At 36.7% G+C, this 121,896-nt stretch overlaps 2 protein-coding genes, 1 long non-coding RNA gene and 1 pseudogene across 5 annotated transcripts; 2 read left to right on the top strand and 2 right to left on the bottom strand.

Annotated features, from left to right (window-relative positions):
- Positions 1-8,819: 8,819 nt before the first annotated feature.
- Positions 8,820-19,853, bottom strand: LOC122468998. Its single transcript, XR_006293367.1, has 3 exons — positions 19,069-19,853; positions 18,431-18,499; positions 8,820-9,121 (listed from the first exon to the last, which is right to left on the bottom strand). It is a non-coding gene; the product is annotated as an uncharacterized LOC122468998 (long non-coding RNA).
- Positions 19,854-34,028: 14,175 nt separating this feature from the next.
- LOC122469002 lies at positions 34,029-76,892 on the bottom strand. The gene is made up of 8 exons (XM_043555989.1): positions 76,610-76,892; positions 56,266-56,387; positions 54,554-54,692; positions 50,841-50,962; positions 49,028-49,138; positions 40,407-40,513; positions 36,630-36,720; positions 34,029-34,389 (listed from the first exon to the last, which is right to left on the bottom strand). Exons 1-8 carry the CDS (start codon positions 76,890-76,892, stop codon positions 34,273-34,275), a joined length of 1,092 nt encoding a protein of 363 aa, XP_043411924.1. The 3' UTR covers positions 34,029-34,272.
- LOC122469005 lies at positions 64,227-64,943 on the top strand (annotated as a pseudogene).
- A 218-nt stretch (positions 76,893-77,110) lies between the features above and the next one.
- SRP54 (signal recognition particle 54) lies at positions 77,111-117,182 on the top strand. Of its 3 annotated transcripts, XM_043555982.1 has the most exons (17): positions 77,111-77,404; positions 83,261-83,396; positions 87,688-87,800; positions 90,603-90,694; positions 91,657-91,741; positions 93,295-93,399; positions 95,494-95,560; positions 95,641-95,698; positions 99,886-100,036; positions 101,134-101,282; positions 102,070-102,170; positions 102,666-102,752; positions 105,893-105,966; positions 106,184-106,292; positions 111,674-111,844; positions 114,478-114,573; positions 115,673-117,182. In XM_043555982.1, exons 2-17 carry the CDS (start codon positions 83,366-83,368, stop codon positions 115,762-115,764), a joined length of 1,581 nt encoding a protein of 526 aa, XP_043411917.1. In that variant the 5' UTR covers positions 77,111-77,404; positions 83,261-83,365; the 3' UTR covers positions 115,765-117,182. The 3 variants fall into 3 exon arrangements, with proteins under 3 accessions (XP_043411917.1, XP_043411919.1, XP_043411918.1); XM_043555984.1 differs by lacking the exon at positions 83,261-83,396 and having other exon boundaries at positions 77,273-77,404; XM_043555983.1 differs by lacking the exons at positions 77,111-77,404; positions 83,261-83,396 and adding an exon at positions 85,431-85,562.
- The last annotated feature ends 4,714 nt before the right edge of the window (positions 117,183-121,896 follow it).

Genomic DNA, 121,896 nt, shown 5'->3' on the forward strand with positions numbered 1-121,896 from the left:
CAAAAATATAATCTTACAATCCTGGAGGTCAAATGTTCAAAATGAGTTTCACTAGGCCCAAATCAAGGCGTTGACAGGACTGAATTCCTTCCAGAGACTAGTAGCATCTGTTTCCTTGTCTTTCTGGGTTCTGGAATTTCCCTGCATTCCTTGGCTTATGGCCCCTTCCTTCATCTTCAATGCCAGCAACATAACATTTTCATATCTCCTTTTCACCCTGGCCCTCTGCTTCCATCATCACTACTCCTTCTCTGATTCTCTTCCCTCTTCCATTTTAAATTTTTTTATTTTTATAGAATTTCTCTTTTTTTAATGTTTATTTATTTTGAGAGAGAGTGCATGCATGAGAGAGAGAGCAAACGGGGGAGGGGCAGAGAGAGAGGGAGAGAGAATCCCAAGCAGGCTCTGCACTGTCCGTGCAGAGCCCAACCCAGGGCTTGATCCTGTGAACCATGAGATCATGACCTGAGCCGAAATCAAGAGTTGGACGCTTAACCAACTGAGCCACCCAGGAGCCCCTCTCTCTTCTATCTTTTATTTATTTATTTATTCCTTTCTCTCTCTCTCTCTCTCTCTCTTTTTCTCTTCTATCTTTTAAAAACCACTGTTATTACAATAGGCTTATCAGGTAATCTCCTTAAATTAAGATTCTTAAATTAATCACATCTACAAAGTAGATGGCCTTTTGGCATGTACAGCAACATATTCAGGGGTTTCAGGGTTGAAGATGTGGATACCATTAGTCTCTCTACCACACCCTCCCAAAGTAGCCTACAACTCTAATGGCTAGAAAGTTCTCATTGAGCTAAGCTTTGTTTACATGTAGTGTCTATATATTGATCCTGGCTTTGTTCTCTAGAGTCACAAATACCAAGTTTAATATCTGCCACATAACTCTCCTTCAGATATCTGAAAATATATTGATCCCTCTCCCCTTGACAAAACCATATCTTCAGCGGTGTCATAAGACATAGGTTCAAATTCCTATTATCCTGGTTGGCCTCCTTTGATACTTTTGGCTTAGCAATGCTTTTTTACAATTTTTATTTATTTATTTTGAGAAAGACAAAGTATAAGTGGGGGTGGGACAGAGAGAGAGGGAGAGAGAGAATCCCAAACTCCACACTGTCAGTACAGAGCCCAACACGAAGCTTGACTGCACAAACTGCGAGATCATGACCTGAGCTCAAATCAAGAGTCAGATGCATAACCGACTGAGCCACCCAGGCACACCCCTCAATGCTGTTTTGAAAATATGATGTTGTCTGACCAAACAAGAATAGACGGGGCCAATGTCTCTCTGGTTCTACACACTGAATTTTCATTAATAAAGCCCAAGATTGTAGTTTACTAAAATTCTTGTCCTTCTAGATACTGCTTCATATACTGCTGAAGGACCTGTTTACCTGAACTATACTTGTAGAGTCGATTTTTAACTGAAATGCTGGCATTTACAATGGTTTATCAAATAACTTTTTAGTGTCAATGAACAAATTAGTAACTCTTAACTACATATGATCTATTCAAACCAAATACATGTGAGTTTCTATCAAACCATTAATTAAATGTGAAGTGCAATAAAGACCATGACCGATCCCTACAGCATAAATGAAGGACTTGTCCAAGAAAACATTTATCTGCTTTTTAGAGCCAAAGTCTTCAGGCAAGATCTAACTGCATTATAATCTGATCCATAGTTTTTCATCATGTACACAAAGAGTTCAATATTCTATACTCTTCATATAGCATTCTCCTCTACCACTAATCTACCAATATTATCTGAAAAAGAAATAAAGTTAGTGTGGTTTACCCTGCTTTCAGAAACGCATGCTGGTTCCAAATGATCCCTGTCCTATCCTGTAAGTGCACTCAAATCATTTATGGAAACCCATTCTCAACTTTTTCCTGGTACTAATGTTAAATTTGTCAGAATACAGTATGCAGAATCTACCTTTCTTCCCTTGCTGAAAATCATGTTGCTCTGTCTTTATGGTCTTTTGACCCCTCTCTTCTTCCTTACGATTCTTCAACTATCAATCACTTCAATGAGGTACAGCAGGGGACAGCCTCATCTGGAGATGGTCTTGGTCTGGGCTGGTTTGGGCGGCAGGTTCAACTCCTCAGATACTGATAGTAAGGGACACAAAGAGTGGGTTCAGCACATGAGAGGAATGGAGCAGGTGGGATATGTGGAAGCTGTATCAGGTAATACAAAACACAATTTCATTGCTTTCAATTTAAATGCTTGTTTACTTAAGAGCTTCCTGATGAGTCTACAAAGTTGAAAGTGACTAGAGGAGCAATAGGAAGCTTTTTGTTCTGAAGCACAGACTTTGATCAAATACATATTGGCAACAGACATCAATATACAAGGTAAAATATGTCCAACCAACACAACCAACAGTGAATAGGTTTTTATCACAGTTTATCACTTTACCAAACTAAAACGATTTATTTTTATATGTGAATAGATTTTACTTATGCTATTAAGAAGATATGTCAACAGAAGTAAAATCTACAAATTTGATGATCTTTAATAAATAACACAGTAAAAGACTTTTAGCGTGATAATTACAATTAGGTACACACCTGGTTTTGTATTGGTGCCCTCGAGCCTTTGTGGAGGGTATAGTCTGTTTCCATAATATAGGAAAATATAAATATTGAACACAGATTAATTTAAAAGTGCCTTTTAATGTCAATAATGAGAATGATTTTTGGAAATGGTTCTCCTCTTCGGAAAACTTGCCCACAGTAGACTTCCAGTTGATATTAAATTATTAAAACTTGATAGGATAATAATTGTAATAATCCCTTCCAAATTATTGGTTTCATTTTAATTTGTCTATATTAGCAAACTTTCTCTCTAGCACCTTCAATCCTAATAACAAGTGTTAATGACAAGCATACAGAGGAAGACACTCAATGTGTTGAGATGCCATAGACATTTCTAATAATTATCCTCTATGAAAAATATAAAAATATATTAAAAAAAAATCCTTTCTTTAGGCATCTGGATGTCTCTGCATTTGGTCAGATTTTTCAAGTTTTTTTTTTTTCTTAGTTTATAACATCTCATATTTCAACAAGAAAAAATTTAAATAACTCTAGCACTCACAGCATTATGTTTTAAATTAAAATACAGGGGGAAAAAAAGAAAAAGAAAAAAAAAATATAGGGGCTCCTGGGTGGCTCAGTTGGTTGAGCATTTGACTTTTGATTTTGGCTCAGGTCATGATCCCAGGGTTGTGGGACTGAGGCCCATGTCAGGATCTGTGCTGAGCTTGGAGTCTGCTTGAGATTCTCTCTCCCTCTGCCCCTCTCTCCTGCTCATGCTCTTGCGTGCTCTCTCTCAAAAATAAAAAACAAAAACAAATTAAAAATAAATTAAAATGCAAAGCTATCATATTCAAAACAGTATGGTACTGGCACGAAAATAGAAATATAGATCAATGGAACAGAATAGAGCAAGAAATCCATGCTTATACAATCAATTAATCTATGACAAAGGAGGCAAGAATATAAAATGGGGAAAAAGATTGTCTCTTCAATAAATGGTGCTGGGGAAATTGAACAACTACATGCAAAAGAATAAAACTAGACCACTTTCTTATACCATACACAAAAATAAACTCAAAATGAATTAAAAACCTAAATGTAAGACCTGAAACCATAAAACCCCTAAAAGAAAACATAGGTGGTAATCTCTTGGACATCAGCCCTAGCAATATTTTTCTGGATGTTTCCTCAAGCAAAGGAAACAAAAACAAAAAAGCAAAAATAAACAGGTGGGACCACATCAAGGTAAGAGATTTTTGCAGAATGAAGGAAACCATCAACAAAATGATACAATCTACAGAAAGGGAGAAGATATTTGCAAAGTATATATCATCTAAGGGGTTAATATCCAAAATATATAAAGAACTCATATAACCCAACACCAAAAAACCCCCAAATAATCTGATTAAAAATGGGCAGAGGACCTGAATGGACATTTCTCCGAAGAAGACATACAGATGGCAAACAGACACATGAAAATTTGCTCAATATCACTCATTACAGGGAAATCCAAATCAAAACCACAATGAGATATCACCTCACACCAGTCAGAATGGCTAGTATCAAAAAGACAAGAAATAACAAGTGTTGGTGAAGATGTAGAGAAAAGGGAGCTCTCATGCACTATTGGTGGGTATGTTAATTGGTGCAGTCACTACGGAAAATAGTATGGAGTTTCCTCACAAAATGTAAAATAGAAATACCATAAAACCTAGTAATTCCACTTCTAGGTATTTACCTAAAGAAAATAGTACCATTATTTAGAAAAGATATATGCACTCCTATGTTTATTGCATAAATTATGTTATTTATTTATTTATTTATTTATTTACTTTTGTTTGTTTTTTTAAAAAATGTTTTATTTATTCTTGACAGAGAGAGAGAGCATAAGCAAGGGAGGGGCAGAGAGAGAGGGAGACACAGAATCTGAAGCAGGCTCCAGGATCTGAGCTGTTAGCACAGAGCCTGACGCAGGGCTCAAACTCATGGACCGTGAGATCATGACCTGAGCCGAAGTCGGACGCTCAACTGACTGAGCCACCCAGGCGCCCCAAATTGTTATTTATAATAGCCTCAATATGGAAGTAACCTAAGTATCCATCATAGATGAATGGATAAAGAAGATGTGATAAATATATACAATGGAATATTGCTCATTCATAGAAAAACAATGATATCTTGCCATTCACAACAACATGGATAGATCTTGGAGGTGAAATAAGTCAGACAGAAAAAGACAAATATCATATGATTTCACTTGTATGTGGAATCTAAAAAACAAAAACAGCAACAAACTCATAAGTACAGAGAACAAACTGGTGGTTACCAGAGCGGAGGGGTAGTGAGCGGATGGAGAAATAGGTGAAGGGGATCAGAGGTACAAAATTCCAGTTATAAAATAAATAAGTCATGGGGATGAAAAGTACGGCATAGGGAATATAGTCAACTATATTGTTGTAACACTGTATGGTGACAGGGATGGTGAATAATTGTGGTGAGCACTGAGTAATGTATAGACTTGTTGAATCATTATGTTGTACACCTGAAACTAATATAATATTGCATGTCAACTATATTTCAATTAAAAAATGCAAAGACTATTTATTCCCTTATAAGGTAGGTAGATGTGTTCATTAGAACATAAACTCCCTAACTCTGGAAAATAGTATGGAGGTTCTTCCAAAAGTTAAAAATAGAACTACCCTAGGGCCCAGCAATTGCACTACTAGGTATTTACCTAAAGGATACAAAAATACTGATTCAAAGTAATACATGCACCCAGATGTTTATAGCAGCACTATCAACAATAGCTAAATTATAGAAAGAGCCATCGACTGATGAGTGGACAAAGAAGATGTGGTACATATATGCAATGGCATATTATGAAGCCATCAAAAAGAATGAAATCTTGCCATTTGCAATGATGTGGATGGAGCCAGAGACTATTATGCTAAGCAAAATAAGTCAGTCAGAGAAAGACAAATACCATATGATTTCACTCATATGTGGAATTTAAAAGCAAAACAGATGAACATGGGGGGAAAAAGAGAGGGACAGACCATAAAACAGACTCTTAACTATAGAGAACAACTAAGGGTTGTTGGAGGGGATGTGGGTGGGGGGAAGGGCTAAATGAGTGATGGGGATTAAGGAGGACACATGTTATGATGAGCACTGGGTGTTATAGGTAAGAGATGAATCACTAAATTCTACTCCTGAAACTAATGTTACACTGTATGCTAACTAACTGGAATTTAAATAAAAACTTGAAACAAACAAAAAACCCCACACGAACTCCCTAAGCACAGAAACCTTGTGCTATTTGTCTTTGTATCCCTCCCCCTGCACCCTGCTCCCCGTACTTGGGACAGGGGGAGTTCTGTAAATGTTTATATATGAAAATATTTCCTTTTAGATTGCCTATAGGAAAGGAACAGAGCAAAATAATATATATAAAGATTTTTACTCACTTTATTTAGTACATCCACTTTTCTACAGATGTGTGGTGTTTATTGTCTCTGGAGAGCAACAGTAGTTTGAAGCTCAAGGGACAGTTTTCCATGACCTAAGCAATGGAATGAAGAGAATAACTAAATTCCAGTTTCATGCATTTGAACTGCTCTTAAACTTTAGTCAGAGTTCTTTACATCCTTTCACAAAATGGGCCAAGTCAGTTAAGGAAAGTTACTGAGAAGCTTTGAGGATATGTGAATCAATGAAAGCGAAGAACTGTTCATTTTAACAACTATGTTTGTACACATTTAAGAATAGTGCTATGTAAGTTTTATATGTATATAAAATGAGTAAATGTCCTTTGGCCTATAGCCCTCTCAACACTATTATTCTAGTTACAGTTTGGGGTTTGGACCTTAGTGCATCCAGGATTTTGGTCCAGTTAGTCCTTTTGCATGAATGCATGTATGTGTACACGTTTGTGTGTGTGTGGATTGTGTTTGCTTTTATATCAGGATTTCCTATTTGTCTCCAGCAGTCACAAGTAACATTGCTTCATAAAACCACTTCAGGTGGCAGTTTAGAATAATTATTTAGATTTATGATCTTGTAAAGCAGGATATTTTTTTGATAGAACATATGTAAGAACTTTTCTCATTGAAGTCCTAACAATAGAGAAAAGTAATTATCCCAACCTTCCACAAAAGATCTGAAAGTGAATGTAGCCCTAAGAAGTTCACTTTTTTCCAACCATTCTTAGTTTAAAAAATTCATGGAATAGGGGTGCCTGGTGGACGTTCAGTTGGTTAGCGTCCGATTTCGGCTCAGGTCATGATCTCATGGTTGGTGGGTTTGAGCTCCGCTTTGGGCTCTGTGCTGATAGCTCAAAGCCTGGAGCCTGCTTCAGATTCTGTGTCTTTCTCTCTGCCCCTCCCCTGCTCACTCGCTGTCTCTCTCTGTCTCTCAATAATGAATAAATATTAAAAAAAATTGAAAAATTCATGGAATATTTTGAGGAAGTAGATATGTTCATTATCTTGATTGTGGTATTGCTACAGATATAGGTACATATATCAAAGCTCATCAAATTGTACACTTTGAAAATGTACAGATTATTGTATGTCATATAACCTCAAAAAATGTTAAAATTAAGCTCCTTAAAGAATGAGTGAACCATAATTATATAAAGCAATTATAGATGAATGCCACAAACATAATATTGAGCAAAAGAAGTCAGATACAAAAGAGTACATAATATGTGATTCACTCTTAAGGGAGAGTAATGACTGAAAAGGGGTATAAGGAGGTCTTCTGAAATGGTGGTGATTTTGTTTCTTGCACTGAATTGCATGGGTGAATTTACTTCATGAAAATTAAATGAACTGTGCATTTGTGCACGGGGTCTTTGTGCTGACCAAATTGTTCTGTATCTTGATGATGGTGGTGGTTACACAAATCTATAAAGATGTGATAAATCTGCATAGATTTTTATACACGTGTACAAATGAGTGCCTGTAAAGGTGGTGAAATCTGAATAAATTCTATGGATTATACCAATGTCAATTTCCTGCTTTTGATATACTACAGTTATGTAAAATGCTACTACTGAGGGAAACTAGGTGGAACCTCTCTGTTCTAATTTTTCAACTTCCTGTGAATCTATAATTATTTCAAAATGAGAAAATACTATTGTGTTAAGTGGAATTTTAGTGCAAGAATGTCTGTTGGATTTTCTATTTATTTCCCATCTCTAAAAATTTCTCTACTTTCCCTCAGGATTCTGGTGAAAGCTGTTATGTTCCATCTAAATGGCCTCAAACCTACATGGCAGTCAATTAGTCCAGGGGTGGGCATCTGTCCTAATACAGACAAATCAGAGCCTTTTCTGGATATGGAATTTGGACTAAATTATGGTATTTGGACTAAATGAGCCATTTCTCTTTTTATGCCTGGACTATAACTTTTGAACTCAAGAGTTTCCAGGCTGTCCTCTTTTTCATGATGTGGTCAAGGGAAGCAGAAGAACCTAGTCTACAGAGAGGAGGTGGAATGAAGCACATGTACAAAGAGAGGGGGAGACTGGAGAAGGAGAGTGCTTTGGACATTTGTCTTCCTGGTTCCTTATGTGCAGTTGACTATCTATCCTTGAGTTCTGTGAGATGCTTCTATACCTTTAAAATAGATTTGCCTTCTTATCTTCCTATCTAAATAAGGTCCATTTGGATTTCCGTTACTTTCAACCCTAAAGAATCCTAACCAATACACTTAGGAAGATCCAAACTGAGGCTTACACTTAGAGTACTTTTTTTTTTTAATTTAATAAGTATGACTTTACAGTATCTGAGATAAAGATTTCCACTTCTCCATCATACAATTGCACAGGATGTACTGACAATCATGTAACCACACACCTCATTTTCAGGTGAGAAAGCTGAAGCCAGAGAGGTTATGAGACTCAGCCAAATCATACAGCTGGTTTCTAGAGGATCCAGAGCCACCAGCACCTCACCTCTCTCACTTCAGTATTACATAGTATGTCCTGGAGGGAAGCACCAGAATGTTCTACTCAGGGTTTCATCTGCTTGTTTTTAGTGTATTGGCGGCATAACTAATGAATCAGAATATAATTAACAAGGGCCTACTTGAAAGATCAAATGAATAAGGGGTAGGGAATACTGATATAAATAAGAGTTATAATTACAGGTACTTACTACTAAAAAAAAACCTTTAACTTTTATCATTATTAGTCATAGAGATATTCCATTTGTCACTTAGACATAGTCTTCTGAGAGTCAAAGGAAACATAATTTCAGGACAGATTACTCAAACATTTTAATTCAAATGGTGAGTGTCTGGAAGTGAGGAAAAAATTTAAGACTCTATTAAACAGGATGTCAATACTCATTTTGACGTAAACTTCCTGAGAGGTGGAGGTTTGATCTGAAACTTCCTGCTTGGTCATAAAGAGGAACGAGGCAATTGGAACACATTAGTCTTTCTCTCCCAATCTGGTCCAATGTGGTTGATTAAAAATGCTGATTTTGGTTTATTCTTAAAAAACACAAGTAGCCAAAGCACAGCATTGTGTTGACTGTATTTCAGGAGGCACCTGCAAGGTGAGAAAGAAGTATTACCCAGTTTTAAATGAAGAGAAGTCTGATAAACACGTGACTTGCTGGTAAGCAAAGCACAGAATAGAAAAAGTGTCATTTGCAGCTTTCAGTTTTATGTTCCCTTAATGGAAGTAGCGACTCTTACCCTGGCTAGCACATTGGAGACTTAAAGTTACAGCTGTCTACTTTTTGATGAAAGTTGTCTGCCACTGGTGGCTGTACCCCAACTCTCTGTGGTGGGGTTGTGGATGATAACACAGTCCTGTGTTATGTACACATGTAACTCCCCCTACTCTTGTCCTCCCCTAAACCTGTATTGTGTCTTTTTTTGTTTTTTTTTTGGGGGGGGGGTTTGGGTTTTTTTTGGTAATTTCTTCTGCAGAGGGGCATTTTATTTTATTTTAAAGATTTTATTTTTAAGTAATCACTACACCCAATGTGGGGCTTGAACTCATAACCCTGAGATCAAGAGTCACATGTTCCACTGACTGAGCCAGCCAGGTGCCCAGTAAAGGGGCATTTTATTTATTTATTTTTATTATTTTTAAAAAATGTTTATTTTTGAGACAGAGAGAGAGAGCGCGAGCATGAGTGGGGAGAGGAGCAGAGAGAGAGGGAGATACAGAATCCACAGCAGGATCCAGTGTCTGAGCTGTTAGCACAAAGCCCAATGAAGGGCTGGAACCCATGAACCACAAGATCATGACCTGAGCTGAAGTCGGATGCTTAACTGAGGGCCATTTTAATAACTAATTTCCCGAGAATAGAGATCCCAGCTCTGTCACCACCTCAGGTGCATATGCTGTTGTCCCCAATGTGTTCTGTTTTGTTTTTGCTGCTAATCCCTAAATCCAATAATTGGCCAGTCAATGATGCTGCATGCTGTTTCTCTGTGATCTCACTCCTAGCACCACAGGTGACCAAGGACCATTCTTAGTCTTTGGGTCTCTTTTGGACCCACACACTGGTTTGGCTTCCGGTCTCTCTCAATAGGCACAGAGTCTCTAACTCTCTAGGACCACCCCCAAGAATGATAGCTAGAGATCCTTGGTCTTCATTCCCTGGAGCTGCACTCTCCCTGAGAGAAGGCACTGGCTCATTCACATGTTTGATACTTAAACTTTGAGCTAGGGGGAAAGAAAAAACTTTTCTCACTATAGAGTTGCCCAAAAGGAAATAAGTAACTAAAAATAATAACTGCTTAAAAAAAAAAAAAGGAAGGAAGAAGCAAAAAAAGAAAGAGTTCCCAGACCCTTAAGATTTTTTCTGGGGGAGGGGCCCCAACACTTTTCTGTTTAGTTGGCTTCCCAATGTTCCCACTCCTTTCTGGAACATTTTCTATTTCACCTTGGCATACAGCATTGCATTTTTGTAATATTGCTTTGCAAAGAAATTATTAAGTATTTGGCATTAATATTTGGCATAATATTAATTTATCCCTCCTACTCCTGAAGCCCCCCTTACACACAGTTCTATCTTGCAGCTCTGTCACAGAGGCTAGGCTAACAGAAAGATAAATGTATTTAGTTTAATTTAGCAAATACTTGTTAAATGGAGAGGTACCTTGAGAAAAATTGGAAGCTCGTAATCCTATAACGGCGAATCTCTGATAAATATCAGACATTGACAATTGATACTACAAAGATATAGACAATATATAGACATTCAGAAAGTGAGGATGGGAAGAGTGATGCCAAATGAGAATAATGGAACTTCAGAAAAGTAGAACTTTGTTAAAAATTGCTGTAATTTTCTTTGACAACAAAAGGAATACCAGCTTTTCATTCTTTAAGCAAATTTTTTTTATTACGTTTCTTTATATTTATTTTCTTTATTTTTGAGAGGCTGAGAGAGACAGAGCATGAGTAGGGGAGGGGCAGAGAGAGAGGGAGACACAGAATCCTAAGTAGGCTCTGGGCTCTGAGCTGTCAGCCCAGAGCCCAACATGGGGCTCAAACCCATGAACTGTGAGATCATGACCTGAGCCCAAGTCAGACACTCAACCTACTGAACCACCCAGGCGCCCCTACCAGCTCTTCATTCTTAAAAGTTTGAAATATGCAGGGGCACCTAGTGGCTCAGTCAGTTAGGCATCTGACTTTGGCTCAGGTCATGATCTCGTGGTCCGTGGGTTCAAGCCCTGCATCCGGCTCTGTGCTGACAGCTCAGAGCCTGGAGCCTGTTTCAGATTCTGTGTCTCTCTCTCTCTCTGCCCCTCACCTGCTCACGCTTTGTCTTTCTCTCTCTCAAAAATAAAATAAACATTAAAAAAAAAGTTTGAAATATACAGAAAAGGAGAAAGAAAGAAAGAAAGAAAGAAAGAAAGAAAGAAAGAAAGAAAAAAGCCACCTTTGAGATAATCACTGTTTACATCTGGGCATATAACTTTAAACATTTTTATTTATATGTACATTTATACACATATACACAAATATACAGAAAAGCAGAAAGAAAGAAAGAAAGAAAGAAAGAAAAAAGCCACCTTCGAGATAATCACTGTTTACATCTGGGCATATAACTTTAAACATTTTTATTTATATGTACATTTATACACATATACACACATATTGAGATAATCACTGTTTACATCTGGGCATATAACTTTAAACATTTTTATTTATATGTACATTTATACACATGTGTAATTGGGATCATATTCTATATAATAGTCTGTGACCTCTTTTTTTTAAATTTCAAATCCACTGTATAATCCTTGTTCAAAATATAGATTATAAGCATTCAAAAAGCATTCTTGTTCTAATATAATGACCTAGGAGTAAGGATTTCAATAATTTTCAGGCCTGAGGTAATTATTAAGAAATGTTGATGTACAATTGTATGCCTTTTTAGGAAAGAGTTAGCTAGCTATCTTCTACTGATATCTGTGAAGGTTTCTTCATTTCAACCACATCAACTAATATTCTCTACTTCTATCTATTACTATTTTAAAGATGCATCAGTATTTTAATAGATTGGCACCATTTTTTCTTTAAAAACCAATTGGTATAACATCTTATTTATAAAATTCAAAATATTCCTTAGTCATACAAAATGCAGAAGAATGAGGCCCTAAACACCAATTTCAAGGTAATGATATCAATGTTACAAGTCAACCGTGAACAGCATCTCCATTTAGGTTTTACTCATATATTGTATATTATGCTGTCATTAATCTTCCATGGAAAATTAGATATGCATGAATCCCACCTAATGAAGAAAGGCATTTCATATTGTTCAAGCAGAAACAAGCAACCACGTGATTTCACATATCCACAAGGAATAAACGAATTTCGTGATTTAAGAGCAGAAATACATTAATATTTGCTAGTCACAAATCTCAAATAGGGTCAATGTAAAAAAGGCACATATTGAAATTACTGATAACTGTCCAAAAATATATCCCCTGAATCTTCTGAAGCATAATAGCATACACATTATCTAAGAGCTTAACTTTGGATTGTTCCTTACATAAGTATTCTGATTTAGAGTGATGTCTGAAACGAGTGACTGGCTTACTGCTGTCTACTGTGAAATCTGTGACATTTACTGACATTTGATTTTCAATTAAACACTTTTCTATATATTGTAACCTCATTTTTTAACCTAACAATACATTGTGAATATTTATTCACATTCGGACATATTCTTCTACTTCTGATTATCATTTCAGAATATGGTTGCTCTGTCCTTAATCTCTATTAGACATTTAGTTTGTTTCCAATGTTTAACCATTATAAACAATACTGTGATGAACTATCATATGTAAGTAATTCTATAAATATCTGGTTATTTTCTTAAGTTCCCAGAGATGGAAGTGCTTAGTCAAGGTCTTTAAACATTTTAAGGCTTTTATGACACTACTATCAGCAACATATGAGGATCTCATATTCTGATGGGTAGAACTTTTCTAGGGGTGACAATATTTCCTGTTTGAAGCTTGATTTGTTTTGAAGATACAGAAAATTACATAATAGAGATTTTTCTCCCTGGTATGCCATAGCAGAAAAGAGATATAGTGCTCCATCTATTCTACCCTGTCAATTTGGTGTCTGAGGGGGGAAAGGTAAGATTGTGTTTAAGATGGTGTCACACCCTTGGCACATGAAGCACAATATGTAGATCAAAGAGGAGAAAGCCCTGGGCACTTCTTATCTCCAGTGTGCTCTTGCTAAATGCCTTCCTTGCAGTATTAAGCAGTCTACTGTAGGTGGACAGAATAGGTCTTTTCTTACCTGAATTTTCTCCCCTTCAAAGATGATAACTAATTTTGTTATTTTCATTAAATATTCATGACCTGAGGGGCACCTGGGCGGCTCAGTAGGTTAAGCATCCGGCTTCAGCTCAGGTCATGATCTCACGGTTCATGAGTTTGAGTCCTGCATCGGGTTCTGTGCAGACAGCTCAGAGCCTGGAGCCTGCTTCAGATTCTGTGTCTCCCTCTCTCTGCCCTCCCCTGCTTGCACTGTCTCTGTCTCTCAAAAAATGAATAAATGTTAAAAATTTTTTTTAAAAAATATTCATGACCTGAAAGATCAGGTCTACTCAAAGATATTTAATGGCAAACTATATAATTTTTATTAAAAGAAATAAAATGAAAACCGTGGCATTAACTTTGATTTGAGTATATACATGATGAGAGTTAATCCCTCGCTGTTTTAATGAGTATGGCATTAAGTGCCTATATCTTGATTTTTCATGCAGTGCAACCTATCATTGAGAGATTTCAAAGCTGTTATTTAAGATGTTGATTATATAATGTATAGATGTCATAAGTGTGTGGTTTAATCTGTTAAGACACACTTAGAGAAGGGAGCATGAGTGTATTATTGTCACTTTTACAAATCTGTATCAGTATATATGTATATATATACATATATATATATATGTATTCATGACCTACATATATATGTGTGTGTGTGTGTATATATATATACACACACACACACATTTATGTGTATATATATGTATACACACACACATATATATAGTAATATACAGGTATACTGTATAGTAAATACTATGTAGTAAATTTACTATACTACTGTATAGTAAATATACAGGTATACTGTATACTAAATAGTAATATACAGGTATACTGTATAGTAAATAGTATACCTATATAGTATATACTATACACTATACTATACTATACTATACTATACTATACTATACTAAACTATGCTATATAGTGTGTATATATATATATAGTGGTGGTGGCTCAGTCAGTTAAGTGTCAGACTCTTGATTTCAGCTCAGGTCATCATCCCAGGGTCGAGGAATCGAACCCCTCATTGGGCTCTGCACTAAGTGTGGAGCCTGCTTAAGATTCTCTCTTTCTCCCTCTGCCCCTCTCCTCCACTTGTATGCTCTTTTTCTCTCTAAAATGAAAATAAATGACAGTAAGTAAAATATTAAAAAGAGAAAAATATTATGTAGTGCAAAACTTCAGTTGGTAATTTATTTTACTTGCCTAGCACCCTCCACCTCCACTCCTCTCCCAGTTAAGATATACACCCCACGGGGCGCCTGTGTGGCTCAGTCGGTTGAGCGTCTGACTTCAGCTCAGGTCATGATCTCACGGTTTTTGGGTTTGAGCCTGCAAAGGCTTGTTGCTGTCAGCACAAAGCCTGCTTTGGATCCTCTGTCCCCTCCCCCCCACCTTTCCTCTGCTCACGCTCCCTCTCTCAAAAATAAACTTAAAAAAAAAAGATATACACCCCCAAAAGACTGTGACCTTGCATATCTTGTTCACTGCTGCATACCTATCTTAAATAGTTCCAGATATGTAGTAAAAGGTCTATAAATATTTTCTGAATGAATGAAAACTAAAGCCGTAATTCAAAAAGAGTAAAAAAATAAAAACCAAAACAGCATTGCATTTATAAAATACTATAAACAAAAGTCCCAAAGGCATCCAGTTGTAAAACAATCCAGATGTGCCAAAAGAGTTGCAAATTTAATCTAATTCCAAACTTTAAAGTGGTAGCATGCATTACTGCTTCAATGAATGATGATATTAATAGTAATACTCAGAATGAGTAATAAACGCATAGTGGGGTTCATAATATCAGTGTCAGAAGTAGCCCTTCTGACTGAATTCTGAGATTCAGACTGATCTGATCTGAATTCTGAGATTCAGGTATTCTGACTGAATATTTGAGAAAAGGAAGAGATCCATCCATGTAGACAAATGTTTAAACCTGTGGCAGATGAAAAAAGGAGGTAACTGCAGAAGCAATTTACCTTTTTTCTTATTGTGTGGCTTCTCTTTATTTTTTGCTTTTTCACCTTTATCTTTTAAAACAAAAGGACTAATGGGGCGCCTGGGTGGCGCAGTCGGTTAAGCGTCCGACTTCAGCCAGGTCACGATCTCGCGGTCCAGGAGTTCGAGCCCCGCGTCGGGCTCTGGGCTGATGGCTCAGAGCCTGGAGCCTGTTTCCGATTCTGTGTCTCCCTCTCTTTCTGCCCCTCCCCCGTTCATGCTCTGTCTCTCTCTGTCCCCAAAATAAATAAACGTTGAAAAAAAAATTTTTTTTTAAAACAAAAGGACTAAAAAGCACCTGGGTGGCTCATTCTGTTGAGTATCTGACTCTTGATTTCCACTCAGATCACGATCCCAGGGTTGTAGGATTCAAACCCCGCACTGGGCACCATGCTGGGCATGGAGCCTGCTTAAGATTCTCTCTCTCTCCCTGCCCCTCCCCCACCCCCGTCAAAAATAAACAAAGCAAAACAAAAGGATTAATTTTGGAGGACCTGAGTGATTGGATCTTTGGTAAACAGGTAACTTAAAAAATTTTAGGAGAACTAAAGTATGTTAAACTTAATAGAAGCTTAGAAGGCACATCTTTTTTCAGATGACTACCATATGCACCCTTTACAGCTTGACTTTTAAATAAAGTCTTAAATATCAGAAGAAGGCAGAAGGCTTGTTTGATTTTTTTAACTTGGTTTTTATTATAAAATGTATCATATACACCAAAGAGCATATAAAACCTAGAAGTAGATTTTAAAGAACTATAGAAACATCAATATATCCACTAGTTTGAGAATAACTCTTTTAAAAGTTTATTTACTTATTTTGAGAGAGAGAGAGCATCTGTGTGCAGGGGGGTAGGGGCAGACTGAGAGAGGGAGAGAGAGAAACCCAAGCAGGCTCCTTGTTGTCAGCAAGGAGTCCACTTGGGGCTTAGTCTCACAAACTGTGAGATCACGACCTGAGCTGAAATCAAGAGCTGGATGCTTAACTGACCGAGCCACCCAGGTGCCCGGAGAATAATATCTTAAATGAACTATTTATGAGAATTGTCACATCATTTGTTCTCCTTTTGAATTTTCACAAAATGGTGGCTGTTTATTTAAATAGCTAGGTCTATTCAAATACACAGTTCTGATAATTTCCACTACAGAATACTTATTTCCGGAATCAACCATAGTTACTACAGAGCTAGGAGTATATTATTTTTCAGAATAGTGGAAAATTGTACTTATGGCTCATAAAAATAGAACCTCATAGTTTCTTAATGGAAAAATATGACTGGAAACTACAATTCTTTCAGATTAATTTCTAAACTCAGAAGTGAGATCATGATACGATCACTTGGCATGTATCTAAGCTTTTTCTGGACAATAACTACCTTGACTGGGTAAAGAATAAATCTTCTCAGATGCATATTCACTTCTTCTTAAGTGAAATTTGAGTTAGGGATAAGTTACGATTTATCATATGGAATCTGTATTAGTTTTCTATTGCTGTACAAGTTACCACTTCATGAATAAAAGCAATAGACATTTACTCTCTTATAGCGTCTATGGGTAAGGAAGGTAGCTTAGTTGGGTCTTCTGACTCTGGGTCTCTCACAAGGCTGCAGTCAAGGTGTTAGCGTGGCTGCAGTGTTTTTAGTGTTCTTAATGCTTGACTAGAGGTGGATCCACTTCTATCTTACTCGGAGGACATTGGTAGGATTTAGTTCCTCTCAGTATGTTGCACTAAGGGCCTCAGTTCCTCTCTGACTGTTGACTGGAAGCTGCCCTCTGTTTTTTGCCACAGACCTAACCACTGAGCGGTTCACAACATGGCAGTCTCCTCCATCACAATGAGCAAGTGAGAGAGCAAGAGAGAGAGAGAGGAAGATGGAAGTCATAGTCTTTTGTAAACTAATCTCAGACACACCTTTCCATCACTTTTGCCATATTCTATTCATGAGAAGCAAGTCACTGTGTCCAGCCAACACACAATGGGAGGGAATAACAGAAAGATGTGAAAGTCAGCAGGTGGGGATCATTGGGACCCTCAAAAAGGAGAAGATGCTGTATTTTTAGGTGATTAGTGAAGGATAATTACCACCTCTCTTGCCTATTGGCACTCTTACATAGTAATATTTCTACTATGCCTTCCTTTTTTTTTATCAGAAGTATCTTTCTGGGCTCATTCATCCATTCGACAGGAATGCTGACAATACAGCTTTTAGGTGATTAAGCCTAGTGGCCAGCTTGCTGTATTACAAGCTCTTTTCAGTTGTACCACCCTTTATGTGTGTTTGAAACTTTCCATGCCTTTGGTCAGCCCGATTATTTCTTTGTTTGGAAAAAGTGAGATAACTCATCTGAGGTGATTTTCCCCCTCACAGGGGAAAATATATTTATTATTTCACTTTGAAAGCTTTCTTTTATTTTTTAAAATGTTTATTTTTGAGACAGAGAGAGAGAGTGTGTGTGTGAGAACAGGGCAGGGGCAGAAAAAGAGGGAGACACAGAATCTGAAGCAGGCTCCAGGCTCCAAGCTGCCAGCATAGACCCTGACGCAGGGCTCAAACTCACAAACCATGAGATCATGACCTGAGTCAAAGTCAGACACTCAACCAACTGAGCCACCCAGGAACCCCTGAAATTTTTCTTTTCTTTTTTATTTATTACAAATTTTTTAATGTTTATTTATTTTTGAGAAAGAGAGAAAGCCCGCGCACATGAGCGGGGGAGGGGCAGAGAAAGAGAGGGAGACACAGAATCTGAAACCAGCTCCAGTTTCCAAGTTGTCATCATCACACAGCCTGATGCTAGGCTCGAATTCACGAACCACGAGATCATGACCAGAGCCAAAGTTGGACCCTTAACTGACTGAGCCACCCAGGCACCCCTGAAAAATTTCTTTTTAAAGTAATTTCTTCTATCATTCTACAACTTGTGCTGGAAAAACGACCATACTCATCTTTGGCTTCATTAGAGTAAAATCTGGTCACTTGAAAATTAAGTTTTATGCTCAATATCTTTCATAATTTAAAGAAAAATTTTCCAATTTTACTTACAGGTAAAATTGCAGTGAAGGGTGGGTTTTCAAAAAGCTGCCAGTGCTAGAGTCTGTTTAATACTTGAAGCTGTAAAGTTGAGATATGGTAATAATTAAAAGGGTTTTTGACATGTTTTCTAAAAGGCTTTGGGTATTTAGTTATTAGCTAGTACTACATTTTGTCAAAGTATCGTGATTGTTTCTCGCGTTTCTTAATTGTTCATTTCAGGCTTTTTTGCCTTTCCCACTTTATTAGCTTCCTCCATCTTGAGAAACGATTCAAAAAACTTAAATTAGGAAATAAAAAAAATATATGGTATGATATCTGCTATCACCAGAGACCAGAATTAGTCTCTCACCTAAAATAATTTAGAAACTGGACAAAATGTATGAAGTCATAGTTTTCAGGGATCAAAGAGCAGGCAGTGCAGGACAGAGATTTTTCAGAGAAGGAAATAAACAAGGTGATTCCTGTAATTGCTCTGGCTGCGGGAGATCTTTTCAGGCTGCAGCATAGGGAGGAGGAACCCAAGCAAAGCTCGGTCACCTCTCTGAGCAGAGGAAACAGAGTTGGAAGATCTGGGAGGTGAAAACATCAGAATTTCAGGTTGAAAACCAGAGGAGAGAGCTGCACAAAAGAAGAGCTTGGGAGAGTACCTCTTGAGTCTTCAGCTGAGTACTGCTCGGTACAGGCATGTGAGAAAACTACCAGGGCCAGAGGAAAAAAATCACTGGAAAAGAAGAAGCACAACAAAACTTGGGAGTCACACTGGGTCAGGAATAATTTGTGTTCCAACCAGATAGAGTGGAAAGACCTCATATGTAGGGCATCGAGTAGAGTCTTCAGAAGGTTATCACCTTAGCAGTTGGGCCAATAAGCCGTAAATGAAGGGCTCTTCTGGACCTGCCCAACAAAGCTTAAACGTGAGACTTGAAAGGCTCAATCTGTTTCCAAGTAACATAAATGTATCCCAGAACAAAGCCCAAAAATGTTTATACAAGAAAACCACAGCACAATGGCATGCAATAAAAAATTAGAAGGCATTCCAGCAAGCAGGCAAATACAGCCTATAATGAAAAAAAAATTAATAGAAACAGCCCCAGAAATGACACAGGTGACAGAATTAGTTAAATTAATTAGGAACATTAAAACAGCTATTATAATACAACTCCATATCTTCAAAAAGTTAGAGGAAAGTGTGAGCATGATAAGAGGTATGTAAGATCTTAAAAGGACCCAAATCAAACTTCTGGAGATGAAAAAAGAAGCAATGCTTAAAATGAACGATACTCTGAATGAGATTAACAGCAGATTGGACACTGCTGAATAAAACGTTAGTAAGTTTAGGGTGCTCAGCTGGCTCAGTCAGTACAGTATGCCACTCTTGATCTCAGGGTCGTGAGTTTGAGCCCCACGTTGGGTGTTGGAGATTACTTAAAAAAAAAAAAAAGATTAGTAAACTTGGAGACACAACAATAGAAATTATTCAAAATGAAACACAGAAAGATAGAAGACTGGGGTAAAAAAGAACAAAGCATCACTGAAATGCAGGACACCATGCAGCCTAACGTATGTGTCCTTAGAGTCTCAAAGGGGAGGAGAAAGATTGATGAATGGAATGCATATATGAAGAAATCATAACCCAAATTTTTCTATATATGATGAGAAGTATAAACTCACAGATCCAAGAAACTAAAAAAATCCCAAGCAAGAGAAAAATGAAATAAAACACAGCAATTCAAATCAAAATGCAATTCTTGAGGACCAGTAACAAAAAGGAAATAATACAAGCAGGGGCACCTGGGTGGCTCAGTCAGTTGAGTGTCCAACTTCGGCTCAGGTCATGATCTCATGGTTGGTCAGTTCGAGCCCAGCATGGGATTGTTGCTTTTTGCCCAGAGCCTGCTTTAGATCCTCTGTCTCCCTCTCTCTCTGTCCCTCACCTACTCATACTCTCTCCCTCAAAAATAAATAAAAACATTAAAAAAAGGAAAATATTAAAAGGAGCCAGAGAAACAAGATACAAATACAGAGAAACAAAAGTAAGGATGACAGGAGCGGTGCCAGAGTGCACATAGAATATCCTTAAACTACTGAAAGATAAAACCATTAATGTAGAATCCTAGACCCAGCAAAAATCTTTTAAAAATGAAGTCAAAATAAAGACATTTTTAGACACAGAAAAGCTGAGAGAATTCATCACCAGTACACCAGCTGAAAAACGGAAAAAGGAAGCTCTTCAGGCACAAGGTAAATGATAACCGACTGTAAATATGAATCTATACAAAGAAATGAGGAGCACTAGAAATGGCAAATGTGGGGATAAATATAAAAGACTTTTCCCTTACTTTAAAGTTATCTTTAAAATAATGATCCTGCTTTGTCAAAGATGAGTTGGCCATACGTTTGTGGGTCTAGTTCTGGGGTTTCTATTCAATTCCATTGGTCTATGTGTCTGTTTTGGTGCCAATACCATGCTGTCTTGATGATGACAGCTTTGTAGTAGAGGCTAAAGTCTGGGATTGTGATGCCTCCTGCTTTGGTCTTCTTCTTCAAAATTCCTTTGACTATTCGGGGCCTTTTGTGGTTCCATATGAATTTTAGGATTGCTTGTTCTAGTTTCGAGAAGAATGCTGGTGCAATTTTGATTGGGATTGCATTGAATGTGTAGATAGCTTTGGGTAGTATTGACATTTTGACAATATTTATTTTTCCAATCCATGAGCAGGGAATGTCTTTCCATTTCTTTAAATCTTCTTCAATTTCCTTCAGAAGCTTTCTATAGTTTTCAGCATACAGATCCTTTACATCTTTGGTTAGATTTATTCCTAGGTATTTTATGCTTCTTGGTGCAATTGTGAATGGGATCAGTTTCTTTATTTGTCTTTCTGTTGCTTCATTGTTAGTGTATAAGAATGCAACTGATTTCTGTACATTGATTTTGTATCCTGCAACTTTGCTGAATTCATGTATCAGTTCTAGCAGACTTTTGGTGGAGTCTATCGGATTTTCCATGTGTAATATCATGTCATCTGCAAAAAGCGAAAGCTTGACTTCATATTTGCCAATTTTGATGCCTTTGATTTCCTTTTGTTGTCTGATTGCTGATGCTAGAACTTCCAGCACTATGTTAAACAGCAGCAGTGAGAGTGGGCATCCCTGTCGTGTTCCTGATCTCAGGGAAAAAGCTCTCAGTTTTTCCCCGTTGAGGATGATGTTAGCTGTGGGCTTTTGACAAAGCAGGAAAGAACATCCAATGGAAAAAAGACAGCCTCTTTAACAAATGGTGCTGGGAGAACTGGACAGCAACATGCAGAAGGTTGAAACTAGACCACTTTCTCACACCATTCACAAAAATAAACTCAAAATGGATAAAGGACCTAAATGTGAGACAGGAAACCATCAAAACCTTAGAGGAGAAAGCAGGAAAAGACCTCTCTGACCTCAGCCGTTAGCAATCTCTTACTCGACACATCCCCAAAGGCAAGGGAATTAAAAGCAAAAGTGAATTACTGGGACTTTATGAAGATAAAAAGCTTCTGCACAGCAAAGGAAACAACCAACAAAACTAAAAGGCAACCAACGGAATGGGAAAAGATATTCGCAAATGACATATCGGACAAAGGGCTAGTATCCAAAATCTATAAAGAGCTCAGCAAACTCCACACCCGAAAAACAAATAACCCAGTGAAGAAATGGGCAGAAAACATGAATAGACACTTCTCTAAAGAAGACATCTGGATGGCCAACAGGCACATGAAAAGATGTTCAGCGTCGCTCCTTATCAGGGAAATACAGATCAAAACCACACTCAGGTATCACCTCACGCCAGTCAGAGTGGCCAAAATGAACAAATCAGGAGACTAGATGCTGGCGAGGATGTGGAGAAACGGGAACCCTCTTGCACTGTTGGTGGGAATGCAAATGGGTGCAGCCGCTCTGGAAAGCAGTGTGGAGGTTCCTCAGAAAATTAAAAATAGACCTACCCTATGACCCAGCAATAGCACTGCTAGGAATTTATCCAAGGGATACAGGAGTACTGATGCATAGGGCCACTTGTACCCCAATGTTCATAGCAGCACTCTCAACAATAGCCAAATTATGGAAAGAGCCTAAATGTCCATCAACTGATGAATGGATAAAGAAATTGTGGTTTATATACACAATGGAATATTACGTGGCAATGAGAAAAAATGAAATATGGCCTTTTGTAGCAACGTGGATGGAACTGGAGAGTGTGATGCTAAGTGAAATAAGCCATACAGAGAAAGACAGATACCATATGGTTTCACTCTTATGTGGATCCTGAGAAACTTAACAGGAACCCATGGGGGAGGGGAAGGAAAAAAAAAAAAAGAGGTTAGAGTGGGAGAGAGCCAAAGCATAAGAGACTGTTAAAAACTGAGAACAAACTGAGGGTTGATGGGGGGTGGGAGGGAGGGGAGGGTGGGTGATGGGTATTGAGGAGGGCACCTTTTGGGATGAGCACTGGGTGTTGTATGGAAACCAATTTGTCAATAAATTTCATAAAAAAAAACAAAAAAACAAAAAAACAAAAAAAAAATAAATAAAATAATGATCCATTTAAAGCAAAAAATAATAGCCATGTATTGTGGGGTCTATAATACACGTGAAAGTAAATACATATGACAACAATAGCATAAGGACTGGGTGGGGACAAAAGGAAGTATATGGTGGTAAGGTCTTTATACTATATGTGAATTAGTATAATATCATGTAAGGTAGACTGTGATGAGTTAAAGATGTATACTATGAACTCTAATGCAGCCATTTTTTTTTAAAGTTTATTTATTTATTTTGAGAGAGAGAGCATGAGTTGGGTAGGGGCAGAAAGAGAGGGGTGAGAGAGAGAATCCCAAGCAGACTTCGCACGTCAGTGCAGAGCCCAATGTGGGGCTTGAACTCACCAACTGCAAGATCATAGTAGAAATCGTGAGTGGGACACTTAACCAAATGAGCCACCCAGGCACCCCTCTAATGCAGTCATTTAAAAAAACAACATGTATTGCTAATAAGCAGATAAAGAAGACAAAATAAAATCATCAAAAGTGTTCTGATTAATACAAAAGAAGATAGGACCAGAATAAAAAGCAAACAACAGATGAGACAAATAGAAAACAAAAAGAAAAATGATAAATATTAACTCAATTATATCAACAATTACAGTAAATATAAGTGGTCTAAACACACAATGTAAAGGCAGAAATTGTCAGAGGCAAGCATTAGCCTAACACCAAAACCAAAGACATTTCAAGGTAACAACAAGAACAACAACAACTATTGTCTATATATCAATATTCCTTACGAACATGGATTTAAAATTTTAGCAAATCAAACCCAATAATTTATAAAAACAATAATATTTCATAACCAAGGAGGGTTTATCTCAGGGCTGCAAAGTTGGTTTACCATTTGAAAAGTCAAACAATGTAGTTCACAACTTTTGCAGACTTAAAAAGAGAAACATTTGATCATCTCAATAAAAATAATTTGACAAAATTAGTATCCACTTATGCTAACACTCTCAGCAAACCAGGAATAGAAGGGAAATTCATTTAATTAATAAAGGGCATGTCCTGAAAACCTATAGCTAATATCATACTTAAAAATGAAAGACTAAGTGCTTTTTCCCCATTAGATTGGAAACAAGACAAAGTTGTCCTTACCACTTCAGTTGAACATTTTACTAGAAGTCAGAGCTACTGCAATAAGGCAAGTAAAGAAACAAAAGTTTATAAATTGGAAGAGAAAAAGTAAAACTTTTTCTGAAGGAATCAATAAGAAATCTACTAGTACTAATAAGTGAATTTGGCAAGATTGCAGAATACAGGTCAATACATAAATATCAATTGTACTTCTATATACTAGCAACAATCAGAAATTGAAAAAAATTTTAAATACCATTCATTAAAAACATTAAAATATGAAATGCTTACCCACAATGATATGGTCAGCTAATCTTTGACAAAGCAGGAAAGAATATCCAATGGAAAAAAGACAGTCTCTTCAACAAATGGTGTTGACAAAACTGGACAGTGACACGCAGAAGAAGGAAACTGAACCACTTTGTTACACTGTACGCAAAAATAAATTCAAAATGGATGAAAGACCTAAATGTGAGACAGGAAACCATCAAAATCCTAGAGGAGAACATAGGCAGCAACCTCGGCCTCCGCCTCAGCCATAGCAACTTCTATGACCTCGGCCATAGCAACTTGTTACTAGACAGGCCTCTGGAGGCAAGGGAAACAAAAGCAAAAATGAACTATTGGGACTTCATCAAGATAAAAAGCTTCTGCACAGTGAAGGAAACAATCAACAAGATTAAAAGGCAGCTTAAGGAATGGAAGATATTTGTAAATGACATATTTGATAAACAGTATCCAAAATCTATAAAAAATTTCTCAGACTCACCATCCAAAAAGCAAATAATCTGTAGCAGCTGGGTGGCTCAGTTGGTTGAGTGTCTGACTCTTGATTTCAGCCCAGGTCATGATTCCCCTTCAGACTGTTGGGCTCTGTGCTGAGCATGGAGCCAGTTTGGGATTCTCTCCCCCTCTCTCCCTCTGTCCTTCCCTTGTTTATGCTTGAATGCTCTGTTTCTCTCTCTCTCAAAAAAAAAAAAAAAAAAAAAAAGTAGAACTACCTTAGCATCCAGCAATTGTACTATTAGGTATTTACCCAAAAGATACAAAAAGACTGATTCAAAGGGGGCACATGCACCCCGATGTTTATAGCAGCATTATCAACAATAGCCAAACTATGGAAAGAGCCCAAATGTCCACTGACTGATGAATGGATAAAGAAGACATGGTACATATATACAATGGAATATTACTCAGCCATCAAAAAGAATTAAATCTTGCCATTTGCAATGATGTGGATGGAGTTAGAATGTATTATGCTAAGTGAAAAAAGTCAGAGAAACAAATACCATATAATTTCACTCATATGTAGAATATGTAGAATTGAAGGAACAAAACAGATGGACAAGTGGGTTAAAGGAGAGGGAAGCAAACCATAAGAGACTCTTAACTATAGATAACAAACTGAAGTTTGATGTAGGGAGGTGGATAGGGGATGGGCTAAATGGGTGATGGGTATTAAGGAGGGTACTTTTTACGATGAGCACTGGGTGTTATACGTAAGTGATGAATCACTGAATTCTACTCCTGAAACCTATATTACAGTATATGTTAACTAACTAGAACTTAAATAAAAGTTTGAGGGGGCACCTGGGTGGCTCAGTCAGTTGAGTGTTGGACTTCGGCTCAGGTCATGACCTTGAGGTTTGAGAGTTCAAGACTCACATTGAGCTCGCTGCTGTCAGCCTGTCAGCGCAGAGCCTGCTTGGGATCCTCTGTCCCTCTCTCTCTTCCCCTCCCCTGCTTGTGTTCTTCCCCATATAAATAAATAAATAAATAAATAAATAAATAAATAAATAAATAAATGTTGAAACAAAAAACACAATGAAATGCTTAGGAATAAACTTAACAAAGGAAGCATAAGACCTGTACACTAAAAGCTGTAAAACATTGCTGAGAAAAATTAAAGACCTAAGTAAATGGAAACACATGCCTTATTCTTGGGTCAGAAAACTCAGCATTGTTTTTTAAAAAGATTTAAAAGTAATCTCTACACTCATTGTGGGATTCCAACCCTCAATCCCGAGATCTAGAATCAGATGCTCCACTGACTGAGCCAGCCAGTCGCCCCAGAAAACTCATATTGTTAAGATGTCATTCCTCTCCAAATTGATCTATGGATTCAATGTAATCTCAATGAAAAAAATCCAGCAGGATTATCTGTGGAAATTTACAAGTAGATTCTGAAATTTGTATGGAAATACAAAGGGCCTAGGGTAGCCACAAAATTTTTGAAAGAGAAACAAAATTGGAAGATCTACAGTGGTAGTAGTATTTAAATGGTAGTAAATCCACACTATTGAACACTATTCATCAGTAAAAAGGAATAAATTATTGATATGTGCAAAATGGATAGACATTAAAATCCTTATGCTGAATGAGAGAAGTTTGACAAAATGTATACAGTATGGTTCCATTTATGTAAAGCAAACTAATCTATCACAACAGAAATCAGATCAGTGATTGCCTGGGACAGGGGTCAAGGGAGGGATAGATGACAAAGAAATAAGAGAAAACCTTAGTGGGGATGGAAATGTTTGTCCTCTTGATTATGGTAATGGATTCAGAGGTGTATACCTGTGTCATGGTACACTTACCGTACTTCTTGCAGATTATTTTATATTGATTACACTTCAATAAAACTGTATGGTTTGACACCAGTATTAATATTAGATGTAGTACTTACAAGAGCTAGTTAGAATTCTGTGTATATTAATAAGCCTGCAAATTGGTTTCTTCAGTGTTTTACCTGTAAAAATTGTAGTCCTTTTGCAGTGATCAAAGATATATTTTATCAGTGCTACTCCTTTCCTACCCAAGAGCCTTCTGACAGTTTTGGGTATGTATGCATCTATGTGTTCTGGTACCTATGTTCAGTTACTGTTACTAAATACAGGAAAAAAAAAGACAGTGTATTCAATTGCTTTTAGGCCTGCTGCCTCCTTGGTTTTTGGGCAGCTTGCCTTCTTTTAGACCTTTGTCAGTGAGACATGTTCCAGATCTTGTTTCATGACTATAGTCACAAATGGAAAAGTTATTTTCAGTGCTAAAAAATGTATGAAGGCTCTGAAAATGCTAGACATTCATCCAGGATCTCCAGTGGATTTGCATGGGTGGAAGAAGAGAAGACCACTGGTTTACACTGTTTTCAGATAACTTTATGATCACATATATATAAAATAGTGAGAGTACTAAAATTATCTCATTTCTTCTAATGAACCTGAGATTAGCATAATTTTTAATGTAATTATTTGCTTTCTGAGAATCAAGCATGTACTTGTTAAGCTAAGTATAGGTAGTCTTCTTACTTCATGATTTAATAATATAAACACTGCTGTGCTAAATAATTACCCAACTCTTATAAGGAGAAAGCCACAGGTATCGCTTACAACCTAAAGTAATTTTGGTACCTCATTTTTTTTACTTTAACAATTTTATTTAGATGTAATTCATATACAATTTCAACCATTTAAAGTGTACCGTTCAATGGTTTTTCCTCTATTCACAGTTATGCATGCAGCTATCACCATGATCTTACTATTTTTATCACCCCAAAAAGAAACCCCATACCTATTCATAGACACTTCCTATCCCCTCTCTTCCCCCTCCCAGCTCTAAGCAACCACTGATGTACTTTCTGTACATTTGCCTATTCTGGACATTTCATTTAAATAGAAACATACAACATGCGATCTTTCGTGACTCGTTTTGTGACGTGATCTTTTGTGACTCGTTTCTTTCACTTAGCATGAAGTATTCAAGATTCACCCATGTGCTAGCATGTATCAATCCTTGGTTTCTTTTTATTCTGAATAAAATTCCATGGTATGGAATTATTTATACATTATTTATTTATCCATTTACTAGTTGATGGATATCTGTTTCCCCACCCTGTTTTTTGGCTATTTTAAATAATGTACTATGAACATTTGTGTACAAGTTTTGAGGTTGGGTGTGAGTTTTCCTTTTTCTTGGGTATATATCTAGGAGCGGAATTGGTAGGTCATATGGCAACTCTATGGCTAACATTTTGAGGAACTACCAAACTGTTTTCCACGGCGCCTACCAACTTATATTCCTACCAGCAATGTAGGAAGGATCCAATTTCTCAATACCAACGTAAAGTACTTTGCAAGCTTCATTTTACCCCATAAATTGTGGGTCCCATGTTACCACCAAAATGCAGATCTATTTTAAGGAAGTTGCTTTTTCCCACTTGGCAAAGAAGTTCCAGATATAATTTTCTTTCTCTAAGAAAATGGATTTGAACTGGTTTATCCTAAGGTAACTTCTAACTAAAAATCTGTGCTTCTCCAAATTCTTCATCTTCCAACAGAAAGAATGGCTCTTCTTATTTGCACCTTGCAGTCTGACCTAAATAATAATAATGTTTGTTTGGCAAGGAAAAAATAAAGCTGGAATCCAAAACCTGAGTCATTGTTTTAGGTAAATTATCTATAGTCTGAACGCATTACCCTTTCTGCCTGTGAACCAAAATCTTGGCATGTTTTGTCTTCAGTTGCTTTTGAAAAGTTCAGGTATTATTTTACAGTGTATGAATAATTTAGTAAGTGGACAAAAAGGAAGAAATTGAACCTACTTTTTATATAGGTAACTTTCAATGTCAAAACATTAATAATTTTATATTAATAAAAATATAAAATTATAATAATTATATTAATAAAATATAAAAATAATATTAATAAAAAACATTAATAATTTCCATCTAGGATGTTATAATCATAGTATTAATCAGTATCAATTATAATATTAAAGCTCTGTTGTACCTCTCTTTCATACAAAAGCCAAATGTGATCTATGACCTAGTTGTCACTTTTCCTCTTGGTTTAAGCATCCACCAGATTTATAAATCACACCTGTAGCGGGGTGGGGGAAGGGGAAAATGGGTGATGGGGATTATGGAGAGCACTTGTAGTGATGAGTGCTGGCTGTCATATGAAATGTGGAATCACTATATTATACATATCTGCAACTACTGTTATACTGTATATGAACTAGCTGCAATTTAAATAAACTTAAAAAAAATCACAGTTGCAACCCACACATTTGATAATTACTAAAGCAATTCTCACACTGATGAGGAATCCAAAGGCAAAATAAGGAAGTTTCTTCTTTCCATAATAATCTGTTAATTTAGTGGTTAATATTAGACTATGAAATTTAAGAGAGAGGCAGCATAACAAAAGAGCATAGGCTTTGGAGTTAGATAGAAAATAGAATTAAATCCTGGCTGTGCCATTTACCAGCTGTACAACTTTTGGAAAGTTTCTTACCTTCACTAAAACTCAGTTTACTCATCTGTTAAATAGGATTAATAGCTCCCACTTCATTGGGTTGTTGTCAGGCTCAGTAATGCATCAAGTACAAAATCTGTATCGATGAATTTAGGGTGTTTTTTGTTTTTGTTTTTTTTTTTTTACCTGAAAATCTTTCTTGATGGCTCAGCATTTAAATATATATTACTTCCTGATCTAGAAGTGTGTCTTTTAAAGATTTAATGTTTCGGGGCGCCTGGGTGGCTCAGTCGGTTAAGCGTCGGACTTCAGCTCAGGTCACGATCTCACGGTCCGCGAGTTGGAGCCCCGCATCGGGCTCTGGGCTGATGGCTCAGAGCCTGGAGCCTGCTTCCGATTCTGGGTCTCCCTCTCTCTCTGCCCCTCCCCTTGCCGCTCCCCCGTTCATGCTCTGTCTCTGTCTCAAAAATAAATAAACATTAGAAAAAAAAACTTAAAAAAAAAAAAAAAAATAAAGATTTAATGTTTCTTTGTTTTTGAGAGAAGAGAGAGAGGGAGAGAGAAACATGAGCAGGGGAGAGGCAGAGAGAGCTGGAGACACAGTATCTGAAGCAGGCTCCAGGTTGAGCGTCAGCACAGAGCCAGATTCAGGGCTTGAACCCACTAACCGGGAGATCATGACCTAAGCTGAAGTCGGATGCTTAACTGACTGAGCCACCTAGGCCGCCTTAGAAGTCTGTCTTTGATTTAGGTCAGTACGGATGTGCTTTAATAGAGCCTGTTTAAGAACTGATTTCATAGCCTGTGATCTTTTTCTGCCATTAGATTCAGATTTTTCATACATTTTTTTCCTTCTTAGCCTACAGGGTTATATTTTCATTAATCCATATTCAGTTTATTCCTAGGTTACCTTGGGCACATTTTTCTTTTCCTTATCTTCCTCAAAGAAAGTAGAAACTTAAGAAAACAAGAAGATTTGGAGAATGTAACAACCAATGATCATTATTGCTGGCAAAAAGAACTTGAATTTGAAAGCTCTTGGAAACAAGGATCCTTGATACAATTATGATTATTATATCTATCAATTTTCTTGGGGCATGTCTTTAGAGAGACTAAAATCAATTTCAATTTGTATTCTATTTATGTGCTCTTCCATGTGTGTATCTCAAGGTAGTTATGATTCAGATAATGTACATAATACTCCTGTGAAACTCATGGTCCAAAAACATTAATTAACTTAATTTACAAGTAGGTAAACTACAGCCTAAAGTGGTTGGGTTGCTTTAGGCATCTGGACAAGTCTAGGGAATTTACAGCTGCCAAACAAGGCTGGTTTAGTTAATATTGTTTCTCAGAAACGAGTTCTGAAAAGGAGAAATCTTTTACTATGCTAGCATGTCCCCAGTGAAACCTTTAGGTTTTTTTTCCCCCTCAGCTAGATTCTTCATTTATTTACATGAAAAATGTTTGGAACTTTATGCCCCACCCAAATCCTTCTCTTTAATGCTAATTAATATCCTTGTTTTGTGTGTGTGTGTGTGTTGGCAGGTTCCTTTTTAAGCTATTGTCATAATTTTTGCCTCCTAGCATTCTTTTTTGCCAAAATACTTAGTATTTAACTATTTTTATGCTGATAGTATAAGGTTGCATTCAGTAGATTTCTTGCTATTATCTTTTGACCTAATAAACTTGCTGTAATGCCACATTGATTTTCTTATGTATCTTCATAAATGTAAGTTTTAAACCCTCTTCAATTCTGGATTTATGTACTCCCTAACAAAGAGCTGAGACCTCCTAAATACCTCTTGACTCTTTTCTGTATATCCTTGGAGACAATGTCTTAGCTCATTCCTACTCAGTTCACTGGACCACCATAGTGGCTTCTATAATTTTATTCTGACCATATCAATATGCTGCTTAAAATCTTTTTTTTTTTTTTTCTGCTTAAAATCTTTTAATGGCTCAACCCTGACTCAGAATAAAATGTGATCTCCTTTGCTTGGTATACCATGCCCTTCCTGGTCTGGCATCCATCTATTTCATGGCCCTCATGTAATCCTTCCTACCCTGGGGTCTAGTCATACTGAAATACTCTCCATCCTTTATGCCTCTGCACATGCTGTTCTCTTTACTAGGAACATCTGTCCTTACCTTGTATCTAAACTTTTTAGAAAAAAGTTCTAAAAACAATTTTGTTTTCTATCAGTTTAACTCTTTCATCAAATTGGTCACATATTTTAGGAGGTAAAGAGTTAAATAATTCAGACATTTACTGTAATCTTAATGTTTTTAGTAGTCTGATCACTAGTAATATGAAAAAAATGTTTTGTGATTTTTTTCATTTGGCTGCTGAAATACAGAAATATCTTAGCTCCACCACCCTTTTCCCCCTGAACCTTGTGAGACACACAAGGAGTAACAAACTGGAGCGTAAAATTCCATAGATGAAAAATTTTCCCCAAGTGAGAAACTAGCCTTTTTAATGACAGTATATGTCTAGAGACATCTAGACAAACATACAGACATTTCAAAGTCTATACATAAAGATCTATATTAAAGAATTTTACACACAGAATTTTAATACTGGTGTAAGAATGTCTCCTCAATATCCTATAGTTCTAATATTTGCCTCATTTACTAAAAACTGTATTAATGGCATAAATATTACATAGAATAATTTCCAGTATTTTGTATTTTATACATTTTTTACCTTCTTTTCCATTCCATCAACTAAAGATCCATAGTTTAACACAACTAAAATAGTTTATATATAGTTTAACATAACTAAAATCACTGCAGTGACAACAGTATTTAAACAATGGTTGGGACATCTGGCTGGTTCAATCGGTAGGGCAACTCTTGATCTTGGGGTCATGAGTTCAAGCCCCACATTGGGTGCAGAGATTACTAAAAAAATAAACTTAAAAAAATAATTGTCAATTTTTTCTGTAACTTTATGCATGTATCTATGGAAACCACTGATATTCTATACTCTTGAATATATTCTACTAATGATAGCTGAATATTTATTTTTATTTTAGAGCTTAGGGGCTGAATGATTTACAAATAGACTTGTCCCTTCATGTGTTGCTAATGTTATCTCTCTTGTCCTGCCCAGTGCATTCTAGAATGGGAGTTCTGGCATATACCCAGGGCCAGAGCAAGCAAATTTTGCTTTAGAAGTTCAACAAGCACTAGGACAATTGGGAATCAGAGTTTAGAAAATACAGTTTCTTTCTCTTTCCTTCCTTTCTTTCTTTTCTCTTTTTCTTCCTTCCTTCCTTCCTTCCTTCCTTCCTTCCTTCCTTCCTTCCTTCCTCCCTCCCTTCCTTCCCTTTCTTGATTGAGTGTGTGAGTAGGGGAGGGGCAGAGAGGGAACTCCAAGCAGGCTCCAGCACAGAGCCTGATGTGGGGCTCAATCTGAGAATTGTAAGATTGTAACCTGAGCTGAGATCAAGAGTCAGATGCTTAACTGACTGAGCCACCCAGGTGCCCCAGAAATATAGTTTCTTTTTTTTTTTAAATTTTTTTTTCAACGTTTATTTATTTTTGGGGGGACAGAGAGAGACAGAGCATGAACAGGGGAGGGGCAGAGAGAGAGAGGGAGACACAGAATCGGAAACAGGCTCCAGGCTCTGAGCCATCAGCCCAGAGCCTGACGCGGGGCTCGAACTCACGGACCGCGAGATCGTGACCTGGCTGAAGTCGGACGCTTAACCGACTGCGCCACCCAGGTGCCCCCAGAAATATAGTTTCTTAAGAAAAGGTGCCTAATTGGTATGCTTGGGTGGCTCAGTTGGTTAAGTGTCTGACTTTAGCTCAGGTCATGATCTTGTGGTTCATGGGTTTGCTGTGTTGGGCTCTGTGCTGACAGCACAGAGCCTGGAGCCTGCTTGAGATTCTATGTCTCTCTCTCTCTGCCCCTCTCCTGCTCATACTCTGTCTCTCTCTCTCTAAAATAAATAAATATTAAAAAAAAACCTATTAAAAAGAATAGGTACACAATCAAGTGAAATTCAATAAACGTTCTGTAATTATGCACTGTTACTAATAAACTTATTTTTTCATGTGTGATTACTATTTGTATCTTATGTATTTGCTACATTAGTATTGTTTGTTGTGTTTGAAATTTAAGTGCCTAAATATATGCTATTACAGTAAACCGATACATTTAATTATGTATAAAATAGTCATACAAATAACAGCTAAAAGTATCTTAATTATTTTTTATTTTAGTCCTGTGCTAGCCTTTTCACATAAAGCTGTATACAAGGAATCTTACAGAATAGAGATCTAATAAATGGGATCGAATGTAACCTACCTTCTTCCCCTCTACCCTTCTTTTGTGATAAAAATACCTTCTGATCTTTCTTGTCCTATCTGGATTGATATGCAGAGTTAGTGACTAAAGAAAGACATATTTATGTGGTTTGTTTGTTTATTTATTTGAGAGAGAGAGAGAAAGAGGGGGAGAGGGGCAAAGGGAGGGAGGGAGGGAGGGAGAGAGAGAGAGGGAGGGAGAATGAATCCCAAGCAGGCTCCACCCTCAGCATGGAGCCCAACGTTGGGCTCCATCTCACGACCCTCAGATCATGACCTGAGCTGATATCAAGAGTCGGACATTTAAGCAACTGAGCAACCCAGATGCCCCTATATTTATGTTTTAAACAAGATAAAAGAAATGGGAAAACCAAAAATATTCCGATATTTAATTAAACTATCACAGAAATCAAAGTTGTATACAGACACAACTATGTGTCTATACACAACTATGTATATTTATATATACCCATACAACTATTTACAAATATGTAAACATATATACAAAGACTAGAAAGGAAAATACAGAAACATATGTTAGGGTATTGGGGAGATTTTTAAAAAATTAATTTGTAATATACACCACAAAACATTATACTGAGATAGGACTATTTTAATGTCACAGAATCTTATACAAATGAATTTGTTCAAGAGCTTCTCTGTCAATATGCTTTTCTGGGTATACATCGTAGTTCAATGGTACCTCTTCAACCCAGGGAGATAACTGTATATTAATCTGGAAGAGAAAGATTATAAAAACACATGTAAACTGCAGAATGATCCTGTTCTCTGGAACTCAAGAAATCATGATGAACTAAGTAACTGAATACAAGAGATTTTTTTACAATGAGCAGGATTACGTTTACACAGTGTTATATGAACAATATTTTTAAAGTTTATTTATTTATTTTGAGAGAGACACAGACAGCGCAAGTGGGGGAGGGGCACAGAGGGAGACAGAGAGAATCCCAAGCAGGCTCTGTGCTGCCAGTGCAGAGACTGACGCAGGGCTCGAACTCATGAAACCATGAGATCATGACCTGATCCAAAACCAAGAGCCAGACACTCAACTGACTGAGCCACCCAGGTGCCCCTCATATGAACAATTCTTTGCTGTACTACATGGCAGGTCTGTGGATTCAGGATTTAATTTACTATGATTTTGGAACTTGAAAGAAAAAAGAAAATGCAGAATAATTGTTTTAATGTAACTAGTTTAATAATTATTATTAGGTTTAAACAATAAAAGACTAGAACAATGAGAATACACAGAGAACAGAAAAAACTATTCATACATACACAGTGATGGTGCTAAGGGACTGCATGAGAAGGGCTAATCTACTCCCCCCCCCATAACTTTTATCTGCTCCCCCCACCTTCCTCTGCATTGTAAACTTGAGTCTCCATGGCGCAGAAATTCTAGAGACACCAATGAATATATCTGGTTAAAGAAGATTCATTAAACAAGAAAGCAATGAAGTTATTAAAAAATTTATGTATAAATTTATGTATGAATACTTATGTATTCTTAAGTAATAATTTCCAGTGGTTATCTAGACAGATTTACATATTTAGCGTGAAAATTACTATTTTGTTAAGTGAAAATTCACCAAGTTACTTCAAATCTATATAGAAATAATAAATTGGAGACCATATATTTAAAAGACACATTTTTATAAGCATGGAAAAGTATGGTAGGATTATACCACTCATGAGATGGGTCTCTCCGGAAAAGAATTAAATGGAGGGAATGGGGAGATTAACATCTTTTTTTAATATATCTCAGGATTATTTCCCTTTTTATGGCAAACATGAATTACTTTTGTAATTTAGATGGTTAACAAAAAGTTCTTACAGTATTATTGATGATTGTTTAGTCTTTTTTTAAGAAAGAAATAGATACTTAAATTTGGCAGTGCTTATAGGTAAGGAAAGCGCTACGAAAAAAACTATAGCACTCCATTATTGAGAAATACAACAGTATCTTTCATCTGGGGGTCTCTAAGAACTTTATAAATACTAATGAATCTTTATATAAAGGTCAATTTATTGGGTTGAAACTTAGTAAGTATGGGCCTTATTTATTTTATTTTTAAAAGTCTGTCGTTTTCAAAAAAATGTTTATTTTTGAGAAAGAGAGAGAAAGCCTGTTGGAGAGGGGCAGAGAGAGAGGTAGACAGAGAATCCAGAGCAGCCTCCACCCTGTCAACACAAAGCCAGACATGGGACTCAAATCCATGATGAGATCACGACTTTAGCCAAAGTTGTATGTTCAACCTACTGAGCCACTCAGGTGCTCTGGGCTTATTTTATACGGAGAATCTGAGGAACAAAGAAGTGGACTGCATAAGATTCCAAACTACACAGAGTACATGGACCTCCAATCTACATATCTTATTCTAGAAGCCTTGAACAACTCTGTTCCTTTTGTTCTAAGGGAAATGTTATGATGTGGGTGTTCTAAGCTTCTTACATACATTTAAGAGCATTTGTTAACCTAAAACTGTAACCCCCCAGTTGGAAAAACCAGGTGGAGAAGCAAAGGAATCAATACCAAGATAAGAATTATAATTTCTGAGCTCTTGAGGTCAATGAAAAAAACTACAAACCAGTTCTTAAGCCACAGGCTTTTGCATTCTTTCAATCATATGTCACTATATCGAGAAAATGCATTCCCAGAATATTGTAATAGCTACCAGAAAAAGTAGAAGAGGGGCACCTGGGTGGCTCAGTCGGTTAAGCGGACAACTTCGGCTCAGGTCATGAGTTCATGGGTCTGAGCCCTGAGTTAGGCTCTGTGCTGACAGCTCAGAGCCTGGAGCCTGCTTCGGATTCTGTGTCTCCCTCTCTTTTTGTCCCTCCCCTGCTCATGCTCTGTCTCTCTAAAATAAATAAAAATGTTTAAAAAAAAAAAAAAAAGAAAAAAGTAGAAGAAAAGTTTTGACAATAAAAATGCTGGGAAAGAGGCTTACATACCTGAAGACTTGAGAGAGAATCTTCAAGGCTTGGTACTGTTACTAATAAGGATCCTTGTTTCCTTACATTATGGCTGATATATTCCCAGGCTCTGCAACATATTAAAAACTTATATTTTAGGTTTTACCAGATACTGAACACATAAAAAAAAAAAGAAAATGACAAGAGAAAATGCAGCATAAGCAATACCTAGAAATCCAGGTGGGCAAAAGTGTTTGCCTGCAGGAAACAGGACTATAGCAGCAAATTAGAAATTGGGAAATTTTTCAGTTCAGTATTGAAGAGATTTAGCAAGATGGGGATTTGTGTTACTACCAGGTACTGTAAGGCAAAAACTCAGTTCTCAGGACCAATACACAAGGTAAAGGTGGATCAGCAGTTAACGCCCCTTAAACTCTTGATGAAGTGTGTCAAAACTGGATCTGCGGATGGAAAAGGGCTGGGGAGAGGCAGAGAGGGGAGAAGGGACGTAGAGAAAGGCCACAGAAGCCAGAAACCAAGAAAAAGCTAACAATAAAGCAGAATATGTAGATTACATTTTTAAAAATAACATCAAGAGTGAAATCATACTTTATTTGGTTGTCAAAAATATTTAATGGAAAGACTTCTGGACAATATGGTTTAGTGGGGCCAGCCTGGTTGAAAGCACAACGAAATACCATGTACATATGTATGTGCCAGAGGGCAACACCTGAGCAGTTCTGACTCACTTTAATGCAGACATGAACTGGATTCTCACGTACACGAGTCTCGACAGTGCACCCCGCTACTGGGGAGCAATGGTCAGCAAAGCAGGGATGGGCATCCCTTGCAACAGGCACGTGGGCAGCAGTGTCATTTGTATTTATTTTAGTTACAACAATTTATTAGGTTTAGTATTCTGGAGTTTATTAGGCAAAATGATACAAATGTTCTTTTTTCTTAGGCTAGATCTAAAATCATGTAGCAGTGCTTGATAACAGTCCCTGTGCTTGGGTTAGAGCTATTGTTTTGATGTGGTGCCTTAAAAATGATGTATTTTACAAGTTTATTTAATAAGAATGAAGAAGCTGAGTAAATTGGCACGGTTGGTCATGGCTCTCAAAATACTGGTAAGCTGTCACTGTAGGAGTTGTATCTGTTTTACCTAACAAAAAAATGCATTGAGGCACCTTTGAAACTAACAATTACTCTACAAATCTGGGGTGTTACCCTGCAATGAGATCTAACTTATTCTGAAGACTCAGACTTTCCTGAGTATACATTTTCTATTATTATGATATATTTCTGTTTTCTCTTATATACTAACTCCTATAGCAATATCATCCCACTTGTCCCAGATTCTAATTAAGACTACAAGTCTTTGGAGGCTGTATGTAATGCCATCTGTTCCTTTTCACTTAGTACAATACAGAATTAATACAGCTAAATGATCAGTTTCTTCAGAATGATTCCAATGTCAGAATACTTTACTATGTGTTCTAAACATTCTCTTATATACTGTCATTCATGACTATAACCTGCATATATTTAGACTTCATTGCACTAGACTAATTTAGGAGAAATGACCGAACCAACATATGTGGCCAAAACATATTCACTGAACAATGAGAGTTTGTGACTGAATGTACCAAGAAAGCTTTTAAAACAGCCCAAACATTCAGCAGTATTTCCAATATCAAGTTCACCAGTAGCTTTCACCAGTCTTCAGTAGTCTAAATCTTTCTACAATGAATCTCCAAAGATTTTAAGGTGTTTTTCTCTTTTAACTTCTTGTACAACATAAACCTGGTTAATATTTCATTCTCCAACAATTATGTAATGTTTTGGCTACTGGTCATTAACTTAAAAAGGTAAAGAGCTAATCATACTTTGTCCACTGGAAATTAAGTTTAAAGAAAGCACCATTATTATTATTTTTTTTAATTTTTTTTTTCAACGTTTATTTTTGGGACAGAGAGAGACAGAGCATGAACGGGGGAGGGGCAGAGAGAGAGGGAGACACAGAATCGGAAACAGGCTCCAGGCTCCGAGCCATCAGCCCAGAGCCTGACGCGGGGCTCGAACTCACGGAGCGCGAGATCGTGACCTGGCTGAAGTCGGACGCTTAACCGACTGCGCCACCCAGGCGCCCCAGAAAGCACCATTATTAAAACAACTTTGCTCATGTTGTGTTTCTGGTCTTTAGCCTGTGACCAAAAATTGTCACTCATTGTGGCTGAGCTTTGACTGTATGATTAGCTTTCTGTTGAACTAGTTTCTTTCTTTCTTTTTTTAATGTTTACTTATTTATTTTGAAAGAGGAGAATGTGAGCAGGGGAGGGGCAGATAGAGAGGGAGAGAGAGAATCCCAAGCAGGCTCCACAACTGTCACGGAGCCTGACGATCCCACGAACCATGAGATCATAACCTGAGCTGAAATCAAGAGTAGGATGCTTAATCATTGAGCCACCCAGGCGCCCCTGAACTAGTTTCTTTTTAAAATATTTAAATTGTTAATTTCATAGTGACCTTAACCTACTAGTAATGGGTATGGATATATGTATATATTTTTTAATATGAAATTTATTGTCAAATTGGTTTCTATACAACACCCAGTGCTCCCAGTGCTCATCCCAACAGGTGCCCTCCTCAATGCCCATCACCCATTTTCCCCTCCCTCCCACCCCCCATCAACCCTCTGGATATATGTATTTGTGTGTGTGTGTGTGTGTGTGTGTGTGTGTGTGTGTGTGTGTGAGAGAGAGAGAGAGAGAGAGAGACAGAGAGAGAGAGAGAGAGAGAGGGAGAAAGTTGGGGGCAGGGTGAGGGTAAAAGGTAAAAGGGTGGCAGGATGAAGAGGTTTAGCCATTTGAGAGTCCACTTAGTAATAACTATTTATGGTCTGTAACTATATGCCTTTTTATTTCTCTGCAGTAGAAACCTTATTGATACACTAATCCAAACATTTGTGTAATTCCCTTTCATACATATGGAAAGGAGCTTTCCTGCATCTAGAGTACACATATGCCATTATGATAAATAAAAAGCCAGCAATCCTAACTAGTCAGAAAAATCAGTGTCTCAGACTATGGACCATAGGAATTTTCCAATTAGAGGAAACTACTGGTCCTGATGGATCAAAAAACATCAAACTGTGGCAGAGAAGTCAAAAAAGTGGTAACAGATTTGCTGATTTTTCCATTACCTGAAGAGTGGAATAACTCTAGGAACCAACTATTACCACCTTAAAAATATTTTTAGTTTGATAATTAAGCACTATTTTGGTGAATATTCTTATATCTTGCTTTATACTCACAAAAATTAATTCCCATCATTTTGTGATAGAATAGCACATGAGATGTTTTTTCAAAGAAAATAAAACAGAAAAGAGTAAGTATAAACGCCCACTGGGAATAGATATTTTATTGCATCTGTGATTGCTAAGCAGGTGCTTGAGTCATGATATAATTTTATATATACCCTCCCCCCTGCAAATTAGATGTGATATTCTACAAAGTTAGACAATCAAAGTTTATTTTTATTTTATACATAATGCATTTCCTTGTTAATATAATCTTGTTGAGGTTGTTTTAAAAAATAGTTTAATATGAAAGTATTTCTACTTTATCAATCCTTTATTTTTTTTAAAAAATATGCATTTATTTAAGTAATCTCTACACCCAACGTAGGGCCTGAACTCATAACCCAAACATTAAGAGTTGCCTGATTGACTGAGCCAGCCAAGCGCCCCACTAACCCCTTTTCATACTTTGCTGAATATAGTTTAACAGATTCTTGCTTGAATAAATAACATACCTGGCCTGTTCTGCCTCATCAAGAAAATATTCGAAGACGTTATTCATTATAATAACATCAGCATTTTGCAGAAGTGAACCTTGGGTACAGATGTCTGCATGAAGCACCTAAAGAAGAATGAGTTCATTTAAGAAAACAAAGATACCGTATCATATAACCAAAGAAGAAATATTTATTGGTTCAATGATGGTGTTGAGGCAATATGAGAAGTTTTTTTTTTTTTTTTTTTTTTTTTTTTTTAAATTTTTTTTTTTTTCAACGTTTATTTATTTTTGGGACAGAGAGAGACAGAGCATGAACGGGGGAGGGGCAGAGAGAGAGGGAGACACAGAATTGGAAACAGGCTCCAGGCTCCGAGCCATCAGCCCAGAGCCCGACGCGGGGCTCGAACTCACGGACCGCGAGATCGTGACCTGGCCGAAGTCGGACGCCCAACCAACTGCGCCACCCAGGCGCCCCGAGAAGTTAACCTACTTAAAATGGGAGAAAGAACAGTATATTTAATAGTACTGTCTAGGGGAGATACTTGATATCTAATGAAAACCATAAACTTGTGAAAATTTGTTTCAGATGGATTTATTTATACATATATACATATATAAAATTTATAATTATAGTCTTTTAATCTCCAGTTCAGAGCTTTTTCTCACTATGATTATATCATTAATTGTTAAGAGTCAAAGGCCCTAGGGTCAAATTCTGGCTCCATCATCAATGGAGTTTGTATACTTAGGCAGTCAGTATCCTCATAAATAAATTGGAATATATCTACTATGATTCACAGAATCAAATGGGATCATATAAAAACAATAAAAGTAATTGATACATTGTAAAATGTTAATATGCTTATTGGCTTTGTCTAACTTTTCATCTAAAATTTACTTGATATATTATTTATCTAAAAAAGCTAACAAGATAATTTATTTAAAAAACTATACACCTAGGGGCACCTGGGTGGCTCAGTCAGTTGGGTGTCCGACTTCGGCTCAGGTTCTGTGCTGACAGCTCAGAGCCTGAAGCCTGCTTCAGATTCTGTGTCTCCCCCTTCTCTGCTCCTCCCCTGCTTGCACTCTGTTTCTCTCTCACAAAAATACATCAACACTAAAAAAAAAATTAGAAAAAAAATTTTTTTTAACTATATGCCTCATACCCCAAACAATAGAATACCTAGGAATAAATTTATTCACGGAGGTTAAAGACCTGTACTTTGAAAGCAAACACTGATGAAAGAAATTCAAGATGACACAAAGAAATGGAAAGACATTTCATGTTCATGGGCTGGAAGAACAAATATTGTTAAAATATCTATACTACTCAAAACAAGACTTAATGGAATCCCTATCAAAACACCAACAGCAATTTTCACAGAACTAGAACAAACAATCCTAAATTTTGTATCGAATCACAAAGGATCCTAAATGGCCAAAGCAAACTTGAAAAAGAAAAACAAAACTGGAGATAACACAATTCTAGACTTCAAGTTGTATTACAAAGTTGGAGTGATCAAAACAGTATGGTTCTGGCACAAATATAGACACCTAAATCAATGAACAGAATAGAAAACCCAGAAATAAATCCACAACTATGTGGTCCATTAATCTTTGACAAAAGAGGCAAGAATATGCAACAAGAAAAAGACAGTGTCTTTAACAAATGGTGTTGGGAAAACTGTACAGCTACATGCAAAAGTATGAAACTGAACCCCTTTCTTATACCATATGCAGAAATAAACTCAAAATGGAGTAAAGACCTAAAGGTGAGACCCAAAACCATAAAAATCCTAGAAGAGAGTACAGGTAATAATTTCTCTGACACTGGCTATAGCAACATCTTTCTAGATAGATCTCCCAAGGCAAGGGAAACAAAAGCAAAAATAAACTATTGGGACTATATCAAAATGAAAAGCTTCTGTACAGCAAAGGAAACAATCAACAAAACTAAATGACAAACTCCTGAGTGGGAAACGATATTTGCAAATGACATATCTGATAAAGGGTTAGCATCCAAAATCTACAAAGAACATATAAGACTCAACACCAAAAAACCAAATAATCCAATTAAATGGGCAGAAGACATGAACAGACATTTCTCCAAAGAAGACGTATAGATGGCCAACAGACACATGAAAAGATGCTCAACATTACTCATCATCAGGGAAATGTAAATCAGAACTACAATGAGATATCACTTCACATCCGTCAGAATGACTAAAATAAAAAACACAAGAAACGACAAATGTTGGCAAGGATATAGAGAAAAAGAAACCTTCATGTACTACTGGTGGGAATGCAAACTGAGGCAGCCACTGTGGAAAACAGTATGGAGGTTCCTCAAAAAGGTAAAAATAAGACTCCTGGATGATCCATTACTCGCAGTACTGGGTAGTTACTGAAAACATATAAAAGCACTAATTCAAAGGGACACGTGCACCCCTATGTTTACTGCAGCATTCTTTACAATACCCAAATTATGGCAGCAGTCCCAGTGTCCACCAACAGATGAATGGATAAAGAAGGGGTGGTATATGTATGTATGTGTATATATATATACATACATATGTATATATATATATATACATATACATATATATATATATACACACACATACATATATATATATACACACACACACACAATGGAATATTAGTCATAAACAAGAATGAAATTTGCCATTTGCAGTAACATGGACGGAGCTAGAGAGTATAATGCTAAGTGAAATAAGTCAGAGAAGGACAAATACCATATGATTTCACTCAAGTGTGGAATTTATGAAAACAAATAAAGGGAAAAAAGAGAGAGACAAAGTAAAAAACGGAATCTTAACCTTAGAGAACAAACTGATGGTCAGCAGAGGGGAGGTGGGTGGGAGGATGGGTGAAATAGGTGATGGGGATTAAAGAGTACACTTATCATGATGAACACAGAGTAATGTATAGAATTGTTGAATTATTATATTGTACACCTGAAACTAATCTAACACTGTATGTTAACTATACTGGAATTAGAACAAAAAACTTAATAATAAAAAATAAAAACTATAGGGGCGCCTGGGTGGCGCAGTCGGTTAAGCCTGAGACTTCAGCCAGGTCACGATCTCATGGTCCGGGAGTTCGAGCCCCGCGTCAGGCTCTGGGCTGATGGCTCAGAGCCTGGAGCCTGTTTCCGATTCTGTGTCTCCCTCTCTCTCTGCCCCTCCCCCGTTCAGGCTCTGTCTCTCTCTGTCCCAAAAATAAATAAACGTTGAAAAACAAAAATTAAAAAAAAAACAAAAAACAAAAAACAAAAAACTATATACCTCAAAAAATTAACCTAGACCAGAATCAACAAATCTTACAGAGCACAGGCAAGATAACAAGAGAAAACATCTATTTTCTGAAGAGCAAAACAAACCTCTTTTCTTTAAAAAAATTTTTTTAAATGTTTATTTATTTTGGAGAGAGAGAGAGACAGAGTGTGATCAGTGAAGGGGCAGATAGAGAGGGAGACACAGAACTGGAAGTGGGCTCCAGGCTCCAGGCTGTCAGCACAGAGCCCATCTCAGGGCTTGAACTCACGATCTGTGAGATCATGACCTGAGTTGAAGTCGGAGGCTTAACCAACTGAGCCACCCAGATGCCCCAGAACAAACCTCTTTTCATTTTAAAAAGAAGAGAAAAAGTTAAACTATTTTGTATCATATGATTTCTTTGGTCTTACAAATAAATACTGTTCAGAATGTTGTAGAGTCTGATTCTTAACATATTAAAAAAAATTTATTGTTAAGTTTTATTTATTTATTTATTTATTTGGAGCGAGCATGAGCAGGGGAGGGGCAGAGAGAGGGAGAGAGAATCCCAAGCAGGCTCCGTGTTGTTAGTACAGAGCCTGACACAAGGCTCAAACCCATTAACGGAGAGATCATGACCTGAGCCAAAGTCAGATGCCCAACTGAACTGTGAAATCCCGACCTGAGCCAAAATCAATTCAGATGCTTAATCATCTGGGTCACCCAGGCACCCTTGATTCTAAACATATTTTATTCTTTAAGTAGTAAAAATACTAAAATAGTTTAAATTAAGTGGGTCTGTAGTCTCTGAACCACACCTTTGACATGTTGTTCCTGAACACACTTAGAAAACACTCATTTTAAAATTTCTTAAAAAAAAATGTTTTTGGGGGGCACCTGGGTGGCGCAGTCGGTTAAGCATACGACTTCAGCCAGGTCACGATCTCGCGGTCCGTGAGTTCGAGCCCCGCATCAGGCTCTGGGCTGATGGCTCAGAGCCTGGAGCCTGTTTCCGATTCTGTGTCTCCCTCTCTCTCTGCCCCTCCCCCGTTCATGCTCTGTCTCTCTCTGTCCCAAAAATAAATAAACGTTGAAAAAAAAAATTTTTTTTAACGTTTATTTCTGAGAGACAGAACATGAGTGGGGGGAAGGGCAAGAGAGAGGGAGGTACAGAATTTGAAACAGGCTCTAGGCTCTGAGCTGTCAGCACAGAGCCCGATGTGGGGGCTAGAACCCATGAACTGTGAGATCATGATCAGAGCCAAAGTCTGACACCCAACTGACCCAGCCACCCAAGCTCCCCTCACTTTAAACTTTCTAAACATGTTGCTGAGATATGAAATAGGTATGCAAATTAACCTATGGATATAGTATAGCTCTCATATAGTTTCCTCTTTTTCTTTCCTATCTCTGTTCACTCTCTCACACCTCATCCCACAGATAGGGTAAAAAAATATGGTGCATCAATTAATTATGGCAACCAATAGAGGTCCCAGGGCAACCCCTCAAAATGGCTCTGGACAAACTGGAATGCTAACAAGGCAAAGGCCACAAGCCAACCAAAATCAATTTAACCAATTTTTAATGGATACCTCCTATATATAAGATACTATGCAAGGAGATATAACATGATGAATGAGATACACTATCTATACTCAAATACTTTATAATCTAGTAATGGGATGAAACAGCTATGCTGGTAACTCTAAATCCCATCAAAGGAATAAGCAAGATATGAATAAAGGAAAATTCACCTTTAGCCTAAAAGAAAGGGAAGAATTTAAATCAATGGGTCTTTTCATAAAGTGCGTAAGACACATGGTATGTACTCTAGTACTTTCCTGAAACCCCATTATAATAAAAATATAGGGTTTTTAGAAAAGAAGATGTATACCTACAAGGATGAAGAGAATAGGAAAGCAAACAACTGACATAAAATTTATAAGTTAAGGGGGTGCTTTGGCCGGCTCAGTTGGTAGAGCATGAGACTCTTGATCTCAGGGTTGTAACTTCGAGCCCCATGTTGGGTGTAGAGATTACTTAAAATAAAATCTAAAAAAAATTAGTATGTTAGGAAAAAAAGAGGAACTAATAAGGAATTTAGGACCAGAAAAATCTGATTTCTAAGTAGATTATGTATCTATAATTCTAAATATTCTATACATATCTATAATTCTACATATTTAGTTATATACATAATTCTATACATATATCTATAATTTTATATAGAATAAAAATACGTATCTATATATAAGCACATATATATCTATAATATACATATATTCTATATATTTCTAGACATATAGAAAGCAAAGATCCAGCCTTGATTTATACTACAGAATCTTTAAAAGGCTTATATTTGGTGATACTGGGCATTTCTGGGTGAAGGAGTACAGACAAATGCTAAAAATAAGGTAATTTGGTTGAAAGTCAGTTTTAGAAGCACCCAAACCCCTATACACCTCTGCCCTCCCCAGCAACAGAGGTTTATTCTCTGCAAAGGATAAAATGCAAAGGTGTCTGGGTCAGGGGATATCAGGACTAGCTGAAAGAAAGGCTAATGTACTGAAAACAAGGGAAGTAAGGAAATAACGCAGACAGGATGCTGTGAATCCCTCACGTCTCAATTCTTTTCCTCTATCCCTCAGTCCCCAGGATGTTGTTTGCCATTTAGTAAGGAGACTGGAAAGGTTTTCTCCGGGCAATCAGACAAGCCCAAGAGGAAAGATCTTAAGCTACTTTATCAGATATTCTCCAACTAATTAACTACCCAAACAAGATCACTCAACAGTGAAGCCCACAGTGCTCAGAATCCCCACCTAAGTGCTGAGAAATTCAACCAGCCTTTTTGTTTCTCACTTTCAAGTATGAACAGACAACCAAGGATTCTTAGACTTCTGAGGAAAGTCCTGTCAAAAAAGACCAAACACAAACTACAACAAAACAAAACACAGAGACTGAGCCTTAAAGGGTGGGTGGGTTTCAACAGATACTATAAAAAATAGTCCTACAATTCCTTTCTGTTGATCTTAGGGCCTCTCAAACACAACAATTATCTTTAGCATCAAGGAAGGAAACTGTGAAGGTTGCCAATAAAATGGTATAAAAACAGCTTTCTGCCATTGGGTTACTAATAGCCACCGAAGCCACAAGCTGGGAAAGTATGTGGGATGGGCATGCATCCACATATACTCCTTTGAAAAGTAAGGGGTAAAAATCTTTTAAAATGTAAATAAATGCTTTTTTTTTTTTTTTTAAGTTCATTTATTTAGAGAGGGAGAGCATGCACATGAGCAGGGGAGGGGCAGAGAGAGACAGGGAGAGAGAGAATCCCAAGCAGGCTCTGTGAGGTCAGCACAGCACCCCATTTGGGCCTCAACCTCACAAACTGAAATCATGACCTGAGATGAAATCAAGTCAGATACTTAACCAACTGAGCCACTTGGGCTCCCCGTAAATGTTTTATATAACTTTATCATCTTCTTTAAAAAAATAATAATAAAGTATTTGGTTGTCCATTTATAAACTATGATTCTCAGAGGTCCTGATTTTTATTTATTAAAAAAACATTTTTTTAATGTTTATTTTTGACAGAGAATGAGCACGTGAATGGGGGAGGGGCAGAGAGAAAAGGGTGCAGAGGATCCCAAGCAGCCTCTGCTGACAGCAGAGAGCCCAATGTGGGGTTCAAACTCATAAACCATGAGATCACGACCTGAAGTGACATCAGACGCTTAACCAACTAAGCCACCCAGGTGCTCCAGAGGTCCTAATTTTTAAATCTCAATTTCCAATGAAATCGACACTACTGTTAGTTATGTGATTCTTATTATCCAAGAGCAATGTGTTTTCGTTCACTAAATATGGGATAGTGAGAACAACCCATGAATTTTTTTACTGGACAATAAATTTACTTTAATCATTTGTCTATTTCTAAGATGAGAAAGAGACAGAGAGAGAGAGAAAAAAGAAAGTTTGGAAGGAGGAAGACCATGAAAAAATTTCCTTCAGTAAGAAAGGGGAAGACTAGACCTCAATTGTACTGAGATATCTGTCAACATCAGATTGCCCTTAACACCAGAGAGCCTTCGATGCTCAATATTTCCCTGCGTTGCCACTAGAAGTATAAGATTGTCACTCAAAGGGTAAGAATTACTGCATTAAGCAAAAAACTTCCTTTCCCCCTTTTGGTTATTTTTGCCCTTACATACAGAAAAAGAGAAAATTTCTGTTGTAGCCCAACCCAGGACATCATTCCCCTTGAACCGCCATTCTGTGGCATCCACAAAGCCTCCTGAAAGCTTAGAAAAAGAAGATAAAGAACTGAGAGTATTAATTTTTTTGCTTACTTTCAACGTAAGAATTTAATTAAATACACTTCTGACCAACATCTCAAGGTTCAAAAATGCTACCAAAACTGTACTAAAGTGGAGATGAAAGAGATTAAGAAAAAAATTCCACTTTCTAATAACACTGGGGAGGAAGAGAAATAGGAGTGGAAGATAATTATAATTACATTCATCTTTATTAATGTTTTAAAATATTAAGTCAACTCCACCTATTTCTACACAACAGCAACCAAGAATAGATTCAAAAAGATTTTCTAGGGGCGCCTGGGTGGCGCAGTCGGTTAAGCGTCCGACTTCAGCCAGGTCACGATCTCGCGGTCCGGGAGTTCGAGCCCCACGTCAGGCTCTGGGCTGATGGCTCAGAGCCTGGAGCCTGTTTCCGATTCTGTGTCTCCCTCTCTCTCTGCCCCTCCCCCGTTCATGCTCTGTCTCTCTCTGTCCCAAAAATAAAATAAACGTTGAAAAAAAAAAATTAAAAAAAAAAAAAAAGATTTTCTAACTCCAATTCAGAAGAAACTTGGCTAAATTATGGTATAAGATAGACAACAGAAATATACATATATATAATTTTTAATGTTTATTTATTTTTGAGAGAGAGAGAGCGAGCGAGCAGAGGAAGTGCAAAGAGAGAGAAACATACACACACAGAATCTGAAGCAGGCTCCAGGCTCTAAGCTGTCAGCACAGAGCCTGACACGGGGCTTGAACTCACGGACCGCGAGACCATGACCTAAGCCGAAGTCAGACGCTTAACTGACTGAACCACCCAGGCGCCCCTATAACAGAACGTATATTTAAAAGGGTACCTTTAATACAGCTTAGGAAACACAGTCAATGGTACTGTAATAGTGCTGTGTGGGGACAGATGGTACCTATGCTCATGGTGAGCACAGAATAATGTACAGACTTGTCAACCACCATGTTGTACACCTGAAACTAATGTAACGCTTTGTGTCAACTGTCCCTCATAAATAAATAAATAAATAAATAAATAAATAAAAGGGTACCTTTATTCTGTCAGTGAACTGGTATTTTTTAATAACCATTTCCTGCAACTGGCAGAAATCTCCATTCAGTTCTACTCCATATAGTTGCAGTGCTGAACTGTAAAGATAACCCTGAAAAAGAAGACATACTGTGATGCAAATTAATTAACTGTGAGTTCATTTCTACCTAAAATTTAAAAAATCAAACTTAAAAAAAATGGAATTCAATAAAGTAAAAATAAAATGAAAAATAATAACTTGTAGTGTATGTAAAACACTTCAACTTCAACACTACAACTTCAAGAACTTAAAGACTCTTACTGATCAAGACCTTGATTGTAGTTTATTAATTTCTATTATTTAAAAGCAATCATGTTTTGAAAGATTGATCTCTTCTTACTTTTCCTGATAAAGCCGTGCATTCAACAAAGTTGGAAGTGAGAAAAGTGATCACATACAGATTCTCTGTTTAAATCCCTATTTCTTTAATTTCTTGGAAAGTTTTATCAGGGGAAATCAAGAAAGGAGTTAACCCGTGGGGAATATAATGGAAAATCATGCACAGTTTGACACTAAAGGAAGGTGGCTGGAGATGTGTCCTGTTGGGCTTAGGGAAGTCAGTCTGGTGTCTGCAATCTGCCAAAGATAACTGACCAATCAGTCAACAAGAACAATCAAGAATGGACTAGATATTATAACGTATCCATTTTTGGTCGCAATTACAAAAAAAATAATATGGAAGGAAAGGCAACTCATATTCTGAATATCATTTTACATCAACTAACACCCATGTATAAACCAGATTTGTATTCACAGCTCATGATGGATTTTTAGAATATGTTCAACAGAACATATGTAGGTATTCAAAAATTTCTGTTGAATCATTAACCATATTAATAGGGAGAAAAATGACAATATGTTTAAATTTATTAACGCTGCCACATACCTGCACAGCCAGATTTCTTTCAGCTATATACTCTTGAACAAATCAGAAAATGGACAAGAGTGGAGCAAATATGGTAAACAATCATAATCTCTAATGTTCTCCAAACAAAACCATCTGACAATCTGTATTTTCTACTACAGATATCATTACTAATTATAGAATGTAAGTCTTAACACTAAAACATAAACTAAGCACTAAAGAGTTAACTTTCTGATTAGAGCAGCAATGGATGCTGGGAACTGATGGTGTCTGTTTCTGGTATGAGTCTCTACTGCTGTTGGCCACATGTTTTAACAAGTCTGCTAATGACAACCAGAAACCACATTTAAGTTTTTTGATAAAGCCATTTAAGAACATTAGAAATACTTGTGATTTGAATTTTTTTAAAAAGCCACCTTGAAGTGATACTTCAGAAACAAATGTCTCCGTTCAAACTTGAATCACAGAAAATTGGAGCAAGATGTGTCCTTGGATATTATTTAGTTAGCTTATTTACAGGTGAGGAGCTTGAAGCCAGGGTGTTAAGTGACTTGGTTATGGCCATATGCAATTTCCTAGGTTAGGTAAATTTTATAAAAGTTTTACTAAAAGCTCTTACCAAACCTCAGTCCATCAGTAGTGATGGGCAAAACAGCAAAGTGTTATGAGGGTCACCTGCTTCTGTTTTGTTGCTATTCCTTCATTTGTGTCACAGAGGCAAACTAGTAAAGGATATCAGAGAGCTGGCCTTTGAAATTCCAAGTCCAGTATACTATTTTAACCTCATTATTCTGTTACTCTAATAAATAAAGCCAAGCTGTCACCTTGGATGGTGGCAGGAAAAATTGTTGCTAGCAGGAGAAGAAAGTATTTTCCAAATGTTGAGTGTGTCCACAAGCTGGACTTTACCCCATAAAGGACTGTGCCAAGCCTGGAGCCAACGTCAACCAAGACCTTTCCCGACAGATCAGGGAGGACATGATGATAAATGAACTTCAATTCCATGAGGGAGAAGGAATGAGAAATAAATCCTGGAGAATTAGAACAGAATAAACATCAAATTGTACTTGGGTATTAAATATTCTCTTCTGTATTTTTAATTCTTTTAACCAAATTTATAAAGCATATTTCTTTTTTCTTTTTTTTACTGTTATTTTTTAATATTTTAATTATTTTTGAAGGGGAGAGAGAGACAAAGCATGAGCAGGGGAAGAGCAGAGAGAGAGGGAGACACAGAATTCGAAGCAGGCTCTAGGCTCTGAATTGTCAGAACAAAGCCTGATGAGGGGCTTGCACTCACGAACTGTGAGATCATGACTGAGCCAAAGTTGGACACTTAACCGACTGAACCACCCAGGCACCCCTCTTTTGTAATTTTTTAAAATGTTTATTTTTGAGAGAGAGAGAGAGAGAGAGAGAGAGAGTGAGAGAGACAGAGAGAGAGACAGAGGGAGAGAAGGAGGAAGGGAGGGGCAGAGAGAGATGGAGACACAGAATCTGAAGCAGGCTCCAGGCTCTGAGCTGTCAGCACAGAGCCTGATGTGGGGTGCGAACCCACAAATGGTGAGATTATGACCTGAGCTGAAGTTGGATGCCCAATAGATTGAGCCACCCAGGTGCCCCTATAAAGCATATTTCATGTTTTTCTCTTCATCAACAAAGGCCATTCAGAGGTTATTTAGAAAAAATTAATGTGATAATTTTGTACTCATTCACTCTGAGCTGTATTAGAGAAGAATAAACATGAAGTCTCTGACATTTAGGGAACAGCTACTTAGCAACCTGTCCCTATCCCTGTGCCCCTCACTTGCTTGTCCTTGGTTTTTCCCTTCTTTTCCTTAGGACTCTTATTCTGTGGGATGCTTCCTAACTCGCATACCATCTGGCTTTCTCCCCTTATCCCAGAGCAACCACAGAACAGCCACACACTACTGAATAGAACACACACTATCAAATGAATGACCATCTCTGGAGTTGTGCAGTGTGGCAGCCCTGACCAACCTAAAATGTGTTCTGGAGTGCAGGAGGAGGCTGGTGTGAGGGGAGGCGAAGATATTCCCATAAATTATTTTTATTTCTGAGTTTAACTGCTACAATTTTTTAACTGTTACAAGCCTCCTAGCTCATCTCACTCCATTGTTTGTGTAATCAAGTATCTGGAAGAGCCTGAGTATATTTTTTAAAGACTTGCTATATTGTGTTCTACATAATACAATGGTAGGAAGGGGAGATACTTTGGCTATAAGTAATAGATGGTGGCAAAGAAAATGGGAAGCAGGCAGGCTAATCCCTTGGAAGGAAATAAAGCGTTTGACCACTACTATCCTTTTCTGCCTAGAATCCTCATCCTCACTACCCTCTTTGTCACATTAGTGCTTCTGCCTTGGGTTACAGAGTCATCATTAGTGTCTTACAGCTAGACAAGCCTCTTTTCATAGAAGGAGAGTTCCACAAGATGATAGTTTTTTCAGATTCACTGTAGTTATATGGGCTGGCCTGCACACCTAGTCACTATTTACAACCTGATTTCTATGGGAAAATGCATCTATTTTCCCACAAAATGCTTTGTAATTTTCAAATTTCTATGTGTCAAACATATCTCTTCTTTAGACTTCTGCAAATCAGATCTGATATGGTATTACAGTTGTAATTCACTTTTTAGTTTTCCTTTTATGGTTCTTATCTAAGTCCTTTTCTATTCTTGAATTTTAACTATCTCAAATGGAAATTGTGAGTACTATCTAAAAATAGAATCTTAAACAAGTAAATCAGGGAAGTTTAATTCCCCATTATAATATAGAGACAATATATTTGTATTAGCAGCACATTACAAATTTGGTAGTAGTCAACTTTTGACAATGATATTATCTGAGATCAGTAATATCAACACAAGATTACTTACCTGGAGGGGTAGGCCACTATAAGCAATAACTAAATATAAGTGACCAGGAAGATTGAAATAGCATGTCTAAAGCAACAGCCTAGATGATCATATCCAATTTGAACAAAGAATATATTAACAGAAGAGTTAGCATATTAGCAGCATGGGGTTAGTCTAGCTTCCCATTTGAGACATAAGTGTTGCATCTTAGGGGCAGAGATGCAAGAGACTTTCTGTCACTAGAGCTGTACTCTCGTATGGACTGGAGATGTTTCACTAAGTCAAATCATGGCCTGAATAAACTCTTTCTCAAGATCATCTTTTTAAGAAAAAATTTAAAAAAAAAGTTTTTTTAATGTTTATTTTTGAGAGAGAGAGAGAAAGAGAGAGAGAGAGAGAGAGAGAGAGAGAGAGAGAGAGAGAATGTGAAGGGGCAGAGAGTGAGAGGGAGACACAGAATCCAAAGCAGGGTCCAGGCTCTGAGCTGTCATCACAGAGCCCAATGCAGGGCTTGAACCCACGAACCATAAGATCATGACTTGAGCTGAAGTTGGACACTTGATCGATTGAGCCACCCAGGTGCCCCTAAAATTTTTTTTAAATGTTTATTTACATTTGAGAGAGAGAGAGAGAGAGACAGACAGACAGACAGACAGCCAGTGTGAGTGGGGGAGGGGCAGAGAGACACAAGGGGAGACAGAATCCAAAGCAGGCTCCAGGCTCTGAGCTGTCAGCACAGAGCCCCATGAGGGGCTCAAACTCATGAACGGTGAGATCATGACCTGAGTCGAAGTTGAATGCTTAATCAACTGTGACACCCAGGTGCTCCCAAGATTATCTATCTCTGTCCTCTGAATCCATGCCCATCCAACAATATCTGGTTACTATCTTTTTTTTTTTTTAATGTTTATTTCTGAGGGAAAGAGAGAGACAGAGAGAGCACAAGGAAGAGACAGAGAGAGAAAGGGAGACATAGAACTCGAAGGAGGCTCCAGGCTTTGAGCTGTCAGCACAGAGCCCGATGTGGGGCTGAAACTCGTGAACTGTGATATCATGACCTTAGCCGAATTCGGACGCCCAACCAACTGAGCCACCCAGGTGCCCCTATCTGACTTCTCAAGTAGATGCTTTTATAAGAACATTTCAGCCCCCCTGCAGTTATAGTTCTCATTGTAAATGAATTAGCATTATGGTTTATCTATGAATTTCTTGTAAGTTTGGAAAGTATAAGTTGGTTTCCCTGTACTCAGTTATTTCTGATTAGTTTCTGGACCTGAAAAGTCACTTCTGTGAAAAGCAGAGAGACCCTCCCTGGAGGCATTAAGTGGCCTAACTTTCCTGGGTTAGATTTCTATTTTGCCTCCCTAAACTTCAATAATTGCTAATGGCTATGTTGGAGGTTGGCCTTTTTCTTTCAAAAACCATTGAATGCCTTGGTCAAGAGTTTGCATACTTGGGCAACTGGGTGGCTTAGTTGATTAAGCGTCTGATTCTTGATTCGGCTCAGGTCATGGTCTCACAGTTGGTGGGATCAAGCCCCACGTCAGGCTCTGTGCTGACAGTGAAGCCTGCTTGGGATTCTCTCTCTCCCTCTCTCTCTCTGACCCTCCCCTGCTCACAAGTGCTCTCTCAAAAATAAATAAACTTAAAATAAAATTAATTAAAAAAAAAAGAATTTGTATTCTCATGAAATGTAAAGAAAAGACACAAAATCATCAGGTTTGCATAGTTGAATGCCTACCTAAAGGTGCAGTCTGGTGTGAGCCACACACCATACAGTAGTTTCTGCTCATTTTTCCTTCCTCACATAATGAATCAATAAAGTCTTCATCATAAAGGAATGCATCAACGTGAACTGTGGGTTCTGGCTGCTGCTGTATCTGGTGGAGAGAAGAAGAACTTCAAAAGAAACAAAGTACAAAGGAGTCTCTTTTTATTGCTAAATAAGGCAAAACATCAGTGGTTCATATGCTAAAAATCTGAGAGCAACAACAAGGCACAGAAAGACAAGTTTCACTTATTGAAGAGCAACCCTGTTCTTCTTTCATTTTATTTCTGAGACAATTAGAAACTTTTAAGTTGATGCAAAATGATGTAAAACATGGCCATGAGAAATATATAAAATTTGAGTTAAAGGAGTATTTTGAGACCATCCTGTCCATCCTAAGTAGTTTATTTTACAGACAAAGAAACTGATACTCAGATTTCTCCAAAGAAAACGACCATAAGAAAGAATTGAAACTAAAACTAATACCACGTTCTTCTGAGTCCTACATGTCAGTGACTACCCATCAAAATACTTAGCAAGTAATCTTAGCCCAGAGACAAAGTTTTCAAATAATAAAGATGTTAGTAAAATTTCTTGCTGACAATTAATAACCCTTTATTAATACTGGCAAAACATGATATAATAGCAAGTGGCTACAAAGAAAAAATGTCTGATTCTTTTTACCTTAACTATAATAAAGAATCAACCTATTTACTTAGAGACCTACAAAATTATATCTATACCTACACATACATGAATCTGTTATACGTGTGTAAAATGTATGAACATAACACAAGGACCAGAAAGAAACAAAGGAAGATAAAAATCATTTGTCAGAATAAGGGATTATGGGCCAATGATTACAGGCAATGAATATACTTTTTCCTTGTTTCATATATTTTGGTATATCATGCCACTGATACAGGACTGTCTTATTAATAACATCCAAACTATATTACAAATACTCTCTCAGTTTTTATACTATTCACTACTTTCCACCTTTGAGAATCCACTCTGAATGACTGGATGTTTACTAAGATTTGCTAAGTGTTCACAATGTGCACAGCACTATCAAAAATTTATGGGATTTAGTTCTTCTGCTTAGGAATTTGCATGCTGAAAAACCACATAGAGAGTTGCTGTTTTCAGATTAGTGGGAGAAGGATTATTATTAGCTTTGCTTTAGGAAACAATATTCCTAGCATATGTACCCCATAAGAGTTGAGATCTGAAGGGACTTGAATGAGAGGGTTGTCTGGATAAGAAACATGGGACTTATTTTAGGAATAAAGGAACTGAATAAGCAAAAATTGTACAGTGCAAAAGCAGGAGAAGGAAACAAAAAGATGAATTTCACCTTTGATAAAAGTGAGGGAAATGGAACAGGAAACAGAAAACCAGGACAATGATGTAGGCAGGACCAGATTATGGTTGGGCCTTGTTCTGTAGGGGGGTGGGGATGGGTTAAGTGCTTGGCAAACAGGATGCCCTCATAAAATATTTGTTGAATGAATGGGAGCCAGAGGGTTACAGACTCAAAAGAATTAGGGACACGGCTGAAGAACCAAATGAAATAATGTTTAAAGCAGAATTCAGGACTAATTAGACCAGAGAGGCTGTGGGATTAGGGAAGAATAGGAGTATCCTCAAATAGCACTGAAAGTAAATTAATTTAATGTATTTACTTTTTGGAGCGCTAGATGTTCTGAGGAAAGCATGGTTTCTAGAGGTAAGCAATTCCGAAGGTCTTCTGCTATGTTTTTCAACATAATGTCATTATTATCTTGAGTGAACTCATCAAAATCTCCTGGAGAAAAAAAAAAAAGAAATATCTTTTATGGTTTTGGTCATACCTAAGTTAATACAATGGACATATTTTCCATCAGAAAGCATCAATTTATAACAATAAATAAGCCTTCTAACCACTGAAATATTCAAATTCTAATAAACGTTCCATTTCAAATAGTGAATTTTTCTCTTTCCCAAATTGTTTGAAAATACAAAACTTGACTATTTCAGCCTGTTCAAGAAGAACAAAGGAATTTAAAATATATATAACATTTTAAGGGCACCTGGGTAGCTAAGTTGGTTAAGAGTCTGACTTCAGCTCAGGTCATTATCTCTTGGGCCATGAGTTAGAGCCGTGCATCAGGCTCTGTGCTGACAGCTCAGAGCCTTAAGCCTGCTAAAAATTCTGTGTCTCTCTCTGCCCCTCCCCTGCTTGTGCTCTGTCTCTTAAAAATAAACATTAAAATAAGTAAACACATGAATAATATGTAGTTTTTAAACTACTTTTACTCGAAAATAGCACTGCCATTAGTTTTTTAGGGTCTTAAACTCACCAGCGAGTGGTTAAATATTCCTTCTCAGACCATACAGATCTTAGTGTAGGAGGCATCACAGAGACTGCTAAGAAGATAACTAAACTGAGTATCCCTGCCTCCAACAAAATGTACCTAAGCCTTAAGATAATAAGCACTAATGGCTGACACCAACTATGTAATAAACTTAACAATGACCGTGATGCTCTGCTGCATTTGAGCAGCAGGTAAAATTATCATTAAAACTGTATTTCTGGGGGTGCGTGGCTGGCTCAGTTGGTGGAACATGCAAATCTTGATCTTGTGGTCATGAGTTTGAGTCCCTTGTTGGGGTGTAGAGCTTACCTTAAAAAAAAAAAGCATATTTCTTTTTTGAGAGGGAGAGAGAGAGAGGGAGGGAGAGAGGATCCGAAGAGGGCTCTGTGCTGACAGCAGTAAGCCCGATGCAGGGCTCAAACTCATGAACCTCAAGATCATGATCTGAGCCGATGTCAGACACTCAACCAACTGAGCCACCCAGATGCCCCAAAAGAAAATATTTCTGATGGCTATAGCCTACTTCTGGATGATCTGGCAAAAAGTGGAGGGGTAGATGAGGTAAGGGAGAGTATGTGTAGCAATAAAGATGGGGAAGGTCTAGTTAAGAGATTGACAGCTGATGAATCTAGGTGAGGGTATAAAAGGGGTGTTTACTGTTCAGTTGGTTCTACTTTTAGGCATGTTTAATATTTTCTGGTTCTAAAAAAGTATTATTTCCAAGCAGCTCATATGTAATTTTAAATAGAATGTGACTTATCTGAAAGTAAAATACTCATAAAGTTAGCTACCACTTGGGATGCCAAATGTAGACTGGAAGGTACTACTAATGAAAATATTTTATCTTTCTCTTAAAAGACTTTCTTATACTGAACTCTTACTAGAGTAAAAGCATGCCAAAGGGTCTGTTTCAAAGTAGCTGTAGAAGGAAAACACGGAGATCCTGAAGGTTAATGTCATCTGTCTCCACATTCCCTGCCCCCGAATTGTGGGCTGTTTGTAAGTAAGCTCATGATTTGTTCTTAAACAAAAAAATAATTCTTGTGTTGGTTCAGAATGCTATTATCCTGTCACTAATAACAATTAAAAGTAACAAAGCAGGCCAATGGCAGCATAAGGAAATAAGCGGAGGTTTTCTCCTTCTAAATAAAGATACTCTTCTTTTTCACTGTATTATTCGGTGCCTTACACACAAAGGATCTTTCTCTGCATAACTTCTCACTGAGCAACAGTAATACAAAGATTCAGTTTGCTGAACTGATGTGAGAAGGTCTTTGAGCTTTTTTTCTTTCCTCACCTATCTAGCATAATGTTCTAAGCTGTTGCTTAAAGTTATTTCTAGAAGGAGACAAAACATAAAATTATAGAGAAACAAAAATACTATTAAAATTCATTCCAAACTCTTTCAGGTGGAACTTAAACAGCATCTGATATGTGTTTTTCAAAAAATTGGCCTTTTTAATTGTATTTGTAAAATCTAAGTTTTCTCAAGGTGTTAATTAATATCTAACATCTGCTTAGCTTCCTTCCCTCCATAGATAGAACACTGTCTGGGAGTCTCTATGACTCACATTAATTCTAATAATATCACTCCCACCAGTGATCCTTAGCAGGTTCTCTCAATTTGTAAATGGTATCACTAGAAAAGCCAAAAAAAGTCTCATTATGTTAAACTAAGATATTTCCTATCCCAACTTCTTTGGATTTAATTCTGTAACATAAGCAACCATATTAATAAAACATAGTTTTCATGTGGGTCTGCCTTATAAAAGGCAGCCCAGAGACTCCTGGGTGGTTCAGTCAGTTAAGTGTCTTGACTGTTGATTTCGGCTCATGAGACTGAGCCCCGAGTCATGGAGCCTGTTGAGGATTTTCTCTCTCTCCCTTTCTCCCTCTCTCTGCCCTTTGCCTGCTCATGTACCTGCATGCTTCTCTCTCTCAAAATAAATTAAAAAAAAGTCTTACAGTGAAAAAGGAACTTAGACTATGACCTATTACCAAATGGCCCATCCATCTATGCATGTCTGATATATACATATGCATACAAAGACACACACACACAGACACACAGACACACAGACACACACACACACACACACACACACACACACACACGACAGTTGTTTAGTCTTTGCTTGAACATATTCAGGGACAGAATTCCTTCCTCATGCTGAGCCAGAATCTGACTCTCTATAACATTAACTCATTTTTTCTGAGAGGAATCATCACCTTTAACGCTATACAACATTTACTGAATGAACACTTGAGGCATGCTAGACTTGGTGCTTTTCCCACACTATCATTTAATCCTAAAAATCCTATAGGTGGTAACTATGATTATTTCTATTTTGTAACAAAAACAACGAAAACATGAGGTCAGAGGTTCAGTTACTTGCCTCAGTCATACTGGCCAAAAGGTGGAGTTAGGGTTTAAATGTAGGGCTTAGTCTGAACTCTTAATTACTACATCATAGCAAAGAAGGCAGCTGGCTAGTAACAGTTCTCCTATCACTACAATAATCTTCTCTTCTCCCCACCTCTGACCAGTTCTCCATATGATGTGGCAGCCATATCTTTTGCCATCTGCTTGCTGTCTTCTGGACTTGTTCAACAAAACCCTTTAAATATAGCCTTGGAACTCACATTGCCAATCTAGTTCTCTAATCCATGGCTACCTTCGTTTATTCTCTTCTTCTATCACACTGTGGCGGCTAGGGCCCTGATTACTACTGCTACTGGGTGATTAATAAATTTGGAAGAGATGGTGGCAGTGGAGGCCAAAGAGTGTCTTCAATAGTCATATGTAAAGATCAAGGAAGCTGGAACAATGACAGATGGGAATGGCTGCAAATTCTAAGCCATCACAATCGATTTCCAGCTGTCTCTCTGGTGAAGTATGTTTATTTGAGAGTCAATACTTCAATTAATGTGAGCGTTACCAGTTGAGAGATACTATGAAAAGGTGTATTAAATTCAGTCATTTAAAAAAGGTAGTTATGAATGAAGACTGCATTTGTTTAACCCCAATACCAAGGATACCAAGTGAAAAAGAGAACTGGCACCTCTTACCCTGAACAAACTCTGATTCAACCACATTCAAGGGTAAAGAGAGATTTTTTCAGTTACAGCAATGATTCCTTTTTTTTTTTTTAAGGTTATTTGTTTTGAGAGAGAGAGAGAGAGAGAGAGAGAGAGAGAGAGAGCGAGCACAAGCAGGGGAAGGGCAGAGACAGGGAGAGAGACAGCATCCCAAGCAGGCTCTGTGCTGTCAGCATGGAGCCTGATGTGGGCCTGAACTCATGAACTGAGATCCTGACCTGAGCCGAAACTGAGAGTCAGACTTAAACTGACTGAGCCACCCAGGGGCCCCAAGCAGTAATTCTTCAGTGTGGCCCTAAAGAGGATCTACATATGGGACTTATGTGGTCCTTAAAGGGCCTAAAGCTGTATGCTCAGTTGTATACATAAATATGTATATTTTTCCAGGAAGAAAGTTCTTAAGAGGTTCAATAATTATAGCTAATATTATTGAGCACTATGGAAATTTTTAGTGCAAGAAGGCTAAAATTAGTCTTAGTATCTGTAGTGGTTGGCAAATAACTTATGAAAAGAAGAGCAAAACATTTTTGCCCTAATAATGGCTATAAGACAGGTTAAAAAAGCATGATATGATAGGATATTACTGAAGTGTGTAAATCTGAACTTCATGTTACATCGTTAACTATTTACTCTGTTATTAAAGTAGAAATCCTTAAAACATCATTTCTAAAGGCTGTGCAATATTCCACCATTGTGTATTTATTTAACCATTCACTTCTAATGCACATTTAGATATAGCTCTGTGAAAAATTAAAGACACTGCAACTGACATTTTGGCATCCATCTTCTCTTGCATTTCTGATTATTTGCTTATTGTAAATGGTTAGAACTAGAAGTACTTAAACATTTTAAAGGCTCTTGCTACATATTGTCAAATTTCTTTCCTGAAAGATAACACCAATTTACTTTAACAGAAAAGAATATGTGTTTCATTAAACCCTGCAGCAGTAAATACTACCATACAAACTTTGTTGTTTTAATTTGCATTTCCTTAATTACTGGTGAGGCTGACATCTTTTAACATGTATAATAGCTATTTCAGAATGTGTGGTAACAGTATTATGCTTGGAAAAAGATTAAAGAAAGGTGTTAGTTGCTTGACAGTAAAGTTTTTCTCAAATTACACATGTAGGTGGGAAGGGAGTGGAGAAAGAAAAGTTGCTCTAAAGGGCAACATTAATTCTTTAAAAATTTCCTACCTATATTTAACTAAATATATGAGTAAACAGAAGTCACCAAAACTGATAGTCTACGAATCAAGCCCCACTTTTTATACCTGGTCAGTATCAAGTCCTGCCATTTTTGCTTGTAAAACCTACTTCCTCTTTATTCCCACTCCAACCACCTCAGCCACAGTCATCACTTCACACTTAGATACTAGGACAAACTCATGACTAGCCCCCCTTGATCTTGGTTCCCCTACTATAACATATCTTGTACATCTATTTTAAACTAATCTCACTCAAACCTCACTTTCATATCACTTGCTTCCCTTACAATTTTAGGATGTCTTTCTACTTTTCAACCTATCAAATCTTATACTAGATATTTAAGGCCCTCTATATCAAGAGTCTAACGATCCTATTTTCTATCCTTATTACCCCTAACATAATTTCTGCTCAAGACAGGCAAATCTTGGGGTGCCTGGGTGGCTTAGTTGAGTGTCCAACTTCAGCTTAGGTCATGATCTCGCAGTTTACAAGTTCAGGCCTTGCCGTCCCGCTCTGTGCTTACAGCTCAGAGCCTGGAGCCTGCTTTGGACTCTGTGTCTCCCTTTCTTTCTGCCTCTACACTGCTCATACTCTATCTTTCAAAAACAAAAGAGGCAAATCTCCCCAGTTGTTTTCCATAGTCCTTCCCATTCATACTGTTCCTTTCCACTGCATGACCTAGCTTTTTGCAATAAGGGCCTGTCCAAATTATTTCGTGGCCATGAATTGTTTCTTTTTTTATTAAAATTTTTTTTTAACATTTATTTTTTGAGAGAGAGACAGAGAGAGAGGGAGGGAAGGAGGGAGACAGGATGTGAGTGAAGGAGTGTGAGTCCCCGACATGGGACTGGAACTCGCAAACCGCGAGATCATAACCTAAGCCCTCCAGGCACCTCTCCATGAATTCTGACCTTCAACCTCTAGCCTTAACTTATCCATATTCTTACATCTAATGACTTACAATGCATAAATACAAGGTTTTATACACACACACACACACACACACACACACACACACACACAACCTATTATTCATTCATATCATGTATTACTCTGAAGTCCCTACTGAAATTTTGAAAATTTATTGAGGGGACTTCTGGTCCCAGACAAGATGGCAACTTTCCTCACTTTCCTTTGTTCCTCCCCTCTAACTACAACTAAATACCCTGCAAATAATTCAACAGGCAATTATAAAATAGGAATTGGAAAGCTAGAAAGAAGGTGAACTGTCTAGGGGCCTTAGGACTTAAGAACAGTCACTGCAGTGAGTTCCCTGGATTTTCTTTTCATCTTCCATGTAGCCTGGGCTAGGTACCAGAGAAACCAATACCAGAACCACTAACAGGCATAGGAGGAAAAAAAAAAAGTATTAAGAAAAGTGTGTTATCTCTTGCCAAAGACTGGTAAAGGGGACAAACAACAGAGACCTACTGAGGAACCCTAATCCCCACTCCACACCTGGGCCAGCAGCAGACTGTCCAGTCTTCAGACCCTCTACCCAGGGGCATTAAAAAACCCAGGTCTGGCACCTCTTAGCCATCTGCTCAGTGGTGGAAAGCAAACAAGGTCCTGAATCGCTTGTCTCCTATTCTTACTATTGGAAGGCAGCTCAGCAAGACAGGGCAGCCCAATGTGTTTCCCCATGCAGGTGACACCAGCATAGATTGAACAAGAACTGCAACAGTGCTAGAGAACAAGGCAAAGTTGAAAACATTGCAAGGACACTGAAAACCAAATTGTTATCAAAAGCCCACAAAAGCAGGCCAGAACCAACAGGTTAGAACTAAGCAAGACAACAAACCGTCTATTGATAAAAAAATTTGAATAGGAACAAAAGTCTTAGCATAACATCCAAAATATCTGAGATATAATCAAAATGATCCTGGCATGATATCCAAAATATCTAGGATATGATGGAAAATCAATTATTATACAAAGAACAGAAAAAAAAAAAGTCTTTAACCTGTAAGGGAAGACAGATCAGGAACACAGCAGACCTATCCAGAGAAACTTGACAGACCAGAAAGGAGTGGCAGGATATATTTAATGTGTTGAATTGGGAAAATATGCAGCCAAGAATTCTTTATCCAGCAAGGCTGTCATTCAAAATACAAACAGAGAGTTTTCCAGACACACAAAAACTAAAGGAGTTTATGAGCACTAAACCAGCCCTGCAAGAAATTTTAAGGGGGACTCTTTGGAGAAAAGACACAACAAAACAAAAAAGACCAAAAGCAACAAAGATTAAAAAGGACCAGAGAACATCACCAGAAACACCAACTCTACAGGCAACACAATGGTACTAAATTCCTATCTTTCAGTACTCACTCTAAATGTAAATGGACTAAACGCTCCAATCAAAAGACAGTGCATCAGAATGGATAACAAAACAAGACCCATCTATATGTTGATTATAAGAGACTCATTTTAGACCTAAAGACACCTGCAGATTGAAAGAAAGGGGACAGAAAACCATCTGTCATGCTACCGTACTTATATCAGACAAACTAGATTTGAAAATGAAGACTGTAACAAGGGGTGAAGGGCATTATATCATAATTAAGGAGGTCTATACACCAAGAAGATCTAAAAATTGTTAATATTTATGTTCCCAATGTGGAATACCCAAATACATAAATCAATTAATCACAAACATAAAGAAACTCATTGATAATACCTTAATAGCAGGGGTCTTCAACACCCCACTTACAGCAATGGACAGATCATCGAAACAAAATCAGCAAGGAAACAATGGCTTTGAATGACACACCAGACTGGATGGACTTAACAGATATATTCAGAACATTTCATCCAAAAGCAGCAGAATACACACTCTTCTCGAGTGCACATGGAACATTCTCCAGAATAGATCACATACTGGGACACAAATCAGCCCTCAACAAGTACAAAAAGATTGAGATCATACCTTGCAGGTTTTCAGACCACAACTCTATGAAACTCGAAATTAACCATAAGAAAAAATTTGGAAAGACCATGAACAATTGGGAGATTAAAGAACATCCTACTAGGGGTCGCATCACTTCCGCTCGAGTTCGGCGTTTCGTCTGTGAGAACTCACGCGGTTTCAACATGCCTATTGAGAAGTGTTATTTCTGTTCCGGGCCCATTTACCCCAGCCACGGCATGATGTTGTCCACAACGATTGCAAGGTGTTCAGATTCTGTAAATCCAAGTGTCATAAAAACTTTAAAAAGAAGCGCAATCCTCGCAAGGTCAGGTGGATTAAAGCATTCCGTAAAGCAGCTGGTAAAGAGCTTACAGTGGATAATTCATTTGAATTTGAAAAATGTAGAAATGAACCTGTTAAATACCAGCGAGAGCTATGGAGTAAGAGTACTGATGCAATGAAGAGAGTTGAAGAGATCAAACAGAAACGCCAAGCTAAATTTATAATGAACAGATTAAAGAAAAATAAAGAATTACAGAAAGTTCAGGACATCAAAGAAGTCAAGCAAAACATTCATCTTATCCGGGCCCCTCTTGCCGGCAAAGGAAAGCAATTGGAAGAAAAAATGGTGCAGAAATTACAACAGGATGTGGACATGGAAGATATTTCTTAAAGATGTCACTATTTCTATAAGTGCATTTGAAAATCTCCTTAGGAGACCAAGAACTTCTAAATGATCTTTTATATTTTACATAAGGTCACTCAAATGAAAGGTATTTAAAAATACATCTCTTCTATGTTGCTCATTGCTGTCTGTAAAACATCAGATATTATGGATGTTAGATTGCATTTCCATTGTTAAACCTTCACTGATAGTTACATTTATGTAAATCATGCAAATTCTCTTTGTAAATACAGAAGTGAAGTGTAGGCATAAAATGTTCCTGCCATTTGGGTAATGGCACTATTATGTAAGAACTAATGACAAAAATATATTTTACATATCCCTAGCCATAAATTTTCTTTGCAGTAAAATATTAATTTTACTTTATTAATATTATAGAAGGGGGCTTAAAACAAGGAACTAAAACAACCTGTATGTATGATAATTAGCCTTAAGTAATCTTTTATTTTGATTTCAGTATTTGTTTTGGTTTCTTAGAAGAGTATATGAAGCCTAATTATGTTGGGGGTGAGAGCTGAATAGCTTTTTCCTGAAATGGCACTATATACTTTCCACTTTGGAGAACACTCAATTCTGAGATTCCTGATAGAACCAGATTTTTTTTCCAGCTTAGCAGTGGTTTAGAAGTGGAGGAATCCCAGTGCCTTTTAGGATGTTGTGTGGTTTCATTTAAAAAGCTCCTAATTGTTTTTGGATAATAGAATTTATGGTTTTTGTGTCACAAATTATTTGGACCTAAGTTCATATTTTTTGTTTAAAAGCTACTAAAAATGTATTCATTAGCAGGAAGAAAATAACTCCCACATACTACTGAAGTAGGAAATACAATTAAAGAAAAATATACAGTGAATAATGTTTTTATATTTCTACATTTTTTGCAACTTTAAGGATATTAAGTAACTCACTTTTTATATTTTTAAGGACAGAACTTAGAATAAATTATAATCTTAGGGTTATAAAATTATAAAGTAATGGCTAAATTTTTACTTCAGTATTAGTGAAAAAGTGATCACTGGACAAAGTGTTCAGGACAAAGATCTGAATTCCAGTGTGATTTTTGCCCTTGTGTTCTTATTTGTTAAATATGGGTCATTGATAGACAATGTTATTGATAAAGCAATTAGGGGAAATGATATATGAACTCAAAGACATTTGTTAAATTACTTGAAGTTTGTACTCCATACTAGATTTATGTTTGTTTTAATATCAACATGTTTAAGGGGTGCCCAGGTGGCACAGTCGGTTAAGCATCTGACTTCGGTTCAGGTCATGGTCTCACAGTTCATGGGTTGAACCCTATGTCAGGCTCTGTGCTGACAGCTCAGAGCCTGGAGCCTGTTTCAGATTCTGTGTCTCCCTCTCTCTCTGCCCCTCCCCCACTCATGCTCTGTCTCCCTCTGTCTCAAAAATAAATAAACATTAAAAAAAAAAAAAAGAACATCCTACTAAAGAATGAATGGGTTAACCAAGAAGTTAAAGAGGAAATTAAAAAGCATATGGAAGCCAATGAAAATGAAAGTATGACAGTCCAGATCCTTTGGGATGCAGCAAAGGAGATCATAAGAGGGAAGTATATAGCAATCAGGCCTTCCTAGAGAAGGAAGAAAGGTCTCAAATACACAATCTAATCTTAAACCTAAAAGAGCTGGAAAAAGAACAGCTAAAAATTCTGCCCCAAACCAGCAGAAGAAATGGAGTAATAAACATTACAACAGGAATCAATCTTGAAATCAAAAAACCAGAAGCACTGATTAATGAAACCAGGAGCTGGTTCTTTGAAAGAATTAACAAAACTGATAAGCCCCTAGCCAGAATGACATAAACTCCTAGCCAGATTGATCAAAAAGAAAAAGGAAAGGACCCAAATAAATAAAATCATGAATGAAAGAGCAGAGATCACAGCCAATACTACAGAAATAACAAACAACAATAAGAGAACATTATGAACAATTATATGCCAATAAATTGGGCAATCCGGAAGACTGCCCAATGGACAAATTCCTAGAAACATATAAACTACCAAAACTGAAACAGGAAGAAATAGAAAATTTGAACAGACCCGTAACCAGTGAAGAAATTGAATCAGTAATCAAAAACCTCTCAACAAACAAGAGTCCAGGCCTGGATAGCTTTCCAGGGGAATTCCACCAAACATTTAAAGAGTTAACACATATTCTTTTGAAGCTATTCCAAAAAATAGAAATGGAAGGAAAACTTCCAAACTCATTCTACAAGGCCAGCATTACTGCGATTCCAAAACCAGACAAAGAACCCACTAAAAAGGAGAACTACAGAGCAATTTCCCTGATGAACATGGACGCAAAAATTCTCAACAAGATACTAGCAAACCAGATCTAACAATACATTAAAAGAATTATTCACCACAATCAAGTGGGATTTATTCCTGGGACACAGAACTGGTTCAATATTCGCAAATCAATCAATGTGATACATCACATTAATGAAAGAAAGGATAAGAACCACACATTCCTCTCAATAGATGCAGAAAAAGCATTTGACAAAATATAGCATCCTTTTTTTTTTAATGTTTATTTTTGAGAGAGAGAGAGAGAGAGCGCGCTCGCGAAAGTGGGGGAGGGGCAGAGACAGGCAGACACATAGAATCCCCACCAGGTTCCAGGCTCTGAGCTGTCAGCAAAGAGCTTGACGTGGGGCTCAAACTCATGAACAGCAAGATCATGACCTGAGCTGAAGTTGGATGCTTACCTGACTGAGCTACTCAGGCGCTCCTAATCCTTCTTTGATAAAAATCCTTAAGAAAGTAGGGATAGAAGTAACATATCTCAAGATCATAAAGGCCATACAAGAAAGACTCACTGCTAATATTATCCTCAATGGGGAAAAACTGAAAGATAAGCCCCTAAGGTCAGGAACATGTCAGGGATGTCCACTCCCATCACTATTATTTATTCAACATAGTGTTGGAAGTCCTAGCCTCAGCAATCAGACAACAAAAAGAAATAAAAGGCATCCAAATCGGCAAGGAGGATTTTTTTATAATCAAGGTACAGAAATCGTATGCATTTCTTTTTTTTAAATATATTTCTTATTTAAATGTAAATACAGCCACAGAAACACATTAATTTTTGTAAATGTGAAAACTCTCTTTAGCTCTAATACCTGTAATCTCAATTTAATGTGTCCACCTTTGACTGTACCTGGTTATGTTTTAATTTTTTTTTAATGTTTATTTATTTTTGAGACAGAGAGACAGAGCATGAACAGGGGAGGGGAAGAGAGACAGGGAGACACAGAATCTGAAGCAGGCTCCAGACTCCGAGCTGTCAGCACAGAGCCCAACGCGCGGCTCGAACTTACAGAACTCACAGACCATGAGATCGTGACCTGAGCTGAAGTAGGAGGGTTAACTGATTGAGCCACCCAGGCGCCCCCATATGCATTTCTATACACCAATAATGAAGCAGCAGAAAGAGAAATCAAGGAATTGATCCCATTTACAATTGCACCAAAACAATTAAATACCTAGGAATAAATCTAACCACAGAAGTCAAAAATCTATACACTGAAAACTATAGAAAGCTTATGAAAGAAATTGAGTAAGACACACAAAAAAATGGAAAAACATTCCATGCTCATGGATTGGAAGAACAAATATTGTTAAAATGTTGATACTACCCAAAGCAATCTACATATTCAATGCAATCCCTATCAAAATAACACTAGCATTCTTCACAGAGCTTCAACAAACAATCCTAAAATTTGATGGAATCAAAAAAGTCCCTGAATAGCCAAAGTAATGATGAAAAAGAAAACCAAAGCTGAAGGCATCACAATTCAGGACTTCAAGCTGTATTACAAAGTTGTAATCATCAACACAGTTTATGGTAGTGGCACAAAAAGACACACAGATCAATGGAAGGGAATAGAGAACCCAGAAATGGACCCACAAATGCATGGCAAACTCATCTTTGACAAAGCAGGAAAGAAAATCCAGTGGAAAAAAGACACCCTCTTCAGCCAGCAGTGTTGGGAAAACTGGACAGCAACATGCAGAAGAATGAACCTGGACCAGTCTTTTACACCATACACAAAAATAAATTCAAAATGAATGAAAGACCTAAATGTGAGACAGGAAGCCATCAAAACCCTAGAGGAGAAAGCAGACAACAATCTCTTTGACCTCAGCTACAGCAAATTCTTACTTGAAATGTCTCTGGAGGCAAGGGAAACAAAAGCAAAATTGAACTACTAGGACCTCATCAAGATAAAAAGCTTCTGCACAGCGAAAGAAACAATCAGCAAATTTAAAAGGCAACTGATGGAATGGGAGAAGATATTTGCAAATGACATATCAGATAAAGGGTTAGTATCCAAAATCTATAAAGAATTTATCGAACTCAACACCCAAGAAACAAATAATCCACTGAAGAAATGGGCAGAAGACATGAATAGACACTTTTCCAAAGAAGACATCCTGATGGCAAACAGACACACGAAAAGGTGCTCAACATCATTCATCATCAGGGAAATACTAATCAAAACCACATTGAGATACCACCTCACACCTGTCGGAATGGCTAAGATTAACAACTCAGGCAACAGATGTTGGTGAGGATGCAGAGAAAGAGTATCTTTTTTGCACTGCTAGTGGGAATGCAAACTGGTATAGCCACTCTGGAAAAAAGTATGGGGGTTCCTCAAAAAATTACCCTATGACCCAGCAAATGCACTACTAGGTATTTAGCCAAAGGATTCAAAAATGCTGATTCGAAGGGTCACATGCACCTCAATGTTTATAGCAGCACTATAGACAATAGCCAAAGTATGGAAAGCACCCAAATATCCACCAACTGATAAATGGATAAAGAAGATGTGGTATATACACAATGGAATATTACTTGGCGATCAAAAAGAATGAAATCTTACCATTTGCAACAACGTGGATGGAATTAGAATGTATTATGCTAAGCAAAATAAGTCAGCCAGAGAAAAGCAAAAAAAAATCATATATTCCATATATTCCACTCATATATGGAATTTAAGAAACAAAACAGATAAACATAGGGTAAGGGAAGCAAAATAAGATAAAAACAAAGAGGGAGACAAACCAAGAGACTCTTAAATACATGAACAAACTGTGGGTTACTGGTGGGGTGTTGGGTGGGTGAATGGGCTAAATGGGCAAGGGGCATTAAGGAGGGCACTTGTTGGGATGAGCACTGGGTGTTATATGTAAGTGATGAATCACTAAATTCTACTCCTAAAATCATTATTACATTATATGTTAACTAACTTGGATTTAAATTTAAAAATAAGTAAATAAATAAAAATAAAATAAAAACTCTGTGAAGAGGATGAACAAATTACAGACTTGGAGAAAATACTTGCAAACCACATATATGTTCACAAAGGGCTTATACCTAGAATACATTAAGAACTCTCAAGATGACAGTATAGTAAAAATGCAATTAAAATTGGGCAAAAGACATAGATATTTCACCAAAGACGATATTGAAATGGCAAATAAACACATGAGCAGATGTTCAACAACCTAATGATATATCACTCAAATAAGAGAATGGCTAACATAAAAAATATTGATAGGAGTGCCTGAGTGGCTCAGTCAGTTAAGTGTCTTGAGTCTTGATTTTGACTCAGGTCAGGATCTCAAGGTTTGTGAGACTGAGCCCTGTGTTAGGCTCCACGCTGATAGCCTCTGCCCCTGTCTCTACTTGCCCTCTCTCTCTCTCGCTCTCTAAATATATAAATAAACATTAAAAAAAAAAATACTGACTGGGGCACCTGGGTGGCTCAGTCGGTAAAAGTGTTTGACTTCGGCTCAGGTCATGATCTCCCAGTCTGTGAGTTCCAGTGCAGCGTCAGTCTCTGTGCTGACAGCGCGGATCCTGGAGCCTGCTTCAGCTTCTGTGTCTCCCTCTCTCTCTCTGCCTCTCCCCCACTCACACTGTGTGTGTCTCGCTCTCAAAAATAAGTAAGTATTAAAAGAAAGAAAAAAAACACGAATAGCAAATGCTGGTAAGGATGCAGAGAAATCGGATTACAGTATGTTTGTATTAACATAAAAATAGCCACTCTGGAAAAACAGTTTGACAGTTTCTATAAAACTAAAAATGCACTTACCATATGACCCAGCAATTGCACTCTTGAATATTATCACAGAGAAATGAAAACTTATGTTAACACAAAAATCTACACATGAATGTTCACAGCAATATTATTTGTAAGAAAGGCTTGACTGGAGTGGGCATTTCAGATAGCTTCTTTACTCCTATGTCTGGTGTCTAGGCAAGGATGGCAAGAACAGTTACAGCCTGGTTGAGCATCTTGCTGTCCATAGGCTAGCTGGGGATTCCTGACAGTTTGATAATCTCAAGGTAGTCAGACTACACATATGATGGTTACCTTCTCCCAGACTAAGCATTCCAAGAGAAAGAAAGTAGAAGTTGCCAGTTTCTTAAGTCCTGGATCTGAAACTGACATAGTGTCACTTCTGCCATATTCTATGGGCCAAAGCTGTAACAGAGCCCATTCAGATTTCAAGGTAGAGAATATAGATCAGACCTCTCATGGAATGAGGACCAAAGAATTTGTGGCCATTTTGTAAAAAGTTTTATGGAAGAATTTGTACAAATAAACTATACATATTTCAAGTGTATAATTATATAAACTTTGTCATATGGATACAGTCATGAAATTATCTCTACAATCAAGGTAGTGGACATATCTGTTACCCCCAAATGTTTCCTTTTGCCCACCTGTAATCCTTCTCCAATCCCTCCACTCACTCAGTTGCCACAGATGTATTTTCTATCACTATAGATCAGGCTGCGTTTTCTAGTTATAAATCAATGAAATCATGCTGTATACAGTCTTTTTTAGTATGGTTGCTTTCACTCAGTATAATTTATTCACGTTGTTGGGCAAATACTTCTTTCCATTTATTTGCTAAGTAGTATTCCATTATAAAAATATACCACAATTTGCTCATCCATTCACCCATTCCTAATTGAAATGCCTCCCTCCTTCACTTGTTCTTGAGATACTGTACTGACTAGAAGCTGTATTATGATGCTGGATAGTAGCGATGAGTGCACATCTTTGTCATTTCTGATCTTAGGGGAAAGAACTCAGTCTTTTCAATTTTAAGAATGATGTTAGCTGTAGATTTTTCACACATGTCCTTTATCAGGTTGAGAATGTTCCCTTCTACTCCTAGTTTGATGAGAGTTATTATCAGGAAGAGGTGTTGGATGTTGTCAAATGCTTTTCCTGGTCTACTGAGGTAATAATATAGTTTTTCTTTTTACTGAATATGGTGAATTACATTGATTTTATAATGTTTTACTCATTTATTTTTAAAAGTATTTATTTATTTTGAGAGAGGAAAGAGAACATACGAACAGGGGAGGGGCAGTGAGAGAGGGAGAGAGAGAATCCCAAGCAGGCTTTATGCTGTCAGCGTGGAGTCTGATGCAGGGCTTGATCTCCTGAACCCTGAGATTGTGACCGGAGCCAAAATTAAGAGTCAGACACTTAACTGAATGAGCCACCCAGGTGCCCCTGATTTTATAATGTTAAACCAACAGTGCATTCTTGGGATAAACCCAGTTGTTCATGATGTATTATCCTTTTATATATCCTGCTCATTTAAAAAAAAACTTTTTTTTTTTACATTTATTTTTGATAGATAGAGAGAGACAGAGCACAAGTGGGGGAGGGGCAGAGAGAGGGGGAGACACAGAATCTGAAGCAGGCTCCAGGCTCCACGCTGTCAGCACAGAGACCAACGCGGGGCTCAAACTCACAAACCGCGAGATCATGATCTGAGCCGAAGTCAGACCCTTAACTGATTGAGCCACCCAGGAGCCCCTATCCTGCTCATTTTATACACAACAATATATTAAAATACAAAAGTACTTTATTCTCTCTTTTTAAAAAATGTTTTATTTATTTTTGTGAGGGAAAGCGTGAGGGGGGAGAGGCAGAGAAAGAAACAGGGACAGAGGACCTGAAGTGGGCTCTGCAATGACAGCAGTAAACCTGATGCCAGGCTTGAATTCACAAACTGTGAGATCATAACCTGAGCCAAAGTTGGATGCTCAACTGACTGAGCCACCTAGGTGCCCCAAAGTACAAAAGTACTTTAGAGAAAAAGTTAATTTTTTTGTTTAAAGTTTATTTATTTTGAAAGAGAGAGTACATGTGCATGCATGTGGGGGAGGGGCAGAGAGAGAGAATCCCAAGCAGGCTCTGTGCTACTAGCACAGAGCCTGAGACATAACTCGATCTCATGAATCAAATCGTGAGATCATGACCTGAGCCAAAATCAAGAGTCAGACGCTTAACCGACCCAGACACCCAGATGCCCCAAAAGTGTAATTCTTTTTATTTGATAGAAAAATTTTAAGAGGTACCAATTTAAGAAAGAGGTACCAATTTGCTTAGTATACCACCCTGTTAGGTTTTGAAAAAACAATCTATTTTTGTTACCTCACGTTCTTGGTAACTTTCATTAATTCATATGGTTTCAATGAAGATTAGAATATCTTTGTTATGATACTTCCTCAGTGGCAATGCAATATGGAACTGAAGCGGTATACTGACAAATGTAACTAGAAACCAGACTTTGCTTTTTAGATTTGTGGGAATTTCAAAGAATTTCTAACAGCTCTGTAGCTGCTGCTCACAAACAGGTCCACTTACGGTCAGTGAAGATATACCTAAAATATAGGATACAGTGAAGCTTCTAAAAGCTTCTAGTCATCTACTGTTATCTTCTTTAAGCATTAAATATTTTTTGATGATTTTAATTTTCTTAGAGCAAACCCTAATTTTCTACCCTTTGTAATCTGATTCTTAATAGAAACTCTTTTGGGCAGTGTGTTTGACTTCCTCACTTGTATTTGCATATCCAAGAAAAATTCGGTGGCTTCAGAATAGCATATGTTAACATACAGTTGTTCCAATGTACTTTTTAAAAATATGCTTATTGGGGGTCCCACTTGCAGTTCTGGCTCTCGGCTCTCCTCACTTAATGGATTGCAGTCACTCTCCTACACTTTGAAATCTAGATCAAGAGCCCATTTTATATATATACAGGAAATAGAAGAGAACAGATGTTCTGCCACAAGATCAGAATCAATTAGCTGAGGTCCTGCTGTATTTTTTACTTCATTCATTCATTCATTCATTCATTCATTCATTCTGGGAGGCGGTATCTTTGTGTGCTTTGCCCTTCAGACTGGGTGTATCCTTCCTACGTTGGTATTCATTTGTTTCCTAGATCTTTGGCCTAAGCTGTACCAAGGTAAAATGTAGGCTCCCATCTATTTTTTCTACATCTTCAGTTTATCAGGCATTGACATGTGCTTGGCTCTGCCCTGGTCCATGCTTCTAGTTCTACCAGCCTGATCCTAAATGACTCCAGGTGTTGGTGTGATAAACCCACTATTCCTTCAGAGATCAAGAATATTATTCTGGGGTGCCTGGGTGGCTCAGTCAGTAAAGTGTCTGATTTCGGCTCCGGTCATGGTGTCATGGTTTGTGGGTTCGAGCTCCGCATCAGGCTCTCTGCTATTAGTGCAGAGCCCGCTTCAGATCCTCTGTCCCCCTCTTTCTCTGCCTCTCCCCTGCTCGTTCTCTTTCTGTCTCAAAAATAAATAAACATTAAAAAAGATTATCCTTCCTTTTGTGTATCTAAAATGATTATGATTTTACCTGTTAGCAACATGTTTTTCAGTTTCAATAAGCACTGCAAAACTCAAAACCAAAGCCATACTCAATACCTACTATTGTCTCTTGCTATTTCATTAAATAGTATAAAAATTCAAGGAGATTTATACTTATTAAATGTCTAAGAAAATGTCATACAAATAAGATATTATGCAAGTGACTTAATGCTAGAGATAAAAGATAATTTTTTTTTCCTAGAAGAAGGAAATTAGTTAGGAAAATAAAAAATGGTTGACTGGAAGAATCTTTTGTGCTCTGTTTAGAGCCACTTCATAAAAAAGTATACTAAGAATTTCAGCTTGGGAAGATGAGAAAGTTCTGGAGACAGATGTGATGGTTGCACAACGTAAATGTATGTAATGTCACTGAACTGTACACTTAAAAATAGCTTAAAATGGTAAATTTTATGTTATGTATATTTTACCACCTAAAAAAGGTATACTAATAAGTTGCTTTTCAAGATTTATGTTAAAACACTCCATTTAAAGCAAAGTGACACCCTCATTTCTTACAATATTCATGTTAATAAACATTCTCAGAAATTCACTGTCGTTTTCTAAATCATTTAATAAATTGCATGAGCTCTCTGACTACAGGATCTGCTGGAGAAAGGCACAAAAAGAGCTTTTAAAAAAGTAAAAATGTACTCTAAAGTCAGTGATCTTGGGTCTTCTTGTTTACAAAATTATCACCCAAGACATGCTTACAGGTTTTCCTGATTTTGAAAAATGGGGCTCTCAACTGATGTCTCTAAAACTGGAAATTTAGATTACAAATGATTCCACAAAACTGAAATCTTGAGGATAAGAATATTTTAGTAACTGTGCAATTGCCAGAACCAGGCAGTAGGTGGCATTTTTGTAGGCACTTAGGGCTTTTGGAATAAAAGATCTTGTGCTGAGGAATGCAGAAAAAAACAAACGGAAACTACTATGGTTTTTATAATCAATCGGGATATGATAAATAAAACTAGCAATACAAAATTTAAATAAGGAGACTCAGCATATTTTGACTCAGCAATTCCTATCTGTCTGTTTTTCTCCACTTTCTACCTGTCTGGTTTTCTCCACTTTCTAAAAGGCTAACTCTATCAGTTTTCCAAGTTAATTTCATTTTGGCCTCTCATCTAAAATGATCCCCCCAAATGTGTAATAATAATAAAAATACCCAATCCTACTGATTGACTAAAAACATCACAAAGAAAGAGAGTTCTAGGAAAAAGTTAAGTTTGGAAGTTAATCAGCACACATGAATATTTCAAATCATGAATCTGGATGAAAATAAACATGGGAATCAATGTTTAGAGGTATAAAGGTAGCATGGTTTTTTGGCATTGTTCTCAAACAAGGAATATCCTGTTATCTTGTGCTTTCACCAGGCTTCACTTTGCCAAAGCAGTAACCATTCTTCAATAAATGGACCTAATTGCCACATTTCCTCGATTCTAAGTTGTGCTTTTTTGTATTATTAATTTTATTAACAGCTTAAAATCAAAGTCGTCACCCCCCAATCTCTCCCTTACCTCACCCTGGAAAACTGCTATTAAATTGATGGTCCATTTTACAACTGAGAAAATAAATGCACTAGCTACAGGTGACTTTGCTTGTAGGGTAAAAGCTTCCTGCCCCACAGACTGAAACACCTTTTGCAAAGTGCTTTTTCAGGTAGTAACTAACCTTACCGGTAGTCACAAATTCGTGGGAGTAATGGCGGTGGGGAGGGCAAAACCCTCCACCCCTTCTCTTCCCTCAGAAAAGGATTTGGCACAAAGAGCCTCTAGGTGGCTTGTCTGAAGTCTGCAGCACAATCACAAACAACCCAGAGCCAGGTCTTCCTGCACCCAATTCCAAACTGGACTCTGAACCTGCTAAGGTTTGAAATGTGCCCCCCCGTCAACCTCTCCTGTAGAGAGGAGCAGAGACCGGCACAGCGACCCCTAGGAGGCTTTCGGCCTCATGCTGTTTTAGGTCCCCAAGGTCAACACCTATAGTATATCTTTGCCCCAACCACTTGCGTCAGGCTCTGGTCGCTTACGGGTAGTTCTCATCCACTCGAGCAGCGCTGGGAGGTCTGCCGGAGCCACCGTACGTAGCAGCTGCATTATTGCTTGCCGCGCGGAGCGGAATTCCATCTTGGAGCAGAAAACAGCGTCGGGGAAGGTTCGCAATGCGCACGCGCAAGCAGAGAGCGGTCTCCACTCCAGATCCGACACGGCGGAACCCGCCTCCCCGGGCTGCGAAATCCCTAAACCCCGCCCCTTGTTGGTGTTCACACGTGCACCTGGGGAGGAAACCCTACTTTGAATTGCATCTATCATGATTCTCCTTTCAGCTGGCAGTGCACTGCCCAGTCACTTTTTAAGGTGACTTCTCGAGGCCGGAATTATTTCCTGAGATCGCATCCCTAGAGAACATCCTGTACTGCCACTTTGCTGCCGCAGTGATTGGGCAATAGGAAACGGAATGTCCCAAAGCCAGTCGAAGCAAAGAAACATCGCAATAAACCCTTTCAGCGAAAGCACTGAAAGTACGCGGCAGGTGCCCCGGAAGCGGAAGTGTATCCTTTTCATAAAAGGGTGGACTACGCCGAGTGGTGACGTTTCCTCATTGGGCGGAAGGTTCGGTGGCAATCGTCGGTCTTCCAGCTGGTGGGAGTTGGCGTCGTGGTGCTGGGCGCTGGAGCCCTAGTTTGTATAGTTTGGGAAGTCGGGCTGTGGGATCGCATCTGTCTGTCTGATCCTTGCTTTTCTTGGTTTCCTCCCACGTTGCGGGGGCCTCGCGAAGGAATCCCCGGCCCCTTTGGGCCACAGCGGTAGCGGTGCCTTTTGCGGTAAGTGTCTTGCTTTTTCCCGCCCCCGACCACGGACTGGCAGCTAGGGGCAGCCTCAGCCCTGCTTGGGGGCTAGAGACTCCAGAGGGAGTCGGCTTCTCTGGCCACCGACTCTCGTCACCGAGATTGAGGTGCACTGGCCCTTTTTCATCTCGTGTGCCCCGTCAGAAGTTTTATTAAAGGATGCACTGTGACCCTTTTAAGTTGTCTTCAGATTTACCCGAGCCAAATTAGATGTAGGCAATTACAGGCCTGGCTCTTTGCTTTGCTCTCTTGATCAATAATTTAGATGTGGCTACTTCTCCGAAAACCTTTTGACGTGTACGAGATTTTATTTTTCCGTGTCCGTTGTGCTCGACACATTGTTCTGCATATAGTAGGCGTTCAATAAGCAATACGGGATATCAGTTCAATGCCAATGGTGACTTCAGATATACTGATGGCTCTTTCTGTACATTTGACACTTTCTTGAAACTCTTTCCCCTATTGTCTTTCTTGATGCTATTCTCACCTAGTTCTTTCATATGCTTAATTCAACAGTATTTACTTATTCCTATCTATAGGGATATTGAAATGAATGACACAAATACTGCCATTGAGGAGCTAACAGTACAGTGAGAGAGGCACATAAATATACATTATAGCAAGATGAGTAATGAGAAAGTTTAAAGAGCCATGATAGCTATGGGAACACAGATGAGATTGTTCAGGGGGATTTGTGACCCTGAGCAGGTTGCTAGTCCAATCTAGTCTCAGTTTCCTCATCTATCTAATAACTTATTATGGGGATGAAAGATTAGGTGATCTGTTCTGGGCAGTGTCTAGAATATAGCAGTGTTGGTGCCAAAGGGTAGAATTATTTCCCTTAAAACTCTTTCTCTTGATGTTTTCATGTGGTCAGTTATTATTTTCTAATTTAATAAAAGCATCTTCAAGCCCTTCTTCAAACAGATCTTGCCTCTAATTTCACCTAACTGGGAATTCTGGATCCACCTCTGGAATTTAATAAGATAAATATAAATGGTAGCTTTAAAAAAATTGATTTTCTTCTGTATGCTTTTGGAGAGGGTAAGGAATTAGTAAGGGCTTCTATCCCTGTTAATTATTCTTAGTCTTAGTTGACTACTTTTTGTTGGCTCTTTGCCATCCCTGTAACACAAATGGTCTTTCACAGTCTTCTTGAGAATTATCATCTACATCCATGGCTTCCATGGCATTATCCTTGTATGCCAACCATTTCCAAACTTCTGTAACTTCTTTTTTTTCCCTGTAACTTCTGTCTCATGAATGATATAGTTTTTTAGTTTCTATAAATTTAGTACATCCAAAACCAAGCTTACTACCTCAACTTTCCTTTTTTTAAATTCTTTTCATTATTACTATATGATATATACATGTTTTTGACTCCTTGTTTGTACTTGAATTTTGTGATATTTGTATGTTCAATTTTTAAGGAATAATAAAATGAATGTGCACAGTATCCAACTTTAGTAGAACATTACAAAATATTTTAGTAGATGTGCTCAAAATCCAACTTTAGTAAAACTTTACAAATACAACATTACAAAACCTTACAGCTCCTTGAACCTTTTCTGGATTAACTCTTTAATTTTCCAACCAGTTTCTCTTTTGCCTTCCATTCTTTGGTTAATGGCATCATTGGCCATCTGGTTACTGTTTGAGACCTTGGAGTCACTTTTGCCTTTTTTTTCCCTTCATTTTCCACAACCATTTGGTCATTATGTCCTGTAGCTTCTGTTTTACGGGCTTGACTTGAGCCATTTTGCTTTCTGCTTCCCTGGTTCAAGCCCACGTCTCCATTAGACTTGGGATAAGATTAGTGTATGTAGTCTCTTTGCTCTCAAGTTTTTCTCCCTCCAAAGTATTTGCTATTTGACTCTAATCTTTTTAAATTATGGAACAGATTTTTCTTTCTCTGTTTTTCTTTGAAGAATATTGCTTCATGAAATGGTTATTAAGCCTGGCTGTACTTAATATGTAGCCAGTGAAGTTTTTCAAAATCTGATGCCTTGTTTCACTCTCCTAATGAAGAATTTAGATGAGGCCACTTCTGCCAACACCTTTTGATGTTACTATCCCTAGAGGTTGATTGAATATCTAATTTTTAGCTGATAGGTGTTAGCTAAACGTCGCTGAAATAACCCATTGCTTGAAATAGCTCATTCCTCCTCTTCCGTATTTTCAGTCTATGTTCAACTTCAGGACAAACTGTTTCCAAGGAATTCTTTTGACTTGTTTTAATCTTGGTAAAAGTTTACATAAAAATTCTTGTTATAATTGACCTGATAGCCAAAAAAGTATCTTAAAGGAATGATTCTCATTGTTTTTGAACTGTTACCTCTTGTTGCTAATTGAGTTTTTGGTACGCCTTTTCTGTTATCAAACTATAAAGTGTCGTGTTGTTGTTGTTTTTAATTAAAAGGAATTTTAAAATTTGGAAACAGGTTATTTTAATGAAGAGGGAATTTCCTGATACTTTTTGATGTAATTGAATATAACCTTTGTTGCAGAATTAAAGCAGGTAAGTCAGTGATGGTATGATGTATAATTTATCTTCTGAAGTTAATGGAGGAGTTTTGTCTGTGTTAAATTGATGTAATTTATTGATTTTGGAGTTAGAGCTTTTCTCATGCTGGGACAATTCCTGGAATACATACTAGGTGTTTGATGAACGAATAACTAAATGAATCCATGTGGCAACTTCATCTCAATCCCCAGTATAATATCATTGTAATTCTCACAAGGAGAACTTTGAAAAATAGTTAATTTTACCTTTGACTTAAAAAATGATAGTCATACCAAAAATTTGTAAATTACAAAAAGATGTAAATAAGAAAATAAAAATTCACCATCCAGAAATGATAAATGTTATTTGCTAACAGTTTTATTGAAATAAAATTCACATATCCTACAATTCACCTAAAGTATACAATTCAGTGCTTTTTAGTGTATTAACAGAGTTGTGCAATCATCACCACAATCAATTTTAGAACATTTTCCTCACTCCATGAAGAAACCCCATACCCATTAATAGTCATTCCTCATTTTCCCCCAACTTCGGAGCCCTAACCAACTGTTAATCCACTTTCTGTCTCTGTGGATTTACTTCTGGACATTTCATATAAATGGAATCCTAGAATATGTGATCTTTTGTCACTGGTTTCTTTCATACAGATTATGTTTTCACTATTCATCCATGTTGTAGCATGAATCAGTACTTCAGTTCTTTTTTTTTTTTTTTTTTTTTTTTTAAATTCAAGTTAGTTAACATAGAGTGTAGTCTTGGCTTCAGGAGCAGAACCCAGTGATTCATCTCTTACATGTAATACCCAGTGCGCATCCCAAGTGCCTTCCATAATGCTCATCACCCGTTAACCCATCCCCCCACCTGCTTCCCCTACAACAACCCTCTATTCTCTGTATTTAAGAGTCTCTTGTGGTTTGTCTCTCTTTCTGTTTTTGTCTTATTTTTCCTTCCCTTCCCCTATGTTCATCTGTTGTGTTTCTCAGATTCCATATTTGAAATCATACGATATCTGTCTTTCTCTGACTTACTACGTGTCGCATAATATACACTAGTTCCATCCACTTTGTTGCAAATGGCAAGATTTTGTTCTTTTTGATTGCTGAGTAGCATTCTGTTATACACACACACACACACACACGCACACACACACTCACCACATCTTCTTTATTCATTCATCAGTCAAAGGACATCTGGGCTATTGTTCATATCACTGCTGTAAACATTGGGGTGCATGTGCTCCTTTGAATCAGCATTTTTGTATCCTTTGGATAAATACCTAGTAGTGCATTTGTTAGGTCATAGGGTAGTTCTATTTTTAATTTTTCGAGGAACCAACCTCCTGTTTTCCAGAGTGGCTGTACCAGTTTGCATTCCCACCAACAGTACAAAAGGGTTCCCCTTTCTTTGAATTTTTGCCAACATCTATTCTTTCCTGAGTTGTTAATTTTAGCCATTCTGACAGATATGAAGTGGTATCTCATTGTGGTTTTCATTTGTATTTCCCTAATGATGAGTGATGTTGAGTATTTTCATGTGTCTGTGAGCCATCTGGATGTCTTCTTTGGAAAATTGTCTATTCATGTGTTTTGCCCATTTCTTCACTGGATTATTTGTTTTTTGGGTGTTGAGTTTGGTAAATTCTTTATAGATTTTGGAAACTAACCTTTTATCTGATATGTCATTTGCAAAGATCTTCTCTCATTGCCTGTTAGTTTGGTTGATTGTTTTCTTTGCTGTGTTCATTTCTTTTTATTATCAAATATTCCATTTTATGGATATATCACATTATTTTTACCCACTCATCAGTTGAGGGATGTTTGGGTTCTTTCTGCTTTTTGGCTAGAGTGAATAAAGCTGCCAATGACCATTGATGTACAAATTTTTGTTTGGACGTATCTTACTTTCTCTTGGCTTGTACCTAGGAGTGGAATTGCTGGGTCATATATAGTAACCCTATGTTCAACATTCTGAGGAATTGCCCAAATTGTTTCCAATGGGCTGTACCATTTTACATCCCCACCAACAGTACATGAAGGTTCTGATTTCTCCACATTCGGAACAACACTTGTTATGTCTTTTTGACTATAGCCATCCTATTGTGTGTGGAGTAGTATCTGAGTGTGCCTTTGATTTGCATTTCCCTGGAGGCTAATGTTATTTTTTGATATTTGTTTATAGATAAAAATGGATTATACAATAAATACAGTTTTGTATTCTGTCTTTTGCATTTAAGCATGTTTTTAACATTAGCGAGCATGTTTACAAAAGAATTGCCCTCATTACTGCTTCCCTTTTCATTACCCCAAATCATAATTCTTGCGAAAACTTGCCTCACTTATATGCATAGAAAATAAAATCTGTAGGAACATATACTGAATTGTTATTGGTGGTTATCAGGGGACAAGAGGGTGTAAGATTAGGGGAATTACATTTTCTGCCTTTAGTATTTCTGTAATGTTTGAATTTTTACAGTGAACACGTATCCTCCTGTAATCACAAAACATAAACTATTATGAATTATTTCCTTGGAGGACCAAGATTCAGTATGAAAAAATATCCACAAATTTAAAAGTCATAATTAACATTATATTGTTGGTTATTCAAATATAATAATTTTAGCAGATAAAATACAGATAGTCCACTTTGTTAAATAAATTTACTTTTCTGTTATCCTAGAATGTGAATACATATGACATACAGAATTTAAATATATATCCATATATTTAGTATCATAGTCAGGAAAGCAAGTTTTGGTTTGGGCTATTGACTAATTTATGGAAAGGTATATAATGTAGAAGTAAATTTTCTAAAGATATTTACTACTAATAATATATTTATTTAGTTTTTTAGTCTAATATTGATCCAATAAGTTAGTCACTGACTAGGGCTAAAAATAAGTTTTTTATAGGGATTTTCATTGTAATAGGATTTGAAATCTCTAGTCATTAAGATCTGTTTATAAAATCTCAGATCAGGCAAGGTTCTGGCAGGCATATTTATAATTGTTTATAAATAATATAAAGTGGCTGTTTGGACACTCCAGCTTCTGTTGAATAATAGAATTACAGGAACATATAATTGGCATTAAAGATTCCTGGGGTGGTTCCTAGGTAATGGGATAGGAAACTTAGTAGGGTAAGGTTTTTAAGAAAATTTCTAGTTTACTTACACTTCGGATGAAAATATAGGGAGAGCCAGTTGGTGTCATTCAAGAAAACAAGGAAGTTTTATATTTATTGTCTCATTTAACCCTCACAACATCCCTTCAGGGTCACTATCTTGATAATGGTATTATCTCCATTTTGCAGGTGAGGAAAGTGAGGCTCAGAGAGATTAAGTAACTTGCCCACAGTAACTCAGCCAGTATGTAACAGAGCTGGGTTTGAATCCAAGTCTGTCAGACTCCAAAGCCCATGCTCTTTCCAGTACTTCACACTGCAGCAGGTAAGTATGATACTTGGCCTTGTGCTTGCCTTATGAGGGCACCCAGACTTGAGCCTGTTTCCATCACCTCACTATCCAACTCCTAGTCAGATTCTTGTCAGAACATGTGACTCAGATGAAGCTCCGTCCTCACACATCTGATTGCAGTGGTCCTCATCAGTTCTTTCTGGACATTGCAGTTATTCTGCCATGGAGAAGAGTGTGCATTTTTGCTTTCAAAAGACGATTTCCTCTGTTGTAATATAGCAACAAAATTTGACCCTGGAGTTTTCCAGCAGGGACATTCAACCCTATTTTTTAAAGCATCATTCATACTACAGGGCCTAAGACTGGGTAGCCAAGGGACTGTGGGAAGTCATTTTGCTTTTTTTTTTTTTCCTTCTAGGGAAGAGCCATTCCCTAACCTGCTTGTATCATAAAATTGTTGTGAGGGTGGAATGAGATAATAGATGTTAAATTGAATGAAATACTATACGGTAATTTACCCTTACTTTCCAATAGCCTCATCTAAGTAGAGATTCCTTTTTTGTGAAGTTCTAGCACACACTGCTTTACTTCTGTAAATCTTTTTAGTTGAATAAGAGAATTTTGAGGGAGTGTTCGTGAATTGTAAATTACTCTAATTTGAGATACAGGGTTAGCTAGTAACATTAAAAAAGATGTTTTGCATTTTAGTGTGCATATAAGATCAAGTTGAAGGTCATTTTTAAGAATCTTGTTGGAAATTTTTTAGAGAAATTCTAAAAAGTTATAGTAAGTGATGGCAAATGAGTATTAATTGTACAATATCAATTACATAGGTCATTGACTTTTTTAAATTTATCATCTTATCTTCACTGGTTTATTTTAGTCGCCTTAAAGGAGATATTTGAAAGGCCTTTCATGACTTTGGATCCCTAGTCTTGCTTTATTCCTAAAGTCTTAAATGTTTTCATTTGTAAAGTTCATTTTCAATACATAACTCTGAGGATACATAAAGCAGTGAGCTCATAGGGAGAGCAAAAGGGGGAAAAGTCCCTGCCCTCATGCAGCTTATATTTCAGTTGGGGGATATAGAGCACAAACAGTGTGAGTAAATCATATGTCAGTTGGTAGTGGAATGATGAGAAAAATAAAGAGAAGGCAGATTGTGATTTTAAACAAGTGGTTAGGGAAAGCCTCACTGAGAAACTGCGTCTGGACAACCACCTGAAGGAGATGGGGGAGGGAGCTGTCTTACCCATGTGGGCCAGAGGAAGAGCATGCCAGCCAGTACAAAGGTCCTGAGGTGGTATAGTGCAGCATCAACAGCAAGGAGGTCCATGTGATTAAAACTGAGTGTGTGTGTGTGTGTGTGTGTGTGTGTGTGTGTGTGTGTGTGTGTTTGGGAGTGCCTTACAGTCCATTTTGAAGACTTTATCTCTGCATGAAATAGGAAGGCATTGAAGTTTTGAGCAGAATTCTAATACAGGAGTTTTCACAAACATATCCTTGGAAATTGCAGAGGAAATACTATATAAATAAAAGGTACTATTAGGTATCATTATTCCTCTACTGAAACGCAGGTTTTTATAATCAGTCAAATGTATAAGAAAATGTGCTGCCAATAAGTACTTACATAAGGAAAAATGTATTAGAAAATTCACAGAGGTGCCTAGGTGGCTTATTTGTTTGAGCATCCGACTTTGGCTCAGGTTGTGATCTCACAGTTCATGAGTTCAGCCTGGCACCGGGCTTTCTGTTGACAGCACAGAGCCTGCTTCGGTTCCTCTGTCCGCTCCCCACCCCCGCCCGCCCCCCCTTCCCTGCTTGCTCTCTTTCTCTCAAAATTTTTTTTAAAAAAGGAAAGGAAACTTAACAAGCTTTTTAAAAAAGATCTGGCCAATATGGGAAATAGGTTTATTTTAGTTAACTAGTATAGCTTTTTAAAATGGAGGATGACATGTTTATGACATGATCTCTAAAAAAGTAAATTGTGGTGTCATAATTAGGATTATATCTCTCCTGGTAACACAGTGGTAAAGGAGATGAACTGAAACATCTGGCTCTTACTTTTTACCTCAAGAATATTTACTTAAGCAATAATAGTATAAGGAGTATGGGAGAAGAAACAAAAAGTGCTGGATCTTTTCTATGAAGTAGTTGGTCTTTTAGGTGAAGTAACCATGTAATTGTAAACAAGTTATGGTAAGCAATTGTTTTCAATTCCATCAAGTATTGTTAGTAATTTTTTAGGTTCTAAATTACCTAATTTTATGTGAGTGGAAGTGTAGTGTTTAATCTGGAGCTCAACCTGGAATATCTCTTTGCCAGTGATAAGTCCTTGAGTGCGTTTCCTTTCCTGCTTCTTTTGACTCCCCTCATCTCCGCTTTCTGGATGTTGAATGAGTCAGCAATTTTGTCCTTCTGTTTCTCTTATTTGTAATCTCCTGTATACTCTCTATGTAGTATCTAGTCTAGATTATCTTGGTTGACTATATTAGATTGGATTAATTCAGAAGAGTTACTAAATTGTTTTGAACAAATGAACTTTTCTGCTGATACTACTTATTTATACCAGATAATTGATACTTTTTAACGTGGTTTCAGAGCCCTTTACTAACTGCATTTCCTTTTAATTAGATAGCCCACTCTTCTGACTAGAATGTATAATTTACTGTCTCCTAAATAATGCATATTTAATAATCTACAAGTCCATACATATGTATATGTAAGTTGTAAGTATGTCCCAGTCTTTTCCATGTCTCAATTTCTGCTTATGCCATATCATCTTCAAATTCCTTTTTGTCTTCTTTTACACCTGCCCATGTTCTACCTATATTTCAGGATCAAATTCACATTCAAACTTCTCTGTACAGCCTGTTCTGTCTCCTTGAGCCTGTTTTTTCTTCCTTAGAATTTTCATAGAAATAATCATTGGCCATTGATCATAAAGTTTCATTACTAACTTTGAACTCATACTTTACTGGTGTTATTAAAGGTCTCCACAAAAACAATAGGATATGTGTGTGTATTTACATATATGTGTATATATGTGTGTATATTTATATACACATTTATATATATACACACATATATAAAAAGAGACTTATTATAAGGAATAATAAATGGTTCATGTGATCATGGAGGCTAATTAAGCCCCAAAATCCTTCAACTTGACAAGCTGGACACCTAGGAGAGCTAAGCCGGTGGTGTAGTTCCAGTCTAAAAAGGCTGGCGGGCTTGAGACCCAGGAAGAGCTGATGTTTCGTTTGAGCCTGAAGGTAGGAAGAAGCCAATGTCCCGGTTCAAAGGCAGTCAGGCAAGAGGACTTCTCTTAGTATTTATTTTGCCATTCATTCATGTGCCTTGTTTTACCAGCTAGTGGATAAGCAACTTGAGGCCAGGGACCACCTGTCATGCTTGCTTGCTTACCGTCCATAAATCCTTGCATAGGACTTAAGTGTAATGGGTATATCTGCATACTTTATAAAACTGTAACGTTTTAGAGCTGGTTAGGGTCTTTGAGGTTATCTTGTTTCAGAGTTGGGGAATCAAGAACAGCTTTAAAATGGGAAGATTAGTAATATACCTCTTTCCTTGGTTATTAGAAGAGTAAGATGAGCTAATATAATGTGTGTGAAAAGTTAGGTGTCCTATTAATTAAAACTTTTTTTTTTTTTTTGGCTTAGAGCATGAATCAAAATAGTTTACAAAAGTCTTTTTATGTGATAAATTAGACAATATTTCTGGGTGGAAATCCCCTTTTCTTTCTCTTGCTCATATTCAAATGTATGTTCAAAATGTCCATGTTCAAATGTATCTCCAGATTTGAGATCATACCATCATTTCCTCAAAGCATATTATCTGATAGGTTAAATTTGCTGATTTGTATAAAATATTCCAATTAGGTATACATCATCAAGTGGTAGGTTTAGCTTTTGGGCATGCCTATATTGAAGTGGCAGATTGAGGCTATAGAGGTTGAGGTTACAGTATCTATTTTTTTTTAATGTTTGTTTATTTTTGAGAGGGAGAGAACACAAGCCGGGGAGGGACAGGGACGGAGAGAGAGGGAGACAGAGGATCCGAGGCGGGCTCTGCACTGACAGCAGCAAGCCCTATGTGCATCCTGAACTCAGGAACCATGAGATCATGACCTGAGTCAAAGTCGGACACTCGACTGACTGAGCCACCCAGGCACCCCAAGGTTACAGTATCTGAAGACTGAAGTACTTTATTTGAATTTAAATACTCTTTTTTAGAAGTCTCCAGTTATGGGAACCGGTATTGATTATTTTCAAATGTTTTTATTTAATTTTTTCTTTCCTAGATTTTCTTGTAATCACATCTATCAAAGCCTTCAAGATGGTACTAGCAGACCTTGGAAGAAAAATAACATCAGCATTACGCTCATTGAGCAATGCCACCATTATCAATGAAGAGGTATGTAAAATATGTGAAATGCATGTGATAGCACATCATTACTAGCATTGGGGAGGTGAATTATTAGTAATCTCTCTGTTTATATTTGTTCTGTTGTAGATTTAATCATTGTAGGTAAACACTTAAAACTGAAGACTCTAGTTAGTGTCTTTTATTGAGTTGACCATTTTACTGTTTAACTTGCTATAAATAATTATAAAAAAAGAAACAACAACAACAAAAAACTGAACCTTCACTAACATGTAAAAATGACATACATTTTATGTTTTAAAAAAGGGCTTACGTCTGGAGATACACTTTTGCTTTGTCTCTTGACATAGGCCTAAAACTTCATTGTCCTGCTTCTTTTTTCTTGGCTAGGCATGCGTGTGTGTCTCACCTTTTTCTCTTTGACTTCTACTTAGCATTCTTGTTAAAGGCTAGTATTTTTATTTTGTCTACTTTGATTCATTTTCTCTGAAATCTTCACTCAGTTGTTTTAGAGATTTTGTAAGCTGATTCCTTGTATGGTGTCTGAAATACTCTTCCTCCTGGCTTTCTTGTTTTAAGTTTAAAATATTTCTTTCTGGGGGTGTCTGGGTGGCTCAGAAATTTGAGCATCCAACTCTTGATTTCAGCTCAGGTCATGGTCCCAGGGTCTCAGGACCCCCTGTTGGCTCCATGCAGAGTGTGTTAGTCGTTTTGATCATAGAGCCTGCTTAAGATTCTCTCTCTCTCTTTCACCCTCCCTCTCTGTCTCCTCTTCTGCCCCCCTTTCTCTCTAAAATAAAAAAATATATATTAAAAAAAATTCTTAAAATATTTCTTTCTTTTTCTCCCCATGTCTTGTGTTTTAATGATTTGTCAATTGAAAAAAGATGAGAGTCCACAAGTATACTTTATATTTTGTGGTACCAATGGGAGAGTACTGAATTTGGTTTTAGAAGACCTTGTTTAGTGACTTAGTAGCTTGTGATAGAAATCTGGGCAAGTCAACTTCAGATTCTTTAATGTATAAAATAAGAAAAAAGCACTTACCTTATAAGATGGTTTTAAGGATCAAATGAAATAATAGATGAAAAGTACTTTCTAACTTGGAAGTTTGAAAAAAAAATTCTTTTTTTTTTTTTAATTAAAAAAAATTTTAATTCCAGTGTGGTTAACAAACAGTGCTATATTAGTTCAATACAGTGTATAATACAGTGATTCAGTATTTCTGTACATTACTCAGTGCTCACTGGGAAGAAATTCTAATGCAGAATTTGTTATCAATATTTTAATAAGCTAATGGAATTGAATAATTTTGGGACCATCTTTGAATTTAGCTAGTCCAGCCTCTTAGTTAACAGCAACAGAAAGTCAGTTTCACATGTTTATTTATTGGAAGAACCAGGATTAGTGTCTTTTTTCTAATTCCTCATCCAGTGCTTTTTCTAATAATTAAAACCATTGTTTAGTCTTTGGAATTCAGAATAAATAAAACAACAGCTTTCAAAACAGTTTTCCCTATTGTGTAACCTTTATGCTGTTTATGTTTATAGTGGAGAAAAAAAGAAACCAGGGAAAAGAGCTTAGTGGGAAGTAGAGTTAAAGCTACTGCTTGAATTAGCAAACTTCTCTGTTCCTAGTACTGTGCTGCTAGGGAATTAACAAGAAGAAATCCCTCTAATGAAAGATCAGTTCCATTTTTATCAGGCCCTTTTAGTGAGAGACAGATCTGATAAGCCTCTGTAGGATGTACGAAGTGAGTTGAAGATGGGAATTCATTCAAGTACCTTTGAGGGACTACATTTTTTTTTAAAGATTTTATGGTTGAGTCATCTCTGTACCCAGTGTGGAGCTCAAACCCACAACCTGAGATTGAGCATCACACCGTCCACTGACTGAGCCAGCCAGGTGCCCCAAGGAATACATTTTTGCTGGCACCAGGGATTTGGCAGTGACAGAATAGACTACAGAATCCCTGCCCTCATGGAGCTTACAGTTTAGTGTGTAAACACTTATTTACATGAGCAACAAAGGCCTCACCTTTTTTAAGACTTTATAGTTTGTGACCTTTTAACTGGCCTTGTAACTCAGCAAATATATGATAGTTTTTTTTTAATTTTTTTTCAATGTTTGTTTATTTTGAGAGACAGAGTGTAGGCGGGGGAGGGGCAGAGAGAGAGCGTGAAAGAGAGAGAAACCCAAGCAGGCTCCCAGCATAGAGCCTGATGCATGGCTCAGACTCACAAACCATGAGATCATGACCTGAACCAAAATCAAGTGGGGCGGTTAACCGACTGAACCACCCAGGTGCCCTGATAGTTATGAATGGAGGATAGTTTTCTTTTCAACTTTGTTCCTCTGCTCTGAGTGGAAATAGTAAGACTGCTAGGTCAGACTTGGTTATTTTTTGTTGTTGTTGTTATATTTTCCTCCATGGTAGTGCAATTAAGCAGATATAGTGAATATAAAGTGCTGTGTATCAGCCACAGGTGTTCAATAGCAGCATCTCTTGCGTAGTAACTTTCTTTGGCTTAAAGAAAAAGTCTTTACTACTGTTACGTTAATATAGGAATAAAATTATGATAATATTTGGTTGAATAAAACTAAATAGAATGTCTTATTTTGACAACATGATTAGACATTTGATAAAATGCTCTTTCTAAGGCTAATTGAAAAACTTTTTTTCCTATGATAGTGTAGTATTATTTTTATTAAGTTATGGTAGTATATGATGAGTAATCAGCCATTGTTTTTATAAGATTGAAATGATACACGGGGAGTGTTAAACTTTTTTGGGGGGTTGTGTTAAATTTTTATGTATTTATTTATTTGCAGGTATTAAATGCTATGCTAAAAGAAGTATGTACAGCATTATTGGAAGCAGATGTTAATATTAAACTAGTGAAGCAACTAAGAGAAAATGTAAAGTAAGTTAAATTAATCAGGTAAAAAGCAGGCAAAACTGAATTTAGTTTACTGAGATGAGGAGCTAACCAGAAAAGTCTGCTATATCAAGAAATGTTTCTGCTTTAAGCATTTGAAAAGAATAGAACTCATATGTTGCAAGACTGTATTTATAGTATGTTTCCGTAATGATGTTTCAAAGAATAAACTACATGTGGCTTTCATTTAATTATGGATTTCTTTCCATTTTACTCCTTTATTTGGATGGATTCAATCATATACAGTATAGTATTTCAATATAAAAGCCTTTTAACAATTCTTCATACAAAAGTGGTGCCAGTTTATCCTTTTCAGGCTTAAGATGACATTAATGAGCTTCCTTCATTATTGGAGAATTGTATTCATTTCTTGTTCTCCTTTTTGATTTTCTGTCCGTATTTGAATGAAGGAGTAATGTGTGTCATCTCAGGTACTGTGTTCACTGGGAAAGGCACTGACTGGGGCAGGGCTCATAGAGTAATACAGGCACCTCAGTTAACTTCTTGAATCCTCGCCCTTGTCATGTCCAGGCCATCTTTCCTTTTCATACTGTTAGACTGGGTATGAATGTAGAACTGCTGGCATTTACACATTTAGAATTAGAGAAATTAATCCTATTTTCTGCTTGGTGTAAAAATGTATAAAGTATATGTGTAAAAATAGGTAAATAAAATTAATACTTTGTGGTGATATGAGGACAAATTAATATTTAGACTTAAAAAAAAAAAAAAAAAACCTTGAAAAACTAACCAGTCTTGCGTCTAATATTTCCTGATCAGTTTTTTAGGATATAGACTTATAAATCTGTGGTAATTATATGCATGTTAATCAGAGGGCTACTAGTGTGAATGATTGAATATTTTTACATTCTCTGGAGCAGAAACTTTTTTTCAGAACGTCTTAACTGGCTTTTCTCTCCTACCCACAAATAACCATCATCATGAAGGTCTGCTATTGATCTTGAAGAGATGGCATCTGGTCTTAACAAAAGAAAAATGATTCAGCACGCTGTATTTAAAGAACTTGTGAAGGTAAGAGTATATCAGGATTGTGCTGTGATTCTCTGTAGACCTCAGTGGGTAAAAATACATTAGCACTGCGAACAAGAATATTATTTCAGAATACTTACTTACATTTTTATAGAATATTCATCTGTATTAAAAATATTAACGGAAAGATTATTAACTTTTCTAAAAGGGCCTATGTTTATTATTGACTTTTCTGAATACAAAGTTCTGAGTATAGATATGAAAGGCCAGTACTATTCCTGAAACAATTCCCAAAGCCAGGTTACAAAAAGTAAAACTGCACTACAGATTAATGGATGGAAGGGCCTCTCTTGAGTTTATCCTCTTTAGCATCAGGTTTTACCTTATTGATCTTACTTTTGTATGGAAAATCACTCTTGACAAGTCTTCTTTTCTGAACTGTTCATTGTTTACAGAATTCCCTTTGAAAAGACCAAATATCCCAACTCTTGCTTGATTATGAGCAATTGGTGAAATTTTATTTTGCAAGTGGTAAATACAGCCTATTACTTTGTATCACCTTAGAACTAATTTTGCTTCCATGGTCATGAAAATTATGGTGAGAATCTTAGAGCTTTAAAAAATATGTATGGGTCTTGGGGCACTTGGGTGACTCAATCAGTTAAGCATCTGACTCTTGATTTTGGCTCAGGTCATGGTCTCATGGTTGGGAGATTGAGCCCCATTGGGCACCATGCTGTGCATGGCGTCTGCTTAAGATTCTGTCTTTCTCTCTCTCCCCCCACCCCTACTCCTTCTGCTCCTCTTGTGCTCTCTGTCTGTCTCTCTCTCACTCTCACTCTCTCTCACTTTCTCAAAAAAAAAAAAAAGAAAAAATAGGGGCGCTTGGGTGGCTCACTTGGTTGAACGTTCAACTTCAGCTCAGGTAATGATCTCACAGTCCGTGGGTTCGAGCCCCGTTTTGGACTCTGTGCTGACAGCTCAGAGCCTGGAGCCTGCTTTGGATTCTGTGTCTCCCTCTCTCTTTGCCCTTCGCCTGCTTGCGCTCTGTCTCTCTCTCTCAAAAATAAATAAACATTAAAAAAAACAGATATAGGTTCAGTGGTAGGGGGAGAAAAGGAAGGAACTATAAAAACTTTTTTTAGAGCAACAGATGTCTGCTAGTGGTCTTCTCGTATTTTTCCATTTATTGTGTGAGTAGTTTCATTTATTCCTTTGGTTTCTTATAGACTAATAAATAAAAAAAGAAATTCAGACGTAAATGAGGTCAGAGAATTTATCCAGTCATGCTTCTTCATTTGTAGTTGAGAAAAGTGAGACAGCTGGTTAGTGGCAAACCCAGGTCTGATCTCTAAACTCTGTAGGATTCCTCACATTATTTCCAGTTTGCTTTTTATCTACAATCTAAAATAGAAAATTTGCCTCTGTAGGCAAAATAGGGAAATAGTCAAGTTTTATGGGAATGGTAGGATTATGGTTGCCTTTTATACCAAAGTGCCTTTAAATTATTTTTACAATTTAGAAGTTGTGGCGACAGGGGTTTTGAATGTAAGCATATGTTAACCCAATCTTATTAATTTATTTCTGGTACATAGCTTGTAGACCCTGGAGTTAAAGCATGGACACCCACTAAAGGAAAACAGAATGTGATCATGTTTGTTGGATTGCAAGGGAGTGGTAAAACAACAACATGTTCAAAGGTAAATTATACTTAGTTTTAAAAAAAGTCATGGAACATATATGTTTGTATATATCAAGTTTTATGTTAAAGCCAGGCTAGATTGCTCGCTTTACAATTTTGTGTTATTTGATGTATCTTATTATTTTTTTGTAATAGCTTTTTGTACGGTAAGAAGAAAGAATCCCAGAGTCTCCCTTGTGATTGCTTTTTATAAGAATCGTAGACTTCTACATAGCTATCCTGTTTCTTTTACCAAAGAGACTGTTCCTGTACTTTAAGGACATGAGGATATGATTTTTGGAGAAGAGAACATGGAAAGTTTAGCTTATCTCCTGTGGTTCCAGACTCTCTTTTCACAGTGTCCCCCCCCAACATAATCATAGATCTTTATTTTGCATATCCTTCTACTAATTTTTAATTCATTATACCACCTCTTTCTTCAGAATTAAATGCCTCAAGTTTTTTACCGGATTTTGTTTCACAAGCCTCAACTATGTTATAGTCTATAAAAAAAGAAAAAAGGATTATTTCTTAGAGGATTCTATTATTTATTTTTACTTAACATTAATAGTAGTTAGTATTTTTCACTATGGTAATGTATTGCTTGATCATTTTATGTCCTTTGAATGTTACTGTATGGCAGTTAGAATTTAAACTCTTTAGCAAATTCACCATGTTCAAAAATGTAGGGGTGCCTGGGTGGCTCAGTCAGTTGAGCGACTGACTTCGGCTCACGTCATGATCTCATGGTTTGTGGGTTCCAGCCCTGCGTCGGGCTCTGTGCTAACAGCTCAGACCCTGCAGCCTGCTTCGGATTCTGTGTCTCCCTCTCTCTCTGCCCCTCCCCCACTCATGCTCTGTCTCTCTCTCTCTGTCTCAGAAATAAACATTTAAAAAAAAGTAATAGTGGTGTGTGTATATAAATATATATATGTATATATATATATAATGGAATGTTTGCTGTGTTCAAAAATGTAATAATAGTGGTGTGTGTATATATGTATATATATTATATATAATATATATATAATATAATATAATATAATATGATATAATATAATATATATATATAATGAAATGTTATGGAATGGAATATATACGTGTGTGTGTGTGTGTGTATATATATATATAATGGAATGTTACTCGGCCATAAAAAAGAATGAAATCTTGCCATTTGAAATGATATGGATGGGGGTGCCTGGGTGGCTTAGTCGAAGTGTCCAACTTCAGCTCAAGTCATGATCTCAAGGTTCTTGAGTTCGAGCCCTGCGTCAGTCTCTGTGTTGACAGAGCCTGGAGCCTGCTTTGGATTCTGTGTCTCCCTCTCTCTCTGTCCCTCTTGCACTCTGTCTTTCTCTCTCTCTCAAAAATAAACATCAAAAAAATTAATGAAATGACATGAGTGGAGCTAGAGAGTATTATGCTAAGTGAAACAAGTCAGAGAAAGACAAATACCATATGATTTCACTCATATGTGGAATTTAAGAAATAAAACAAATGTGAGCAAGGGGAAAAAGAAAAGAGAGACAAAGAAACAGACTCTTAGGGTGCCTGGGTGGCTCAGTCGTTTAAGTGTCCAACTCTTGATTTTGGCTTGGGTCATGATCTCATGATTTGTGAGATTGAGCCCCGTGTCAGTGCAGTGCACTGTCAGTGCAGAGCCTGCTTGGAATTCTACCTTTCTCTCTCCCTCTCTCTCTGCCCCTCCCCTGCTCACGCTCTCTCTCTCTCTCTCTCTCAAAATAAAGAAACTTAAAGAAAAAAGAAACAGACTCTTTAAACTATAGAGAACAAGCTGATGGTTATCAGAGGGGAGGTAGGTGGGGTGATGGGCAAAATAGGTGATGGGGATTAAGGAATGCGCTTGCTGTGATGAGCACCCGGTGTTGTATGGAAGTGTTGAATCACTGTATTATACACCTGAAACTAATATTATACTGGTAACTAACTGAAATTAAAATTAAAACTGTTAAAAATGTAATACTACTACTCTCAGGAGAATATGAGCAGTTTTACTTCAATCCTTAAGTAAATAACAAGAGTAAACAAAAGTATTTTGTGTATAATAATTTGTATTTATTGATATTGTATTTTTTAAATCTTATTTTCCCAGTTAGCATATTATTACCAGAGGAAAGGTTGGAAGACCTGTTTGATATGTGCAGACACATTCAGAGCAGGTAATGTGTTGAAATTTGAAAACCGTTCTCTGTAATTTTTATTTTCAAGTCTGAGAACTCATTAATTCTTTATTTTATAGGAGCTTTTGACCAACTAAAACAGAATGCTACCAAAGCAAGAATTCCATTCTATGGAAGGTGGGTTTCTGGTTTTTATTTTGATACTCATGTCTTCTCTAAGTTTTTATTTTATGCCATCTTGTGACATTTTTAATATTTACTTAGAAGTTTAAATCTTTCTGGAACTAAGTAGGGTATAATTAATAAATTATCTTTTATTATTGTACCATGACTCTTCTGATCCAGCTTTATAGATCAGAGTGGACATTATTTAGTTCATAATCCTGCCTGTATTTACCATCCTGCCTTGTATGCCTTCTGACTTGCTTCCCTATTCCTGTTGTTTCTTTTAAGACCTATCTGAAGCATTCCTCGATTAAATACACACTGGTGAATTCCATACTGTTTCTTTAGTACATAATTTTAAAAAGTTGTGTTTGAACATCTTAAAATAGCTTATAATTTGTCATTAACTCAGAGATTCTGATCATTGCTGTCCTTCATTTGATACGGTAGTTCAGGTAGGTAGTTTATACATGTTAGAATGATTGATGAAAAAAATCAAGTCTAGATTGATTTTAGGACTTTTTGAGAGGATAGCATTTTTTTTTTTTTTTTTTATAAATTTTTTTTTTTTTCAACGTTTATTTATTTTTGGGACAGAGAGAGACAGAGCATGAACGGGGGAGAGGCAGAGAGAGAGGGAGACCCAGAATTGGAAGCAGGCTCCAGGCTCTGAGCCATCAGCCCAGAGCCTGACGCGGGGCTCGAACCCACGGACCGCGAGATCGTGACCTGGCTGAAGTCGGACGCTTAACCGACTGCGCCACCCAGGCGCCCCAGGATAGCATTTTTTTAACATTATTGATATAAATGGTTTATTATACCCTTAGAAAGAAAGTTTAAAGAAGCTAAACTTTGAAGTAATTAAATGAATGATATCATTTTGTTAGTCACTGCCTTCTACTTTTTGGCTGGCCAGAAATGCGAACGAACTTTCGCTTTCCATGTATTCTTTATTTAAATTTTTTTCCTTTCAGTTTTATTTATTTATTTATTTATTTATTTATTTATTTATTTATTTTTACTAAATTTTTTTTTTTAACGTTTATTTATTTTTGAAACAGAGAAAGACAGAGCATGAATGGGGGAGGGTCAGAGAGAGAGGGAGACACAGAATCCGAAACAGGCTCCAGGCTCTGAGCGGTCAGCACAGAGCCCGACGCAGGGCTCGAACTCAGGGACTGCGAGATCATGACCTGAGCTGAAGTCGGCCGCTTAACCGACTGAGCCACCCAGACGCCCCTCCTTTCAGTTTTTTTATGATAATGTCTTACAGGTAGATTAAAGAATAATGTTAGGAATTTTATCTTTTTAGGATAAGAATGGTTTCTAATATAGATTTAAAAATCAAGGGATAAAAAAATCAAGGAATAGTAAAATTTTATCTTTAGGGTTCAAAATTTGTAAACAATTTAGCTGATCATTACTTGAACTATTGGCCAAAGCCAAACCATTTTCTTTTAAAGTTTATCTTTTTTTTTTTTTTTTTTTTTTTGCGAGGGAGGGGAGGGACAGAAAGAGGAAGAGAGAAAGAGAATCCCAAGTAGGCTCCACATGGTCAGCACATGGGACTCAAACTCACAAACCGTGAGATTTCACCTGAGCTGAAATCAGGGGTCAGACGCTTAAATGGCTGAGCCACCCAGGCGCCCTTACTTATTTATGTTGTGAGAGAGAGGGTGTACGAGCATGTGTGAGCATGAACAGGGGAGGAGGCAGAGAGAGGGAGAGAAAGTGCATGCAAGAGAATCCCAAGTAGGCTCTACATGGTCAGCGCAGAGCCTGATGCAGGGCTCAATCTCACAAACTTTGAGATCGTGACCTGAGCCAAAATCAAGAGTTGGATGCTTAACTGACTGAGCTTAACTGACTGGACCCCCAAAGCCAGAGCATTTTTAAACAGTTATCTCAATACCATTTATTAAATAATCTCTCCTTTGCTCATGTAAACTTAAGAAACATCATGTATGTGTGGAGTAAAGTATTAGTGTATCATTGTTTCCTCTGGGAGGACTGAAGGGAGTGAGACTGAGGAAGAATTTGAACTGCATCTCTGCTGTTAAATTTACATATTAGCATTTATTTTAGGGGGTGGTACATGTAGGACTGTTTGTTATATTATCATTTGTTCTGTGTTAAAAAAAACTATTTCACATAAAACTTTTAAAGAAGTGAAAGCACTAACAGTTTCACTTCCTAGTTACCAGTTTTTAGTGTGTCCACCTGTGCTTTTTTTCTATGTCAGTACAAACAACCACACAGAAAGATAATTTGAAATTGAAATGGAGTGTTACAGTGCTTTGTACCTTGATTGTTGTGGTAGTGGTTATATGTAAATTTGTCAAAACTCATCAAAATGAACATTTAAAATAGTGCATCTTCCTGTATATCAGTAGACCACTGTAGAGTTGATTACAAGTGGGATCTTTTTTTTTAATTACAAATGAGATCTTATGACCAGATTGTGATTACTCTTAGGAGGGAGTGTGGTGCTGGTTATTGTTTTTTGATCTGGGTGTGTTTGCTTTGTGAAAATTCACTAAGTTTATAATTTGTGCAGCTTTTCTATATATATATTATACTTCATTAACACATTTACAAAAAAAATGGGATCTTAATAATTCTGGGATAGATAATATACTATTTAATGTAATTCTTTTTTATGACATTTTTTTTCAACATTCTCTTGCCTAGTCTCACCTGCTTATTTTCCTAGATTAAATTTTAAAATTCCTTATTAAGTTCCAAAAAGAAAAATCTCTCTTAAGATTTTGATTGGAAGTACATTGAAACCAATTAATCAACTTAGTGAAGAGTTGACATCTTGACTGTATTTGTATAGTTAGCTTAGAAACCTACTATGTCATTTTTGCTTTAAAAACTTATGTCCTTAAATATAGTAATTTTCTTCATTTAAATCTCACACATATTTTTATCAAATGCCTTCATACCTGATTTTTATTGTTAATTTAGGGGGGAAACTTTTTTTAACATATGTCCTTTCATCTGACAGTATTGATCTGTATAAGAAGTTGCCGCTACTGAAAACAGTGCAAATTAAAATGGGATTTCATTTCTTTTTTTTTCTTTAATTTAAATGTTTATTTATTTTTGAGATGGAGAGAGAGAGAGAGAGAGAGAGAGAGAGAGAGGGAGGGAGGGAGGGAGGGAGGGATAGAGGGAGATGGAGGATCTGAAGTGGGCTTTGTGCTTGCAGCAGAGAGCCCAACGCTGGGCTTGAACTCATGAACTGTGAGATCACAACCTGAGCCAAAGTCAGACATTTAATTGATTGAGCCACCCAGGAGCCCTGGGATTTCATTTCTTGATTTTCAAGTTGAAAAGAGTTTTGAGAATTGTGAAAATGTAGTGAAATAGGAATTAAATTAAAATTTTATGGAAGACATTTTCCTCTTAGGAGCCAAAAGCCTACCATCAAATGTAATAACATTCAGGTTATAGGAGTACCAGAAGAAGAGAGAAAAAAGGGGCCAGAAAATTTATTAGGAAGTAATAGCTGAAAACTTCGCTAATCTGGGGAAGGAAACAGACATCCACATCCAAGAGGCACAGAGAACTCCCATCAAAATCAACAAAGAAGAAACAAAAAGCCTAAATTATCATATCATTTGATACAAATTCAAGCTGTAAGAATATGTCATCACAATTTCAAAGAAACAACATTATGAACTCTTCATATTGACTATGTTTTTAATACCAGGAAATTGAAAAAACCTCAGATGACCAACAATAGGGCATTTATTCAAGAAATGATTGCGTAGCCATATGATGGAATTCTATATAGCCTAAAAGTCATGTTTTACAAGAATAATGGTTTTATAAAATGCTTAAGAAAGGGTGTTAAATGGGAAAACGTGTGAAACACTAACTCAGTCATTTATTTAAGAAAATATAAAAAGTATCTGAGGAAAACACATTCAGAGAAGACATGTGGCAGAATCACAAAGAATTTTGTGATTGGAAAACTAGATATTGCTTGATGATACTCTAGAAGTGGTTTGCTATTTTTATTTTTTTTGTTTGCTATTTTTAATATTTATTAGATATTGTTATTCTAAATTGCAGTTGTGATCATTATGACTTTTTCAGAATGCATTAAAGGTGTAGAAACAGTTTCCAAATTATTAGTATTCATAAGTTTTGCTCTTGTTGTTGTTAAATCATTTGTCCTTGTTAAATAGCTATACAGAAATGGATCCTGTTATCATTGCCTCTGAAGGAGTGGACAAATTCAAAAATGAAAATTTTGAAATTATTATTGTTGATACAAGTGGCCGCCATAAACAGGAAGACTCTTTGTTTGAAGAAATGCTTCAAGTCGCTAATGCTATAGTAAGTAGCTTTCAATTTAATAACATTGTAAGGACTTTGGTTAACTTAATTGCAAAACCTGACTGAATTTATGATCCATGTAAATTTATAAGTTATTTTTTGCCTGTATGATAGATTCCAAGTAATTTATTTCTATTTTGGGTACGTATATCTGTATGGTAAGGACTTAATTTTCTCTAACTAGGTATGAAATTTTCATAAGTAAGTATCAAAAATTTCCTTTCTTAATTATCTTATTAGTATATATAAGAAAAAATAAGAAACAAAAGTTTAGAATTAACTTTTAGTATCTGTTGAATTTCCTTTCTGTAAATAATTTAAATTGGAACATTTACCTGAGATGGATTTTGAAAGATTTTCAAAATGAAGCACTTAAAAATGTTAATCATCATTTAGTGTCTCTTCAAAATTATGATGGAAATGATCTGGGGAGAAGAGGCGGTTTGTAAATAATCTGTAGCACATATTTTGCCCATGAACCCATGTTTTGCCATTGAAGAGTTGGCAGTGATTCTTTAGTTAATGGTTAATGCTAGTGAGGTTTTCTTTAGGCATGCCATTATTTTGACCTAGTTGAGCAGAGCTTAGGGAAAGAGCCTCACCTCTGTTTTATTAATATTGGTTTTAGTGCATACTCTTATGTTTTTTCCTCTGATTTACTTTTGCTATTCCCTTTGCTTAGAATGTGATTCCTCCAGATCTTTGCATAACTTTTTTCCTCTTTATTCAGGTCACACTTTAGCTAAAACGTTACTACCTCCAGAGAGACCTCCCCTGGTTGCCCCACCTAAAGAAGCCTCCCACATCTCAAAACTCATATTCTCTATCTCATTTTAATTATCGTACATCTTAAAGTTTACTTGCCCATTTATTATCTGTCTCCTTTGACTAGAATGCAAGTCTTATAAGGACTAGGATTTACATATTCATCTCTTTGTCTCAGGACCTAAATGGTGCCTAATACATAGTATTCCCTCAGTAAATATTTACTGATTGAATGAATAATTATTTATAATAAATATTTTTCTATAGCTTCTAATGATGAAATTTGCTTAAGAGCAGGAAAAATATGTATTGTTTTCATTTAAATTTTCTAGCAACCTGATAACATTGTTTATGTGATGGATGCCTCCATTGGGCAGGCTTGTGAAGCCCAGGCAAAGGCTTTTAAAGATAAAGTAGATGTAGCCTCGGTCATAGTGACAAAACTTGATGGGCATGCAAAAGGAGGTGGTGCACTCAGTGCGTAAGTACCATTGATGCTGTTGTCCTAAGTCTTGGGCGCGTGTGTGTGTGTGTGTGTGTGTGTGTGTGTGTGTGTGTGTATGAGTGTATTTATGGCTTTCTTTTTGATCATTAAAAATATATTCAAGGCGGGGCACCGGGGTGGCTTAGTCGGTTGAGCTTCCAACTTCGGCTCAGGTCATGATCTCACAGTCCGGGAGTTCAAGCCCTGCATCGGGCTCTGTGCTGTCAGTTGAGAGCCTGGAGCTTGCTTCAGATTCTGTCTCCCTCTCTGTCTGCCCCTTCCCCATTCATGCTCTATCAAAAAATGAATAAATGCTAAAAAATTTTTTTTTTAAATATATGCAAGGGGCCCCTGGACGGCTCAGTCAATTAAGCACCCGACTCTTGATTTTGGCTTGGGACGTGATCTCGCAGTTCATGGGATTGAGCACTGTGTCAGGCTCTGTGCTGACAGTACAGAGCCTACATGGGATTCTCTCTCTCCTTCTCTCTGCCCCTCCCTGCCTCCAAAGTAAATAAATAAACATTTAAGAAAATAAAATATATTCCAATATATACTCAAATTTAAATAATTAAAAATAAAATAAAAATACATTCCAATAGTGGACTTAATACGGTCTATAAAAGAAGTTTAAATTGAAACAGAATTTTGGAGTCTTTCTGGTATAGTTCCGTTTTAATAGGTGAAAAGAAATTTGAACTGTGTACCTTTGTCTAAATACTCTAATCTGCTAGAAATTTGTTTGCCTTTTTGAGATTATTTTATGTTTTCTTTTTCTTTGCAGAGTTGCTGCCACAAAAAGTCCAATTATTTTCATTGGTACAGGGGAACACATAGATGACTTTGAACCTTTCAAAACACAGCCTTTCATCAGCAAGCTTCTTGGTATGTACATTGGTAGGGGATATAGAAAAATCTCCGAAAAATAGCATAGATCTTTGGGATGGATTAGGATTTTAGTCCTGCCCTCTCATTGACTAGTTCAGGAAAACCATTACCTTCCGTGATTTATCTCCCTCACCTGTAAAAAGTAAGGGTGATGGTTTTCTGCTTCTTGTGGTTAGAGTGGTAGAATGAGCTACTCAATGGACAATTTTTAGGAAAAGTTTTAGAGCACAATACAAAAATATGTGGTTGTGGTAATAGCAGGGGTAATGGCAGTAAAACTTTTGTACTAGGTAATAGAGTTAGAGAGCATGGAATTTGGAACCCTGGGCTAGAGTCCCTGCTTTGTCACTCTAGGTTCAGTTTTCTCACCTGTAAAGTATGGTAGGAATATCTGACCTGCTATCTCACATGGTTATTATCTATGTGCATGTATTTTGTATAATGTAAAGCAGCATATGCTATTGTTAATTTTTCTCTTTTTGGGTCTTGTAGGTATGGGTGACATTGAAGGACTGATAGATAAAGTCAATGAGTTGAAGTTGGATGACAATGAAGCGCTTATAGAGAAGTTGAAACATGGTATATGAGTAGCAAAAAGCGTTTGCTCTCAGATGTCTTCCCATGATTTCTTTTTGATAAAGCTACTGTTAATTTGTTTGAAATGATAAATCTCTTATTAAAGTTAGTTCTTCAAATGTTTATTTTCTACATGATTTGTATGCAAATCATTTTAAATCTCAAATATGTGAGCAGTTGTAGAATTGAGTATTTTTATTTTCTTTCTTGTAATCAAATTGCCTTAAAATTAAAATTGAAATGGAGTTTCTTGAAGTAAAACAGGTTAAATATAGGTTAGAACACTCTTCTAAACTGTTTACTTGTAAATTAAATGTGTGTGTATATGTGTGTGTGTGTATATTATTTACATTATAAAATATAAGGAAATTTAAAAGAATGAGATTAATAAACACTTTTTTTGACTCCACATTAAAGACCACTCTTATAGAGAATATATGTTGTGATTAAGAACTCAATCAAGTTCTTAAATCTATCATACCTGAATTTATATCTGATCTATTTTCAGCTGTATAACTTTTTCAAATTACTTAACCTTAATTTCCTTACCTGTAAAAAGTAGGTAGTACTAAGTATCTTCCTCATGGAGTTGTGAAGATTAAATCAGCTGATATATATAAAATGTCTAACACATCAGAAGCATTCAACATGTACTATTATTGACCATTCTGTTTTTCTCAAAATGATCTTACTTTTAGTTTCCATGGTCACATACTATCCTGCCTCTTTCCTCTTTCTCACTCATGTTGTCAGTTACCTACGCCTTTATTCCTGTTTTAAATACTGGTGTTTTTCAGGGATCATGCTAGGTCATCTTCTTTCTCTGGAGCTTCAGACTCCTATCTGTATGTTTATTAGACCATTCTTGGATGTTCTGTAGACACTTCAAATTCAGCATATCCGTATCTTCCCATCCTAACTTCCCACCCCCTTGTTACCATCAATGAATGTTAACATCATTTGTCTTATTGCCAGAGTTAGGAACTTGAGTATTGTCATGGACTCTCTTATTTCTTCCTCACCCTGCCCATTACTTTTCCCGTCAGTCAGCTTGTCCTACTGATTTTACCTCCTGTCTTCATTCCATTCCCTTCTCCAGCTCCAGTAATTACGCAAGTTTACCTCTTGCCCAGATTGCTTATTCTGTCTTTTATCAAATCTTCCTGTTTCTTAGATTCTTCCCCTTGTATCTATTTTTTATACTGCAGCCAAAATGATCTTTCAAAAATGCAAGTCTGATCCTACAACTGCCTTTCTCAAAATCTTTCAGTGGCTTCCCCTTGCCCTTAGAATGTTTTTACATGAGTCTACCATCAGGCTGGCTGGCTGGCACAGTTGGAGGACCATGCAACTTGATCTTGGGCTTGTGAGCTTGAGCCCCATGTTGGGTATAGAGATTACTTAAAAAAATAAAATCCTTAAAAAAAAGTGACTCTACCATCTAGCCCACATCCTCTACATCATTTTTGATGCTGTTCTTCATAGGATTCTGTGTGCCAATCATGCTGAATTTCTCTCAGCTTTTAAATGTACATTGCTATCTGTCTCCTCTGTGCCTTTGCCTATTAGGTATCTTCTTCCTGCCTCCACCCTCCTCTCCCCAGCCATACTGGGCAGCTTCTACTCATACTTAAGTTTCTCCTTCTTTAAAAGGGACGTTTTACCTGATCCCTGGACTGAGAACTCTCTGCTTTATGCTTCCATCGTGCCCTCTAATTTTTGTATCATTCATCACAATTATTAGATACCTGTCTTCCCTGCTTGAAGGTGAAGGTAAGTTTCATAGCTGTGTTCCTCACCTTTTATGTTTACAGTATCTACCAGTTTCTGACACTTAGTAGATCTCTAATAAATATTTATTGAATGAATGAATCTGTCCCTCATGGCCTGGCTCTTTTCCCCTGCCTTCCTCTATCTTGAACAGTCCTACTGCTGCTTCCACTACCACACTAAACTGGGTAAAGTATCCCTACTCAGTCTACTTTTTGACTCTTAGGTCTCTCCTTATGTCTGCATTTTGCTTCTGCTCTTAGCATTCTACTCGTTTCTGTGGTCACCAAGGGCAAAACTAGTAACCTTTCTTTTTTCCCTTGGTTCCCAATATTTAAGTGTTATCTTTCTTTTGTTTTCAAACTCTTCACTTGGGTTCCATGACAGTGAATTTCCTTTGTTATCATGGCTTCAATTGTCATGTATGTATAATGACCAAATAATATTTCAGCCTTAACTTTTTCTACCACTGTTTAATTCTGCATTTCTAGCTGCCTGCTGTAACATTTCTTTTAAAATATTGTACTGCCACTGAAATTCAGAATGGCTAAAACCAAATAACCTTTTCCATTTATATCTTTAGGACATAAATAGAAAATACTCTGGATGTTTTTGTCATTGTTAATTGAAGTTAATTTACATGTAATGAAATGCTTAGATCCTAAGGGTATCATTCTATCAATTTTGACAAACGCATAATAACCCATATCCGTCAGGAAATAATATTTCCATTATCTAGAAAGCTTGCTTATTCTCCTTGCCAGTAAGTACTTCATAGTATAGGAATCCTAGAGTATTCCTTTTTCCCCCACCTGTTTCCTTTGACTCAGCATATTTTTGACATTCATCCATGTAGTTGCATGTGCCTGTAGCTTGTTCTTTAATTGCTGAGTAGTAGTTCATCCACAGTCTCTCCATTTTCTTGTTCACAGATAGCTAAGTTGTTTATAAAATGCCAAATGATGTTCTAAAATGTTTTTGCCACTTTACATTCTCACCAGCAGTATATGAGAATTCTGCTTGCTCCATGTCTTGCCCCCTATCTTCTTTAACTTTTGGTGTTGTCACACTTTTTAATTTTAGTCACCCTAGTGGGTAGAGTTTATCTGCCTCGTTTTCGTGTTTTTTGTTGTTTGTTGTTGTCCATTTTCTCTGATAGAATGTAAACTTCTCTAGGATAGGATCTGTCTGTACATCTGTGTATCCTGTACTGCATTCATCCTATGATCTTGCCCAGAGTAACTGCTCAGGAATATTTGTTGATTAGATGTTTTGTAAGTGTGCTTCAGGATGAACCCATGACTAAGGAAAAGATTAATTTTATTGAATGGAAATGTACACCTTCTAATATATCTGAATAATTTATATTTCAGGTCAGTTTACGTTGCGAGACATGTATGAACAATTTCAAAATATCATGAAAATGGGCCCCTTCAGTCAGATCTTGGTTAGTTATCCTAAAAAATTTGTTTATTTTCATCTTCTTTTGTTTTTCATTAAAATTTTAAAGAGTAGGTGCATTTACTTTCATTATTTTTGCTATTTGTGTAAAAATGCTTTAAAAACTTAGTGTCAAAATTAAAGCTGAGTACTTAAATGTGAACATTGTGAACAGTTTAATCTCAAGCTGTTGTTGATTTTATGTTTAAATATATCTGTTTTAGGGGATGATCCCTGGTTTTGGAACAGATTTTATGAGCAAAGGAAATGAACAAGAGTCAATGGCAAGGCTAAAGAAATTAATGACGATAATGGATAGTATGAATGATCAAGGTAAGATGGCAGATTACTTGATTTAGAGGACAATGCTCTGAATATTTACAAGTGGATTCACTGTGTTCCTGTGGATAAGATGGGGAAAAATTTAGATTGAAAGATTGTTAGGTAGATTTGTAGCCCTTTGAAAGCTCTTACTCAAAGCGTTGTAATTACTGGATTGACTTTATCAGAGAGAGAAATGTCTAATACAGTTCTCCAAATGAGTTTCATGAAAAGAACACTAGCTCTTCATGATGATGATGGAAATAACTTGAAAGGAGAGTTCTGTAATCAAATAAATTTGGGGGAATTATGGGTTAAAAAAACTATTATTTATTGTAAGTCTCCTTAGTGCTCTCATATACTAACATGAATTGGGAATCTGTCAGAAAGATAGTTTAAGCAATGTTTACAAACTTATTTTATACTGAAACTCTCGGGCTTCAGTCTTATTAGAGATACACTGCTCTCCGGGTGCCTGAGTGGCTCAGTTGGTTGAGCACCCATTTTGGCTCAGGTCATGATCCCAGGGTCATGGGATTAAGCCCCACCTTGGGCTCTGTGCTGAGCATGGAGCTTGCTTGGGATTCTCTCTCTCTCTCTCTCTCTCTCTCTCTCTCTCTCTTTTTCTCCCTCTCTGTCTCCCATGCGTGTGGGTACTCTCTAAAAAAAAAAATTTTTTTTTAAAAAAAGGAAAAAAGAAAGACATACACTGTTCTCTGTAATCCTGCATTATACTTCCAGGTCTTTTATGTAATCGTTAGCTCGTTAACATTTATAGTACTATGACCCCTTTATCTTTTTTCCAGTTTTTTAGCACCCTTTCTGATGCAGCCCAGAAGATATGCCGAACAGTTTTTAGGTCTAACTCTACCACTTGACCTCTGACTTCATTTACAAAGAAATACAGGCTTTTGGCCTTGAACTTCCTCAACCATTGGCTACCTTACCAATACGATTGTGGCAGCCACAAACCACTCTTCAAGCTTTTTCAAGGACCTTAGGTCTCCTTCAGTACAATTCTTTCCTGGATCTCTAGTCTCTTCTCATCTTTTGACTTTTCTTTCCCATCAGCATATAAACATTAAGTTTTTTGAGCTATACTTCTCTCTCATGCTTTTTTATTCTTTTTCTCTTTCCAGTCAAACTTCTTCAAAGAACGATTTGTATTTTTCTCAAACTAGTGAAATCTGACTTCTGTCCCTACCACTGCTTGGAAATAGATACTAAGATTTCCAATAACCTGCTGGGCTGCTCCAGTGGATCCTTTTCAGTCTTTTTCTTGACCTTTACAACATTGACTGTTGTTAATCACCTTTTTTTCTTGGCTTCTGTTATATCATCTCCCCACTTTTACCCTACTTTTCTTGTTAACTCAGTTACTTTCCCAGCCTGTCCCTTAAATGAATACATACTACAAGTTTTGTCCTCTGCCAATGCTTCTTCTCATTCTGCTCATTTTCTTTGAATAATTCATCCACATCTGTGCTTCCTCTACTGCTTCACTGATTATTTTTTGTATTCTCTACCTCTTTCCTGGGCTCTAGGCTTTCATAGTAACCCAGATAAGACTGTATCTTTCTCATCTCTGAATCTTTAACACCGTGAAAAGTTTTATATGTAGAATTAACAATTGCAGCCATAATTGGAGTATTTACTCTGTCCTGCTACTGTCCTGAGCACTTTACATAGATTAACCCATCTAATTATCACAGTCACTCTCAAGAGACAGTTCTGGGGTTAAAATCCATTATTATGTAACTTTTGTAGATTAGGAAACTGAGATATAGGAAAGTTGAGTAATTTGTTCAAGGATACTAGCTACAGAGTAGAGAGACTGGGCTTCAAACTCAGGCATTTTGGCTCAAGAGTCTACACTCTGGACCACTTCCTTTCTAGATGCTCACTAAATGGTGGACAGATATCTTTATTTACATAATTGAAAGTTTTCTGAGGCACAGATCCAAAATGTAGTTTTTCTCCCTTGGTGAGTGACGCTTTATCTATCTAATAGATACCTATTTACTCAGTCACCTAAGCTAGAAACTGGGGTCAACCTAGATTTGTGTCCTTGCTGATTTTCTATCTAGTGGTTCAACTATGACAGAGGTAAACGTATTGAAGTGCCTAACTTTTTCCTTTTAGTTGTGTCAGTTTTCTGTCAGGTAAGCTCTTTTGTTGGGTACAATACATATTTAGGATTGTTGGGTCTTCTTGGTGAATTGACCTTTTTATCATAATGTCTGTAATGTCCTCCTTTGTCCCTTGTCTATTTTGTCTGATTTTTAAAAATTTTTTTCACGTTTATTTATTTATTTTGAGAGAGGGAGAGACAGAGTATCAGCAGGGGAGGGGCAGAGAGAATCCCACGCAGGCTCCGTGCTGTCAGCACAGAGCCCAATGAGGGGCACAATGTCAGGAACCATGAGATAATGACCTGAGCTGAAGTCAACAGTTGAATGCTTAACTGACTGAGCCACCCAGGCGCCCCTGAATAGTTTTCTTAATGGTTGCTTTAGGTATTATAGTATGCATACATATTTCACTTAAAACAGTCTACTTCTATCAGTATTTTACCACTTTTAGGGGAATAGATAGGAACCTTAACATTATCTTAGATTTAGTGAGTTCTATTTCCTTAATATTTCTCATATCTTCCCTCTTCTCTTTGTCTCTAAATCCCCTACATTAGTTCATACACTCATCATTTCTCTCTCTTTTTTTTTTTACACCCATCATTTCTTACCTAGATTGCTGTCATAGGTTCCTAACATTTCCCTTTCTCTTTTTCATCCCTCTTTTCAGTTTGTATTCTTCATTGACACAAGAATGGTCTTTCTAAACATAGAAAGTTCTGGGGTCAAACTCCTTCAGTGGCTCTTTAATGTTGTCATAATGAATTTGAAACCTGGCTTACAAGTTCTTTATAATCTTGTCCTTATCTACTTTTGGAACTTTTTAAATCTCAGCTCTTACCCAAGCTTGGTTTCTTCTACAAAAAACTATTTTTATTCTAGAAATCCATGTTCTGCTTCCTAGAATGTCCCTTGCTTTCTCTTCTTTACTTAACCTCATACTTGTCCTTTAGGTAACCTTTAGAGTTACCTTGTTACTCAGTTAAAGAGAAACCATCAGTATGGAGCCTTTCCTGACTTTCTTCTTTAAATTATGTCCCCTTTTGCTATTTGCTTAAATCTATCATGTTGCTTACCATGATATGCTGTTATTAGTGTGTCTTTTTCTTCACTACACTTGAGGTCTTAGAATGCATATTTCCTAAATATTTTATAGTGAAGATGGGGCTTAAAAGCTGCATTTATGAAATGGATTTAGGTTTTAATGACTGTAAGTTTATTATGAGACAATTTGCTCTTTATTTATATCTCATTGGTAATCAAATTTCACCTGGATTTCAGTTCACTTCTGGATGATATGCTTAGAGGGCATAAACAAATTAGAAGATATATTTAGGAAATGTTATTTGTAACCTAGAGGAAATTCACAAGAATTTGAAATAGTCTCTCAAATTCTCAAATATTTGAGAATATTTGAAAGCCTTATTCTTTGTGCCTGGCAAGGAGACATGTATGCAAATAGGAAGAAATGCCATAGAAACATACTTCATTTTAATATGTGAAAAGATTTTCCATAATTATAGGTATAATAGGATGGTATAGATTACTATATTTTATTATGTATTTATTTTTAAAGTTTATTCATTTATTTTGAGAGAGTGCTCACGTGTGCATGCACGTGTGCATGAGTGTGGAAGGGGCAGAGACAGAAGGAGAGAGAGAATCTGAAGCAGGCTCCATGCTGACGTGGGGTTTGATCTCACAAACCATGAGATCGTGACCCGAGCCAAAATCAAGAGTCGGACACTTAACCAACTGAGCCACCCAGGTGCCCTGGAAATATTTTCCATAATTATAGGTACATTAGAATGGCATAGATTACTGTATTTCAGATACTGGGTCACCTCTCCTGGGGATATTAAGATGGAGGCTAGGTGACCATTTATTGGGGAATGTTGTAGAGAGAATGGAGACATAATAGAAATTTTGACTAAAGTCCATCCTGTTCCTGAGATTGTATGTAGCTAAAGCCAGAAGAAATACACATCATACTCATAGAGTTATAAAAATGCTGAAGGGGTGGGGCGCCTGGTTGGCTCAGTCAGTTAAATGTCTGGCTTCAGCTCAGGTCATGATCTCACAGTTCGTGAGTTTGAGCCCAGCATCAGCCTCTCCACTGACAGTGCAGAGCCTGCTTGGGATTCTCTCTCTCCCCCTCTCTTTCTGCCCCTCTCCCACATGTGTTTTCTGTCTCTCTAAAATAAATAAACTTAAAAATTAAAAAAAAAAAAATGGGGCCCTTCGTGGCTCAGTCGTTTAAGTGTCTGACTTTGGCTCAGGTAGTGATTTCACAGCTTGTGAGTTCGAGCCCCATGTAAGGCTCTGTGCTGACAGCTCAGAGCTTAAAGCCCGCTTCAGATTCTGTCTCCCTCTCTCTCTGCCCCTTACCCGTTTGCACTCTGTCTCTCTCTCTCTCTCTCTCTCTCTCTCTCTCAAAAATAAACATTAAAAATTTTTTTAATTAAAAAAATTATTCTTAAAAAAATAAAAATAAATTAAAAACTAAAAATGCTGGAGGGAATTAACTCATTATGTTATAGAAAGGATTAAAATACTAATAATAATTACTTGATTATAAAAAATATAACCATTATTTTGTTGATGATAGGTAGAGCCTACCTAGTTCCACTTGCTTAAGTGCCTAAATTTGTGACTTAAGTGTTACTAGTTATTTAGAAATGAGCAGTTTTCTTTTTTGAAAGACACCTTATGCTTCTAATATATGCTCTGAGGAGCAGGTGGATATGAGATATGGAAAAAGTGGACATGGGTTTCAAAGGTTTTCAGAATGTTCTGTTTTACTTAAACTGTGGGGTGAGTACATGTTTATTTGTTTTAAAGTTTATTTATTTATTTTGGGAGAGAGCGCATGTGAGCAGGTGGACGGGCAAAGAGAGAGAAGAGAGAAAATCCCAAGCAAGCACCTCCTGTGGGTTCAGAGCCTGATGCGGGGCTCCATCCCGTGAAGGAACCATGGGATCATGACCTGAGCCAAAATCAAGTCAGATGCTTAACCGACTAAGCTAGGAGCCCCTGTTTTATTGTTTTCATAGCTTATGAATATTATAAATGTTCTTTTGAATATATTCCATGTTTAATTTTTAAAAATCAGATGCAAACATGGCAGATGATATTAACATTTGTTAAATTTGGTGGTGACTTCATCATTTTGTTTTCGTGTGTGTGAGGTATTTGTACATAACTGTTTTGATAATGAATGTTAATTGTATGTAAGTGATAGTAATTAATCCTCGTCTACAGAACTTGACAGTACTGATGGTGCCAAGGTTTTTAGTAAACAACCAGGAAGAATCCAAAGAGTGGCAAGAGGATCAGGTGTGTCGACTAGAGATGTTCAAGAACTTTTGACACAATATACCAAATTTGCACAGATGGTAAAAAAGATGGGAGGTATCAAAGGACTTTTCAAAGGTAAGAAAAGTAACAAACTCCTCTTTTGTTAGTATTGAAAGTAAAGAAAGAAGGTGAGAAATTAAAAGCCAGGAGTGCTACCAGGATTGGCAAACACTGGTGAATTTCATGTTATATTCAAGTACTACTTGAATGTGATCTGTGATTTATCTGTTTGCACATTCAAAGTAATAAATACTAATGTTTAAAAAAAAAACAAATTTAATGACTTTATTTTTATGATGTAATATATATTAAAGACAATTTAGAGCATATAAGAAAGAATAAGAAAAAAATCCTAAAGCACCCATTACCTTTTCTCTCCAGAGAATCCTATGGGTTTTATTTTAAATAACATTTGGTAAATGAGTGCTTTCTTCTGATACGTCATGACTATTTTTCTGTATTGTCAAATATTCTTCAAAATATAACTTTGAAGCACTGAATACTCTCCCAGGTATGCTTGTATCTTCGTTTAGTGCAATGGTTATTTATGTTGATCCATTTGCTCCTATATCAGTATCAGTTCCTGTGCAGTCTTCCATGAGGCCAGGGATTTTGTCTATTTTATAGATGCTGAACGAATTTTGTAATTATTATTTCCAATTGGTGGTTAAATGTTTTCTCAGTATGTGTTTTTTAAATTACCACTCAGGTTTAACATCTCTTCATACATTTTTTGGTTTGAATTTCTTTTGTGAATCACCTCTTAGGTTCCTTGTTTATTTGTCTCATTTTCCCCGCTATTGCTTTGTAGTAACTCTTTAAAATGCTTCGTTTGTGTCTGCAAATATTTTACCCAGTTTTCATTTGCCTTTTACTTTTATTTATTTTTTTTAGTGAAAGGAAGCTTTCATTTTTTTTTTTTTTAATTTTTTTTTTTCAACGTTTATTTATTTTTGGGACAGAGAGAGACAGAGCATGAATGGGGAGGGGCAGAGAGAGAGGGAGACACAGAATCTGAAACAGGCTCCAGGCTCTGAGCCATCAGCCCAGAGCCCGACGTGGGGCTCGAACTCACAGACCGCGAGATCGTGACCTGGCTGAAGTCGGACGCTTAACCGACTGCGCCACCCAGGCGCCCCAGGAAGCTTTCATTTTTAATGTAGCCAAGCCTATTTATCATTTTCTTTGATTTCCTTTATACTCAAAAAAGCCTTCTCCATGTTGGTACCACAATAGCCACCTATACTTTCTATTTTGGTTTTAGTTTTTAACTCTTTATCCCATCTGAAATTTATTTTGCTGTGTACTGTATAAAGCAAAAAGATGTTTACTTTTCCAAAGAGTTAATCAACTGTCCTAATCCTCTCTTAAAATTTATTCTAATTTTTTTCTATATTTTCTATATTAAAGTTTTTTTCTATGTTGTTTTTTCTATATTGTTCTATATTATGTATAGAAGTTTTTACTGCCTTTTGTCCTAGACACTTATTTTCCATGCTTGTTATATTCTATTTTGTTTTTTGTGGCAGGGAGAAAAGTTAGACTAACATGTTTAAAATTGTAATTCCTAACATCACATGCTGTTTCAGATAGTGATTATTAAACACATTATGTCAGTTTAACATCTTTCCCAAATAACGCTGACTATTCTTGATAGAACTGCAGATCTAAGCACTGATTACTCAGTAAAGGCACAATCAAGATGAAATGAGCAGTGGATGTGGCACACATTCTTGTCATACCAAGCTCTTCATATTCTTTTAGAAGTTTTAAGTCCTCGGAAACAAATACATATGACAGTTTACCAATAGACACAGAATTCATGTTTTACACAGATTTATTAATCATGAAAAATTTTTCACGGATTTTACCATGTTTTATAAAAACATATTTTTCATTCATATATCTTAATTCATATAACTTATTCAGATTAGTCAGCTTTGATGCTTATTTTCATAAATACTTTTGAGAAGCACCAGTTATGTTCCTTTGAAATAATTTTGCTTGAAGCAGCTCTACTTACTCATTATTGTTACATCGATGATCTCTTTTGCTTCCTGTCTCTTAAGACCACAGCAGCTATTCTCTTAAAGGAGCTCTCTCCTGTTTTGCCTCAGAGTGCATCTCTTTTATTGGCTTCCTTTTTTCCTGTGGAGTTTCAACCAAGTGTGTGGAAATTCATTGGTAAATGGAGTTGCATTATTTGTCTTTCTCTTGTCTGAAGGTTTTCATTATTTTTAATAGCTTCTTAGATATATGCAAATCTTCATGCTTTCTCAGAGTCATTATTTCATATTCATTTACCAGCAATCCAGGCTCATTCCTGATTAACTCTTATCTATAAAGTCAGTTTTTTGTTTAGCATTCTCCCGTATGACTATTAAACAATTGTTGTTATAGCTTACTGTTAATAACCACTGGATACAGTTTTAACAAAAATAGCCCTTAAAAAGTCTCTCGAATGTCCCTTAATATAGAATTTTAATATAGAATTTTGTTCTTTCTCAAAAATATGTATGTAATTGAGATAAAAATTAGAAGGGAATATGTATAAATAGAAATAATGCGTTCAGGGTAATAACCTAATACCTAAAGTTATGGGTGATTGTTTAAAAATTTTACTCAATTCATAAAATTTTCTTTGATACCCTGATTATATTACATTCTTACATTCTACATTGACTCAAAACCTTTTTATTTTTTTTCAGGTGGTGACATGTCTAAGAATGTGAGTCAGTCACAGATGGCAAAATTGAATCAACAAATGGCCAAAATGATGGATCCAAGAGTTCTGCATCACATGGGTAAATATAAAATTGTTGCCAGTTTATAACATACAGTTTTAATTTATAAAGGTTGAGTTTTAATAAGCCTTCTGTTGTGATACTATGAAAATCTGTTCAAAGATGTATGGTTTAGGGAAATGGCCATCTGAATTCTAAGGTGAATGGTTGTAATAGTGCTATATAACAGAGGTTTTATTTACTCTTCTGCTGCCATCGGTGTGATTTTTTTTTTTTTTTAATCTTTATTTATTTTTGAGAGAGGGATGGAGTGTGAACAGGGGAGGAGCTGAGGGGAGGGAGACACAGAATCAGAAGCAGGCTCCAGGCCCCGAGCTGTTAGCACAGAGCCCAACGCGGGGCTCAAACTCACAAACCGTGAGATCATGACCTGAGCCGAAGTCGGATGCTTAACTGACTGAGCCACCCAGGCGCCCCATTGGTGTGATTTTTGAGCAAGATACTTAATCATCTTCTGTTAATGTTTGAAGACCTTTTGCCCTAGTTTGGAATCTGGGTATTTTCAATGAGGAGACTTTGAAATTATATAAGGATTCTGAAACCCAGTTATACTTTTGCCATGTGACCTATGAAAAGTTCCTTAAACTTTCTGAAACTCACTTTCCTCTTTTGTAAAATCACAGATAATAGCTCATCAGGACATTGTGAGCTAATATATATGAAAGCATTTAGTACAGTTCTGGGCATACAGATGTTCAATAAATGGTAAATTCTTTTCTTCCTTTAAGTCCTATGAAACAACTCCTCTGCTCCCCTGAATTGGTCATGATTTACAACAAGAGTCTTTTGGACTTCCCAGAAAAAATTTTTTTTGTTTAGTTTTATTGACTTCCTATTGTGTACCAGGTATTGTTCTAAGATCCTTTCATATATTATCTCATTTATTCCTTATAACTTGATGAGATATGTTATTCATTCTGTTTTACAGATAAGGATATTGGTGATAATACAAAATTTTAATTGGTTTGTTCTTTAAGGCTGATGACCAAATTGCAGTCAGATCCCAGTAAATTTTTAGAAGTTAAAGTACTTCTTAGGCAAAAGTAATGTTTCAAGTTCTGCATAATAATTATCTGAATTTACTCTACTTTCACTCTAGGTGGTATGGCAGGACTTCAGTCAATGATGAGGCAGTTTCAACAGGGTGCTGCTGGCAATATGAAAGGCATGATGGGATTCAATAATATGTAAAGAAGATGCCTTAATATAAACTGACTCAGTTGATTACATTATTTGCTGAGACCTCAGAGTTTCCCTCCTTTTTGCAAACAGGAAAAAAAAAAGTATTTTTCTTGCCTGTCTTGCTCTTTTTCTTCTTCTCATCTTTTTTCCCCCTCCTTTTCTTCTTCCTTCCTTCTTTTCTCCTTCCCTTTGATATAAGGGAGGAATATATAGTTTTTGTGGAAATCATTCTATTTTTGCTTTAGATTTTCTTCTGTTAGTGTTCACCACCATAATACTTCTTAAGTTAAACAAATCATGATGTAAAATTTAGTACTTAAAAGTTTTTAATTGTCTCAAAGGCCAAGCATTACATTTGTAAACAGTCCTGGTCAGTAGTTACATGATGTCTCAATAAAAGTGCTGTAAAATAAACTTCAAACTCGTTATAAATTAAGGGGTTGTTAACTTTCTTATGATTTAAATTTATCAATGTATCACTTTAAAAGGCAGACAGAAATACCAATTGCTGTGTCACTTAAAACTAGTCCTACATGTATACCTTTAATTGGAGATATCATAGAATAATTTAACCATTAGTATTAGGGATTTTTGTTTAACTTAGAATAATTACGGTAATTTTGCCATACAAATCTTAGGCCTGCCATTTAAATTGAAATTGTGAATTTGGTTAGTTTACAATATAATGTTTTGTATATAGCTTCCATTTTCTTATCTCATATTTTTGAAGACTTAATGACAATATTTGGTTTTTTTTGAAAAGCCAGTTTTGTTTCTTACACACCAAAAAAATCTGTTTGATGAAACTGATGTACTTTGTTAATAGTTAATGTATAGACCTCCTAATGGGAAAATAATTGCATATATTAGGCTGTTAATACATATTAAAAATAATGAGACCATGACAAGGTTGATCTGGTTGTTGGTTACTTTGGATTGCTGCATAGTACATTTAGAAAAGTGGCTTTTAAATAAGTTACGAAATTAAAAATACTAGAATAATTATTATACTTATTCATTGTTGATCATGAAGACTAGATATGGTATAGTTGTGTATTTTGAGCTATAGTGAATTGATCTTCAGCACAGGATTGATTTGTAGTAGTAGGAGAGGATATTTTTATAGTATTAATTTTTTATGACTCAAGCGTTTCAAAAAGGTCTTATAAGCCAAAGTATCTATTAAAAATAATTACAAAAAGAGTGCAACAGATTTTCTTGTTTACTTGGGCACAGATTTTTATATACCACTAAATTATTTTTACCAGCTAAAAATTAGCATACTCCTATAAAACACTGTATACCCTATATAAATGATGTATCTTGTACTCTGCAGAAATGTCATAAGGTCCAGCTATAGAAATTTGACAATGAGAAAATGCTGTTTTCCAAATTAGTTTCTAATTAAACTGATGCATACCACCTTTTCTGGGCAAGCATTTTTGTGATTTCTGTCCTCGGGGTACTACTTTTCACTTTGACCAAAAAGGGAAATGAGACACTTGGCCAAACTTTATGACTAAGGTATTGCTTTTAAGTTTTTTTGTGTGTCTGGTGCAAATTATATTTTTCAGAAGCAAAAATAACAGTGGCAAAGGACAGCTGAACACCTGTTCAGCTTCCATTTCCTCTTTGGTAAGACGAGGGAACTGGAGATGCTCTCTAAACTTCTGATTTCATTAATTCCTCAATCTGACATCTTTAGTTGCAAATGCTAGCCTTCCATTCTCACGGTTTTTGTCCAAGTGCAAACAACGTAAGTTTGACAGCATAAATAATTTGACCAAATTTCCTTTTATTTTTCACTATTGTTAAAATTGGTTCCTAAGCTTTTTGGTACCTGTTATATTCCCAACTTAGACCCCTACGTAGATCTACTATTGTATAACATTGGATTCTTCCTGAAGTTTATTATAATATGTACAAAAATAAAACTAGGTGTAGTTCCTAAGCTTACAATGCTTATGTAATTATAAAACAAAAACTTGGAAATTAATTTCAACAAACTATAATACCAACAAAGGGCAAATTAGTGGGCAATTTCATGTGATGGATGTCAGTATTTTTCTGGAAGTATCGTATTTGCTGGCATATAAGATACAAGGTAAGTATATACAATGCATTGCAATTTTATGGAGTAATTTATTGGAAGAAATTTAAGTACCTTTCATATGTAGTAAAAATGATTTCAAAGTGTCTTATATAAATCATTATTTTGTTCAGATAAATACAGTACATTATAATGAGAAGAGTTCCTAGGTCTGACATGCAGTAATACACTATCTTCAGTATAGTGTCACGTAGCTAAAAAGAAATGTAATATTGTCAATAAATACTGATCTACAGAGGTAACAAAAGCAGGAAATTTACTAGAACTAAAGTCTCATTATGCATATTCATATAGGTAGAACATATAATATTAATACCTTATTTCAGTGAATGTAGAGGGTTTAAAAAGTAAGCCACAATATAAAAATAAAATTGAATTTCTTTTATATATAGCTTTAGTACATACAAATATTTCAGTAAAAAATGGAAAAAGCATTTAAATGCAAAGGAATTTTAGCTTGATGCTTGTGTATGTGGTAAAAGCAAGTATTTTATAGTTTGTATGAGAGAGTAACCAAGGAATTTGAAGAAGTTCTAATAAAGACTAGATCTGTGAGAACCATGGCTAAATAATAACAAAATGTATGTAATTTTTGATCTTCCTTAAAACCCAGAAATAATTTTAATAAAGCCAAATAAGTTATATCCAAAACTAGAAACCCATCATCACACCTCATATTTAGATAATTTTGTTCATTGCTTGTATTTACCAGATTCGAAACGGAGTGGTCATCTTCAAAATTTTGCTCTAAAATCCAATTACCATACTCTCAATGTTAAGCCATTGCATTAAAGTTGAGCCTAACATCTTTGCTTTTGAGTCATGAGTTACAGGAATGATGAATTTATATCTCCTATGTTGGGGGCTTAATTTAAATTTAACTTCTAGAGAGTTGAGTAGTCTAAGAGTTATCTTTGTTAAATAGTTGTTGATGTGATGTGAAATTTTGCTGATAGTTTTTTTCCCATACTTTGCAATTAGAGGGGAGTGACTTTGTGTTCAGTGTCAAGTAGTTGCTAACCCAAGAATCTAGGCCCTGTCTCTACTGACCTGGTATCTCTGATATGGGTATACTGAGTACGAGGTAATTTCCAGATACTTTTAAAGTGAAAATATACCTTGTAATCTGGTGATTATGGCATATTTCCTTTGATAATATGCATGTGGTGCCACTCAAGTTCTTTTGAGTTTGGCATGCCTATGCTACTATCTGCAATTTTCTCATTACTTTTCTTCTCTCCATCTGAAATTATCATTTGAAAAGCATATATCTTTTAGCTTCATTTGGCTTACAGGGTTCTCTCAGCCTAAAACAATGTGTTTCCTGGTACCAGTTGAATCTAAATGGAAAAACAGTCAAGTAATTACACAGCAGTACCTACCTGTAACAAGGATAATTCAGATGAACCTGATCCTTAGACAATCTCCTACCTCCTCTGACACTGGGGCATAAAGGCTTTACCTTCTCATGGGAAGCAGAAGGGAGTAATACCCTGTGACTATGGTATATTTTTAAGCAACACATGGCTAAAGTTTTGTGAGCTTCTTTACAGAGATAGGTCTCCTGTCTGCATCAGTGAGGACAACATGCAATGTCTGCCTACCTGCATAGTTTATGAACCATGCTTGCTTGCTTTTTATGATTTTATAATTGAATGAGAGAAATTTGTTCCTCAGTGACCCAAAAGAGGTAAGAGGTGTTATTGGATATGTTCACGGATCCATAATTTCTGACTTTGGGAAATCAATTAAGGGGGTCAGAATTTCATTTCTGGTAGAAGTGGTGCAAGAAATATCTGCTGGTTTCTTCACACTCAAAATATAGGAAGTGTGAAAACCTTCAGTTGATGTGTGTCTCTTGATTTTCTGCAGTTTCCTTCTTACTGTGTTAAGAGAAACAGTGGATAATCTTGCCCTGAGATAAATGGCATCTTTGTTTCCCCAGTTTTCTTGAAAAATAATGGACATAGGTCACTGTATAAGTTTAAGGTTACAGCATGATAGCTTGATTTACACATATTATGAAATGATTACCAAAATAGCTTCAGCTAACATCCATCTTCTCATGTAGGTACAATAAAAAAGAAGGAGAAAAAAATTTCTCTTTGTGATGAGAATTCAGGATTTATTCTTAAGTTTTCTATATATCGTATATCAGTGTTAGCTATAGTCATCATGTACGTTACATGGAAAGATCCTTAATTGTGGCAGTCCCTATTTTTATTATTTATTTATTTATTTATTTATTTATTTTTATATTTATTTTGAAAGAGAGCTGGGAAGGGGAAGGGAGAGGAGAGAGAGAGAGGGAGGAAGAGGGGGAGAGAGAGAGAAAGAATCCTAAGCAGGTTCCACACTGCCAACACGGAGGCTGATGTGGGGCTCCATTTCATCAACTATGATACTATGACCTGAGCCAAAATCTAGAGTCAGACGCTTAAGTGACTGGGCTACCCAGGTGCCCCGTTGCAATCCTTATTACAGCTTTATACTTGTTTTTTTGATTATTGCCAGAAGACTCCTAGTGTTCTACGGACTTCAGATTAATATGTACAGTTTTCAACATTGAGATTACTGTGTTTAGGCAGAGTATACAAAGAACCTAATATTTTATGACTAATGCCATATAAAAGATTCTGCTAGTTGAATATCAGTAGTCTATTCTTGAGACAAAAAAAATCTGACCAAATTGCAATGAGAAGAAATGTGCTCACATGGCATCAGATAAAACCTGCTCACTTGGTATTTTCATTTGTTTCTTAAATATAGGGCTTGCAAATGGCTGTATCTTAGAATAGACTTCAAAAATATACACACTTTGATAATTTGCCTCCACATCTTTTCATCTATCACATTCACCTTTGATGTAGGGATTTTCTGCCCCTAATAGCCCATTTTCTGACATTTTCTTTCCCAGAGGAGCAGAGTAGCTAAGAGTATAGGCTTCAGAAGCAAACTGCCTGACTTTGAATCCTTGCTTGGCTGCTTACCTGCTGTGTCCATGAGCAAGTTTCTTTCTTCCTTCCACCCCCTGCTTTTTTTTTTAAAGTAAGAGCATGGGCAAGAGGGTCAGAGAGTGAGAGACAGACAATCTTAAGCAGGCTCCACGTTCAGCACGGAGCCCATCGTGTGGATAGATCCCACATCCCTGGGATCGATGACCTGAGCAAGAGTCAGATGCTCAACTGACTGAGCTACCTAGGAGCCCCATGAGTAAGTTTCTTACTCTCTCTAAGCTTTTATCTCCTCATCGGTAGAATGTTGGTAACTATAGTAGTACCTCACAGCTGTTAGAAGTGAGGAAGAGTTCATACAAGGAAAGTCCTTAGCGCAGTATCTGGGCTCCATAAATGAAGCCACTACTATGGTTTAAAAATTTTTTTATGCTTAAAATCAACCTAAAGTGCATTTTTCGTTTTACCACCTTATTTTTTCTTATGTGTCATTGATAGTGATCCCTTATTTGAGGGATGGGATAACTTAAAAACATTTTCTATTAAAATATGTATGTAGCTCTGATAAAACCATAAGAAAATCTTGTTTTATTTGATGGACATTCCTGGTTATCAAGTTTTAGCTTTGTTTTCCTAGCTTTTCAGAGAAATAGGTGGATCCAACTACACCTTTTTAGATCTATAAGCACCATTAAGTGATAAATTTAGGCCACAATTATGTTTTCAAGTAGATATATTAATATCTGGATATGTTTTTTTTGTCATAGTGATATAATACAACTTACACTACCAAGGTAAATGAAGGAAAGATTTGACATATTGCTTTGTTTGCCCACTTTTAGTTGACCTATGACAGTCTGGAATAATGACAAAAATGTTAATGCCCAAAATAAAACCATTAGAATTTCTATGCTTTTCTGTTGCTATCAGTCCTTCATTTGTAATAGACTGCCCTTCAAATGCTAATTTGTGTTAAAAAAGTAACTCTTAGGAAATGCTTCCAGTTCATATTGGGATATGACTTGCATTTTGAATTTTCAGTTAACTAAGAAATACACTTGTAAACTATGAACACAA

This window comes from Prionailurus bengalensis, chromosome B3 (genome assembly GCF_016509475.1).
Source record: "Prionailurus bengalensis isolate Pbe53 chromosome B3, Fcat_Pben_1.1_paternal_pri, whole genome shotgun sequence".
NCBI lineage: Eukaryota > Metazoa > Chordata > Mammalia > Carnivora > Felidae > Prionailurus > Prionailurus bengalensis.

Bases quoted from the DNA above. Each gene is read 5' to 3' on its own strand.
- LOC122469002 (XM_043555989.1), bottom strand. From the start codon at position 76,892: ATGATAGATGCAATTCAAAGTAGGGTTTCCTCCCCAGGTGCACGTGTG. The intron at 54,693-56,265 runs GTAAATACATTA...TCTCTCCACCAG, and splicing joins AACATCTAGCGCTCCAAAAA to ATACAGCAGCAGCCAGAACC. The intron at 50,963-54,553 runs GTAGGCATTCAA...CTAATTCTCCAG, and splicing joins ACACCAGACTGCACCTTTAG to GATTTATTTCTCATTCCTTC.
- SRP54 (XM_043555982.1), top strand. From the start codon at position 83,366: ATGCTCTTTCCAGTACTTCACACTGCAGCAG. The intron at 83,397-87,687 runs GTAAGTATGATA...TTTCTTTCCTAG, and splicing joins AGTACTTCACACTGCAGCAG to ATTTTCTTGTAATCACATCT. The intron at 90,695-91,656 runs GTAAGTTAAATT...ATCATCATGAAG, and splicing joins CAACTAAGAGAAAATGTAAA to GTCTGCTATTGATCTTGAAG.